The following is a 144,179-nucleotide window of genomic DNA, read 5'->3' as shown; positions in this document are numbered from 1 at the left end:
CATCCTCAACCAAATTTGGCAGGATCACTTTGGATAACCCCTTTGTATATAAATGATATGAAGACGGTAATGATTCAGAGCCTTTTATAACTATGGACTTTGAGATACATAATTGTTCTTACTTCACACTTTATTTGACATTGTAAACACTATTTCTGTTATAAATCAGTGTCTCAGCTGCACGTTGCAACTTGGAGTAGACCATTGAGCCGTCCTCTTAAATATTATGACATGGAGAAAATCACATTGTGCTTTAACCTATCAACAAAGGAGCAAAGCAATTACAGAGCTAAACAGAGTCCAGGAAGACCCAATAAAGAAAAATCCAAGAAAATTTGGTGAAAATTCTTAAGGGGCCTTCCAATGTTTAATTTAGGCCTGAGGCATGATTAATATTCTGATTCTAATTCAAAAGACTGAACCACAAAGGTACATCTTTTGGGTATTTTTAATAAGCATAGTACAACACTCTGTGAATTAACAGCTGGTCTGACTGGTATTTTACTTCTTCTTTGCTTACTCAAGTGAAGCAGTTAATATTAGTATAATCATCAAACTAACACTAGTCCGGCAGAGGGACAGATTTTTTTTTCCTAGTGTTGTGATGTAGAATACAAATTTTGAAATACACACACACACACACACACACACACAAATCCATGGCTGTATTAATATTTATCAAACCATTGGTTTGGATCCAATACACAATAGAAATGTGTTTTTTTTTAAGAAATATAAAAAAAATTAAAGCTCTATTCCATGGAAAAAATAAAATGGCATATTCATATATTTCACAGTTTGAAAGAGTAAGCAAAGTATCAAATGCTAAAATAATTAAATGAAATTGAATGGATGCTTATGAGAAATATTGAGAATATTATAATGAAAAAGTGATAAACATCATTTGTCAATATTCTTGCTAAAAACATCTAATAACTTTAAAATGGGAAAATCTTCTTCATAAAACTGTATGAACAATTATAATATATTTTATATATACCCAAAACAAAGATTGTATTTTCTTAGTCAATGAAGAATGATATTTAGATCATGCAGCATTAATTTTCATAATTTTGGTTGTTTGCGAATGAGATTCCAATCCCTTTTATTATTATCTGATGTTTTGACATGCTCATTCAGATTCAGATTAATCCTTATTTGTTAATATTTGTTGAAAAGAAAAATTATAATTTCTTTGATTTTAATTTTTAATACATTTTCAGAGGAGGCATATTTGAAACAAAATTTGCAACATAATATTTCTTATTGTCTTATGCAGGCCGTATTTCATTTTCCTGACAAATTTCTTATAGAAAAACTCATTTTTCGCATTATTTGTAAGTCTAGCTCTTTTAAGTATTGTCACCAAATATGATCATTCTCCACTTTAATAAATGAAACTACAATTTATATATATTGTAAACTTTCATTAATGACATTTAATTAGCTAATGAAATAATTACAATTTGCTGTTTGCCATTGCATTTATGGTAAAAGGCAACATTTTGAGTATTAGTATTTAATTTTAACAATAGCATAATATTAACATTATGAAATGTTTAGTAAAATATTACTACTGTGTTTCTAGTTAAGAAGATGACTACAAAAATTATTAATACCATAATACTCAAAGATATATATTAAAATGCCTTTTTTTGAAATTCTGTAATTAGCTGTTTTAAAACGAAATGTAAAAGACAGCAGCATCAAGTAAGACTATTTAAAAACTGACTCATTTAATCACATTACTAGACGGTATGTACCTTTCCATTTAGCAAATGAGGGATATGAAATATAACAGAATATTATGTATGGTCAGAAATGTTATTAATGTTCTCAAGGTTTTGACTTTAAGCATCCATAGCACTATTACTCTGATGACCATTGTCATCCTCTCCAATTGTCATTTCTATGAAAGAACATCCATGCATCCTCTTCTCCAATAACAAAAGGAAACAAACACAAAACAATATTCATGTTGGTTTTGGTTCCATAATCATAACACTAACTGAACATCAGGTGTCACACACAAAAGTCCTAGGCAGGTAGGAACTATGAGACACTGATAAGATTCAGATTCAATTTTTAAAAACTTTGTACAACCAAAAAAGTATATACCTGCAGCAGGATTCAGCTCCAGAGTCATTGATTTGTGAATTTGGCTAGTAAACAATCTATGTCAAAAGCTACCCAGGTTGGTAACCCTTGCCTGTCAAACAGTAGCTGTTGGATTTGACTGATAAAGCGGTGAATTAAATCACCAACTACTACAAAGGACATTTGTGACTGGCTGTTGAGGAAGTCCTGACATCAAATGTGGCTTTACTGAAAATAGATAATTTGTTTAGGGGAGACATGTAGCAGAAAGATTGATTATGAAGTTTAGAAAAAGAGAAAAATAGAAAAGAGAGAATAATAAAAACTAAATCAGGTTTCAGTTTCCCTCAAAAATTCTCCAACCAGAACTGTAATACAAATGTTTTGGCTTCTTGCAGTTACGAGAAGATGCTAGTGTACCAAAGAAATCCAGATTCTAGTCCTACTCCAGTGAATGCCTTAGAAATTCCTCATAATTTTTAGAATTCGGTTTCCTAGCTATAAAACACCACAATTGTATTAGAGCTAGAACATTTCTGTTGTCTTTTCCAGCCCTCAGTCCTATAAATGCTGTTTTTCTGGCATAATATTAACTATTGCAGTGGAAGCTAAAATAAAGAAAAATTTTCAATATTAAAAATAAAGGAAAGGGGACGCCTGGGTGGCTCAGCAATTGAACATCTGCTTTGGGCTTAGGACGTGGTCCCGGGATCCCGGAGCCCCACATCGGGGTCCCCGCAGGAAGCCGGCCCCTCCCTCTGCTGTGTCTCTGCCTCTCTCTGTGTCTCTCATGAATAAATAAATAAATCTTAAAATAAAAAGAAAGGAAGGGGGTGGGTAGGTACAAGGGACCAGAAGGATGTATCTTCCTATAGGATTCTGGCCTCTAACGGCAAAAAGTTTCTGGAAAAGATTTCAGACTTAGAAAATTACTTATAGTTTGCATATTAGAGCATTTATACACTGTCAAGTTATTTTAATATTAAATATTCAGACAGTAGTTTATTGCACACTTAAATACAAATTTTATCTAATCTTTAGAGTGAATTTTCATTCCAAAAATATAATCTCCTATTTTACTAGTAAGAACAGAGATTTCTGTTAAAGGAAATTTATAGGGAAGTTCACAAAGGTACATTTCTTCTAAGCCATAGATCATATTTCTATTGACAGAAACAGCTGAAAAAGCCTCATAGAATTTTAGATATTAAAGTGTTTTTAAAGATCATATTCAAGATTTAGTGTGCCATTCTTATAAAACCGCTTTCTTATTTTAATACAGGATCCTCTATAGGCCAAAGTATGTATATTACCTGAAACCAACTGGTAGTGCAGTTAGAATATACAAAGATAAATAAAGGTAAACAAATAAGAAGAAACCATGACTTAGTCATATCACACTGACTCCTTCTTTATATGGTAATCAGTTTTCTCTCCATTCTAACTTAATTTTTTAGTCTCTGCTTGAATTTTGTAAGCACATTTATTTATTAAATAAATTTAAATTCAGTAAACTTCTATATCAGAATAATTATAAATTCCTATGTAATATCTTTTAACAAAGAAAGATACTAAAGTGAAAGATTTTACTGCCTTCCACCACTTATTTAATGAAAAGCATAGTTGTAAAAACAAACGAAAAACTCCGTTTAACTTACTGCTATTAATTAAAGAACATGGATTTACATACACGAGATGTTTCTCAAGCTAAAGTTAAAGGCTATTTGCCAACTTTGTTGTTAAGGAAAGAAGTGGCCCAACAGTTGACTTGGGGAATAACTGAATTAAACATTAAGAATTCCAGGAGGAAGGACTGGTAATTCTGATTGTAGGAGTCAAGATCACGAATGAATACATGCTGAGGAAAAGACTGCATTTTTCCCAATGTTCTGACTGTTTTAAAATTCTATTTTATAATGTAAATGGGAATAATTGATGAGGAATGTTCACAATTTGGGGACAATAGCGAAGACACCAAAAATCATGTGCAGAAATTACAGTGTTGGCAAGTGTTAGAGGAAGGATGGTGGATAGGGCAACTGAATGATCAAATGGAGTTTAGAATTTGGAGTCCATAGACTTTTAATCTATGGTAGCAGGAGGTAGTGGGATTGAAAATTCAAAACTCCAAATAAATGTTATACATGTGTTTTGACTTCTAAACTTCTAACTAGTCTACCGTTCTTGTTGCTCTCAAAAATCTACCATTCTTCTTTTTGTTTCAAGATTTTATTTGTTTGTTTGTTTGTTTGTTTGTTTTTGAGCTAGAGAGAAGGAGAGAGTGAGCATAGGGAGGAACAGAAGGAGAGAGAAAAGCAGACTCTGTGCTGAATGTGGAGCCTGACCAGGGGCTCGATCTCATGACCCTGAGATCATGACCTGAGCTGAAATCAAGAGTTAGATGCTCAACCGACTGAGGCACCCAGGTGCCCTTGGGCCTTCCTCCTCTCAATTACTTTCCATCAAAATCTCTGTGGTGTGAAGCTTGAACTTCCTCACTCTATTCCAAACAGAGTCAATTCCCTTAAGGAGAGTCATGAAACTCTGTTCCTACATCCTGCCTCTTCCCCTGGACAATTCCTCTGCATCATTGCTCCAGAGCTGGGGTGTGAACCACAGCCTGCTTCTCTCAGAGTGACACCCCTTCCCTATCAGTGGGTCACTGAGTGGGGGTGATAGCCTCTGGTCTGAGCTTATCCACTGGTCTACCAGCTAGCTGTGGTGATGACGAGAACTCAGTACTCTCAACCTGAGACACTCGGAGGAGAGCTTCTGGCCTTCAAAAGAGGGCCGAACGGATAAAGGTTGCCCCAGACCTCTCTGCTGAATTTGCCTAGAATAAATATCCTGCAGCATCAGGATCAGGGAAGTGGTTAGACATGTTAGTAGCATGGCACTCCTGGGAAACAGGACCCTAAGTCCTAGACTGAATACTAAGGACGGGGAAGCTTCATCTTAGCTGCATCCTCCTGGAGTAGAGCTTCCATCCTGTTAAACTGATGGGAGGAGGATCATGATAAGGACATTGCTGAAAAATATAACAAATTGCATGTACATGTAGTTTAAGATACAATTCTGGAAGGTCACTAGTCCTCTAAGGCACATCAGTATACTTCCTGGGAATCCATGAACCTTAAATAATAATCCATGATTTGAATACAATTTAGGAAGATTAAGAATATGGAAGTCAAGTAGACATAGTTTCAAAATTCCCTCGGCTTCACATGCACATTTTAATACCAAAGCTCTCCTTTAATGTAACAGTGAACAAAACATCTTACATACCATTAAGGATTTATTGAGAAACTAAAATTTACATCGTTATCGGAAGAAAATATCCATGGTGGCTGTAAATATCACATCAAAAGTCACTTGACTTGAGTTGAAATTCTGGATCAGAAATGATGACTGTTAGTGAAGTTTTAACATAGGGGAGCCTCTGTTCTCTCATCTGGGTTATGTGATTAATAACTCAACTGATTGCTTTGGTGGGCATATGGAGTAGGTGAGATAATCCATAACAATTTCTTACTGCAACGACTGGCACACATAGAGCACTTCATACATGCTAGCTACTATTAATGTTTCTCACTGGTGATACGAGCATGTAATTTGAAGATAATCTTCCAAAGATGCTGAGTTTCCATAATTCCAGTGTTCGTTTTTAGTTGTTGCTTTTCATTATTACTTTTATATTTATGTAACAAAGGAATACTATTTTTATTCTGGACCATCGTGTTTGATATTGCACACATTCTTTTCCTTACATTATTATAGAACAAGAGAACACTGATGATGCATGGCCCGTACAAAGCTTCCCTTGTGTAATATTAAGATAGATCATTTGCCAAAAGAATAACCTCACTAAGAGGCCAAAAACATGGTACAACAAAAAAGTCTTTATGTAATGATTGGTTCACAAGCATCGTGGGCCTTGGGGCATGTTTCAGATTTCCTCATTGGATTAATTCTGTACATCTCTCACGCATATCCACGTCCCTTACACACCAATTTCCCTAGTTTCTAGAATTCATTAGGGATCTTAGCTTCTCATCAAAGTAACTACAACTCTAACTTGCTGCCAGTTTGTTTTTGACACAGAGCAAAAAGGAGCTGGACATTTAAGTCCCTCGTTAACAGTAAACATATTGGTAATAAAAGATAAAAGAAGAATGGAACAGAAAATTTGGATATCCACTAGCTCTTTTGGTCAACTAAAATTGCTCAAGTGGTAAATTTAAGCAATTAAACTCCTAAATAGAAGAATAATTAAAGTTATAAAAAAACTTGCAAAAGTAGAAAAGGAAAACCTGGAAATTGTTCCATCAAAGCTGAATCATAAAGCTTTAATTATATTCAGAACTCAAGATTAGTATGTTGAAGAATGCGTCCTTTTAAAATTAGTTTGAGTGTTGAGATCTTAAATCAAGCTCAGCACTTTTAGCAGTGCCCTGGCAGATCCTAATGTCACAGCTTTCTCCTCTTCATATTCGAACTTTTGTCATCACTTTGCCATCTTTGACTCTCTTGTGTTCATACATAATGAGCAAAAATAGGAGTGGTGGGATTATTGAAAACTGTGGAGTGTTCAGAGCCAATATCAATAACTTACTATACAGCTTCCCAACTTCAAAGGGATATTGTAGTCATAAACAGAAAAATAAAGAACTATATATGTTGTGTAAGTCCTTGTGCCTCAAGTCAGAAAAAGTGTGTCATTTACATTGGAATTCCTAAAAAGACTGAATTATATATATCCGTTTAGGTTTTGTTTTTATTTGCAAGACCACAACTAGAATAATTACTTCATTGCATCCTAGCCACTTTAAATGAATCTGATCAACCCAAATAAACATTTAAAGAGAGTATACGAACATACGGTTGGTGTTTGTCCTGTATCTCTACAATTTACCTAGAAGAGCTCTGTTTACATCATTGCAAAGAACTCGATTTCCTTTCTTTTCTTGAATAACACTTCATCGTCTTTCAAGATTTTGCTCAGGTGTCACCTCTTAACCTATTCACAGATACATGTATAGCTTCAAGTGGCAGCTTAGATGTCTCTCGTGGGAGACCAAAAACAACCCAAGGTAAAGACTGTGTCATACCAGTCTTTGGGTGCACAGCACCTAATATCTACTAAATGTTTACTCAACACATGCTAATGAATGAAACAACGAATGCTCATATGCGTGTCTCTCCACCTAAGTTTTCACTTCACTCCTCAGGTCACATCACTCCACCTTCTATGGTGGAGAAGACCTACCTGGTCCTGTCTTGATACTATCAAATGAATTTCAGAGTTTGTTAAAGCTGGGACATGAACTTTGTGTAGTACAGCAGCAAAACTATGAGTTCAGATTGATGACTTAGGCATTAGGAAACAAGTGCAAAAGTTTAAGTGGCAACCAAAAAAAAAAAAAAAAAAAAAAAAAAAGTTTAAGTGGCATACAACCAGATTTGCACCTCGGCGTCATCACTTTGATAACCATGTGAAGCACTGATTGAATGAGGAAGAGAATGGAGTGAGGTGATCAATTTGGAGGTTAACTTCAATAGCCAGGAGAGACACACTGAATATGTGGGTAGCAGTTGGGCAGGAAGGAGAGAAGCATATTTGAGATATTTAGGAGATAAAATCAACAATTTTTCATTAGAGGTGTAGGTACGAGATGGAGGAAAGGAAAGTGCCTAGATTTCAGGCTTTCCCACTCTACCTAACAAACAAAAAAAATAGGAAATATGGAGATTGGCATATGTGGCAGTGAGTGCACGGATGAGACCATCACTTCAGTTCTGGACAAGTGAAATTAGAGGTATATAAGGGACAACGAGTAAGAAGGTTCAAGCAGGTTAAGTGTGTGAATCTAGAAATCCAGGAATGTTTAGTCCTACAGGAAAAAAAAAACACGTTGAAAATATGAAAGTTACAGAGGGATCCCTGGGTGGTTAGCGGTTGAGCACCTGCCTTCGGCCCAGGGCATGGTTCTGGAGATCCGAGATCCAGTCCCACGTCGGGCTCCCTGCATGGAGTCTGCTTTTCCCTCTGCCTGTGTCTCTGCCTCTCTCTCTTTTTGTCTGTCTCTCATGAGTAAATAAATAAAATCTTTAAAAAAAAGAAAATATGAAGGTTACAAATATTATTTGAAATAAGAGTAGATGAAATTTTCAAAGGAAAAAGATTTTTCTCCAAGAAGTCCAAAAAAAATTTTTTTCTGGATTATATAACTAACAAAGCTGAAACTGACTTACGCAGTAGCTCAAATAAAAGCTAGCATGGTTAACATTTTTTAAAAATAATAAAATCAAGCCGATTCATTCCATTGTGGGATCCACAGAATTTCATTTTCTGACTTAACTCTATCACTTCTATTCAATGCATGCAAATATGATGCATCCTTTTGCTTTGCATATCATAAAGCACATTGATATAGAAATCAAAATAATTCCTTTATCCTTGTCTTTAATCCAGAATGAATTTTCATGGTTGGCACTTCTTTATTTGATCCAAATTCTGTCTTTTGGAATTGTGTATAAAAGCTGACAAGGGTCAAATGATGTGTGGGTTGAAAGTAGTTTCATGATTCATGGGAACTATTAAACTATGCAAAATTATCACTCTGGGACAATGAGTTTCTTATGAAAGCCTTCTTAATACAAAAAGGAAAATGGAGCATTCCATGGATTTTCCATTTCAAAAAATGCTAAGAAGTACATGAAAAATAATCACATAACAGTTTCCAAATAATGGCTATATAGCTCTGTTATCATGCAAACATTTTTTCCACCATTCCTTAGCTCAAGTACTATATATTAACTAGTTCTCTTGTAATTCTGATAATCTCCTGACTGACTCCAACCCTATTCAAATGTGATTTGTTTTTTAATGTTTCTGGTCAATTTTTAATAATTAGAATAATATCTTGGACATTTAACTCTTTGCTGTTTATTAAATTCTTTCATATAATCTCATTAAACATGCAAACTATAGGCCATCTGTGGCACAACTTGTTTTAAATTATGCTTCCATTAGACTTGCATTGTGTAATTCTTCTGACCACACGCATGTTTGGTCATTTTAAAATTGTTTCTCATTCTCTCCAAATATTTAGGAATATGTTTTATAGAATAAATACTTATAAGTACTCAAAACACTATCTAACAGAAAATAAGAATTTATTGATCTGTCACATAAATAAAAATAAAATGAATAAGCAGCTTCAAGAACATTTTATGTCTCTTCATTTCAGTTGATTCTCACTCTTCTATATACCAGGATCTCAGCTTAACTACTAGGCTTATTTTAGCCTTTCCGATTGCTCCTACTGTAAACCAACTAAAATATTGCCACTAAACTTAATGTGATCGAATTTCAATCACATTTAAATCTCTTTCTGTGAAATGAGTATGATTTCCTAACTTTTGAAACCCTTATTACAGGTTTCAAACTTGGTCAGCCAGCCCTACCTAATTACCTAAGACCTCTCCTTGAACAGTGCATTCTGCTGTCTTGACATGGAGTATTCAAGACATGGGAAAAAAAGCATGCTACTCTGTCCCTTGTGACAAGTGTGTCAGGTCTAACTCAAATGCCACCTTTTCCGTTGAAGGCTTACCTGATTATTATAGTCAGAAAGCAGAGTTTCTTCCCTTCCACTCTGATGGAACTTAGTATTTAAGATTCAAAAGAAATTCATCACCTAATGCAGGGTGTAATAGATACGTTGGTGTGATCTATCCTGCTTAGCAGAGTGAAAGCTGATCAAAGACTGATTGAAATTTGGCAAGTTGAATATTCACACTAAGTGTTCCTGAATGTCTTGAATTAGTTCAGAAATAGCCTATGGTAGATTGATGTTTTTGCTCTGTCTTTATTTCTATAGAGTTCTAACCATCATTGGCCTCTCCTGTCTCTCGGGGCCAGCTTCAAACTTTTGTCTAGCCTTACAAGCTCTGGGGCTGGAAAATGAGTCTCTATTTCTCACTCTGTCTTCTCTCTTTTCTCTGATCTCTCTCTCTTCCCTTGAATTATGAATTATAAAAGAATGAGTAATGGAAAAAATATGGGAAAGACCTATGTATTCGTTTCCTAAGAACTGAAAAAATAGGCATGGCACTGAAATCCATTAAATGAATAATTTTTTAAAAAACTAAAAGTAGGCAGGAAAAGAAGAACAATATTAAAATATTGAAACTATCTAAACGTTTCCTCAGAATCCAAACTACACTAAATGCCCATGCATCTGATCTTAAACAAATGAGAAATTAGGAAAAATAGAATTCGCAATTAACTTTAAAGGTTTTCTTTCATACATCTCAACTTTGGTATCTTATTAATTGTTTAGTAAGCAAGTAAGAAGGCTCAGGGAAGAGAAAGCCAAGATAAAAATACCTAAGAAAAATGAGTCTACTCTACACTAACATTTTGATGTTATAATTATTAAACTGGACAATGCAGTCAGCAGCCTGGTATCAAATTAGTATCATTACTTTCCATGACTACATTATCATATTGAGATTATTATCATGTATCATAACAATTAAATACTGTTAAAAATGATTATAAATATAAAGGTGATATGCAGCTAATCAGTTTTAATGTCCGTTTATCACAAATTCTCTCATTAAGTGCAAAAACCTCTCATAAGTATTCCAATTTGAAAACTACATATTGCTATAACTTTAACACTATGTAATTAGATAACTGTGGTTGTTCTGTAGCTTTCCAGAAAAAAAAAAAACAACAACTTAGAAATCAGTAAGTGTATATCAAATGAGCAATGCAATGATTAGAAGTAAAAATAGAAAAATAAATATTCTATTTCAAAGCTCTAATAGTGTCCTATTTGATCAAAAGTAAATTTTACAATGACATGGAACTTATAAAGCAGACATTCCAAGTATTTATCCCTTTTGCAATTTATTCTTAATTGAAAACAGTTGCTAGGTATTAAAATATTCTCAAAAGTATTCCTGAGTTTTATGACGCTAATCTCAAACACCACGTTTCTGTAGATTTGAGACTCTACCTACTTATTTCTATTGCCATTTTAAAAGCTTGAACAGAGGTAAGAAACAGTTGCTAAATATTTCAATCTCGTGTAGCACCAAGGTAATGTTGATTTTAGCTCTATTTGTACAATTGCAAATATTATACAGCTTAGCTTGTTGCTTTTCTGTTTATTTATTTAAGCACATATATCATATATGTGTATATTTAGTTTCATGTTGACACATTTTTTAATCTTAAAAATGCTTATTAGCATTCTTACAAGTTTCGGAAACAGGAAAGACTTTAATCAGACCAGTTATCTTTAAATTTAAGAAAAGAACCACAGAGACTTTTAAAAATTCATCTCTAACAATAAAAATAACACTAGAAATAAGCCAAAGTTACCGAAAATCACATCAGCCATGTGGGCTATTTTTATAATTTAAGCTACTGAAAAAATTGGACTGAGAGTCAATTGTTTTTAATTTGTTTAACAGCATTTATTTAGTTAAGAATATCAAACATTCATGATACATCAGACACAAAGATGAAAGCAACTCCTTCTTTATCCATAAGGAGATCGCAGAATTTCAGGGTAAACATTTATATTAATGGATAACTAAGATACAGTTTGGTAAGAAGTTATATAAAGTTTTGAAGGTAATTATATTAAAAAATTCAAAAGGAGAGTGATTACCACTTCTGGCAAAGTTATAAAAGCCTTCAGAGAGGAAGTGATATTTGAGTCAAAACTAACAAGTTGGGGAAAAAGCATTCCAGGACAAAGAACAATACAAGAATGACTGCATGCTGTAGTATAATTACTAAATAGAGTAGGTTCTGTAAATTTTTGAGATGGTAAATAAGTGTAAAAGAGAACTGCATCATTAAATGCCTTTGTCATATATTTTTATTAGTAATCAATAGATGATTATGGAAATTTTATAAATGGAGATATAGAATTATTAAATGCAGACACTCTCCCAAGTCTGACGATGAAAGAATGAATTAGGCACTAATTCTTTGCAAGTGGGAAAGTCAGTGGGAGAAACAAAGATTGTTTTAAATTTTCCATTATTTATGTTTTCCTGACCTGTTTTTTTTTTTCCAGATAATATTCAAGGTGACTTATCCAATCGCAAATTTAGAAATTTGGAAAACAAATATACAAAAGAAGCCCAAGCAAGTAGAAAATAGAGACTGGCAAAGAGGCTAAAAGTTTATGGTATAAAGAGACACACACCTCTAGTACCTGGCCATGATTGATGACTCTAAGGTTTTTTGCAGCCAAAATAAAAAATATTGCACAGTTACACGATACACAATGTTCATGAGACTTTTTTTTTCTTTTTTTAGGCTTAAAACCTCCATCCGTTTTGATATGAAGTTCAACAGGAATTTCTCATCAGAGATCTCATAAAGAGTACATATTATGATGAAATGTATGTCCTAAGCAATATGAAATATGCAGTAAAGAGTTTCATAAGGATATCTTGTATAAAATTATTCACAATATATCAGCATATAGATCACAATAAAATGTGATTAAACAAAACTATAGGAACCAACAGTTCCAACAATTGCTTCTTTCCACACCTCAAATGAAAGCTTCTTCCGTTGATGTTGCCATAATCCATTGAAGAGTAGTCTCATATTCAAGGCCATCTGTATAAAATGAGCATAAAATCTGTTATACTCTATTGCAAATTACCTGGGTGGATTTTTTTGAAATCCTACAACTAATACAAAATGAAAAATCAATTAAATGCTGAGGTTGAGTGGTATTGCCATGTGTAATATTCGAGTTTTACATTTCCCTTTTTTTTAAGCAAATACCCTTATTGTTCTCATTGATTCCTAACATACACGTTTACCTGCTTTACATACTGAGATCCTATACAAGATCTCCCATGAAGAAAGCTTGCTGTTGTTGATTTTAAAATTTATTTATTTATGTATTAAAATATTTTATTTATTTATTTATTTATTTATTTATTTATTTATTTATTCATTCATTCATTCAAAGACACAGAGAGGCAGAGACATAGGCAGAGGGAGAAGCAGGCTCCTTACAGGGAGCCTGATGTGGGACTCGATCCCCTACTGGGATCATGCCCTAAGCCAAAGCCAGATGCTCAACCGCTGAGCCACCCAGACGTCCTTGATTTAAAAATTTAAAATGCATGGGAGTGACTGCAGCAATTCTTAGAGTCCTCTCAGTAGATCATTATGACAGTGTTGCGATTTCCTTTCCTTGACTGACCCCACGTTCGCCAGCCTTCCCACTCAGAAGCCAGCCTTCATCTCTGTCCTTAACAAGTGGTTACTCAGTACAGCTGACTTTGAATGAATATTAGGTCAACACTCCCTAAATCTAATTGGGGAGACTGGATACTGGGAAGAAGTGTGCTCAAAATGTCAGCAATGGGAGCTCTGAGGAACACATTAAATGGTGAATGGGGTGTGTGGAAGAATCATTTTGGTTGGAAAATTGTGGAAGGAAGCCATCAAAAGCCAAAGTCCTAATATTAAAAACTTTTCCTGTACGACTTTAGTTCCGCAGTTGGACTACATGAACTTTCCTCAGTAGTATTCAGCAAGATTATTCCTACTTGGGGCTGGAAAACTGTAGTAAGACCTACAGAGCAAGTAATATGATTTCTGATCTGTGGTTTGTCATCTTATGTTCCTCACTAAACTCCACTTAGCAGAGATGAACAATTATCTGATTCCATGCATTGCCCATTCAGTAAGGAGACACCCATTTCAAAATTGTACTTTAAAGGCAAACTATATTCTTTTTATGTTCCTCTTGAAATTTTCAGAGTTTAACTCCATGTTAGATATCAAATGAAAACAGCAGGGGACAGGAGAAAGAGTAAACACAAAAGGCTTTGATCTATGGCATCAAAACTGAATAAATTTTAAATTGATTTCAGTAGAAGACAAAAAAAATCAGCAGTTAAAAGGTGAAACACTAAAATAAACTGAACAATGCTGACAACTCATGGCACGATACCCAGAATGCATTGAGCAAAGAATATCCCCCCAAACTGTTAAATGCATTTGTATTTGTAAAGATGGTTATATCCATGAAAAACAAAATTGTCCTTTGGAAACAACATATCCATTTTGCTTAGAACACAGCACTTAATGGGTTAAAGCAAACTCTCATTTTCAAGGAGGACACCTAGATATTTTGACAGCACCAAGCAATCCCTTGGCCCTCTTGACTAAAAAAACACTGCATGCCTAGCCTTGCTTCCCGATAAATTATTTTTAAAATGATCAAACTGTGTCATATTATTTGTAATGCTATTAAGAATAATATCTAAAGTACTTAAACTAATTATGCCTATTTTGTAAGATTAATTATCATTAATAATTTAACATATTTTATCATTTAAGTCAGTATCCGTTCTGATCTTTAACTTTAGAGAGCACACTGTATATGTACCACATAATTAGGGCTTATGTATCACATAATTAAGGCTAAATACTAGGAAATCAGACTAATGAGACCAAATCAAACTGAATTATTTAAGCTTTTTTTCTTTAATTTTAGAGGTAGAATATTTAGTAATTAAACACTGATTTCATTTTCTTGAGCTTGCATGTGTCTTCTTTGTTTTTGTGGTCCTTGCTACGGAAGCCTCCCAAAATGTTTCCCTGGGGAGTAAAAATAAAGAATCGCTCACTGGCCTCAACTGGGAGTCAAATAATGAATAGAAGCAGGAGGTTTCATTCATTTTCTGTCTCTTCCTTCTTTTGCCTCCCCTCTTGTTTCCTGGTGTCTTCACTGTTTCTCTCCTAAAGATGCCCTGTCCTCAAACTGGAACCTGCTCAGCTTCCTGTCATTTTCTATCTTTCATTCTCCCAGGGCCCGGCTTCTATGATGGAGAATTGATAGCAATTCAACAAACAACATTATTCAGGATTTCAAGTTTAGGAAGGGATATTGTAGAAGGAGGGACTTTTGTGTTCTTACCACTTCACTCACTCATTCACTTTGTCCTATATTTGCATGATCTTTCTTTGAACAGACGTTGATGAGTAGCTGCTGTGTGCCAGACTGTTGTTCTACAGTGCACCTGGTGCTGGTGAGATGTTGAATATGTGACTCTGTCAAATAGCAAACATATTTGAGGATAACATTCCACAAATATTCGGAGTGACTTCCAGGTTCCCAGGGGCTTGGTTAGGGGTCAAGGATAGAGTAGGGGGAAGGAGGGGCACACCTTTGTTCTCAGAGCTGATGGTCTTTTTGAGAAGACATAAGTACATCGTTCAGTAAGATTTCTCATGATACAAGAAGTATAGGGCCACATGGGAGTCAATGGATGAAGCGTTTAACTTCAATTAAGTATCAAAGAAGGCTTCCAGTAGGAGGTGTCATTTAAGCTAAGGCCAGAAGGATGATGAAAATTAGGTATATGTATGTATGTATGTATATGGATGGAGGTGGGAAGTAGTTGGTTAACGTTAAATTATGATAGAATGTTCCAGACAGAGGAAACAACATGTAAGAAGGTTTGGGGGAGGACAACCCATGACTTGATCCAGAATTAGAAACAAATTCAGTGTAACTGCATTAAGTTAGCCTGGAGAGGTCAGTAAAACTCATAGCTCAGAAACTGAGGCACTATAGCTAGTTAACTGCTTTAAGGGGACAAGCTATAAACATAATTTCTGATTCCAAAGTCTCTGTTACACATGCCAATCCTCTGCACAAAGAAAAGATAAAGTGATTTAATTTAAAAAAAACCTTTGTATTATTAAAAAAGAATGATTCTAAGAAAATTTCTCCTCTCAATGAATTAAAAAATGTATATGATTCAAAGAGGTCAAAGGGAAACATTTACCATCTTACTTCTCATCTCCAACTTGACTCCTCCATGATAATTTCTGTTTCTGGGCCTCACTTCCCTCATCCTCCCTCAGACCTGGCACCAAGAGAGCTGTGTCCAGGTAGTAGGATCCTTTAGAAAGGAAAGCAGAAGTAAAGTGAGGGATGCCTTTCAGACAGAAATCAGAGCCGTAAGACCCATTAAGAGACTATCCCTGGAGAAGTTGCTAGGATTCCCAACTAAGACAGTAGTTTTGGTGGGAATAGCAAGAAGCAGCCAGGTCTAGGAGACACTTGAAGGAGAAGCAACAGCACACTGAACCAGTTGGGTGATGGCTGATGTGAATCGGAAAAGACAAAAAGGGTCAGATTTTATCATGAGAACAATGAACAGGTTTGGGGAACATAGTGATTTCAACATTTTCAATAAATTTCATTGTTTTTTTGATTAAGCTTTTCTCAACAGCAGGAACATTCATCTTTATAGTGCTTTAAAAGCGTATTCAAATATCAATTGGATTTGAATGATCATCTTTATTTTCACCCAATTAAACAGAGCAGATAGGTCACTTCTCACATAGGCAAAGTATCTGCAAATAAGTTGTTGTTACCAGTCGATCTTGAAATCTCAACAAGTAGACACATTAGCTGATTCCTGACACATGTCCTTTGGTGGTCTGGCCTTATTCCAGAAGGGAGAGGAGAGTAATTGGCAGCATAGCCCGTATCCCTGGTCCACTTAGGTAGTCCTTTGTCACCAGTTCAGCCCTTCTGAGATCTCTCTGCCTCACCACTGCTGTTCCCCACTCAGTGATACCAAGGCTTCAAAGAAATTAAAATCAACTTATCTTCTAAGAAGGCTGGTAACCCTTGTATGCAGACACTACTTCATTGGCAAGTCCTAGGCCAGGATATGCTATTGGTGGAAAGTAAAAATATTGCAAAGAGTAAAGAAGCATCATTATCCTTAATACCAAGAATGACTTGCATCCAAATTGGCATACTTTTTTACCCTATCCATTTATCACGAAAGACATTTCTAAGTAATTCTTTGCAAATAGGTTTTTGACATATACTGGCTATTTCTGATGGTCTCAAAACTGACCATTGCTTGGAATTGTTTTTCTTTCCTACTAGGGAAAGAAAATAAGACCATCATTACCACAATATTCATCTTGGGTAGCACAAAATGACATACAGAGTTTGGACCAGGAGACAAATATAATAATACTTTACAAATGAATCTCTTTTTTTCCCCAAAGTAGATTTGGAAGAAATTATACCTAGAAAAAAGATCTTAAACCTGAGTCAAGGAAATAGAGTTCTTCATTCATCACAGAAACAAATAGTACAGTAAAGACATAATTTCCCATAATGTCCCTTGATCGAGTCAACCTATTTCACTCATTTTATTACACAGGCCCTTCAAATGTTTTAGATCTATCCCATCACCTGTCAATTCATGCTTCATTATCCTGCTCCTCAGTGCCATTCAAGGTTGACTTCCTCTCCAATAGTCACCCCTGTTCAAACAGGAGTCATGCATGCCATTTTTCTCCCCACTGTCAATCCAGAACATGGTTTCCTATAATTATATATTTCAGTGAGCTCCATTCTTTCTGCCAAAGAGAGGAAAGAATTCAAACTATCTAGGAAAAGTGAACCTTCAGCCATTTTACATTTGCTGGGAGATTCTCATATAAGATATAGTATTTGTTTTGCCTTATAGTTCCACGGAGTGCTACAAAGAAGGCCCTTAACAGTATGGGAAATCTGCAACCTTGCCACCCAGTCCTTCTTGAGAACACAGTTGTGGCCAGAACAACAAAATCCTCGATGAGCAGTTTCCCAGAGAGGAGCCATTGCTTTAGCCTCCTGCAGTGTCTTCATGAGCTCACACAAGTCCGCCTGACACACAGGACGAGCTTGCAAAATAAGGATTTCAGTTTCAGAAGGACACCATCCATTCGCCCTGTGAGGTGAGGGACAAAGGCTGCTGTGACGGTCCTGCAAGGAGTCGCTGCTATGAACCTGTACATACTTTTCTGCTCACGTCATCCCTGGCTACAGACGTGCCTTCTGTCCCTCCTGCCACATTCTTCCATAGTCTTGTAATGCAATAGTCACAATGAAGCCGAGTGAACAAATATTTAAGTACCTACTATGAGCCAAAGACCATTACCCTTTAATCTTGACTACAGCTCTGTTGGATCAGTTTAATTATGCCAAATGCATTTGAAAAAAAGCGAGGATGGGAGAGGTTGATCTGGAACAATCACATGGATAATAGGTGATTACAGTCTAAATACTAAGCCAGGTCCCGCGGTCTCCAAAGCTCGTGTTTTCTCCCCCTCACAACGCTGTGTCTGTCTATACAGAAATTTTATCCTGCGAGATCGTTTTGTTGAACTTCCACACACTTCACAGATGCGAAAACCATAATGTCTTGGTTAAATGACTTAATCAAGGTCACACATTTGCATCAGGGCTAGCTAGCCGCAACACCTATGCTCATGATTCCCAGCTCAACTTTATGCTGTATCATATTCAACTAAAAAGATTATAATAGATTCTATAGTGACAATCATCTGTATCATCATCCCCACTGTTCGTTGAAACCACCCTGCAGTCAGCACGGGAACTTCTGCGGGCCTACCGCATCGTGCCCCGTGGTTGCGTTACCCTGAATGACTGCATTTTCAACAAGGACTATGCACCAGTTCAGTGAGAGTCGTATCATTAGACTCGGAGCTTCAGAAGTCTTCACTTTCAGTATCTTAAGACTTAAAGTCTTCAAATAGAATTGTGTGTCTAAGGATGCACAAGGTGGCCTATTTGATCTTTTCACTTCTCTGAGCTTTGCCAGGACTAAGTTCATTTCTAAACAAGAGGAAATAGAATGCTTTCATTTGACTGTCTTGATGAAATGCTGATGCTTTCTTTGTGCATTTTTAAGTTCTTTTTTGAGAAAGGAGGAAAGGATCTATATCATTCATTAGATTTTCAAAAGGTTAGACTTTGTACTGCTTGAGCACTGAGTTAGTTTAAGTCACATTATATTTTATATCCTCAACCCAAAATGTATGGAACATATAGAAACTATATGCAAATAGACGCATCCTACACATGTTTGCTCACTTGGTCCAGTAGGTGTAGTGCATATTCACCTAACCTTCCTCACATAGTGCTATGCAAACATCTCACTGAATTGATTTTTTTTTTAAAGCCAGGCACTATTCCAACATTGAAGTTCCATAGGAAAATGGAAATGCCAGTACAAATTTCTATTTTTAATTTAACTATCCACTGATCCAAGTTTGAACTGAAAAAAACCCCACCTCAGGATATTATCGTGGAATGGCAGCTCTCACAATGACTGTTGCCTTATTACATCATTTGCAGATCAAGCACAAAGATTAATTTAGGACCCATTAATAGAAGACTTTTCAGAGGAACTTGAGCTCAAATTATACCAATCTGTTACTGTTCCAAAATAAACGCATCAGGTGGCATTTAAATGCAGGTGGTTAACCGTTTTATCAGTGCAGATATTTAAGCTATTAGAAATATAATTAGAAAAATTAAATTAAACACACTTACTGTAGATTCTAATTCTAGCAGCCCCGTCCTTAGCATTATGCTATTTCTATTGTAAATTATGAAATGTGCATAAATTGCACAGGTTTGTTTCTGAGTGATAGCTGAACTTAGATAATTAAGCTGTTAGCCATGAACTTCAGTGGTCAACATGGTTATATATCTCTGTCTTGCGCCCGCTCCTCCTTCTTGTTTCCACAAGTCTCCGGGGAGGCAGATGAATGGCACTTGACTCTACCCAGCTACACAGTCGACTGATTAGACATAGTCCTGTACCACAGGTACGCTCAATTACATGCCTTGCAGAGAGTCAAGCATTTCCTGAAGCTAAAAGTGCTGAATCTGTTGGCTTCACACATTTTAGAGTAGGAGTAAACTGTGATCAAACATATTTAAACCTTCAATTTCATTTCATAACATACTTCCTCCTGCTTAACACAGGAAGTAAAGAGTTTATTGAGATAAAAAGGGATAAATCAATTTGCTTTCAAATAATTAAGTCATTAAGAACTGGGCAATGACTTTATTTTTAGTAATTAAGTCATCTGTGTGAAGGGAAAATGTGACATTTGATTCAAGACACAACTTGGTGTCCATCATGATACAACCCTATATTTAATTTTTAAGATGTCAAACAGAACACATTCAGTAAAAGGGTCACGCAAAAAAAAAAAAAAAGTTGTATTTGCTGTCATTATCCTCATCACAGAAAAGTGCTGAGGAAGGACTGTTCTTAAGGCTGCTTGTGTGGTAAGAAAAATTGTTCATTGCTGAAGATAAACCTGAAAGCTAATAGTAAACAAACACTATATATAAAATAACTCTTTCGATGGATCAAGACCTAACATGCGGTTAGTTTCAAAATCTTTCTTTGTTATATTTATAAAGAGCTGGTTATCCCTTATATTTCCTTATCCACTATGTGTCTAATGAAAACAGGCAGAGATATTCAATGAGCCAAACTTACGCCTAGTGTAAGGCGGGTTTACATGCGTAGTTATCTAGTGCAACAAAATGGCTCCCTTTTTGAGACTTAAAAATAACTACATATTGTACAGCTAGAAACCCAGTGAATTTTCCCCCACAATCTTAATATTCTTGGTTTTATCCAAAGCTTCAAGAAGCTCTTGAACGTGCTTAATTCTGCAACTTGGAATGGTTCTAGAAATGGCAAAATACTATCTTTTAACAAGACACCTGAAGAAGCCTGGCAAGAATCAATAGGTCTTAGAAATCAAGGGATCCTTTCCAGGAGCTATTTCCTGAGGAACAAGATTGGCAAATCCTTTGATTCCTGAACTCTCTCTCTTATAAGCTAACCACTAAACATTTTATGTCTATTTCGGCTTTAATGAAGGTAGATGTAATTTCTGAACAAGTTCAGGAAAGTACTTCTTTCAAGCAGGGAAACTGCTTAAATTAATTAAGCTAATTAGGTTAATGAATAATTAAGGTAATTCTTTCATTCTCCCCCCCCCCCCCACAATTCAACCTCTTCATCTCTTAGTCATAAGTCTTAAATGGTGGTATGAGAACTCCTACATACTATCACACATTAGATGCCTGTTTAATATTCTACATAACTGAAAGTAATTTTTTTGTTTTTTTCTTAGTTTATAGCTTAAATAAGAATGGGCCATCTCTCAGATATTGAATATCTCTCTAATTAGGAAATGCAAATATCATAAATTAAAAATCAGGCTATACTAGAAAAGATATTTAGGTCTAAAAAACAATTTTAATAATCACTCATTTTACATACAATGATAGGCTCATGAACACTTATCTTCATATCCTAGGCTCTACAAAATAGTATTTCACGTGATTCTTTAACTACACAAGGAAGTATGTACTTTATCATAATATTTTCATATTGAGTAACTAAAGACTCAGAGACATTAAGAGACTTGCTCAAGGTCATATAGCCTGAACAGAGTGCAGCCTGGATTTACCTGTTGCAAAGAAATTATTAAATCTTTTTAGCACTTGGCATATTTTGGGAATGCAAATGTAGAATTACTTCTCCTATTTAGAGTAGATTTCTATAATCTGTGTGTTTTCAGGGAGTTAGTAACTGGTAAAAAGAGGAGAAGTTCCCGAAAACACGACAGCAAAGAAAGATTAAACTGAGTCAAGTGGAAATTTATGTCTGTCTTCTGGACTCCTATTCTTCTGAACACATTGTCAGTAGTTATCCAGTATTACATTTCAATTTAGATGTAAAGCCATAAAAATTGGATTTTAGAGAATAGAGATATTTGGTATTTACTTCTATGATCACAGACATAATTCTGTCAGTCTTCTAACTTCAACTAACCTCTGTCATCCCCCTCACCACTAAGGGGCAATACAGCAGCACACATGTCACTATAATTAGCGTGCAGCAGCAATTTTCATTAGACCAATGATCTCCAATAAGATTTTCCCAAGGGCTGCATTCAGTTATATGTAATAGTTAGGCGGGCCACACATGTATTAGCATATGATTTGCACATGATTTGCATATGCATTTAAAGATTGCATCATATTTCTCTGGATATTCCAAGTAAAAATGTAATTACTACAACATTGAATGTTATGATTTCTATTTCTCTGTACGATCCCATCACATCTGGCTCTGATGGTTTATGACAGAACAGCTCAGCAGAAAACTAGGAATAGTCCGTGAGGAAGAAATAGTCAGAGATGGTTAGGGTCAATAGGAACCTTTTGGGGGGCAATAATGATGACTACTGAGGGTACAATACATTAGACAATTTGTCTCTTTGATAAGGATAAAGGAATAAATGCACACTGGGTGGACCTTCTAGAAATGCCCATCTAGTTACTGCTGGTATCTTGTTGAGCATCTTTTTTAAAACCTCATTACTGGCTAAATGGCAAATTATCTGTTATCACTTGGGAAATCTCAGTTACCTCTTAATTCTAATAGTGTAGTCACAGAACAACTTTAACTGAGTTTTCTTTGAAACCTAATTACTCTCTGTTTTGAACACTAATTTTAAGTGAAGAGCTTTCTATTTCCCTTTAGTTTCTTGATACATATGGAGCAGTCCCACCCAACTAGAGAGCATACCCTCTCCCACTTAACAAGCTTTCTGGTACATTAATGTTTGGGTAGGTTAAAAAAAAAAAAAGTCACAAGTAAGTCGACAAGAACTGCACAAGGAAATATTTGGGGAAAAAAATTGGGACCCGCACACATCCCAATGCATATTTGCTCTTATATTTATGAAAAGAATATTTTCTTTCCTCTCTGTCTCTTTATCTGCAGTGTATTCAAAGTCCACATCCCTTTATCTAGGAAAAGTATTGTAATGTTGATTAGATAGATGAGACAGAGAGAGAAAAAGAGAGAGTTAGGTGGGTATGTTAAGGAGGAAAGTCTTCCTCTGGCCTATGGTCCTTCTAGCTGGATTTAGATTCGAATTGACATGAGACAGATTAGCAGGAGAAAATCAAATTTAATAGCATGTGTATGGGGAATCCACACAAACATGACATTCCAGACACAATGAGGCAACATGAAGTTTATCTGAGCTAAGGAAAGGGTTAAGTCTAAGGATACAAAGGAGAGAAAGACCATTAGCAAAAAGATGAAAGAAGATATTTGGAAAAACAAAGGTTGCCCTAATTATGCAGATAAAAGTTCTTGGGTCAAAAGAGTCATTGTTAATAGCTTTCTTCTTGGTATAGGCTCTCCTTTCCAATGTAAATGTAGATAGGTTTGGGGAGGCAGAGAGCTTTTCTTGCATCTGCTGGGTTTTGACAACTTTTAATTTGAGATCATCTTTATGCCAAAGTGGTCCATCTTGGGGCAGCCTGCCCTGGGCCCCTACAATGGATGGATGGATAGATGGATGGATAGATGGATGGATGGATGGATGGATGGATGGATGGATAACAAACAGATGTTTATAAAAATTGTAACTAACGATTGTAGATTGAAAACATATAACTTTAGTAAGAAATATAGCCCTCTGTGATTTCTACCTGTATTCTATTCATGCTTTCCTGTTTTAGATTATCAGAATCATATGGAGACAGTAAAGTATAATTTTCTTTACCTACTGTGGAGTCCTTTGAGCTAGAATTCTAGGGCCTGGTCAGTAGTGAGTGGAAAGTCTTCCACCAATTCTTAGTAATTAACTTACCCAAGGTCATACAGCTCTTGGATGATGGAACCAGGACTTGAACCTATAAATGTACAGTTCTCTATTATACCTTCAAGTCTGTTATATAATCTTGTCTATGTTTGTAATAAATAGACACATCTTCTGTTTTGTAAGCAGAGAAAATATAAGTAACTCTCAGTAACTTCATCTTGCAGGTCACCGAACACATTTGTTCTCCAGATACTTAGTTAACATCCTCAGCAATGATTAAATAAAGAGGAAATATTTATATTTTCCTTATCTTCATTTATTTAACCCATTCTTCTTCACTAAATTCTAGTATAATTTGGTATCATCAGCACCACAAACTTTTAAATATATAATTGTATCTTTGGATAATGACCGTGCCTAAGATGTAGGAAATTCTCAGTATCTTTTTAATTAGATGAATAAACAAATGATAAATAGGCAAATGTTATCCAAGATATTTTATAATCATAGAAGGAAGTTTGTAAGATATTAAGTTAAAGTGTAGGATACAGAACAGTTTTTTAGCATGGCCCTTAAAGAAAAAATATATATGTCTACAAGGAGGGAAAAGTATTAACGAATTTAAAATTGTTTACAGTACAAGGTTACAGGTTTTCTTTTTTAAATTTTGTTTTATTTTCAGAAAAAGAATGTTTATTTTTATGAGAAAAGTAATTGTTTTTATATATATATTTTTTTAATTTTAGAAATGGTCTCTTTTATTACATTTCCATACTACTTTCTGGAAAACAACTTGGAAGGCTATATTATAACAAATACTCTAGGTTTGAAATATGGCCTTAACCTTCTTACTGAAGAACCCTATCTTTGTATTTCAATTATTCTCCACTGCTAATTGTGCACAAACTGTCTACAAACTGTCTCTTCCTTTAAACTGAAAATGTTTTAAAGACCAGAAGCCATATTTTATTTATTTATCTGAGTCATCCTGTCCCTACACCAACCCTAATAATGGACTTATAAATAGCCAGTGGCCAAAAGAGATATAATAAATATTTGGTAAATCACTTAATTAAAAGAATGAGTGCCACATGGGATGCCTGGGTCGCTCAGCATTTAAGCGCCTGCCTTTCGGCTCAGGGCCTGATCCTGGAGTCCTGGGATCGAGTCCCACATTGGGCTCCTTGTGTGGAGCCTGCTCCTTCCTCTGCCTCTCTCTCTCTCTCATGAATAAATAAATAAAATCTTAAAAAAAAAAAAAAAGAATGAGTGCCCCAAAACTAGGGAGACTGTACTATTGAGTATATAAGTTAAGCATCCTTTTTGAAGATGAATTTAAAATTTTATAAAATGAGTGGCCTAATTTCATAAAAACCGTATTTCTATTGGTATACCATCTCCTAAATATGAGTCATTGATCAAAAGGAAAGCAAACTAAAGTACATCAATCATGTCTACTGGGGAAAAGTAAAAAACCTAAAATAATATATTTATGGTTGATTCTGTCTCTGGTCAGAAATCATTAATTTAGGACTCAAAAGTAGTCATTTTCTTAACTATGAAACTTTCAAAGATTAGGCAAAAAATTATAATGTGAGAATAATATATGAATAAACTTGAAATGTGAATGTTATATAAGAATGCCAGAATCTTGGGGCATCTGGATGGCTCAGTCAGTTAGGCGTTTGACTTTGGCACAGGTCATAATCTCAGTGTCTTAGAATCAAGCTCCACCTCAGGCTCCCTGCTCAGTAGGGAGTCTGCTTCTGTCCCACCTCCACCCCTGACCAGCTGCTCCTGCTCTTTCTCTCAAGTAAATAAATAAAATCTTAAAAAAAAAGAAAAAAAAGAATGAGGGAATCTTACCAAGCCCAAAGAAGTTATGTATTTTTAATTTTAGGTTAAGAGATACCTTTTTCTTTTCATAAAGGATGAAACTTAGACTCAATAGCAAGCAAATTAGAGTTATAATGACTTTTTATATCAGAGCTAAACCTTACATTGTTTATGCCACCCCAAATTACTCTTTGCAGAATAATCCGTGAACAGAGATTTTTCCATTCCAACTTACTATTTTTTTTCCTTTTAAAGTAGTGTTTAAGCTACACATTGGGCAGACTCATACGTGTCCCTGGGCCAATGTGCAGTAACAGCTTAAACTTCCAGATAACAATTGTGATAATGCCTGAACCCAGAGGAATATCTCTAATTATAGACATTTCAGGCACCATAGCAGAAAGTGGAAAAAATATTCTAAGCCAGTTGGATCTATAAGTACTTGGGCTATACTTACTGAATAGATGCGTTTGGTAGCAAAAACTCAATTAATAGTCTTCATGATTCATTCTGTTTGCTGTAGCCCTTGTATTTTGGCAACCTTGGTGTTAAACAAATGTATAAACATAGTAGTCAATCCAAAATTTTCCTTAGTACAAAGCCAATTTAATATGCTAAATTCTTGAAATTATAGAGAAGTATAAAAAATGAGTAGAAGGCTACTTAAACTAGAACTACAGAATAACTACTTTAACAAGGTCAAAGCACATCATCATTATTCTTTCTCAGTCATTTGTATAGATTTATTTTTGTATTTACCTTACCAAGAATGTGTAATAAACCAGAAATTTCAGCACAATAAAGAACAAACATTAGCTGTCTGTGAAAATTATTTGAGAAATAGTTTTTTCATAAATTCATTTGGAAAAAAAATAAATTTTAATACACAAACTTTGAAGTTCCATTTCTACTTTTTGTCAGACTCTGTTTTCAATTACCTATAAGCATAAGTAATTCATATAAATTTCTTCTCCTTCATTAATATTGAGCACCTGAGAAAAATCATATAAGGCTTTCAGAATCCAGATTTTTACTAGATAAATAGCAAAATGAAATGATTATTATTCATGATACTAGTTGGCCTCTTTAGATACGTACCTATGACTGTAGGTATGTAAATCCACCATGTTTAACTGAGTACATCAGCACTGAAGATTGAATTACCCACAACCCAGGGACAGAAATAATTATATTAGAGCTCATTTCAGACCATGTAGTTCTCTATTAGTAATTGTATTGGGCTATTGAGACACAATCATTAGAGACATAAAATGGTCATTTTGTATATTAGTAGTAAAAGAAAAAATCGTAAACCTTTAAGGAGAATTCATAAAATATGTACTTTTGACTCACAGTTAAAACATTGATTAAATTGCACACTACAAAAGAGGGCACTAAAAAATAGGAGGCATCACCAAGGAGGCTGACTACCAACAACCACCTGAACTTTTTACAAGCATCCAGTCACCAATAATGTAACATGCACAGGATTTTGAGACTCATATTCTATAAAATGTCCCTAAAAAAATGAAGACACCCTTCATCAAACTGCTGAATGCTTTGTCTGAAGAACAATCTGATAGTCAAGGAGCAACTTTGAACTCAAAGTGTTGGAGAATGTTGCCCTATTCTGTGACTCGGTGTACCCTTGAGAAACTTCAGAGATTTCTAATTAACATTACCATGCTATGGACTTTGCATAACATACAGCCTTATAACCATTTCAAGGAAAACTTATATAATAAAATATATAAATATATATATTACATTTATATTATGTTATATTGCATATAATATGTTAGATACTATTATATAAACAAAATAATAATAAAACTATTTTTATTATAATTTTTTAACAAATATAATGTACAGTGTTATATTCATTTCAGGTATACCATATAGTGACTCATCAATTCTGTAACACTGGGCAACTCTTTTTAAAGCCTAGACATTCTTTTGTTTAAACTGCAATTGTCCCTAAGCCTGGGATTTATATTGTATTATACTGGTTCCATGCAAACCTAGAAATGTAAGTGGATGCTTGGCAAGCTTTACTTTGTATACGCCTCATGAAAAAATGTTATGAGTACTAAGTTAGTCCCATTTAAAGTGGAGAAAACTGAAGCACAAGCATGCATAAGAATTTGCCCAAGTTCACACAACTAAGGTAGCAAATTTGAGATTCAAATCCAGATATTCTGGTACCAGCACCCACAAATTTACTTTCACCAGATCCAAAGTTCACTTTTAACAGTGTTAAAAAAAAATGATCACTTCTTATTTCTACTTATGAAAGTTTACATATTTAAATGTATAACATTTTCTCTTGTTCTCAAAAGAAAATGGAGACAGTGTTAAAAGGCCAGTAGACAGAGGCTTTATCTCAAAACGCAACCTTTCTTCATCCAACCCCTTAAGTCTCGACTATGGTAAAGTTAAATAGAACTGGCCACTTCTTTTTTAAGCTAAAAGAAAGAAAAAGAACGTATGATCCATTATGAACCATTTATTTTTTTGCAAATGTTCCATTTGCAATGGAACATTTATTTTTTTTTTGCACATGTTGAAAGTGTTAAATAAGATCTCTATAAAACTTCCCAATGGCAATGTCACCAGACCAAAAAAAAAAAAAAAAAAAAACCAGTCAAAATTAATTATACCATATACCCTTTAGGCAAACTGGTTCTTAGTATTGAAGACTTAATCACTGGCGCTACCTCCACAAACTGGAGTCTCACCCAGACTCTGGCAGAACTTACCCTTCAGGAATGGGGTCTCTGAAAAGTCTAAGTCAGTGTAAGCATGAACGTGGCGATGGGCTCCTAGACACACGGTACGTGAGCAGATCCGTGGCCATGTACCAACTTCCTAAAGTGAGATCCAGAGTTCTCTTCTATGGAAACATATAGAATAGGCAATCACCTATGTCATAGAATTTCTGAACTTCAGAAAAGAGTTTTATGGCCCTTTTTAAATAAAGTCATTGATCTTACCTACAGTTTAACTTATCCAATTTCTGCTCTCATCTTGACCAGATTTAAATTCAGTTAACTCTTCTTAAATACCTACTATTTTGAATATTGAACGTTAGACCAGGGGCTTCATCAGTGTTATTTCATGATTATCCTCAATTTTACAAATAAGGAAATTGAGGCTCAGAGAAATGGAAAAACTTGGCTATGGTATGCCCAGCCAGTCTGTACAGGGTAGTGCTGCCACCCAAACTCACATCTGTTGACTGTATCATATAAATGAGGGTTTTAAGAAGAGTACTATTTTAGATGAGGTCTGAAATTAGATGTGCCTCCAGTGAGCCACCGTACTCTTAGGTCTGACCCTAGCTCCGGCGAAGATAGCCTTGCCGTTATAGGAGGGGTTAGGGTTCAGTTTGCCAAGAATTCCTTGCTCTGAGCCTCTGCCCACTTAGCTAGGGCCCTACGCCCTGTCTAGCCTCTGCCAGCCTTCTTTTCAAGAGGATGCATTTCTGTTGCCTCTCTCCCTAGACACTCCCATGTCCTAGTAAGTTCCTCCTCAGTTCAACGACTGCCTGTCATTTGGACTAATCCTCTTGAACCTTATTCCCAGAAGAAGGGGCAGTGGGATCAATGTTCAAGAGTAGAATGAGAAGGGAGGAATAGATTTAACTATTTCATAGTTAAATCAGACTAAATGGAGATAAGGAAATACAAATACTGGCTATCTGGGTAGGACTTGATAGTTTACACTACATTCCTTGTAAGTGATTAGTGTTACAGTTAATTATCCCCATTTGAAAAACAATAATGACAAAAGAAAAAAAATAGCCTCATGGAGGCTTAAATGGTTTAAGATTGTTTAGCTTATAAAGGCAGAAATTCTGAACCATTCTTAGCCCTTGCTATCCAATCTGAAATCTTAAATCATAAATCCACTTTTTAGATAGATTATTTTAATTTTAGTTTTTATCTACATATTCTTGGTGGTGCTATCAGATCGTATTTGTTGTATTGCAAATTATAAAAATGATACCTAAAAAGGTAGTCTTGTTACGTTTCTCAGTGTCTACTGCTTGCAGAATACATCAGATGCAAAAATACTCCTATTGGCTTTTTATTTCCAGAGTATGTGAATCTCAAATAGGCTGCATTTGCATTCTGGAGAAAATTTTGAGAGTCAAGTTCTATTGCATTTAACAAAGCTGATCTTGTGCTCTCTTCTTCATCACTACAGAGGGCAGCAACAGACAGCAGAGCTCCGTAGCATCACAGAGGAAATGTTAAAAGTTCCTAGTAAACAAGAGGGTTAAAGACGAAGTCACGCTTTAATCACTCCAAATTTTCTTTTGCCTTTGTGCTGCTTAAAATTAATCACATCTATAAACTTTCATATAAGTTAGCAGGCAAATGAATATGGAAAATATCAGGAAAGACTAGATTTTTTTAAAAAGTTGAATCTAAGACATTTTGCAATTATGCCAAAACCAGCATTAAACAATAAACCTAGACTGTGTGCCATGTAATATTACGACAAGTGAAATTTAGTCTGTTTTTTGTCTGGTTGTTTTTCTTACTCTTTGTTATTGTTTTCCTTAAATTTCTGTTTTCGCAAGTGAAAGTACTTGGTATAAAACACTTATTATAAGCATCATTATTAAACGTACCCAAATTTGTTTCCAGTAGCTAGAACTTTAGAAGCCATGGTTTTATGATAGAAAGATTTGCCTGCAGACTGCCTTGAGAACAGAAACGATTGTGGCTAGCAGTTTGCAAGGAGGAGGACTGCACTTGCTTCTTAGCTTGGTTGCAAAACCCTAAGACTGATTGTACATGCAAAGGAGGGCAGCAAAGGTCTTATGATCAAAAGGGAAGAAATGACTGACAACACGAGCTAGTTCAAAGGAACTAATGGAATAATTAGTCCCAAAAAGACCAAAAAGACTGAAGAATTCATGATGTCATAAAAAGCAGAGCTACTTAAATTGGATTAGAAAATAAAAATGACATGAACATTGTAAATATTCACAGATCACATCATTGACGTGTAATGTGCCGTTAAATGATGTCAAATTAAAGGGGAAATTACATGTGTTAGAACTAGGACGAATAAAAAGAAGACATTTAAAGATACATGGTCCTTCAAGTGAAAATCCCTAACATATATTACATAGATGATCATCACCCAGACAGTGAGACTGAGTGAATGAAATGTACAATAAAATATGGGGGGGTGGGGAGGTACTGGCTAAAAACAACTCGTTTTCATATATCATAAATGGTAGTGAACTTTAAATTTCAGAGGAGCTATTTGAGGAATTTGTTTTATACCAAGCAAACCCAAACACGGTTACAGTAAATAACTGATAGTGCCATTAAACTCTTAAAATCTATCCCAGCATCAGCCCTAAGTATTGAATTAGTATGTAAATTTATCAGAAAAGGAAAGATTCTCTAGGTCTGTTTTAATTTGCACATGTTCAGTTTTCTTTTGGTAATTGTATATGTTGTTCGAATCATTTCAGTGATTTTGGACTTGTTTTGAAAGTTACATGTGACAGGAAGAGAAACAACAAAAACATTGCATGAGGCAAGGGTAGCACCTGCCCTCTTCCTGGGTCTCCCTACAGCTCTTGCTGATAATCATTTATATTATTAACACTTAACTAACCTGAATTTAACATGTAATTCAAATACTTCTCAAGCATATACAGATACTTGAACAACTTCAGGGCAGTGTACAAATGTTGCAAAGCACCATTTCCATTCCAGATACCTCTCATTTCTGACGAATACTTTAGAAAGTTTTTTTTTTTTTTTTTTTTTTTTTTTTTTTTTTTTTTATGATGGGCACACAGTGAGAGAGACAGGCAGAGACACAGGCAGAGGGAGAAGCAGGCTCCATGCACCGGGAGCCCAACGTGGGATTCGATCCCGGGTCTCCAGGATCACTCCCTGGGCCAAAGGCAGGCGCTAAACCACTGCGCCACCCAGGGATCCCTACTTTAGAAAGTATTAAAGAAAAAGCCACCTCATAACTGACTTACTCTTTCCATTCATCTATTTTTACTATCAGGAAGTTCAGCTTTACCTGAATCTTCTGTCTTATTAACAAGATGGCAAGTCCTCTTTCTTATACTGAGGCATATTATTATTATTATTATTATTATTATTATTAACATTTAGCATATTTTACTGTATAAGACCCTAGTACCTCAAACTGACACACGAAGCAAAGTCCCCATAATCAGCAGATATTATACTCCTTCAAAATGATCACATATATTAACACTCAAAATGTACTCCCAGTATGCAATAGGACTTTTCCTCAGTCTCAGAAGTTCCATAGGGTTCATTATGGTACCTCTGAAAAGGCAAATGAATTAAGAAAAAAACTATAACCCAGTTTTCAATGAAATATTCACAAGACTGTTTTATCAATAGATATAATCTCCAGGTTTAAATGAGTTTATTTAGGCATTTCACAAAGCACGTGGAACCTGGCTTCTTACATTCCCCACAAAGGAAGAGCAAACGTACGCAAAATATGATTTGGCAAGCAGTAGTTTGGGAAATGGTGGCGAGTGTTTCTCCCTCTTTCTTGTGTAGTTCTAGTGAAATCTGTAAATCAAGATGCTCATTCGTAACACGCAGAGTAAAACAGTGTGGAGCAGTGAGTTTGAGGGTTTCTATTGGGGCACAAGCTAATTAATTAATAGACAGAAAAATAGCAGGCTTAAATGCTTCAATATTGCAAATCAGTACATGAAATGCTCAGTTCCTTTGTAACCTAGACCAAAGGGTATGGATTGCTTCCTCCTTCAGGCTTCAGCTACATGGAATAGTAGAGAAAAAAGAAAATAGATTATTTTTTTTTCTTGTAGGAAAAAGAAAGGAAACTGACAGTAAACCAGGCTTTGCATTAGTCACTTTAGATATGTAACTATCTTAATTCTCATATTCCTGAAGAAATGAGATCGGAGAAATTAAGTAAAATAATCCAACTCCGCCATACAAGCTAACTATACTTCAAGTTCATTTTACCTGACTTCCAAGTTGGTGGCCTTATCAAAATTGTTCTCGATAATCATCATGCTTGAGAATGAGTTTTACAAAAAGACAAAATAATTGGTCTGATTTGGGAATAAAGTTTTGGCTCTGTCCCCAGAAACTCCTACTTGACGATAATCCAGCAGTGCCTATAGCTGAGTGTGAAACCTGGAAGCTACACAACTTAAAGTTTGTATCTTTACCATCAACTGGCTCTTTGATCTTGAGTGAGTCACATATACTCCCTGTGCCACCTTATCTCATTTGTAAAAGTAGAATAATGATATGAACAATACTGTGTAGGGTTGTTCTCAGAATTACAGAGATTATTTATACAAAGAATTTAGAGCAGTCCTTCGCACACAATAAGTGTATGTTAGGCCATTTTAAGTAATATAAATCCACAATTGGAAGAATTAATAAAAATTTCATTTTACATCTCAAGAATGTAAGAGAAAGTTGCAACTGCTATGTGGGATTTAAGAATTTTAAATTTGGAGTATATATATTCAAAAAGACCATGGATGAGAAAAATGAATAAACATAGAGAAGGAGAAGAAAATGTGAGAGAATGTAAATCAAATGAATGATTGCAATTTCTATAACACGTTGTTTAGAATTAATCGGACATTTAAACATGCATTAAATTCCCAGTACTCTAAAGAAGAGAAAATTTCAGATTCAGTTTGTATTTCTGAAACACAAAATAAATCACCTTCCTAATATTATTTTTCTAGGATCAGTTTAAGCTTTCTGGGTACACTGGTTTGATTTTTTTTTTTTTTTTTTAACAGAAGCATAAAAGACTGAGTTCTCCATTTACTCCCCTTCCTTGCTAGGGACAGAAAAAGAAAGAAAGGAGAGAAAATTCACTCCAGTAATGGTTAATTTCTTCAAAGCATTCAGAATGTTTTAGATAATCAGTGTAGACTCTAGCAGTGTGGAAGCTTATGAAGGATTAATAAATCTGTTCTGAAAATTCTTACCGCAAATGTGGCAGGTAGGAAGGGTATATATGGCCTAAGGTAAAACCCTTGACAAGACAGAGGGTATCTGGATTCTGAATTGGCCCTGGCTATGACAAGGGATTGTAAATTTCCTTTTGCAGTCTATAATCTTGTCAGAAACTACTGCAATTCTCTCTGTTGCAATTTTCATTAATATTTAGACTAACTTTAATGTAGAAAATGGACTGAATACTGGGTATGAACTATTTTATTGACTCAACCAATAGGTAGCTTTGTGGATTTGCCAGCATTTCTAAGCCAGTTACAATGATTTCAAAGCTAATATTACACAAAGAATTTTTATATACAAACTCCTTTTTTTTTAATTTTTACTATTGAAGTATAATTGACATTATACATACTTTTACTTATAGTCTCTGAGGTTATTTTCTAAGTTACATTAAATCTCAAAGAAAAGCAGTTCTATAGGATATTAGAATGTCCCCATATTTGATCATGTATATCAATAACTAATGGATCTACGTGGTGGTCAATAAAGAAAGCAATCTATGAAGAATAACATTATCATATTGTTTAAGTAAATTAACCTTTTCAAGACATGGTATGAAGAGTATAACTTAATGAAGAATATTTTCTTTTTTTTAAGAATATTTTCTTTTTAATTAATATAGGTATTCACAATAAAAGATATGGTCATAAACATACAGACTTATTCTACAACACTGAAGAAAAGCTGATAAGGCCACACTATCAACCATAAAGAGTATGTTTCCAAGCATTTCTGGAAAAATGCAATGAGGAAAAAAAATACCCACTTGTATTCTAAAGCATTCCAATCACACCTCGAGGAGAAAATTACTCATTGCAGATTAACATGCAATCTATTTTATCACAATATCAAGAATACAAATTCCAAAAAATAAAAATATTTAAATATTTCTCTTAAGGTCTTCTTAAATCTTATTCCTGATCCTTTGCCTTCATGTTATCCTCATGACACTGCATCTTCAGAAATGCTTGTATAGATTCATCTAAATTGATAGTGCTGAGTTCAATCAAAACAAAATAGTTTCATATAAATACATACCAAAAAAATAAGTCACTCAATAGATCTTTATTTGTAATCGTACATATCATCATTTGAGCCATATGAGTTCTTTCTAAATATATGCACAGTTCTCTGAGTCAAAATAATGTGTACTTTTCATTGATGAAAGGAATTCAATAATATTAGAAATTATTATTTTTTAAGTGTATAGTGTGCGGTCTTTGAAAGCAAAGAAGTATGTGCTAGTTTTGACAAGCAGTCCTACTGAAGGAGTAGGCTTTCTTCTGATAAATTAGCACCAGAGCTACAGAGAAGAAAGTTTCAGTTTATGATAAGGAAAATTTTCACAAACATGGCGCAGGATAGCTTCTGAAACATTTATCCTGACACAGTGTTTAAAACTTTATTGGAAGGAGAAACATTCATAAATGGTAGAATCGATTAGAAAATGTAACCCCACTCTAATAGATAAGGCATATTACAGCTATAAATGGAAAATAATCCTACTAAACCATAGTCAGACTTTCACTACTTCTCAGGATTCTTTTCACCTTTTTTTTTTCTTTTTTTGTGGTGGAGGGGGGTGGGAATGTTATTATTTTTTCCCAATTGTAACTCTGTGAAACAATCTCCACCTTGGTCAAGAGAGTAACTGGTAACCAACTTACTTTGTGCAAATTGCCTTGTCTATTATTTCATGAGAAGATGGGGTTAATCTGCTGTGAGACCCTCTTCCATTTCACCACTAGCTCTTTTTGTTTGTTTGTTTTGCCTTTACTCTCTTTCTTTATTTAAGAAAGTGATGCTTCTTTTATTTGAATTTCATCACCCTTTATTTCCCACCAGTCTTTAACCCTGGGCATGATTCCTTGCCCTAGAAGATGCTTTCCCTTTCCTTTTCAACATGTAACCTTATCTTTGGTTTTGCTTTTATTGTCAAATATTTATGATTGCTTGTCTACCGATTTTTATACTCCTGAAATGTGGTTTTCTTCTCATCACTGGCCAAAACTGTTCTCATGAGCTTAGCAAACCATCTATAGCATACATTTCAAAGTAAAATAGAATCTCACTTTATTATTTACAATTTTCCTCAAACATGCTGTCTTCCTGATTTCCTAATTTTGTGGTAGCAACCACTATCCTTCCTATCTAGGGATGGTTTTGGATGCATCATTTTCCCCTATGCCTTCTTCCTTGACCAAGTCCCATGACCAACCTATGACCGAGATCAGTAGTAGAATCCCCTTTTTCGTTGTAGAATGTGGTTATTGTCCTGAGGAAAGCAGAGAAAACCTGGGAAAGAAACTTCAAGAAGTATACCCAGGTCGCCAAGGAATGAAATGCGCAATTGCCAAGAGACCTTGAGACTTAACTGAAATGAGGAGGAACCACAGACTAAGGATGGAATTCTTCCTGTTTCAAGGAAAGCTTGCCTTACTGGATTCAGAGGATATATTGATCGTTTGAAGCCTGACATTATGTTTTGCTCTGCACAGTGAAGGCTTTCTAGGAAAAATGAAGAGTAGACACTAAAGTAATGAACTTATATGCACCTTTCTCAGGGTGAACTCCGTTTTAAAACATGGCCCTTATTTTTGGTGTTGATTCTAGCCTCCAAACCTCTCTCTGTAGGAGGGCTACCTACTACATTGCATACCTTTTATCTTAAAGCAAAACATGTGAAACCAAATGTGAATTTTCAACTTTATTGGAAGTTGATGATATGAAGACTAAGCTAATCAACCAGGTTGTATGATATCAGAGTTTGGTTAAGACAATGGAATTTGTTTGTTTGTTTGTTTGTTTGTTTAACTCCATTTTAGATTTTTAGAAAAATAGTCAAGAAAAATAGAAAGTGGGCTAGAAAAATAGTCAATTAAATTTCTAGGATGTAGTCAGAATCATCCTAGTTACATAAAATATAGCTTAGACAGTCTTCTAAACATCTAAATATTTTAAGCATTAGAGACTTTAGTTCATTTATCCCATCTTTAGTCAGATCATCTATCTATCTTGTTTGTTGACATAATTATTCAATTTCAGCCTTCATTAGAATTTAGGCTTAAAGTCAAAGTCCACTTGGCATTACAGCATTTAGGAATGAGACATAAATTGACATTGTTGGCAAAGTATATATTTTTCTTTTATCTCTCTCTTTTTTTAAAATTTTACATTAGTTCCTTGGTTATATCCTCTCAGGATCATACTCTTACAGACTACTCAAAGAAGGGACATCGAATTGAGTAATACAAAATAATAAGCAGCAAAAACATAATATCTCCCAATACGATTATTCTAGAGTCACTGCTTTATCTAATTCCATGATTAGGATGTGTCTCACAAATTTTCTGAGTGATTGATAAAAAGACATTGCTTTGAATTCTAAGTACACATGAAAATGTATTTAGAGTAAATATCATTATTTTAAATATTTTTAAAACTTGGTGCATTTTACTGATTTTAGAATCTAAGTGAAGAACTTATTTGCAAAAGAAACGAGCAAACAATAAAATAAAGTTTTTTTAAGATATAAACTTGGATAGAATTAATTTCATTGGCCATGGTTTTTCTCCTTGATATAAAGAAAACTGATAGTAGTTGATACTTGTCATCTGGTGTGTTAGTTTTATGCAGGAGGAGCCAAAGAGTCAAGTCTTATAAATCTACCTACTTCCTACTCAAAAAAGTTTTGTTTATAGAATAAAGCAGAGAGAAGGCTGGGCAATAACCCAGATATTTAATTTGTTCTGTAACGAGTTTGTATAATTTGGGAATGGAAAAGTTGATTTCCTTAGCTGCAAAAATTGCCTAATTTTCTCACTTATGATCTCTACTTCATATTATAGTCTTCTAAAATGGAAATAAAGAATGCACTAGAAATTCTTAAACACAAGTATAGCCAGCAAATAATACCATTTCAGAAGTTAGGGTAACTCTTAGCTTATCCCAAGAAGTAGACTTTGCCTCAGAGGCAAAGTCCTCTATTTCTCTTTATTCTCCCACTCTTACAAAACTGCTAGGGTTATCTTCCAGAAAGAGAAAGAAAAAATAGGGAGGAAAAGGAAAAAAGGTAAATGGAAAAAGAAGTGTAGACATTTGTAGTCATTCTTCTGGTAAGTATTACAGGAGACTCAAACTCTGTTCCTAGTTTGTTTCATCAGCTGTCACAAAGTTCCACCTTCCCATGATTAGCCATCTTTCCAGAAAATACTTGCCCTCTCACACCCTAAAATATTTTCTTTTCCTATGCTCTCCATTCATCCCACAATGGCTCCTCCTCCACCCACTTACCTCTTACTTAATTAAAAACTTGGTCAAATGTGATTTCTTCCATGAGGCTTTCCCTAATAGTTCCGTAAAGTTGGTTGTCCTTTCCAATGTCTTATTGCAACAAAATGGTAAGCTCTTTCAGAGAAGAGGTCATATCATAGTTGATAATAAATACTTGCTGAATTTCATTGAACTTAACTTCATCCTGATCTAAAATAAACCTTTCTCCATCAAGCACTTTTTGTTTTGTCTTGTTTTAAGATTGTATTTATTTACTCATAAGAGACACAGAGAGTGAGGCAGAGACACAGGCAGAGGGAGAAGCAGGCTCTCCACAGGACTGATGGGGATCTGATGCAGGATTCCGTCCCAGGACCCCGGGATCATGACCTGAGCCAAAGGCAGATGCTCAACTGCTGAGCTACCCAGGTGTCCCCATCAAGCACTTTCTGATTCTCTATTGAATATGGCTTTTTTCCTTAAGTGCTAAGGTTTTTATTCTTTTATGTCACTAACTTTATTCTTGTATTAAAATTAATACACAAAAATACTACTCCCCATATACATCATGAAACTTGATGCCAAAAAGATTGTGTTTTCTGACATACTCTAGAATAGGTTATATCATAGTTGCTCAAGTATTTATTACATGAATTTCATATTTTCCAGATATCTAACATATATGTATCAACATTAAAAACTCTGCCTTCAAATCCACCGAGTTTGCAACATTATATGATGTTTATAATATCCTAAACATCAAACATATAACAAGAGTTTTAGAGTAGGTATGTTTAGATATGACTATAAAAATTAATTTTGTTTTATACGTTTTCTGTTATTTTTGAACATGAATTTTTGAATTATGTATTACTTCATAATTAAAGATATAAAGATTTTGAAAGTAAGATCCATAGTCTGTACATAGAATTGCTATCGGGTCTTTGAATCTCATAAAACTTTTCCCCTAAACTTAGCATATTAATGATATGATTGTATTTTTTAAAAACGACTAATTTATGATTAAGAAAGACAAATTTTACCCACCTATGAGTAATCTAAATGGTCTTCCCCTCTCAATATAATGTTATTCTCATTATTAAAGAATTAAATCTTTCTTGGGTACTTTTAAGGTGAAAAAAAATAATGAACCAATTCTGTTTTACCCAACAGAGAAATAGTACAATATGTTATTGTAATCTGACTTGTATCCTCCTTGTAAAGCACTAGAAATTATTATTTTAAATTGTTAGATTAGATTTTCTGCAGCTTAGTATATCGTAATGTAATTTCTAAATGCAAATGAGCTACTGTACAGCTTTTCCATAGAGTTGTTCATGAAAGCCAAGCATTTTACATATTACAGTGAAGTGCATGTTATTAAGAAACAAATTATAATGAAGCTTAATTTAGTATGAAGACAAGATACTGTAGCTTTATAATGGAGGACAGTACAGTAAGGTATGTATACAGCAAATACGTCCACTGCTGAAAAATTTAACTGTCAAGAGCACTACATACACCAGGAGTGGTAGTACTGCACTTTCCAAGATTTCCATTTGTTCCCATTACTTCCTGGCGGAATTACACCTGAAAGTTATCTTAGTTTCCAAATACTGACCAATGTTCTTTTTGCCGAGTAAAACCTGAGATCCATCCAGTAATACTCCAAGGAGATTTGAAGGAGTTAAATGCTGCCTTTCTGCTTTCAGGCTAAAAAGTCCCTATTTCATTCATCTGTGACGAGTATTAATTGCTGATTAGTTTTTTACAGGTAAATATCTTGTCTTTCCACAGTACTTTAAGTAGATGAGGACAGTAGCCATAGCTTGCACTGCTTTTTTCCTGGCCTGGAGCCGATTTGGAGTCAACCCAAATCTGTCTGTACCTTGCTGTACAAAATAAGAAGCTAATTTAATCTTGCAGATAATTTTTTTCTCTAAAAAATAGCTTGTACCAAATGCTCTCTAAATTCTCCTAAAAATAAAAAGATTCTATGAAACATGACCTAATAACTTCTCAGGGAAACAACTGTGAACTGATTAAATTGAGTAACAAAACTGTTAGGAGCCAAGGGTCTATGGAGGAAAAGTATATAAATATACAAACAACGGAATCATGAACTATGTCACTCTTTAAGATCATAGTATTCCGTGGACTCTCCAAATCACTCTTGCAATTGGTGAGGATAAACCATGTAACTGCAATTCAATCACATTGAAGCATCTGGCCTGGTCTAACACATCCCATCTTTATACAGATTGTGGAGAGACTGTCTTTGGGAGAAGAGGAACATAAACCATAGTAATTAGTACTACAAATAGCAAAATGGCCTACATATTATAAAACAAAACTCCTCAAAGATATGTTTCTTACTGTTTCTAATCATAGTGTTCATTAAATAAAGCACTGTTAAAAAAAGAAAAGAAAAAAAAAGCAGAGACGTCAATGGGTTTGTTGCATGCAGAAGAAACCAGCTCAAAAGCAATTCATTATTAATGCCTGAATATTCTTGCTAAACAGTTCTGATTATTTCACAAGAAAGAGGTCAAGGTAGTGGAGAAAGGGATTTAATCAAATAAACTCTCAATCTCTCTCCAAATAGCATTTTCATCCAGCTGCATGTAAATTCATCAGATGACTAGCCTCCAAAAGCACAGGCAAGGTTAATCTGCTATGACTGTTAAAACTTCTATGATATGCCTATTGAATAAAGATTTAAAATGGGATGAACCATGCAAGTTACCCCAAATAAGGCTTTTTTTTTTTTTGCTCATAAAATAAATGAAATTTTCACTGTTAAAAACAAGCAACGAATTAGTCATATTTCTTTTATCTAAATTGGGATTTATTATTTATTTCTTAGAAAGGGTCTCTGTGATGTTGTGTAGCTTTCATTTATTGGGATTTTTAGGACTTCCTACCCTCGGGTCCTAGGAATTCAAAATGTTTCTGCTCTGGTTGGAATTAGCTTAAAAACTTTAAGACCTCAGAAATCATATAAAAGAAAAGGTTATAATAAGTTTTATGATAGTTTTGAAATCATGCTGATTTACTTTTACTTATATGCAAGATCATAAAATTCATCACATTTTAATCCAAAGGCAATATTGCTGGCAAACATTACCAAGTATTTTGGTGATTTATTACTTAAAAGATAAATGTAATTTCAATTTCCAATCCTCAAAATGTAAAAATGGATGGCGATAACGTCGGTAAAAAGGCATACTAGTGTGTATTTTTACAGAGAAGGAAAATACATATACAATTACTGCACATGCATTATTTTACTGACATATTATTGTCTGCTTCATTCTCTATGAAACTTTATAATTGTGTACAAATACATTATAGAAGTTAAAAGCACGTTTTCAAATATGGCCAGGCGTTCAATGCCTTCTACCCTGAGAAGGAAGAACTCTGAATTCATTTAAATATATACATATATATACATATATATATATATATATATATATATATATATATAAAATTTTGCTCTATAGATGTTTCTAGAATCCAAAAATAAATAAATAAAAGCATAAAAAAATCTCTGGCAAAAATACACAATTCACCTTTGGTAACAAATAATCTAAACGGAATTTTCCAGGGAAGTCGATGTCATAATTATGAACCTATGTAAAGATTTTTAAAACATCTATGATCTCTTGACTATTTGAATGCTCATTTTGTGCGTTTTTAAATTTATAATGTCAAAATCCACACGACAACATACTACACTGTGATGTTTAATTCAGCCTATTGCTATTTCAAAAATCCTCATAATACCTTTCTTCCTTGCTAAATTTATACAGTTTCTTTTGCATTGCATATTTCATTTCTGTATTAAAGAAATCGTGCAGCTGTTAATAAATCTTCTTTAAAAAATTAAAGTGTTTTTCTGCTGGCATTCTTTGCCCTCTTGACTCTCAGCACCTTTCTTGAATCATAGACACCATTTTACATGAGGACAATTTCTAAAAAGCAAAATATAACTGTCTAATTAAGGGCTGTGTGATTGGCTAGTTCGCGGTCCCTGTGACAGTTGTGACAAATACACATATTGGCACAGCCCTAACCTCACTTCACAGTTTGCAACACAAAGATGGTATTTTCAGAAATGTGAAGAACACTCTGATACAAAGCTTCACCTTGTCTAGTGCTATTCCATTTAATTTTTTATTAACTGCCTGAACATATGCCATTCTAGAAGAGGGTAATAGTTACAAAATGTCAGCAGAAACATTTAAACTGCTAAAATGTAAATGATTTTATAAATTCGTAATGAAAGGTAATTGTCATGTGGGCAAAGTAACAGAAAAACAGATATGCGTAAATGCAAAACTGGTAAAAAATACATCTTATTGGTTGGAGGTAGGAAAACCTGAGTATATTTTAATGAGTTCTGTAAGTAGTATTTAAATAAAATTAGATTCATAAGCAGAAAATGTGAATTGTATGATATTTTATTTTCTAACATTAGGAAAGTCCATGATAATGACAGGAACTCATGGAACTTTAATGTGCTGAACTCAATAAGCAGTAGGATATCGGGATGCTCCACGTCGTTCGAAAAACAAATAAATCAAAGTAGGATAATATAAAGAAAAAGCGTCTTCCTATCCGGATGCCTAAGGCCTTCAAAGCACGGAATTCAGGCCCGCTTGGCAGGCCCCGTTGCTTGGCAGGAGATGAGCGTCCCCGGCCCGCCTGCCCTCGGCCCAGGTGGGCGGCCAGCATCCCGAGCCCGCATCCCGACATCCTGAGCCAACATCCCGACATCCCGAGCCCGCATCCTGAGCCCGCATCCTGAGCCCGCATCCCAGCATCCCGAGCCCGCATCCTGAGCCCGCATCCCAGCATCCCGAGCCCGCATCCCAAGCCCGCATCCCGACATCCTGAGCCAACATCCTGACATCCCGAGCCCGCATCCCGAGCCTGCATCCTGAGCCCGCATCCCAGCATCCTGAGCCTGCATCCCAGAATCCCGAGCCTGCATCCCGAGCCCGCCCCCCCCCCCCCCCCCGGCCTCCCGAGCCGCAGGGCCGCCCGCCGTTCACACCCGGTCGCCGCAGCATCACGTGGCGGCGGCCAGGCCCCCGCTGTCCCCGCTGGCGGGCGGGCTGGCCTCGGAGGGAGGCCCGGGGGGGAGGGGGGCGCCCCAGGCCCGGAGGGGAGCGCGCCTGCACGTGGTGGGTGGCGGGTGGCAGGTGGCCCGGCGCCCTCGTCGCCAGGGGCCCGCGCTCAGCCCCGCCCGGGTCGCACGGATCCAGGCCTGCGGTGGCGGCGGCGGCGGCGGCAACTGAGGAAAGCGCCCTCTTCCTCCGGGCGACCGACGCCCCATGTCTACCGTATTTTGAAGGCGAAAGTTCCCGAGAGATTTGGGGGTTTTTTGGCAGTTTGATAAATCAGACTCCAAAAGTCTCTTTCCCGGGCCCTCGTTTTCCATGTAAAAATTAATTGCATCACAGGTCTGATCTGGGCAAGAAGCACACTTACAAGGTACTGGCAGATGAATCTCGAGGTCCTTTGTTTGAGACAAAACGTTAAAAGACTAATGTAAATAGAAGAATTTTACCATCTGTGGGCACAACATTTTAAGGCATAATATGTTTTGTAATCTAGCCTAACGTAATTTTATTGGCTATTCTGTGCGGTTCTTACATCAGACACTCTCAGAGGCCCTGGGATCATTTTATATTCACTGGAAGACAGAAAGAAATCCAAAACCTAGTTAAATAAATTGTTCATTTATTCCTTCCCTTTTATGCACCAAGATCTACATGTGGTCATTAATTATAAAGAGACTATTATAGCACCATATTTTCATTCAATACGATGTCCTGGTATACATCAAAGAAGTCCCATAATTAAAACAGAAGGGCCACAATGACAATTAAAATTACAATCTATATGGGGAAAGAAAGTACAGTTCTGCAATTTTTCACCCTGTCACTGTCAGCTGCGCGGAATATTCTGGTCACGTCTCTTGTAAAGCAGCCTAAATTCTTCTTCACCAATGCAACCTCAAAAGCATTATCAGCACCTAAGCAAAAGCCTATGCAAGTATAATTTAATACGAAGCCACAGTTTGCAAGTAATAGCGTATAAAGTGATATTTAAGTGGTGTTTTAAGCACACTTCTGATGGCTACAGCCGCTTTTCCCTGGTAAATGCGTTTTCCTTTGAGTAGTGATTACGAGTCCTGGGTGAAGAGGTCCTGTGTGCAGGTCTGTCTGTAAGCCTTACTTCCAGCTGCCAATCTTTACTTCACAGTGAAGAAAAAGCCACATAGCACCTTGTTCTTACTCTTGTATGCTGTCATCCCCGGAGCCTGATAACACAAAATCATTTCCACATAACACTTCCCTGCTTCTGCCTCTTAAACCTTGAGACCTACACATTGTGCGTGCACTTGCACCCTTGGCAACCGGCTCCCCGGAAGGCCCTTCCTTTGAACCGCCCGAGTCTTCCAGCGGACTCTTTCTAACACTTATCTTGGTAAATATCTGCATTAATGGAGTACAAAGCTTTTTGGTAGCAATATGTATTTGCTACAATTTATTGTCTATAAAAGTCACGAGCAGTGAATTATTACTCTTAAAATTGTGTTTTTCTTTATAATAACTTTAAACCGAGCACTCATATATGAAGCATGCAATGGAGATTGAGAAGGTTTTGTATAATAAAACTGTGACATGGTCATTTTTCCCAGTTTTGCATTACAGAGACACACTCATGCATGGTGCTTTTTAAATTCTTATTATGTGTGAGGTCAGGGGGTCGAATGTCAGAAAGTACTGTTAATTTCACGGGGTTAGGGGAAAGTAAATTCACAGGGAATACAGATCACTTAGCACAGAAAACCAACTCCTCTGAAGTTTGGTTTTACATTTGTTAACCATATCCTTCAGCTGACGAACCATTGAGACCACGGTGACATTCCGGTCCCAGATATAATGGCTTGACATGCTGCAGTGAGAGCGCGGCTCTGACGCCCTGCTCCCCGTGCCAGCCTCACACTTCCTCGGAATCAATGAAGCACTAAAACTCCACACAACTGGAACTGAACAAAGCATGTTGCCATTTGGGCTGTGATGTTTAAATTATAGAGAAAGCAGTCAGGATGTCTTAAAGTTCAATCTGACAAGAAATGTAAAATATATTTCTGTCTTCATTCTCTGGGAAGGTAGCATCTTACCCTGCACAGTATCACTACCCAGAGTCCTTTGGAAGTGGTTCATAAGAGAACATCAGAGACAAAATTCTTGCATTTCAGGGCTCTTTCCCTGATCACAATGACACGTCAGCGTGGGGCAGAGTTTCGGGGGGAGGGTGCCAATAATTGCCTGGATGATACTGCTTTATTCAGTTGGCAGTGTAGGGATATAGTTCCTGTATTTTACCCTTTGTGCTGAAAGAAAGAAAAAAAAAAAAAAAAGGCGAGCCCGCGGGCAGATCCACGGGGCCCAGGTCGTGTCCCCACCCGCCACCAACGACGAGATGAAACAATGGCCCCTCGCCTGCCTGTGGCCGAGGAGCAATAATCAAAATGTGTTTTAACGTGCGGATTGTGAGCGTGCTGTTGAACTCTGGTAAAACCTGCAATTCTCTTTTAAAGAAATAATCCGACGGCTGGTGGAGACAGATGCTAATAGATTTGGTTGGTACTTTCATTTTTATTTTTTTTTTAACAAGATTTTTCAGATTCAAAACTCAGACTGGGCTCAGCTGCCCCCGTATAATTAAATTTTAATGACATAGGCTGAGTGTTTGTGTTTTGGCAGCATGCTTAATACTGTTAGCATTTAAACGGTTACAACTAGACTTTGAGGGGGGCAGTCCCGTTGCAAGCCATAGGTGACGTCCCTCCGAAGACACTGGGCTTCACTGGGAGGCCGCGGGACTCAGGACAGCTAGCCACAGGTCATCCAGTTGCAGTCACTGTTAAACGAATAAATTAGATTACAGTCCTACATACTTGAAATTCCACGGTAGCCCGAGGGCCAATGCTTTTCCATTTTAATGCCTTTTCCCCAGAAGTAACAGTTCTATATGTTTTGTATGCCAAATGGTCTATTGGTAAATAAAAGCAGTATGTGGTGCTGCTCATAAAATCACCCTTTCTCCTCAAATGGCAAGAACAATCCAGAGTACATATTTTAATCAGGAGTTTTTTTTCCCTTTGGAAGAATTATTATTAACTTTGCAGTGGTGTACTTCACTGGCTTCCTTTTGTAATTAAAAACTTTTCCCCCTCAAATCCCCTCTCCAGCAAGCCGCCTGTTGCCTGAAGTTTTAATCCTTCATTACTAGTTAAAACAAAATCACCAATTAGGCACATGAACACGTCTGTATTAATCTCATTAAGGTGATGGCACCAAATAAATTGGAACTATTTTTGTGCTTTTACTGTGTTCCTACGGCTTTATCAGGCCCTGTGGTCATATACAAAGACCTCGAAGCTTAGTCGTTTAGAGTCATTCGGTTGTGGACTGAATGTGGCATTACCATCTATGGCTGAAAATTGCTTTCAGCTTTTAAACTGCACTGACTAGTCTGTAGTTAATCTTAGATCATTCACTCGCAAAATTAAATGAGCCAGAACGATGGTCTTTTTTTTTTTTTTATAAAATAATACATCACAAAACACTTATTTGCCCTGCCCAAAAGAGAGATCAAATTCATTTAAAATCCCATAAACCAGAGTTGTGAATTTTTAATTTTATTTAGTAACAGAGAAATAGAGGGTAAGCTATCTTTCTACAGCACATCATTGCTATAAATTTACATATGGAACATGGTTTGATGCTTAACCAACCTTTAATCTACCTTTGATGTATACTACTTCAGTGAGGTCATGTGACACCCTTATTAATGCAAATGTAAAAAAAGAGTGTTTTGGATCTCTGATGTAATTAGCCATAAACCATGTTAAAAAAAAAAAAAAAAAAGGAGTGCCTACTTGAGTTACTAGAGTTGCATATAAAGTTCACAGTTACCATCACAGAAGAATAACCTTAAGAAACTAAGTTTAAAATTTTTACTTCACTCATTCCTGTATTTTCTGCCCAAGTGACTGTTAAGGACCGTTTTACTATACCGGTGATAGTCAACTAAGTGTTGATTGCTAAATCATTCATTTCATTGGAGTAAAACATTTTAATTTTCATAGGATTTTAACCTGTTTCCTGTAAAAGTAAAATCACATTGGGAGAAAAATGCTAATTGAGGCAGAGGAAATGTGACTTCTTTTCCTTATTAGTGGATGTTATAATCGTTTCAAACATAACCATCTTTTAAATGAAAGCAGTGGATGTGTTTGCTGCTGTGGCTCCCTCCCCTCCCACCGCCGTCCCGCACAATGTGGACCAAATGTATATGTTTTGATTTTGGCAGCCACTAATTTTAGGCTCTAAAAAACTTGTGCCATGTCACAGGAGGGGAGGTCACTTCATCATGCCAGATGGAGGCAAAAAATTCAGATATTTTGAGGGGCTGACCCAGTGTAATTCCCTGGTGGATGACAGGACGTTAAGGTTAGATATTGGAAAATAAGGTCCATGCTACTCTGTCAGTGGGGCTCACGCAAGCTGCCTGTTTGACAGAGAAGGTGGTGTGTGGTCTGGACCTCAAGAAAAAGGAAGTCAGCCACCCAGATCAAAAATTACTCTGTCGGCCATCCAAAAATGATTCTGACATCAGCTTAGAGAGGCAGAAAAAAAATGGTGAAAAAAATGAAAATTGTACTTTATTCCGGGATAGTCTAGGGAAATTCAGGGCCCCGTGATTGCCAAAGCCACATTAGCAACATCTCTTTATTTTTGCTACGTGTTGCAAATGTACCTGACTCAAGTTATGCGATTCCAAAGTTAACCATTCATCTCATTCTAAAAATAGAGTGTCATAAGTATATTACGGGAAAATAAAATGCACTGTCTTTGGACATTCTTTTTCATTTAAACAAAAACAAAAGTCACTGAAATTGATAGAAGCCACTCATTAGTTATATAATTATTTTGCCCACTATGGACATGTCCTTCCCTTTCATTTGTAATCATTTAGAAAAATAATGATTTAGTGGCCAACACATCATACTCATTTCATTGAGATTGTCCCGTCGGTCTTAAAAACTTTCTTGAGACTCCTTGACCTGATTCTAAATGTAACTACATTCCTTAAATCTTATCATATTGCCACAGTAAGGGATACTCTGCTTATATTTTTCAACAAATTTTAATGATTTAAAGGAACTTTAAATCTACCCAAGAAGACGGAGGAAGTAAAAGGTATGTATATGTTTTTAAATATCTTCCAGATATAAGGTGACCATTTAAATACTTCACACTATTAGTTTTTCCATCTCAAGAAAAATATCTGCATAATGTTGTTTATTCTGTAAAATATTCCTTTTTTTTAATAGCCTGAACCAAATAATTTCTCATTTTTACAGGCTTCACTTCACTTTTCTCACAGTGAATAAATTGCAACTTATTTCCATGAAATTCACAGATGACACAGATCTTTATTTTGCATAAAGGCATAAAGAAGTGTCTAATATCTTCAATATTCATCTGCTAAGTGGACATTTGCATTGGGTTAGAACGGAAAAAGAGCCCCAACCCTCCCGCAGTGACAGCTGTACAAAGGGATGACATCTGACAGCTGTGACAGTGCTGAAGGGAAACTCAGATGACTCGCAGCATCCATGATCCAATTACAGCACACATCCCTCTGACAGACCCAGCAGCTTGACTCCAGCGTTTGGAAGGACAGTATTGATCTCTTGTCAGAAACCAGTTGCCTGCCTGCAATTGTGCGTTGCTGAACTTTGAAAAGCTATAGTACCCTCTTAAATGATAGGGGCAGTCAGGTTATAGTATTCAGGTACAAAGAGAGGTGCAAAGGGTATCTGCTAAATGCTCTAAACTTGAACAAATCATAACAATATGACAGTCCAATCATACTCAAGGAGCCCAGCTGATCTAGCTGGCTACTGTCTGTGCTAATGGAAAGACAGCTCTTTGTGTTTAGTGGGATGATCTTACTTGATGAAAAGGCCACTGCAATTAGTGCATGCTGGTTGGCTGTGCTGGGTGACAGCAGCACGGATGGTGTAATGGCAGCTGCCAATAACCCTAACTTCAAGAAAACAGACAATTAGGCCTTTGGTCCTAACACTGTTAGTCCCTCTACTCCAGACCTCTGCTTGGCTTTTACTGTAAATCTCACAAGGGCAATGTGGTACAACCTCACCAAACACAACAACTTGGTCAAGAGGTCAATTACCTGTCTCCTCTTGCTTTCTGTTCCTGACTTCCTTAGACAGACAGACACACACACACACACACACACACACACACACAGAGAGAAAGAGAAGGAAAGAGAGAGACACCCATGCACAAAGTTAACGGACATAAATATTCCTTGTGACTCTAATTTAAAGGAAGCTAATGTGTGAGCATCAATATTTTAAGATGCAAAATTTTAAAATACACTTTTAAAAACAGGGTGGTAAGAGCAAGATGCTAAACTTTATAATGCAGGTAACAGATATCTAATGGCAACCGATCTAATATTTTAAGACACGTGTAACACTCCATATTAAAAAACTATCAAAACCCTAGAATAATTAGAAGTTCTCTCCAGTTTAACTCTATTATTTTAGGATTTGATAAAGATGGATGAAATATGCTAAAACTTAGAGCATACACAACAGTGATAATGCAAGTCATTTCAAGGCTTTTCCTCAGTGCAACTCCGATAGATAAAACGCTTAGCTGGGAGTACAACAAGTTAAATTAAGTACTGGAACACACATAGAAATACTGAAATACATACACAGCAGATTGTACTAGAATAGATAACTCTGTGATCGGGAAAATTCAGTCCAGTGCCCGCTTCAGCAGCACAGATGCTAAAATTAGAATACAGAGATTAGCATGGCCCTTGTGCAGGGATGACACACAAAATCAAGAAGCAGGCTATATTTTTAAACAAATATTCTTTTTTATTGGAGTAATCCTGACACAATGTTCCATTAGGTTCAAGTGTACAACACAGGGATTTGACAAGTCTATGCATTATGCGACGGTCCCTACAAGCGTAGCTACTGTCTGTCACCATACGACACTAATACGACACCATTGACTATATGCCCAATGCTGTGCCTTTCATCCCCATGACTTATTCATTCCATAACTGAAAGCTTGTACCTTCCACTCTAAATACTCTTTATGTACCTCAAATTTAGAACTCTTCTTAACTTTAAAAGTTTTTCTATACTTGTTGAATAGGTAATAAGCATTACTAACTCTAGGTAGGCAGGTGGCGAAAACCAAAGCTATAGAATGGGTATAATGCAAAATGGCAGACTGACGTTTTATAAACCATAGACGTAAGTTTCAGATAGTCAAATGTTGAAGAACAGTTTGGTATATTTAAAAGATAAAATATGAGAACTAAGGCTTCAGAAATGAGCAGAGAGCTAACAATCAAAATCATGAAAAAATAAACTTTGAGAGAGCCGTAGAGCCGAGGAAAACTGAGATGTAATAGTATCTAAGATAGAAGAAAATACATAACCAACATACTTCAGAAATACAAATCCTTAATACACATGCACAGAAACTCATGTTCACTCATATGTAAATAAATGCTATTTAAAACACCTGAGTCACCCAAATATATAAGTTGGGTAATACAAAATTAATGAGAGCATGGAGACACAGACATTCTCATCTTCTTTAGGGGAGTATAAATTGTGACAGTCTTTCTCGAGGTTAATTTAGAAAAATCTATCCGAAGTCCATAGTGAAAAAAATTACTCAAAGATTTCGATGCAAGAACATCCACTGCAGTATTGTTTATAATGAAAAAAATGAAAATAACCGGAATATCTGGCGGGAGGGGATTAAGTGACTTTATCATGTCACATGCATAAAATAGGATAACCAATAAAAGGAATGAGTGGGTTTATGTAAGCTGATATGAAATGTTCTCCAAGACATAAATATAGAATTAATTTATTTGTATGAAAGTGTACATAAAACAAGAACATATATAGGGATATTTAGATATTTATGCATATATATCTGCATATGCATGCTTTATGTATATTAACATTTCTAGAACTACAATCAAGAAACTAGTAATAGTGGTCATCTATTGTGAATTGTAGATGGTAAGATATACTTTTAATTTGTAATACCTTACACTACATGCATATGTATTATTTTGATCATTTTTAAAACTAGTTAATTAGGGATCCCTGGGTGGCGCAGCGGTTTGGCGCCTGCCTTTGGCCCAGGGCGTGATCCTGGAGACCCGGGATCGAATCCCACATCAGGCTCCCAGTGCATGGAGCCTGCTTCTCCCTCTGCCTGTGTCTCTGCCTCTCTCTCTCTCTCTGTGACTATCATAAATAAAAAAAAAAAAAAAAAAAATTTAAAAAAAATAAAAAAAATAAATAAATAAAACTAGTTAATTAAATGTTTTAGTGTTAATGATCTCTTAACCAATATAAAACTATCCTAAACATAGAACCTAAAGAATATGTACTCTTCATTCCTTTGGCAAACTTTTTGTTGTTGTTGTTATCTATTGTAGATGTTAGATTTATGTTCATTTGGGAACATGTAATTAGTAATTTGCCTGACCACAAGAATCTCATGGTCTACTTGGGGAGATTTAAAATAAAAGGGTGCTATGAAGAATGCTGCACATCATAGCAGACATAAGGCACAGGATGTCAAGGAACTATGCCTAGAAGACCCTTGATTTAAGTCTCAGGTGGCAGATGGGGTCAGCCACGTGAGGGCATGCATAGGCCCCAGGATTTAAAGCACAGAAAACAACATGGACAAAGGAAAAAAGGAGCATGCAGGTACTTTGATGTGACTCATCCTCAGAAAACAGATAAGTGGTGAAAGATGAATCTGGAGAAGAAAGTAAATATTTCAAGGGGAAAGATGATGTGTAATGACCAAAAAGACCTGCAAAAGTTCCAAATTATTTCATTCATTGAGATAGTATAATGATGTAGTTTTCAAATATGTTGAAAACTAAGAATCATCTGGGTTCCATATTAAAAAAGGCAGATTCACAAAGTCCAACACAAATTCATCAAAACTGATAATCTGCATGCATAACATGTATTCTTGGTGATCGTTATTATCTGACAACTTCAGAAAACATCCGTAGAAGGTTAAAATATCCATTAGGCAGTTTATCTTTAGCCAAAACTTGATCCACCAGAGAAAAAACGACCAGCCCAAGTGAAAAACTCCATCTTTGAATTTATTTCCACAGTGGCAAATATTAAGTAAAATATATAACACAAAATCTTAATTCCACCAAGCTCTTATTATGAGATGATTGTTTACTTTCTTGATAAATAAGTTTAAAAAATGTATTTCCTTGAAAGCACCTCATAGAATGAAGAAAGTCCATAACCTTTATTCATCTGACTTTTTAGGACAATTTATTGCTAGTCCAAATTATAAAGTAGTATGAACTTATGAACATTTTATTTTTTTTCTTATGAACATTTTAAACTAAATGATTCTACTATGAAATTGAAAATATAGATATTATAAAATTCCTTTGAATAGTTCACATTTTTAACTATTTTCAATCTTACTCTAGTTCCTTAAATTTTTGAATTGTTTTATGACTTTAAAATACATTTCATTCATATTAATTTTACCTTCTCCCCTAAACAGGTGAATCACTTTGCCAGTAACAAATTACTATACCTTAATAGTTACTCTTTTCTAGAAGTCTGGAAATACAGATCTCTTACAGGCCAAGCCACAGCAAAGAAAGAGAAAATGTATTTCTAGCTTCATTTCAGCCCTCAAGATGGTGTGCTTGTTGGTTTGAGTATTAGGCTTCTGTGGTCTAATTGTAGGAATTGATCTCTTTGTGGCTCATTTAACATTGTTCTGCTCCATTTCGAAAGACTATGCTCTTAAACCTGTCCATCTCTCACATACCTGCCATTGGTCAGAAGGAAAATGAGAAAAGAGTGAAGATGATTTCATAGAAAAATACACAACCAATAAATTCAATTCAGTTCAATTCAGTTGAACGAAAATTTAAAGAATTCTATACCAAGGATACAAAACTATGAACCATGAACTGGAACTCAAAGATGTTATGGTTAATAAACACATATAAATATGTAAAAATAAATAATACAGTTTAGTGTAGTAAACATGATAACAGAAATATATACAAGGCACAGGAGACAGGATTATCGAGTGAGAAAATAAAGAAGAAGAATGTATTTATGAATTTAAGATAATTCTGAATGATAAGTAAGCATTCATAAAATTTATATGGTTTCGAGAAAGGTTAATTCTGAGTAGAAAGAGTAGCCTGCCCAAAAGTACATGAAAGTGCACATGTCCAAAAATGAGTATTTAGTATTGATGGAATGTACATTTTGAGGAGGAGAAGAAAAGCTACTCAATCTTACTGAGGCATTTTTTCAATTTTTGAGGTATCTCATTCTGCTATATTCATGCTCCCAGTGAAAATTTCCTCCAAATGCCCATGTACTCATGTAATCTCAGGTCCTAGAGAAAAAAATGTGCAGAGGGACCATGCTGAATAAAATTGCATTATTTATAACTAAGATTCTCAGATAAATTGTTGTGTTACATTAAAAATATCCTAATTTCAGACTTATTATAGAAGGAATCCTGATGCAATCCTAATATTCAATTATAAACTTTTTCCAATAAAATAACAGTGTAAAGAATCACAAAATCTGGAGAAAATCTAACAGTGTATTTTTCACTAGGACTTTGAACAGCTTGTGTAATCTATCCACCCTATGATTTTTTCCCCTATACCACACCTTGGTTCTTGCCTGGATTTTATATCATATCAGCCCTTGAAACAGAGAGAGACAATGGTGCATATGAATTAACAAAGTCCTGGTAAAAGCTCTCATCAATCACTTAGCACTCTGGAAACACCATCTCTTGACACTGTCACCATAATATTGTGTTTGTAACAGTACACATCTAACTTGGGAAACTCTTAAAGTTGAAACAAGTCAATAATTTCTCCCAGGTTTTGGTTCTTTTCTTAATCTAATTGGCATTGTAGGATCATAAGTCTATTATGGCATCCTAGACACTTTACACATCACCACATCGACCACATAGGCAATGCTTGGTCACAGTTTTGGTGGAATGGCATTCAATTCCTCCTGAACCAACGGCAGACATCCCAACAAACCTCTGTTGCCTACAGTTTCTCTACATTCAATGGGAGATTTTCACAAAATCATTTCTCAACCCTATTCCTACTTTTAATAGTATGCATGTCTACCTTGTCCTCATGTTAGGGTACAGCCACAGGTTTCTGTATGAGTCTACAAAACTGCTACATGAGTAATAAGCTTTGTATTTTCATCTGGACTCATTGTCTCACACATTTATGAAAGTGAGGCAAGTAAATCTAGCATCTGTCACCACAGTGTAGCTTATGGGCTGCTTTGTCACTCTACAGACTTAGTTACTCTTAAGGTCCATGGAAAACATTGCTTCCCCTTGAAGGAGAACTTATGTCGGGAAACACCGCTAACAGTAATTTCCAAGTCATATCTGTAAAATATCACTATACGGTTAGCATAGAAACATTCTATCCTGTAGTATGTTAAACCTCACTTACCATACTAACATCTATTGAACACTTACATATGCATGTTCTAAGGGATTTATACACACAATCTATTTTAATCCTCACACTAACTCCTTTCTTAGTTCAAATCTATAAATGAAGAAATTGGGGTTTAGAGAATTTAAGTAACTTTCCCATAGTTAGTACAGAGCTAGATGAGCCATAGCCAAAGTTGGAATATACAGTCTAATTCAAATGTCCTTATTTTTAACTATAAGGTGATTCAACCTCGCCACTCACAGTGATCACACCAAGTCTGATTTGTGTACACAGCAATCTGTCTTACTGTGGCTTTTTACAGCAAACAAAACTGATCAGCTTATGTGATCAAATGTGATTCCCTCATTTCCTCAGAACATCAATTTCTCTAGCAACAGTCACTTAACCAATAAGTCATTTCTAAGTCATGTGATTATCTTCTACATGATAATTAAACATTTTAACACACATCTTTCAAGGTTGCCCTTTGTGTGGGACCCTGGGTGGCCCTGCTGGTTAAGTGATCTACTCTTGGTTTCAGCTCAGATTCAGCTCAGATCTCAGGGTCATGATCTCAGGGTTCTAAGATCAAGCCCCCTGTTGGGCTCTAAACTCAGCACAGTGTCTACCTGATATTCTCTCTTCCTCTCCCTGGACCTCTCTGACTCGAGCTTTTTCTGTCTCTCTCTCTCTCTAATATAAGTAAATAAACTTTTTCCCCCTTTTTAACATTTAAATTAAATTAATTAACATATAACATTATTGGTTTCAGAGGTAGAGGCCAGTGATTCATCAGTGTTATATAATACCCAGTGCTCATTACATCATGTGCCCTCCTTAATGCCATCACCCAGTTATCCCATCCTCCCACCCCTCTCCTCCAGCAAACTTCAGTTTGTTTCTTATGATTAAGGGGCTCTAATGGTTTGTCTCCCTCCCTGATTTTGTCTTGTTTAATTTTTTGCTCTCTTTCCCTATAATCCTGTTTAATTTCTTAAATTCCACCTATGTGTGAAATCATATGATAACTGTCTTTCTTTGATTGGCTTATTTTGCTTAGCATGATACCCTCTAGTTCTACCCATGGCCTTGCAAATGGCAAGATTTCATTTTTTTTTTGGTGGCTGAATAGTATTCCATTGTATATATAAATACCACATCTTCTTTATCCATTTATCTGTCAATAGGCATCTGGGGTCTTTCCATAATTTGGCTATTGTGGGCATTGCTGCTATAAACTTTGGGGTTCAGGCGCCACTTCAGATCACTGCATTTGTATTTTGGGGGGATAAGTAAATAAATCTTTAAAAAAAAGATAAAGTGGCCTTTAAACAAATTAGCCCTTTAAACACATCACAATTATTTAGGCCAGTTTTAGACCTATCTTTATGAAAACATAAGGAACATGGCAGTGAGTGATCCCCAGTAATGGATGTCCTATCTGTCCAAGACTCAAAATCAAATACTGACCTATGTTACCACATATATACTCTGAAGTTTTTATGTTATTTGCTGTGTGCTGCTACCTACTTTCAGCTTTTTAAGAACAAAATTTCGAGGAAAACTTTCCTTGCCATGTCCTCTGCATAGTAGAGTCACATTAGAAACAGCCACCCTTCTACTCTCCAGCCTCCTTGGATTCTCCTTTGACTAGACAGAGATTATGCAGTCATCATCATTTGAAATGACCTTGTTTTCCCTACCAATACAGAGTCACATTAAAATCAAGGAAAAAAAAAAGAGAAATGAAAGAAAAGCATTTTCAGAATAATGTAATCTCTGGTTTTATAATATTTATGAGAACTTTGGTTTAATTAATGCCTGTGTATGCAAACAAAACCTTGTTTTTATAGTTGTTTTTTTAGTAAAATATTATTTTAAACTGTATCTATATACAGTTTAAGATATTAAGAATGTTCCCAAGATAAAATTTGCTAAGGAAACTACAGGAAATTCAGTATAGACTTTGTGTATGTCAATCAAGCAGAATAAAATATTTGGCTCCAAAAAAAGTCTTGGCAGATTTTGCCAATAAAGAGATTTGATAAACACTAAGAGAATACTTGCCAATGACAAATCTAGAAACTAGTATATAGGGTATCTTTTGGATTGAGCATATTATTATGCATATAAAAGAGATAAAATAATTGTTCAAATTCTAGATCACTAAGGAACAAAAAGAAATAACAGTGGAGAATTGTGAAACAGATTTACATGAAAAGACTTGCCCTTTATATTTTGTGTTGACATGTTATTCATCAATATAATTTTTATAAATACTATTATCTGAAAATTCATAAAGGGGCACACACAGGATGATATTTTGTTATTGTCCATCTGTACTTTCTGGTTAATGAATAAAGTCATACTAATTTAAATGACCATAACAAATATCTTAGTCTTTGAAAATTGACAGAATTAGTTTTACATATTTTTATTCATTTGTTTCAATTTGTGAACTGCAACCCATGGCCTCTGAGTACATGTGCATGATAAAATTATCAGAAAACAAATTATAAATAGTAATCACTGACCTCTTTCTTAGCCACTGAACTTTATCAATGGCCTGACCCAAGATCCCAGGCCTGGAGGCCAATCAACTTTCCCCTATCAGTTCATAAGGCAAATAAATTTCTAAATATAATCCCCCACATGAAGAACTGCCAACCTCTAGTTTGATGAAGCTAAGATTTACTGAATGTTGTCTGTAGTAGTTATACAGCAAATTTTAATTATGAAAATATAGAAGCACAATTTACTACAGTGATCTTATGGGAACTAGTTTATGCATTTAATTCATTTTTTTCTAAGTCAATTTACACCAAAAATACAATTTGATCATTTAGAATTTCTATTCTAAAAATAAGTTTACTTCAAGAAATATAGTTTATTTTTAATAAAACTTCATATTGACAGAATTAGCCTAACAACTATTGGCCTGAAAGCTATAATAGATTCTGAATTTTTCAGCTGTTGCATTTTCCACACTTAAATATAGTGGTGAGAATTCTGGGGAAATACAAAATAGTTACCTGATATTTTGAAATAAAAGTAAATACTTCCTTTTACTCTTTAATATTTAATAATTGCAGTTATTGTTTTTCTTCCTATCTTTCTCCACGTTTATGATCTTTGCAACACTTTGATGTCATTCAAAAGTACAAAATATTTGTTCATTAGGACCTTACTCTCAAAGAATAAGAGATGAGGGACCATGAGGGAAAGAAAGAACACGGACAGAGAGTCAGAAAACATGTCAAGTCCTTCTTTAAAACTGTATTCACGTGGAAGTGGAGTCTCCTGGATTAGATCAAAACAAATGAAGAAATAGTGAAAAACTGCACAAACTCAAGGCTTAAAAAGAGTACTATTAAGTATTCAGAATGTGTACTATAGGTAAGGGAAAATTTTGATATTTTAAAGTAAGATTTTTTTGAGTAGTTAAAGAAAGATAATCTATCCTAGGACAAACATGAAAAGATGTAACATATTTATATGGAGACAGAAAACACCAAGAAGAATCAACACAATATTGAAAAAGAAAAACAGAGTTGGAAGACTGATGGTACATGACTTCATGACTCATTATAACGATACGGTAAACAGAACAGTGTGGTGTTGCTAAAGAATAGACAAATAGATCAATGAAATAAAACACAGAGCCCAGAAATAGACTCACATAAATATGGTCAACTGATCTATGAAAAACACGCAAAAGCAATACAATGGAGCAAAGATAGTCTTTTCAACAAATGGTACTGAAACAACTGGACATATGCATGACAAAAAGTCAATCTAGACAGAAAACGTATACCTTTCAAAAATTAGCTAGAAATAGATCATGGGCTTAAATGTAAAACACAGAACTATAACACTCCTAGGAGATAACATAGGGGAAAACCTAGGTGACCCTGGATATAGTAAAAACATTTTAGAAATCTTTGATAAGCTGGACTTCATTGACATTAAAAACTTCTGCTCTCTGTAAGACTCTGTTCAGAATGAGAAGATAAGCCACCAATTGGGAGAAACGTTTTTAAAAGATACAGCTGTTAAAGGACTTGTTATCCAAAATGTACAAAGAATTTGTAAAATTCAATAAAAAAACAAATAAACCAATTAAAAACTAGGCCAAAGACCTTAACAGGCATCTCACTAAAGAAGGTATGCAGATGGAAAATAAGCAAATGAAAAGATATTCCAAATCATTAAAATAACAATGAGATCCCAGCACAAGCCTATTAGAAAATCCAAAATCCAAAATGCTGGCAACAACAAATGCTGACAAGGAGGTGGCACAACAGCAACTCTCATTCATTGCTGGTAGGAATGCAAAATCTTAAGATCACTTTGAAAGACAGTTTGGTGATATCTTCCAAAGCTAAACACACTCTTACCATGCAATCCAGCAATTGCACTCATTGATATTTACGCAAAGGACTCGAAAACTTATGTCCACATAAAACCCTGCACTCTCATGTTTATAGCAGTTTTGTTTCTAGCTGTTAAAACTTGGAAGCAACCAAGATGTCCTTCAGAAAGCAAATGGATAAATTGTTGTATATCCAGACAACGGAATATTGTTTAATGCCGAGAGAGAAAGAGAGAGACAGAGAGAGGCAGAGAGAGAGAGAAAGAGAGAGAGCTAGCTATCTAACCATGAAAAGACATGAAGGAAACTTAAATGTATATCACTAAGTGGAAGAAGCCAAAGACTACATACTGCATGATACCAACTATATGACATTGTGGAGAAAGCAAAGCTATGAAAATAGTAAAAAATCAGTGTAGGGGAACCTGTCGGCAATGTATTCAATAATATGTCACAGATATGTTCAGAAGTATTTGACTTTGAAATGACATTAAAACCAGGGCTCAATATTAGTATCCAGTTCCAACTTTTGTTAGAAGTTAAGTTACTTTGGGTTGCCTGGGTGGCTCAGCGGTTAAGCAACCGACTCTTGGTTTTGGCTCAGGTCATGATCTCAGGGTCCTGAGGTCCAGCTATTGGAGGGTTAGAACTTACTGTCTCAACCTCAACCTCTGGACTGGGCAAGGGGGCCTGGAGATTGAATCACTCACCAATGACCTATTATTTAATTGATCATGCCTATGTCATGAAGCCTTCATAGAAACTCAAAAGGAGAATGTTCAGGGAGCTTCCAGGTTGGTGAACAAATGGAGGCACTGGGAGCATGATGTGCATCCACAGGGCAGGGAAGCTCAGTGCCCTTTCCTTATACCTTGCCCTATGCATCTCTTTCGTCTGGCTGTTCCTGAGTTTCCTTTTATAGTAAAAAGGAATATATATATATTTACTATAGGAATATATTTACTATAGGAATATAGTAATTAAAATGTTTCTTTAAGTTATAGAGTTAGAACTGCTCTAGCAAATAGATCAGACCTGAGGAGTGGGTCAAGGGAACGTATGATTGATAACCAGTTGAGAAACCTCAGCTTGCGATTGGTATCTGAAGTGTGTGTGTTGTGGGGAGGGGCCAGAAGTTCTTAACTTGTGGGATCTGATGTGATCTCTGGGTAGATAGTGTCAGAATTGAGTTAAATAGTAGGACATTCTGCTGGTGTCTGAAGAATTGCTCGCTGGTATGGAGGAAACCCTCCACCCCCTGTACACACACACACATACACACACATACACACAAGTGTTGGAATTGGATCTAGAAACCCAAAAGAGCTTGTCATTGTAAAAGTAGTTTTAAAAAGTCCTTCTTGGGACACCTGGCTATCTCAGGCATTAGAGCATGTGACTTTTGATCTCAGGGCTGTGAGTTTGAGCCCCACATTGGGTGTAGAGATTACTTAAAATTAAAATCTGAAAAAAAAAAGTCTTTCTTGAAGAATATATTAAGTTTCAAACATGAGGAAGCTAAGATTTTTCTCAAATATTCCTCATATGTGTGATTTGAATGACAAACATCATCTGATTCTGATTCCCTAACTGGTAAATTATAATTGTTGACCTTAAAATGAAAAGGGGAAAAGTGCTGAGGCAAGCAAAGCATAGCATTCTTGTTTCAGTATATACTTTTCTTCTTTTCTCCAAATGTGCGCTTAATTTTCAGAGTAGCATGATAACTTCTCTCAAAAGCCATCATTCTTCCCCAAATATTCGATAGGTGACAAATTTAAATCTTAGCAAATAGGCAAACTTGGAACCTTAGGTTAGAATACAGGTAACTTACTTAATCCTTAAGAAATGAATATTTAGCAAAAAGAAATGGACCTAATTATTCAGAGGATATCATTTCAATTCTGTTTACTTCTTACTAGCATGTACTATCAAAACTGACCAGAGTTATTCCTTGAGAATTTTATCTACTAATATCATTCTAAGATATTTTTGTTGAAAAAACCACCCAAATATTTTCTTGTGATCTTATATCTTTGTTATAAAGTTATAGAGACTACTATAATAAAACATCAAATCTAAATATAACAGTAATACCAATAAGTCTGGAAGCGCAGATTTTTAAAAATTCTCCCAACTTAAAGTATTGCTTCTTATTCAACGCAGATTCCTCTCCCCCTAAATATCTGTGATGATATAAAACCAACACAATAATTAAACACTAATCTAAGGCATGCTTTGGTTGTATTGAGAAGTTTAGGAAAGAAGAGGTGAGAGGGAATCTCTAACAGGATTGAGACCAGAGTACCACACAGGAGGGAACACAAAACAAAAATCTTTTGCCAGGAGCAAAATTCTATACCTACAATGACCCTCACTCCTCTGGAAGGGGGAAGTAGAAATGGTTATTTTACCAGCAGGACTCAGCTGAAAATACATACATAAAATTAGACAACTACTGCTGATTATTATCCAATCCTTATTAATTTGCCTCATTAACTGAGAACCAACAATGGACTGAGCACTGTCAAAGTTTTATTTTAGTATACACAAAGATTTTGTGGGGCACTTGGGTGGCTCAGTCAGTTAAGTGTCTGCCTTTGGCTCAGGTCTTGATCCCAGGAGCCTTGCATTGGACTCCCTGCTCAGTGGGGAGTCTGCTTCTCCCTCTCCCTCTGCCACTCCTCCTGCTTGTGCTCACACACTCTCTCTCTGTGTCAAATAAATAAATAAAATCTTTTAAAAAGAAAGGTTTTGCATTAGTCAGAATATGGTTAGAATTACAGATAGGGACAAATAATAAGATTTTGCCAAGATATTACCTCCTCCTTGAAAATTTTATTGGTTATCCATAGTGTAAAAGAACACCTTAAAATTTAGTGGCTTAAAACATTAATAATGTATTATTCCTCACAAATCTGATGGCTGGCTATATAATTCCTCTGTCGGATTTACTGTCACACTAGAGACAGCCAGGATGGAACGTTGAGGATAACCTCACCAACTACCCGGCTCCTTTTCCCTCCACAGGGTCTCCAACTGGCCTCTAGGCTAGAAGGACGTTTTTTACATGGAAGCCATAGGGCAGCATTTCCAAAGGATGAAAGTGGAAGCTTCAAAACCTCTTGAGAAGTAGGCTGGGTGGTTCACACGATGTGATTTCCACATTACATTGGCCAAAGACTAGACCAGATTGAAAGGATTAAAGAATTAGCCACATTTTTTAATGGGAGATGGCAAAATACTGTGACTATGTTTTCAATTTACAACAGAAATAAATAAGTTTTTTTTTCATAAGTACATAGTAGGTAATGAAGTCTTTGTTGATTGATAAAGATCAGAACTGTGTGTCTAACAGGACAGCTGGTTTGCCTGCTTCCTCTGATTATTCCGTTTTTACCTTATATTGTTTTCTTATGATGAAACTGCATTATGGCAAGACTTTGAATATTCTTCCATAGTCTTATAGAAATCACACAAATAAGGGATTCCCGGGGGGCTCAGTGGTTGAGCACCTGCCCTGGCCCAGGGTGTGACCATGAAGTCACGGGATCCAGTCCCACGTTGGGATCCCTGCATGGAGCCTGCTTCTCCCTCTGCCTGTGTCTCTGCCTCTCTCTCTCTCTCTCTCTCTCTCTCTCTCTCTCCCTCTCTGCGTGTATCTCATGAATGAATAAATAAAATATTTTTTTAAAAAGAAGTCAAAGGAAAATAGAGTAAAAAATATCAAATCACTTAATAAAAGAACAGAATTTAAAGGGATATATCTACAAACAAAAATAATTTTTATATATTGGTTGGCAAGTTTAGAAAGTGCTTTTAAGTATTAAACTATTTGATTTGATTCTTATAATTACTCCCTGCAGAAGAGAGAAAAAGTATTTTTACTCCTATTATACAGCTTGAACTCAAATATTTAAGTGATTGTTCTGAGAACACATTCTGAATAGGTGGCAGAAGCAGATCTAGAATTAGGTTTGTTTGTTTTTTAATTTGGGTTTTCTAAGTTTAAAAATTGATCCATTATGTTTCCATACTAAGTGAAGTTTATCTCTTTCATCTAATGAAAAGTTACTTAGAATATGAATACTTAGAACACTTTCTGAACTTTTTTTTTTTTTTTTACTTTTCATACTCTTTATGGTCTTTCTTCTTTCTTCTTTCTATCTTTTAATTCTCTTTTAGGAGGATAAAGTCTGATTTTTGTTTGGTTAACCATTACACTCATAGTGGTGTGCTTCCTGTGAATGGATATAACTGTCTAATAATTATGATAATGTGGAATACCAGAGGTCTATGGACAAACTAATCTAATTATTTTAATCAAAAATTACTCATATCATCTATTTCTTATTGTTTGAGATCTGTATTTTACAAATTAAAAAAATAGTATATCCTTACTTAATTCAAAATGAATACACAAATCTAAAACGGTTTCATTTGTTTCAAAAAATTTAATGTTAATTCATATAAATATATACAGTTACTCTAAAAGAAATAATACCTTACCTAAAATATTTATTTTGATCACTTCTTATACATAAAAAAGATTATATATCAAAACTATTAATTTGGAGTTATCTATTAATATTTAACTAATTTAGTATCAACTATGGTTTTAAGATTCTATTGTCACTGGATATTAAAAATTAATTCAGGACAAAGGTGTCAAGGAATATTAAGTTATAATATACTTGAGAAAGATACAATGTAAGTATCACATTAGGAGCTTCTTTACAATTTTGGAAAGCAAATTGTTAACTTGTTTAGACTAAACCATGCTGAATATTTAAGAGTGAAGAAAATGCCTTTTTACCACTTAGATCATAAAATTAGTGAGCTATAAACAGCTACAAAGCATCTGTACTGATGCCCACTTATTTAAAAAATGACATTAAAGAAAATGAGTCATGGAATTTTAGACACACACCAACATATGAAACAACGGATTTTATTATAATGTGTCGTATAATGGAATCCTTAGAGTATAAACTTACCTGTGGAAATGTGGAGAAAATATCACAATTGACTCAGCACATTTGGAAATTAAAGACAACTAATTGCGACGCACTAAAATTTTGCAAACAAATAATTTACATTACCTGCTCTTATGCAAAATTTACTTCTCTCAGCGGATATTTACTATATACACTATAGTAACCATAACCAGTAGTTAAGCAATAGATTATCACCATTAGACAATTCACATAACTTTAGAAAATAGGATTCTATCAACATATTAAAAATATTCATCCCCAAGAAATAATACATTCTCAAAAAAGTCAGGTAGAAAGAATGAGCAATGGTAGAATTCAAGAACAAAATGAGTAGGAGAGAGAATGTCATATTACATTAGAACAGCTATAACAATTATGAACCTTTATGACCTAAATAACATAGCAATAAATTACATCATGAAAAAAAGAAAAAAATTAAAAATACAAAGAGAAATTTAGGAAAAATATAATTACTATCTCTTTATCCAAAAGAACAATAAAACTAAAAATGATGATAAAGATTTAATTAACAAAATTAGGTAACATAAATACACTTGTATACACAGGCCATATTCACAAACACTATATAAACACTATATAAAACACCTTCCATATATTTGTGGAACATTATAGATCTCAATAATGACAATTTCTACCCACAAACTGAGACTTTTGCAGGTGACATTTATGATCTGCACAGAATATAAAGAATAACTATTTTGAGACACTAAAAGCTAACCAAATTCAGACAGAAATAGGGAAGCCTGGTCCTTGAAGAAAGGGTACTGTACTGGATGGGACTTGGATTTATACAGTTTTTACATGACTGTATCCTCCAGTTCCTGAAGTAGAGGGCAGCTCAAACCGAAGTAGAAAGGCACAGTCCCTAAGAAAAGAGAGTCCTAAGGAAACAGAGGATACAATTTAGGGTTTCCTAAATCGTTGGGAAATGAAGGAAGAAATCCCTGGAAGGAGATAACCAGAGAAGGAGAAGTCATAAAATTTGCATATAGATGCTACCGAATTCCTTGTCTGACCCCTAATCTTTGCATGCATAAGGAAGGTTTCAAGGTGAGGTGACATAGCTGGAAGGCTAAAAACCGTGCAGAGATTTCACCTTCTGTCAAGTAAGTGAGAATTGAGTTTGAGTGCAGCCAAGTTAACTGCATAGCAGATCAAAACAATACACTTCAAAAGAAGATAAAATACAGAGATTCTACAACATATTTAAGGAACCACATAGAGCTGACTCAAATGGAAATTTAACAATGGGTTTAAAGCAATTATAAGTCTGTTCAAGAACATAAAGAAATATATAATCATAAAAATGCAAATATGATAATATTCATAATAATGAAAATAGTTCAATTTAAAAACCATAAGTATAACATACTGAAAATGTTTCAAGTATGAAAATTAAAAAACTGAATAAAACCAGAGTCCCTGAAAAATGATAAAGAAAATTAAATATTTTGAAATAAATAATGAAATATACCACATGAATATTTTAAGGACACATAAGACATTGCCTAAACAATAACAAAAATGAGTGCAGAACATTTTGAAGGAAAAAACTCCAAGAAAAATTTAAAAAGTTAACAAAAAATAAGCAAAAGTCACTGTTTTAAAAATATTTGTAATATATATTTACATTTATATATTATTTCTATATATATTTTTCATATTTATATTTACATAAAAGCCTTAATAAGGGTGATCAAAGAAAACAAAGAAGTGAAAATTGTGAGGGGTTTTCCATTTTCCCCATCTTTCTGCTTTGAGGGCAGCATTGGACATGGTGTTATATAGCAGTATACCAGTGATGGAACATCATGAGAGAAAATTCACTTTTCTGGCCAGAGAGATTAGGAAAAGCAGAATTTGTGATCCAAATACATGGGTGGAATCCCTGTTAATTTTTTTTTCTACTTTCTTTTCTCTTGCTGCTTTGCCCTGAGAGTGACCAGAGTGTGGAACTGAGTAGCAGTGGAACTCAGAACTAAGTTTCTGAGAGAAACCTTATTTTTCTAGCTAAAGAATCAAGAGAAAGGGTTTCTGAGAACTGGATAGTATTAGAAAATTTCCAGAGGTATGATCTGGAAAAAAGGATATCCTAATTCTGTGTATGAACTGGTAAAAATCCCAGACTTCCGATTTGATATGCACAAGATCAAACCAAAGCAATAGAACAAGCTGAGAACTGAATCAGATAATTAACTACAGCCCAAATCCAAGACTCTAACCTTGGAGAGGAGTATGGGCAAGCTAGAACTGAGACAGTAGGAGAGGTTCTAAAAACTGAAGCAACATTAGAACTATTTGCCACAGATTTGAGGTCTGTGCCTAACCAAGTCGATTGTCTACTGAAACAGATAAGATCAACACTTCCCACAAGATAAGAGGAGCAAAAATTTTAAATTTTCAAGATAAGTCCAAAATTACCTGGCATGTAAATAATCAGAAAACTATGACAAATTCCAAAGGGAAAAGATAATTGATGTCACCTTCAAAATAGCCCAAATTTTGGAGCTATCAGTCAATGATTTAAAAGCACCTGTTATAACCATGCTCTCTAAAGTAAAGATAAATGCTTTGAGATAGAAAGGTAGAAGTGTTCAGATAAATAAAACCTGTATTTAAAAATGAAAAAAAATTAATACTAAAAAATACAATATGTGCCATTAAAGGATATTGACTTGATAGAATCAGGATGACAGAGGACATGGTTCATTCACTTAAAGATAGATCAATAAAAATAATGAAATCTCAAGAACAAAAATAATTGAAAAATAATAAAACCTTAGAAATTTGGGAGGCAATATCAAATGATGTAGCATTTATCTCAGAAGGAAAGAAATTCATGCAGAAAACATATTTGATGAAATGGTGACCACTGTTCAAATGTGGCAAATGGCATACATTCACAAAAATAACAAATTCAGCAAACCTAAATAGAATAAACTTAAGGAAGAGGATTCCCAGGTACTTCATAAGCAAAACATTGAAAAACAGAAATAAAGAAAAAATATTAGAAGCAATCAGAGAAAATGGCATGTTAGAGGTTTACACTGTTTTAAATACCAGTGGATTTCTCACCAGAAATACAAGCCAGGGGCCCCTGGGTGGCTCAGTCCATTAAGTGTCTGCCTTTGGCTCAAGTCATGATCCCAAGGTCCTGGGATTGAGCCCCAGGTCAGGCTTCCTTCTCAGCGGGAAGCCTGCTTCTTCCTCAACTCCCCACTCACATTCTCTCTTGCTATCTCTGTCTCTGTCTCTCTCTCTCTCAAATAAATAAACAACATCTTTAAAAAAATCATACAGGCCAGAATATATTTAAAATATTGAAAAAAATTGTTAGTCCAATATTTTATACCCATAAAAATGTTATTCAGAAATGTTGGTGAAATGAAGTTATCCTAAAATGAAGGATAACTAAAAGAATTTCTTTCCAAAAGATCTTCTGTAGAGCAAATAATTAAGTTCCTTAGGCTTAAGGAAAATGATAGCAGAAGAAAACTTAGAATTTCAGGAATGAAAGAAAAACAAGAGAAATGGTAAATATCTGGGTACATTTAACAATATTTTTCTTCGAAGTTATTTAAAATATATATACATAATTACAAATGACTGTATATAATTAATATTATGAATGAATATTATGAATAAATATATTGAGTGTAATGAGAGTAAAAATTCTCACCTTTGGGAATTTGAATTATTGGTATGAACTCATGATCTTTAAGAAAGAAAAAGATTAATGGATAGATAGGAAAATGATATTTTGTATGTCATATTCCCATTCTTTGGCCTCTGAGACAGCCTAGGAGCAATGATATAGGTAGTAATAAGCACACATAACACCCTGATCTTGGCTTTTAAATATCTTTTCCACTAAAGGTAGTGAAGCATTTCTGGAGAAAAAGCTAATTCCAGAGCTGGGATATGGATTAACAAGTAAGCCTGAAATGTCTTCTACTGCCCTCAGTAAGAAAGTATTCAAAGAATGATGGGAAAAAAATCAAAAGGACATAAGAGCTAGATTCAAAAGGCTCCCACTGGGTAAATCAGACACAAATTGAGCATCAAACATAAATAACTGTATTAATGGAATGCAATCCATTGCATACAATAAGAATACATGAGGCATTCTAATATAAATGAATAAATAAGTAGACAACAAATAGACTATAAGTAGTTTATAAAGCACTCATAGTTGTGCCTAAAGCACTCCCAAGTTGTGCTTGGGAGGTATCTATTTAGCCATATTAGTGAAAATGGAATTTCTAACAATTTGTTTTGGATCTATAAACATATACCACTGACTTACACATAGTATAAATTTAAAAAATCTATGTAAAATCTAAGAACAAAATACAGCAAGAAAAACAAATACTATTGCATTTATTTAATGGTATTATTTTCAGCAATTTATGCAATTATAAATTTTGCAATAAATGTTAAAACAATTTATCCAAACTACATGTTTTTATCACCTTTTGAGTAACAGATTACTTAGTCGGCCATATAAAAAAAACTACTCCCCCAAGCAGCATCCTTCCCTTCCTGATGCTTTCCATGATAGAGTTCCCAAATATTTCACAAGGGAATCCCATACAGAGAAAATGAGACACACACACTGCTAGAAACGGGACACCGGGGAGCTTACGAGGATATTAATACACGTGAGTCACAGTAAATTAAGCTAAATGAAGGGTTGTCACATAAGGCATCGTGTCTACTGATTACATGTGAGCGATCCTGGATGAACTGCCAGCTATCACCTGTTCACTCAGCAGCCAATCAGGAAACAGTAACGTTGCTTCTAGGGGTAGTGGAAGTAAAGACCATGATCTGAGTGGATTTTCTCCTTTTGCCCTGTTATGTTTTCAAACACTGACTATACATCAAATGCTGTTGATTACTTTTGTTTTAAAGATCAGATCCTCCGAATCACAGGCTCACAATATTGTTAACTTAGATGCCTAAAAAATGCGGTATATTTTTCCTGTTTCAATTTATAATGATTTTTGTCTTCATAATCTTTTTATATTCTTCCTGGTTCCTGTATTTTTCAAATAATCATATTCTTTTCTCTTAATTAAAAACATTGCAATTTAATATGCTTTTTTTGGAAAAAGAAATGACAAAAGACAGACACTAAGGCAAGTTTATTCACCTGGTTATCCAATGCTAGCTAAAGTATTGCTACACTAAATGTAAGCCTCCGCTAATATTTTTCTCTCTGGTAACTGACCTTTTACGATTCAATATAAGTGATTGGTTTCATCTGCTAACTTTGAAGTCAACATCATAGCTTTACCTTTTATGCTGAACACCATTCAGTTCAAGTTCTATTTTATTAGATACTATATTTGGAAAACAAAGCAGATAGTTCAACTTGTGTGTCATTTGAAATTTTACAGCTTTTCGTGCCATCTTATGCTTTTTTTTAATTGATATATCCTCATAGAGCATAAGCATAAAATAATGGGAAGTCCTTTGGATTTTATAATGGGTTAAGAACCAAATTCTAAGGCTAAGGAAATTAAGTAAAGCAAACTCTTTAGTATCAACAAATTATGCAAGTAATACCACCTTTGCGAACCTGAATTCTTTTATTTTTAAAATGAGAGTGTTAAACCAGATAATCTCAAGAGTTTACTGTATATATAAGTGCGAGATATATACATTTAAGCAAAATGAAAATTAAGAGAAGAGACATGAGAATACACTGTCTATAAGACTTCCAGTTAAGATGGTCTTTTGAGTTCTGATATGTACTTCCCCACATCCCCACCTCTTAAGGATATCCTCGAATTTACAGTGTGACTCACTTCCTATAACACACTGCCACACACAGTTCCAAATATCCACTTGTCTTAGAAGTGCCAGTCACCTGTCTTTGGCCACCACCTACATATCTCAGCCAACTAGCTATATACCTGGAGTTTTAATGACATTTCTAGCCTTGGTTGAAGCTCTGTACCAAGAAGATGGGGTATGACATCCTGAGATGCTGTCCCAGAGGTTATGCAATCTTTTAGTATTGGGACCCCATAGATTGCTCCAGAAAAATCCCATATACTAAATGGACATATCTATACAGCTCTTTCCCTTTGAAGCTTGTCATGAAGTAATGCCCATATTGAGAGCATGTCAATTAGTTTACATTCATATTTCTTATCTCAGTTTCCTTTCCTTCATCTTTTCTTCTTTAGTCCTTTCTTCAGACTCTATTTTCTAGAGTATTGCCAAAGCACTGACATATAAATTGTTTATATACATCTTTTTCAGGACCTTCTAGATCAAACAGACAAAAATAAGTTAAAACATGTACAAAATTTCACAGGTTAGTCTAGTTAGCTCATTCCTAGCCTGTTTCAAAAAAGCAGAAAACACACAGATACCTTTACTGTGAGGTTGTATGTTAATCTGGTGGACTGTAATTACTGGTTGCTAAAGTTGTGGATTCCAAGGTTTCAAATTCCTCTATTGTTCTTGGTTTTTAGCTCCCCTGTTGTCTTGGGTTTCCCAAAGAACTTCTTAAATAGAATTTATGTATTGCAGATTCTTCAGTTGCAATCAACTGGTAGCACACAGGAGTCCTGCTGATAAATTCTTCAATAAATATTAAAACAATTTATCCAAACTACATGTTTTTATCACTTTTTGAGTAGCAGTGGTGGTAGCAGTAAGATGTAGAGAAGGGGATTATTTAATATCACCATTAAATCTCATTCTTTTTCTTGCACTTTTGTCCTTGGACTGTGACCTTCACTGTTTTGGATCTTTCTTTCTTTCTTTCTTTCTTTCTTTCTTTCTTTCTTTCTTTCTTTCTTTCTTTCTTTTTCTTTCTTTCTTTCTTTCTTTCTTTCTTTCTTTCTTTCTTTCTTTCTTTCTTTCTTTCTTTCCTTTCTTTCTTTCTTTCTTTCTTTCTTTCTTTTCTTCTTTCTTCTTTCTTCTTTCTTTTTCTTCTTTCCTTCTTTCTCCTGAGGTGAGGCAGAAAAGCTAGATTTGGCTGGAACTGGCTAGTTGCCTTTCTGCAGACTGGATGACATAAGACTCTGACAAAGTATTTTCTCACTGGAGAAAGGGCCTTTGTTATGCAAAACTCATTGGACACATTTCAAATGTTTACTTTCCCCCTCCTCTGCCAATGATCAAGGGTGCTTTCCCTTGGTTCTTCAGAATGAGTATTTGGTGGGGTTCTTGGAATGAAAACCTATGAAAGTGTGGGAACCTCTTAAGGCTAGATCTTCCAGAACTGTTTCACTCTCCGAATAGCCCACAGTCTCCAGCAATTTATCAAAACTACTATTTAAGTCTTCCTACCAGGTTATGGCTCAACGGGCTTCCACTCCACAAAGGTGATCTCAGTGGTGCTTCTTTTTATTCACTCCTCTTTCCAGATGCCAATGTGTTGACTTTCCCTGTGATCTCAATTCCTTCATTGGCCCAAGAAAAGTCATTGATTTTCAGTTTGCTCAGCTTTTTTTATTGTTATAATACAGAATTGCTAATTTCTAAGCTCTTTATAGTTAGAAGCTAAAATCAGAAGTGCCTAGAACTACTTTTTATAAGAAAGGACCATGAACAATTCCATGTAGATATTTGAACACTTTCATGTAATAGATAATTTTCTAGAAAAATATAGATTGTCAAAAATTGATTTATAAAAAAATAGGAAATATAAATAGGATTTTACTAATAAATTTATTTGGTGACTTAAACTTTCTTGCAAAAGATAGTAAGACAAAGATTCTTACATTAAAATTTTTAAGGTTTTTATGAAATAAAGAATCCTTAACTATAAAACATTTTTTCCCCACAAAATAAAGAAGATAGAAAAGTTCCCTATGAAGAACCTAGGAAAAGAGGCACCTGGGTGGCTCAGTGGTTGAGCATCTGCCTTTGGCTCAGGTCATGATCCTGGGGTCCTGGGATCAAGTCTTGCATCAAGCTCCCAGCAGGGAGCCTGCTTCTCCTTCTGCCTGTGTCTCTGTCTCTCTATCTCTGTGTCTCTCATGAATAAATAAATAAAATCTTTTTAAAATTTTTTAAAAAGAACCTAGGAAAAGAAAGAAGTTTTTTTTTAACCTAATAAAATTTATTTAACAGAGGCCTCTAGAAAGCATGCTAGAGAATGGTGAAACTTATAAATATTTCTATGAAAGTCAGAAATAAGACAATGATACCACATAATACCAATTATATTCAGTGTTTTACCAGTACTTCTACTTAAATAATAAGACAAGAAAAATAGATTTAAGGTAGATACCTCATTGTTTCATTTCTTACTGTAATTTTTTAAAAGATTTTATTTATTTATTCATGAGAGACACACACACAGAGAGAGAGAGAGAGAGAGAGAGGCAGAGACCCAGGCAGAAGGAGAAGCAGGCTCCATGCAGGGATCCCAACGTGGGACTTGATTCCGGGTCTCCAGGATCACACCTTGGGCTGAAGACAGGCTGAGTCACCCAGGCGTCCCATTTCTTACTGTTATTGGCAGAATTTACTTCCTTTATGTTTCTAAAAACTGTCCCCATTTTTGCTGACTGTCAGCCAGAAATAGATCTTATGTCCAAAGAGCCTTTTGAGGCCCTGTTCACCTCAACAAAACAAAACTTCCTTCATTCTAGTTTTGACTATCTCTGACTTTGTCTTCTGCTGATAGCCTGAGAAAATACCCTTCTTTTAAAGAGCTCAAGTGATCCAGTCATGCCTACTGGAATAATCTGTCTAATCTTAGACTCAGCAGATTAATAACCTCAACTACATCTGCAAAATCCCTTTTGCTAAATGACATAACCATGATAGTAAGACCACAGGGTGGAGACCTTAGGGGAGCGAGGGTTGAGAATCCTACTAACCAGAGTACTCATGCCACTGATTTCGAAATGCAAGGATAGAAAGGAGGGAGCAAATTATCATCAGTTTAACGTATCAGGAAGTTGGGATCCCTGGGTGGCGCAGCGGTTTGGCGCCTGCCTTTGGCCCGGGGCGCGATCCTGGAGACCCGGGATCGAATCCCACGTCGGGCTCCCTGCATGGAGCCTGCTTCTCCCTCTGCCTATGTCTCTGCCTCTCTGTCTCTCTCTCTGTGTGACTATCATGAATAAATAAATAAAATCTTTAAAAAAAAAAAAACGTATCAGGAAGTAGAATTAATGCATTGTGGAATTATGCTCCAAACTGAACAAGGACATCGAATTCTCCTCTAAGACAAATTTCCACTCTGGGATGATCTTAGAAAATATACTCTATATACCTCCATAAACTAGACATAAAATGATAAGACAAATTCTTGATCTTCCTGAGCCCCTTAAAAGTAGGAAATGTTTCTTTGAATTATTTTGTTCCTTTAGCCTGCAGTGGCTAGAAGGCAGTGAACTGATCAGAGTACCCCAAGAATGGTCTTCACCACTGTTACAAAATATTGGCTCTGCCCAGCTCATAGGCTTATTATCTTTGGACCATGCAATGACTTTTAAACATTAGAATCAGATGCCAATACTTTTAACATTAGAAGATTTTATATTTTTTAACAAATACAGATTTTTTGACAGATCCTGAAAAATTGGTAGGTCCAGCAGCTCAGAACACACATTCACATAAGCTACTCACCCTCTGACGGTGCTCCAGGCCAGCTGACACACGTTCTCTTCCGTTCAGCATAGCGTACTACCAGGCTGATTTGCTTATTTATATTACCTCCCTGGATTCTATGAAACTTTAAGTTTTCTACCATTTCTCCTCTCTAAATGTTGTTTTCATGATATATTTCAGATATATTAGTCTCAGTGGATGCTCTGAGGAAGGGGGAAAAAAGCAATATAAATCAAAGCTATTAAGTAAAAAACTTGACTACACTTGTTTTACCCAACATTTTCCAAACACCATTGGCCACAGACCATTTTATTGAGTAACACTTATTAATATATAGCAGAACTGGTAATTTACTGTGATCTAATTTAATTATTCTTACCCACTGAAAAAATATAACACCTTGTCCTAGCCAGGCCCCTCTAGAGGCAGTTTATACCCTAAAATTTTTGCCAAATAAAGAGGAGGAAGGAGATTTGCAATCCCATGGCTACAAGATTAAGGGGAAAGGGAGAGTAAAACACAGAAAGAGGAAAACTAATCCAAGGTGGTACTTCACCAAGTCAGTGAAGGCTTTACAAGAAAACTTAACCCAAAGTTCAATAACATGAGCCTTACTGCTCTGGCCCTATGGAACTATAATGCTTCTAAATAGCCATTGCTGGTTCCTTCTTGCCTCCTGTATCTTCCCCTGTAGTATTCCGTGTCTTCTTTTTTTTTCCTTTTTTTTTCTTTTTTTAAAATGTTGGTTGTCTGTCCCCTCCAAGTAACCATTAGCTAAACCTTGTACCACAGTAGAATGCTTCAGTAGAATCCAACAGTGGTAGGGGTTTCCAGAATCTTCAGGATCTGGTTGGGTTGAATCCAGAAGCCAGAACTGCTACTGCTACCTCTATGACAGGCACAATTTAAGCTTTGTTGGAGGTTTACACTTATCCAAGGTCAGGCTGATACAGCCAAAAATGTTAGGAGACGAGGCATTGGCAGTGTCACCCAGGAATCTCCACTGCGCAAATGATCCAGAAGGCAGATAGGACCAAATGAATTGGGAGGAGAAATACTTCAAGGTTGATAGACTCCCTATCTGGTGATGCTTAACCCTGAAAATTCAACTCAGCAGGGAAAAAACAACTTTAGAGAAACTGGGAGTCAGTTTTTCTTGGCACAAGGATCATCTGCAATAAGTTGTTTGAACCTGTTTTCTCTAGTTTTATTGTTTGTTTGTTTGTTTTTAGTTTACTTATTTCCTTTACATACTAGAAATTCTTAAAGCTGTATGTAAAGCAACACGAGTTTTACAGTTTTTAGGCTTGGCATTGTTGTTTTCCATGCTGGCTATCTTCCATCTCTACATGAAAACAAAAATATTGCACATTTACTCACAATGACTATTTTTTAAAATTTATGTAAAGAATATTGTACAAAAGAGTTGATGGTAACTAAAAACTATCTTCTTCACAGATAGACAATAACTCTGAAAAATGAAGATTAAATAGAACATCCTACTTACAGTTTGTAGGATCTACATTAGAAGAATACTCACATGTAACATATTTTCTACTAATTACATGAAAATTTCACAGTTGTTTTTTGACAGGAAAATGCCGTAGCTAGATAACTGGTTGTAAAAAGAGTACAAAAGTTCAATTGTTTCCTTTTCTGACGGACACATTTATTTTTTCTTCCTGTATTTTTTTCTCTTCTCTGTGAACTCTCCATTCTTTTTTATTGATCTATTTGTGTATTCTTTCCCCAATATCACACTGTCTTGATTTCTGTAGCTTTATAGTATGACTTAAAATCAGGTAGTGTTGGTGCTCTGACTTTGTTCTCTTCCTCCAATATTGTGTTGCCTCTCCATATAAACTTCAGAATCAATTAATTGATATCCATTAAGTAACTTGCTGAGATTTTGATTGAGATTGTGAGGAATCCATAAATCAAGTGGGGAAGAACTGAAATTTTGACAATATTGCATCCTCCCATTATGAGCATGAAATATCTCTTCATTTATTTAGCTCTTTGATTTCCTTCATTAAAGCTTCATAATTTTCCTGATCTAAAGTGTGTGCATATATTATGGATATTTTTTGACATCCCTAAGGATTTCATTTTGGGGGTTATTGATTTAAATGGTATTTATTTTAATTTCTAATTCCACACATTCATTGCTGATATGAATTTGACTTCTAACCCCCTCCTTAAATATATGAAATTATAAATTATTTAATACATTATTTTTATTTTAAATTAGTGAATTTAATAACTCCTGATGAAGAAGATATGTATGTTTATTATTGTTGTTTGTTTCAATTTCCTTCTTTTCTCTCCCTATCATGGATCATATCAAAGACAATAGCTGCCCCTTAGACTACAGCTAATTGTCTTATGTTCACAGCTGGTGCCTACGTCAGAGAGGAAGCCTAGCTCTTCTGAGAGTGCACACTGTGTGTGAAGGTCTGAACGGGGGACCTATTAAAATTCACATTAATATAAGATGAGTGCTACTATGCTGTTAGCACAGATGAGACAGCTGAATCTCACAGAGGTTCTCACCTCTCACAGAGGCATGACGTGGTCTGGGTCACATTAACAGAACATTCTGGCTCTAGACCTTTCCTAAACATTCCTACAACTCACAGCCCACATGATAACAGCATGCAGTAATACACGAACAGATACCAAAAGCTTAACAGAAAGTTACAGGTATTGTACAACTACAGAAATGTGGACAGGTTCAGTTTCTGAGTATCTGCAGGGACATGATTTAATAGAAAACGGTTTTTGATAGTCTGTTTGCAAACTCCATTCATCTCTTCATCTTCTCTGAGCTAAACTGATCCAGCAAAAAAAAAAAAAAAAATTAAGTCCTGGGGCAGCCTGGGTGGCTCAGCGGTTCAGCACCACCTTCGGCCCAGGGTGTGATACTGGAGACCCAGGATGGAGTCCCTCATCAGGCTCCCTGTGTGAAGCCTGCTCCTCTCTCTGCCTGTGTCTTGCCTCTCTCTCTGTGCCTCTCATGAATAAATAAATGGAATCTTTAAAAAAATCAAGTTCTGAAGTCTCTAAGCACCTTAAAAACTTTGCCAAAAAAAAAGGGGGGTCTGTTATATTTTCCCAGTTCTCTCCTGTCAGCTCTCAGAATATGACCACAACACAGAATAATTCAGAGAGCAATTAGTTTAGGGAATTCAACATGGTATTGCTTTCCCCAAACTGCTCTGAAGTTGAGACAATTTTAATGAGTTTTCAAAGACAGAACAACTTATTTTTGGCAACAATACATCTTACCTATTGGGACATTGAGAAATTATGTAAATTCTGAAATATGCAATGGTTATGTCTTAAATGTTCTATAAAATTTGTATGTGAGGATACTTTTGTTGTGTTCTCCTCTCACGTTTGCCTTCTCTTCTTATTAGTGTCCTTGGCAAATTAGACCAATGAAATGGTAAATGTAAGTTTTGTTTTTACATTATTTTTTTTTAATTTCAGATGAAGTATTTCTATTCCAGTGGGTTAAAATGCACACACATACACACATCTGTGTATTCTCATACTTGTCTTAAACACTCACTCTGTATCTTTAGGTAAATGAAACTACTTTTGCAACTTTTCTTCTCACTCTACATATACTTTTCCCAAACCCTCCTTCCTATCCATAGCTTCAATTATCATCTGAAATTTAGATTCTAAATACCATTCTTGCCAATTCTGTATCACCAGCCCAGAGCTCAAAAGATGATACATTATCCAATGTGATCTCCTTTTATTTTCCTTGGCTTTCTTTTTAAATTTCTGTTTGGCTATATTTATTGTCTTTGTCTTCCTCCTCTCAGAAGATGCACCACTGTACCGTTCCTGGATATTCCCTATACATTTCAGTTGACCCCTTGTTATTCTCATCTGTGGGAACTTGTTAGCCTCTGCATGATTTCTTTACTAGCTTAGCATTCACTCTATTGTCTCTGGTTGCCTTACCTTTTAAAACTCAGAGTTTTCTTTTTAGAGGTCAATAGGATAATGGTCATTAAATTCAGAAGAAAATGATCTTAAACCATATTTTTATACTCAACAGGACTGTCTTTAAATATGGGTGCAAACTTTTCAGATATGCAAACTCAGAAATTATACCATCCACATAGACCTAGAAACCTTTCTAAATAGAGTACTTGCACCAGGGAATGTCAGCAAAATAAAAAAGAATGCCCAACATTGAAGCCATAGACTACAAGTAAAATTGATGAATGAGTACTAATAAAATTTATAATTACAATAAAATACTTATTACTGTTACTATTGTGTAATTTTCTTTCAAATGGAAATTCCTAAAACAGAAAAGGCATAAAATGGAAAATACGTATTAACAAAATCAAAAAACTAAAAGAAGGCACGGACGACACGCAAGTTGGAGAAAAAAGTCTTATGTTCTTGGAAGGAAAGCTTTGTTTGCTGACTAGGATACAGCCTTAAACTTTCAGTATATTTTCCAAACCACTAAAGGGAAAAGAGCAACAATTTTTAAAAGTAGGAGAAAAACAACAAGAGAAAATAGTAAAATAAAAATCAAACAACGAGAAAATAGAAAGAGAGAACATTGACTGTAAGACCACACATAAAATAAACTTGTCAGTGCCCAAGTGTAATGTCAGAAAGGAGACAAACCTATCAAGGACTAAGATGAATGTGAATATTTAAAACTTTTCCCACAACCGCATGTAAGGCATGCAGAACAGGAGCAGTGTGAGCCCCTCCCCTAGGTCTCACCTCCCACGGGCGAATTTTCTAGTGGGACACCAGCTGTGCAGTGTGCACAAAGGTGGCTGTTGGCAGGCTTGGGGTAAGTAGCTGGAGCCTGGATTTCCAGGCTTGTAGCGTCTACACACATGCATGCCAGGCTTATCACTGTGAAAGATGAAGGAGCCTCTGGTAGAAAAAGAAACACAGATTCCAGGCAAAGAACATGTTATTTACCTGAGTTGGAGTTCTAAATGACCTCGAAATCCAGGTCATTTGTAGGTACCTTTTTCAGGGAGGAGTTAAGCGGTATTTTATTTCACAGCTTGTTACTTTGATGTGTAACTTTAAATATTTAGACATGCGCTAGCTAGGCTTCCCTTTATACTTTTACTCAAAGCCCTACTGGGCTACCCCCTGGAAGATTTCCCTCTGCAGGATCATGAGCCTGCACAGCTAAGAGCTAAAAAAGTCAGCTCTTGAAAAACATTTTTCCAATTTGCAGCTGTCCTTTCTCACACCTTTGGATTCATTTTTGTTTGAAACAGCGCATCCAGACACAGACTGTGAACCCAGCCCAAGAGATACTCTTGTCCTTCTCTTCTCTGCTGCTTAATAGCCTCACTTTGCTGTGATCCCTCTCACCTCCAAGGAGAAAGTTAAGACCTTGAGTTGAGGTTTTCAAAGGCAGGAACGTACATCATCTTATTCCGTCCTCGCAGCAGTCCTGGGAGGAAGGCAGCTGGGCATCCTGGCTTCTAGGAGCCAGAGGGTGGAGTTGTGTAATGGGTGGGGCTGGGACCCAAGTCTACAATGTGGATATGTAAATGGATAATTTGTACTTGGTTTAAAAGGTTTTCCAGACTGATTTTAGCTGTGAAATCAGTAGGGCAAAAAGTCCCCTCCCTCTGTAGTTGTGTGCTTGGGCTCCTTTGAAACCGAGGGAAAACAAATGAAAAACAGATCTTGGTGTTTCCTGATCCAAATGGGAAGCCTGCCCTGTGCGGCTGAGAGGGATCCCAAAGGCCTGTGCCCATAGGAGCTCAGACCTCCCTCTGACCGCCTGCTCCTTCTTGCCCCTGGGGCCCCCTATAGTTGCCCTTTCCTACAGCCGCTCAGGAGCACTCCCTGTGGAGACTTAAGTCCTTTCAATTAAACAACCAAGTAGAAATTGGTGCAAGTGCAAATAAAATCTGTAAAATGGCATTCTATTTATTGAGGGTATATTTAAAGGAATGTAATCCTACCTATTTTACAGATAGAGAAACTAAACCAGAGACGTTACATGGTTTGTTCACTAGCCCACAGCAAATTCTAAATTATTGTATTAGTTTTAAAAAGTGCAGAAGGGAGTGGTCACTGAGTTAAGAATGGTTCAAGTTAGGTTTTCCCTTCATCTCTGTTATAAGCAAGCTATGCCACCAGAAATAAACTGCTGAATCATCATATTCTTAATATGGTAAATTGAAGTAATAATATAGCCTGTCTGCCTTAGTGTGATCCAGCAAAAATAGAAACATTTCACAATAGACAGGCAATGTCTCTCTTTCAAGGTGACAGATGGTAGAAAATGTCCAAATCAATTGACTTTACAGAATAAAGTACATAGCTCTAATGAAAACCATGTGTACACACACACGCGCACATACGCATGTGAGAGAAAGAGAGACAGAGAGAGAAAGAGATTGAGATTTGGGAGTAGAATTTGTAACCACCAAAGAGGAAGTAAAATAATTTTATGATGAGAAAAAAAGGTATTTCACCACAAACTTAAGCAATATGTATTGATAACTTTGATTATTTAAAAAAATTGAGTGGAAGGAAGTGATAGGTCAAGGAATGAGGATAAACAAGAAGACTAAATTGAAAAAATAAAAATAAACTGAAGAATTGGGGGAGAGGAAATTTAAGAAAGAAACAACTAAAAGGGCAAGTAGCATGGTGTCAAAAGAAGAAGTATAATTTGAGGAGGAAAAAACATGATTTGAAAGCAATTATTATCATAGAAATGAGAACCATTAAGCTATTGAAAATAGCTTAGTGGTTTAATGATTCCAGACTAAATGATATGGTTTTCAATAATATAAAAGATACAAGTGAACTGAACAACACAAATGAAAAACACTAGCGAACAATAAAAAGGACATTTAATATATATTGTACATACATATGCAAATGAATATATAGATTAAAAGACAATGAAAACCATTCTGCTCATTCTCATGAATAAGCCCCAAAGAAAATAATCTCTTTTACAGAATTCTTGTTTTTAAAAAGTCTAAAATATAGAAGAAGCAGGAGCATAGCGCTGACAGCTAGTGAAAAAAGTCAGTCATTCACTGCAAATAGAGATTTCAGAAGAAAATTTTCTAGGTGGAAGATATAAAAAGTTTTTGATCAAACTCACCATATTCTCCTTTTAAAATTATTTAAATGGCACCCAATGTTAAGTAAGTACAAAGAATTGATACTAATTTTATTCATAGGTTAATAGTAAAAGAGAGATTAGCACACAGGAGGTTACTAAGTGTTGAAGTGAGATTTAATGTCACTAGAATAAAAAAAATTAGCCAAGACCTAGAGCTGGAATCATCACTGTGTTATAATTAATTGTCTACTCTTTGGGGCAACCAATAAATATGTGTGCAAAATTATTTTATAATGAGTTAAATTAAAATAAATTAAATTGCCTTAAATACACATGCAGTTTCTAGTAAACTAGTGGAGAAGGCAAACTATTATATATTTATGATATTTTTGTTTTTATTATAACTCTTATTACAAAGAACATTTGAAAAATGGCATTTGCCTATATGCCTATAGCCTTAGGATAAAATACAAGGAATTATACGCGTGTTTGAAGTTATAGGGGACATGTAAACTAGAATAAACAGTGATTAAAAAAATAGTTCAAAAGACAATTGTTGTCCTGCTCAATATAGGAACATAGAGAAATCTAAATTGAACATAGCTTTACATTTCTTTCAGAGAAGGATTAAACTCATTTAACAAATTGGCGTCAGGTCCTATGCCACTCAGGTTTTGTGCTTACTCTGCTTTTATGTGGGAAGTCCAAATTTGAAAATTCTCACTTGATTTTATGACATTCTGTTACACTCTTACTGATTTAGTCATTTTGCCTTATAATGCCTTACAATTGCATCCCTTGGGGAAATGTAAAATTTAAAGAGACATTAAATTCAGGTAACATCACTCACTGCCTATCAGAGACACGACCGGGAAATACTGTTACACAGCATGTCATTTGATGACATTTGTGATTAAGATGAAAAATATTTGTCAAGTGCTAAAGAGCTGGTCATGTGCGTGTATTCCCAAATTTTTAGAGAGTGGAAGGATAGTTGAAACAAAGTGGTAAAATAAAGTGGTAAGAGATAGCAACTTAAACTTGCCCGTGCTTCAGATGCTGACAAGAGAACTCTTCCAACTTTATTTTTTTTTTCTTCCAACTTTAGAAGGTACTCTACACAGTATAAATTTATAACTGTACATAAGACCAGGATGTCCCACAGTAGATGATTTCAACTAAAATGGAACTAATTTATAAGTCTTGAGGGACGCCGGGGTGCCTCAGCGGTTGAGTGTCTGCCCTCAGCTCAGGGTGTGACCCCAGAATCCCGGGATCAAGTCCCACATCAGGCTCCCTGCATTGAGCCTGCTTCTCCCTCTCTCTCTCTCTCTCTCTCTCTCTCCGTGTCTCTCATAAATAAATAAATTTAAAAATCTTTAAAAAAATAAGTCTGGTAGCACTAATTTGAGATCTGGATATTATAGACAGGAGAGAATCAGAGGGAAATAAGGGCACTATTCTAAGAAAAAATTAAAATGTGAACACTTCTTTTGGTTTGTCTCTTTTGCATCACTATTATTTTATTTTGTTTTCAAAAGCTAATGTGATCATATTGTTCTACATCCCTTCCCAATTTCTCAGTCCTAGCTCATGTGATTTAAAATTACCTACTTCACCTTTTCTCCAAATTTGGAAACTACTTTTCTCAGAACAGCTCATCTCTATTTATAGCCAGGTTTAAGTTAATCTTACTAAACTAATGTAACATTTTTCAAACCTAACTGATGATAACAATTTTCATATTAAATATTAGAAGTTTTAGAAACTCCCAGGCCCACCCCAGACCAATTGATTGACCTGTTTGAATTAACTCATGCCAAGCAGCGCATGTACATATATACCATGTGTGTGCACATATGCATATATGTTATATGTACCACTAATATGTTACAGTTATGTTATATATACTATTAGTAATGTGAATTTATTTACCCTATGCTGATCTATTATTATGTATCACTGTACATATGAATACAATAACTATGGCAAGGTGTAAAATGCACCTATTAATTACGTGAAATACATTTTGATTGCTTCATCTTTTAGAAATATATTATAAACTACACAATTCAAAAAACACTGATGAACACCTTTATAGATAAATCTCTCTTTGCATTTGTGACTTTTGCTCTACCATAGTTTTCTACATTGGAGCAATAAGAAAAATACACTATTAAATATTTTCCCAAAAAGCCCTGACACTGCATCTGCCTTTCCAATCTAGGAAAGTGTATACTTTATACCAAAATGTTGTTGCTTTGTGGGGGGGATTTGCTGAAATATGGTATCGGTATAAAAGGCAAAGTTCTTGAAGGAGAGGGTAGAAAATAAAGCAGGACTGAAACCTTCTCCGTTGAATGAAGAAAATTAGAGGAATTTGTAGTTTGTTCCCAATAGTTTGAGAAAGAGAGAGAGAAGCTCAGGAGAAAGTGAGGACATAGACCGAAAATGGAAAGGGAATTTTCACTTGGCAGAGCAGAAGAGGGGAGAGATGAGGCACATGGTTAGGAGAGGGAGATCACGTAGGAACCTCAGTCAGTGGTGATGGAAGGGAGGCTATTCTATGCCAGGGTGTGTGTGTGTGTGTGTGTGTGTGTGTGAGAGAGAGAGAGAGAAATATTCTAATATCTTTCTGATTCTTAATAAATATGGGGTAAATTCAATGTTGGTTTTTTAATTGTTGTTTTTTGTTTTCTTTTTGTTCGTTTGTTTTTTGTAAAAACCTGTTGCTAAAATTTCCCAGGGCTTTAAAGTTTCTTGTAAAAGACTACATTTAATTGTTTCATAATACTCCTTTGTAGACTTTCCACAGTGTATTTATCCAATATGATATTGTTTGATCGCAGAAATACAATTTTAGGGACACCTGGGTGGCTCAGTGTTTGAGTGTCTGCCTTCAGCCCAGGTCGTGACCCTGGAGTCCCAGGATCAAGTCCCACATCGGGCTCCCTGCATGGAGCCTGCTTCTCCTCTATGTCTCTGCCTCTCTCTCTCCATGTGTCTCTCATGAATAAATAAATAAAATGTTTTTTAAAAAAGAAATACAATTTTAATATTAAAAATTATGCCTTGATGAACATTTTCATAACTGAACATTGACTTGTATCTTGACCATTTCCAAAAATTGAAATTAACATATGTTAATTATAGTAGCATATGTTGCAACTTTTTTCCTTAACTGAAATTGGTCAATGAGATAAAGGATGTTTTAAAGATTCTTTAGTTTACACTTCCAAGCTCTCCCCTGGCTAGTAATGCTGTGTTATTTTATATTCCATCTAGGGTACATGGGTTTGTTTCTGTACTTACTCAAACTTTACTAGGTATAAGAAACTTTTCTCTTTTTTTCTTAAACTCAGCTAATTTGAGGTGAAAGAAAACGTATCTTGATGTGAATTGGGGGTACATTCTTTTGAATACTTTTTGCACATTTATAGAACAGTTGTATCTCTGTATTCCATCTTTTACGAATTATCTACACACAGAAAACCTTTCACTCCTATTGGTGATGGTGTAGAAGCTTTTCCAATATTAAAATTATTAATAATTTATATGTCAAATATTCTGCAATGTCTCCCAGCATTATCATTATTCTTCTAATTTAAGTATGGACGTACATTGTCTTTTTTATGTTCATGTCATCATAGCTATTAATGTTTTTTATGTATATTTTCCCCTCTTCCTGTATTTTTAAAAAGATTGTTTATCCTTCTGTATAAGACATTTTATCCTCCTAATGATGCCTAAGGTTTTCTCCTACTGGTGTTATGATTTGAATTTTATTTTATTAATGTATCTTTAATATACCTAGGATTTATTTGGATAAAATGTTTGACAAGACAGTAACTAGCATTTTCCAAATTGCAAGTCAACTGCTCCAATAATGTTTACTGGAAAAGACCCTTCTTTCTCACTGGTTTTAAATACTCCTCATCATATATAAACTTTTCATATATAATATCAATATTTTACTATTCTTATACAACTATCAAGCATTTAAATTATTATAACTCTCTTTCATCCAACGATACTGGAAGGTAAACACAGTGGGAAAAACTTAGGAGTCATCCAAATAGAAGACAAATCAGTACTCTTAGAAAGTTTAGTATATAATTTTGAGGAGGAAGGAGTTTCTGGGATAAAGTGATATTTTGAAAAATTCAAGGGTGTATGCTAAATAAATCCAAAATGCCACTTTGGCATTTCTAGAGAGGATAATGTGGTTTATCTCCTCTAAGTAATTAATGTGTTGTGTCACATTAATAGATTTTCTAATATAATATTCCTCATGTTCCTGAAATGAATACATTTGGTCATTTTGGATTATTTAAAATAACATGTTACAGTAAATTAACTAATGTTCTCCTTAAGATTTCATAAGCAAAATTAGCATGTAGTTTTTTCATTGTCTACATTTTAGTAAGACAGTCATTCATACCATTCCATTAAAATAAATTTGGGATTTTTTGTTGTTGTTTTTTCCATCCCCAGCATATGTAGCATCGAAACTAATATATTGACATTTTAAACTTCTTTGTATCCAACTACCTTTTTTAATATTCTCATTAACCTGCTGAGTTCCCCTTTAGAAATCTAAAATTTTAGAGGTATAAAATCGTATTTAATCTTTTATATAAAGATATATAAAATCGTTTATTTTAAATTTACTATGCCTTAGAGCAATAAACAAACAGCATATTTAAGATTAAGGTAATATAAGAGTAGTTCTCCTCACTTGATTTATGATTTTAAAGGGAATGCCTCTATTACCTTATTATTAACATAATATTATGTGTTTAAATAATATACTATTTACATGTTAATTAGTAATACATACTCATGTATTAAATTATTTTAATTAATTAAGGGCCATCTCTTTTTATCTGTATTTTACCACATATATTTAAAAGCACTGAAATTCACCAACATCTATTGATGCTTCAATTTCTCCAGTGTAGTTTGAGCAGCTTCTCTGGAGCTACAATACCTAAGTTTAAGTTCCAGCTCCACGGTTGCCAAGTTGTGTGACTTTGGCCAGTGTGCTGAACTTCTTTTTTGTCTTAGTTTGCATACCTGCAAAGTAGAATAAAAATAAACCACTTACCTCACAGAATTGTTGTGAGATTTAAAATTCTCAATATATGTAAAGCACTTAATTAAAACTACACTTGTCACATAACAAGTGCTAAATGTGTTATTATGAGATGCAATGAAATGACTGATAATATCTTCTAATATTAGCTCCATTAATCCACTTGATCAGTATGTATTTGTCTAAATATGCATACATACAAAGCATACATACTGTGAATTTAAACTAATAGGTATTTTGGGATCCAGCATCCTTATATTAAAAGTACGGTTGGACAAAATATTTTCTTTGAGAGCTATGCCAAGTTTTGGCATGTTTACATCATTTTCATGTGTATTTTTTATGCTTTGGTCCAAATGTGTAGAACAAGATTTGTATTTGTTTTCTGTTACTGCGTTAAGAATTCACCACAAACTTGCTGGCTTGAACAACAAAAATGCACTATGTTACAGTTTTGTGATTCAGTAGTCTGACGTGGGTCACATTAAAATCAAGATGGCAGCAGGACTGACGTTGTTTTCTGGAGGATCAAGGGAAAAATCAGTTCCCTTCACGCTTCCACCTTCTAGAGGTCACCCATTCCTTGGCTAATGGTTCCCTTCATTCATCTCGGAAGAACTTCCGTCATCTCATCTCTTTCTCCGACTACAGTCAAGAAAGTTTCTCCATTTTAAGGACTCATTTGATTGGATTGGACTCACCCAAGATAATCCAGGATAGTCTCCCTAACTCAAGGTCTTCAAGCTAAATCATATCTGCAAGGTCCCTTTTGCCATGTAAGGTATCAGATTCTCAGGATTAGCGTCAATATCTTAGATTAGTTCTTGTTTATTGAATTTTATGTAGCAAACTTAATTTCCCATTTAAAAATCTCTCTTTTCCTTTTCCTTTTTCTTTTCTTTTTTTCCCCTCCACTGAATTTACTAATTTACTAATGCTTAGCTGTGTCTCCCATTCACACCATCTAAAATCTTTCAAAGATTTTTTTGTAACCATGTTTTGTAGTTGTTGGCAGTTATCAAGTACAGACTCTCGGATGATTTTACTATGAATTACCTGTTTCAGAGACATTTCAGGGGGCTCTTGTTCATTACTTCCTAGATGCAGATATTAAATTAGAAAAATCATTCCAGTGTGTTTTCTGATATTTTCCTTCTCCTCTGCAATTAAATTGTTTATAACGAAATAATCTTCCCTACTCAGGAACAGCGAAAATATCTCACACTTTCCTCTCTGCACCAGTTGCTTGGGCTGCCATTACAAAATTGCACCGGCTGGCTAGTTTATAAAACAACAATTTATTTCTCACAGTTCTTGATGCTCGGAAGTCCAACCTGAAGTCGCTGGCAAGATGCAGAGGCCTCTTTTCTTGACCTGTAGGTGGCTGCCATCTTTTTGGGCTCACATGACCTCTTCTAATTGTACTACAAGTGGAGAGAGAGCTCTCTGGTGTCTCTTCCCCTTCTTAAAAAGACATCAGTTCTATCAGATTTGAGCTCTACTCTATAGTATTTATTGCTCCACCTTTAAAACGAGTCTAGATGGAGCACTCGGGTGGCTCAGTGGTTGAGCATCGACCTTTGCTCCGGGCGTGATTCCGGGGTTGATCCTGGGATCGAGTCCCATGTCTGGCTCCCTGCATGGAGTCTGCTTCTCCCTCTGCCTGTGTCTCTGCCTCTCTCTCTGGGTCTCTCATGAATAAATAAACAAAAACTAAAAACTTTTTAAAAATGAAACAAAATAAAATGAGTCTAGTGACTTTAAGTTTCTCAGAATATGCAACTTAGTGTTAAGATCCTTCTCCTAAAATCAGTTTTAGATCATGCCACTCGTTTTATTTCTTCCATCAATTCAATTTTATTCTTTTCTGGTTGCCATTCCTTGCATCATTCATTTATTTGAGATTTCTCTTTTGTTCCTTTTCTGTTATCTGAATTGTTTAACTCATTCAGGTTTATCTTTCTTCTTTTATGATATGAATAACTTCAGGCTCCAGATTCTCCACTATGAATGACTTTACCTCCACTGAGTATTTATAAATAGATTTGTGTGTGTGTGTGTGAATAGATTTTTAATTCATTCTAACTTTTGCCTATTTTCTTTTTTAGTCATCAGGTTCTTTAGGTATTTCTTTTAGATTCTTTTAACTTTTCTCTGAAGTATATGTCTTAGTTTATTTAACTGGGCTTAAAAAGTGTTAGATTTTTCTTTTTTTTTTATTTTTTATTTTATTTTATTTTTTTAAAGATTTTATTTATTTATGATAGTCACAGAGAGAGAGAGAGAGAGAGAGGCAGAGACACAGGCAGAGGGAGAAGCAGGCTCCATGCACCGGGAGCCTGACGTGGGATTCGATCCCGCGTCTCCAGGATCGCGCCCTGGGCCAAAGGCAGGCGCCAAACCGCTGCGCCACCCAGGGATCCCTCTTTTTTTTTTTTTAATCTCAGGAAGGAGAAATGCACAATCCTAGCAAAGACTGAGAATCCTGCGGGAATAGCATAATTGGAAAAGCACAAAATCAAAATCAGATATGGTAACCAGCTATCAGAATCTTAGAAATGTGAAAATGTAAAGTAAGCAGATGAAACTCAAAGGAAGGTTCAGGCCAGAAATATGTTTGAAAACTGTTGGTGTAGGGACTGGTTTGAACATAGAAATGAACACGATTCCTAGGGAGAAGATGAATCACATGAATGACCAGAGCATGAGTGGGCCTAGGACCAAAGGCTAAAGAGCAGCCCCCACATAGAAGTCAAGAAGTCTCAAGTGATAAAGTGGAAGCAGCTTAGTTGATAAAATGGAGAACCTTAGTTGTGAAGGAGACTAAATAAATGATTTGGTAGCTGGATGGAGATTTTTGGTCAATCTCTTTTTTTGTTTTGCTTTCTTTGTTTTTATGGGAGAGAATACTAATGCATGTTTGAAGGCTGATTAAAAAAAATCACCATCAATATCTTGAAAAAAGCGAATGACTGAAGATACAGAAAAGATGAAGGAAAAACAAAAAAGTAAAAATGCAAGGTGGCCTCAAATAAAAAACCTGACAACATCAGATGTTGTCAAGGAGATAAAACAACCACCAAATTTTTATTTAGTGAGGACGGAAGATCCACTGGCACAATAATTGCATGTAAAAAAAATCTATCCATTTCTTACATCAACCATACGCTTTATGACCCAGCAATTCTAGCTACAGATATTTGTCCAAAAGAAGTAAAAATCATGTCCATAAAAAGAAAGCCGATACTGGCTTTATTCATAAAGACTCAATAAAAAAATAAAAAACCTAATACCGCAAAACTAGAAATAACACAATTATCCATTAAGAGGAGTGTAAACAAACGGCAGTGTATTCAGAGAATATAGCATTACTCAGCCATAAGGTACATATAACAACGGGTGAATCGCAAAAAAATTTCTATAGTGAAAACAGTCAGACACAAAGGAGTGTCTATTGTATGATTCCATTTTATAGGAAGTTTTAAAACAGGCAAAACTAGTTTTTGTTGTAAAAAAAAAAAGTCGGAATAGTAGTTTCGTCTATTGGGGGAGGGGGTAGGACATTGATGGGGAAGGAGATGAGGAAAAATTCTAGGGTGATAACAGTGTCTTATATCTTATGATAGAGGTTCGGGTTATACAAGTGTAATGCATTTTTTTGGAAACTCAACAAGTATATATTCCATTATGTATAAAATTTAGGTCAAGGGATGCCTGGGGGGCTCATCAGTTAAGCATCTGGGTTCGGCCCAAGGCGTGATCCTGGGGTCCGGGGATCGGGCTCCCTGCATGGAGCCTGCTTCTCCCTCTGCCTATGTCTCTGCCTCTCTCTCGCTCTGTCTCTCATGAATAAATAAATAAAAATACAATCTTTAAAAAATCTGAAAATAAAAAAAATAAAATGGAGGTCAAGAGAAAAAAATGACAAAAATAAGTATTAGGTTCTAGTTAATGACAGGCATGCTCAAGTATTTAGGGGAACTATAATTTACTTGGAAATGCATTCAAAAATTACCAGATGGATTGATGATATTTGGTTAGGATGCTTGATGAAATGAGTGTAGTAAAATATCAAGGGGAGAGTCTAGGTTAGCAGCTACCGGGATATTCACTTTCTGTGTGCTTGAAAGTTTTTATAGCCAAATGCTGGGGAAAGAGAAGCAAGGAGAAGGTGTCTGGAACTAAGTGACTGGATTTCCCTTTGAAGGGAGGAATGCCACTGCAAGAATTTGGAGGGGAAAAGGCAGTCAGAGAAGCGCTGCTCCTGGAATAAAACATCCTTGACAGAAAGAGAAGAAATGAACGTAATTAAGTCATTTTGGTGTGATAAAAGTCCTCAGAAATGTCAGCTTATAGAATTACAAGAAGTGTCTGGACATCTTTGGGGGCCCAACTGCTCAACGGTGAGGAGGTTTGTTAAGGGCACAGTCAACATATTTGTACTTTTCTCCATACACTTGGCACACGGTGGCCAATCATTGACATTTCAATTAATCAAATGTCCCTCATCCTCCACCATCATCTTGAACCGTGGGAAAGGACAAGAAGCCTCGTCCTCTGACTGCATGAAGCATCTTCTCTCCCGTGTCTTAAGTCCATTTAAAATCTATTCTTCACTATGTAACTTAGGAATCTGCTTTCTCGCTCTCAAATCCTTGGAGTCCAAGGCACCTTTGGTGCATTTCTGCAACTCCCTCTGACAGCTGATGTAAGCTGGCAGAGGACGAAAGATTTTGCAAGCGTGGTGGGAGGGCTGAGCTCACACACAACAGTCACGCTGCCCTCGGATACGCTCGGGTCACTCGGTGCTGTGCCAGGCCAAACCAGCTCAGCCTCTCCCTGCACCTCGCCCAGGACTCGAAGGCTCCCTGGAGGGCATGCCCTCGATCACTGGCTCGGGTGTTTGTATTTTCTGCAGCAAGCAAGGATAAAAGAAAAACGAAAGGGAGGGTCACCTCTAATGGAGAGACGCTGGAGGGGACTGACCCCAGATGTGCCATTATGCACAACAGGGAAACCCTGAGCGTCTTTTGCAGCAAAGGGAAGCAGCGCGCACATTTCCCCCAATCCAGCCTGCAGTGTGGAGATGGGACCTGAAAGCAAGAGCAAACAATTCTTTTAGTTTTCTTTCTCTAGTGACCAAAAGATTCAGCAAAATCCCACCAACCAGGTTGAGGAGCGGAGAAAGTAAAAGCCAAATGAGTCTTAAAAGTAGCATGTACATTCAAAATTTAAATTTCTTGCCAGTTCAGCAGTGTAAGATGTCATGGGTAACACAGGGAATACTTATTTAAATTTTTCATATGCTCCCAGAATGAATCAAGATTAGAATGAGGAGGTGCACATAATGGCGCAAAAGGAGCGAAATCTCAAGCTTTCCTCCCGGTGAAAGATTAGTCTTTGAGGGCCCTCCTGTCTAAAAAAGCAAAAACAGCAACCGCTATTTGCTGGCTTTACGAACAAGCTTGTCAGAGATAGTTCTCTAGACATTTCTACTCTGTTAGGTAACTAGTGAACACTGGTTGAAAAACCACCCCTGTCTTTAATCCTCATAAAAACAAAACAAAACAAAACAAAAAACGACCCACCGCTTTGCAACAGCACATACATTTGATCTGAGCAGCTGATCAGACCCGGATAGATTCACATGCTCTGGTTGAAGCAGCCTGACACAAACAGACATTTTAAGATGTGTTTGGGTTTTTTAGTGTACCTCGTAATAGAGAGTTTTTTTTTTTTTTTATTTTGGGGATGGTTAGTGCCGGGTACAGGGTAGGTTAGGGTGCGCTTTTATGAACAGAATGTACACACACACACAAACCCCCAAATACCTGGAGACAATGTCTTTATTTCAAATTGCAACTTCGCCTTGCACACTGCAGTCGGTCCTGGTAGTAGGCACCGTGACATACAGCCGGGGAAGGGACATAACCTAGATAAAGCAAACAAAAATTGAACAAAACACGGGAAGATGACATTTATAACGCCGCTGACAAAGGCAGTCACTTCACTTTAAATAACGTGGCAGGTTGCAAAACTATAGTAATTACTAGAATTTCATTTTCATTAACTAATAAACCAAGGAAAACAATTTAAGTATCTGAATGTCATTTTTCAAATGAAAATAAACTGTAAACATTTGACTAACATCACAGCAGGGATAATATACCTAAGGAAATCCATTGAAATATGCGAGCGGGTTCATCCTCTTCTATCACATTAAAACCGCAATTGACTGTAAACCTCCTACCACTCTCCACTGAGACTTTAATTGTAAAGATTCCTGTTACATATCATATTAGAATTTAGTTAAAATTGTAGAACACATTATTTCCAATGAGACAGCCAACCATCACTCACAAAGATTTTTAAAAAGGTGATTAATAATTCATCTCAGATAAGGAAAAGATCTATATTTATACCATCTTCTCAGCCACCATAAACTACCTGACAATTGTTCAGTAATGATGCCCAGTAAATTCTTTAAAATGGTAATTTGTCATTCTGTCACTTCATTTGTGACCTAAAATTCCTCACTTGAGGCATCATCAAATAAATTAATCACTTTCCAGGATCCATTTCTCTGTTCCGCGCGTTATTATGCGCGGCTCTCCCGTGTTTCTCTTCATTTACATAGATTTAATGGCCGAGCCGTGGCTCGCGATGGCACAGAACGCACACATCTCATTACAGGTGAAATATTCTAACTGCCACTATCACTGGGAAAGAAAATAACTCTCCCAATTTAATTTTCCTGATGTAACAAAACCATGATTCTTCACTATGAAATGTTGATGCCATCCATCAGTCACAATCAATAAAATCATCCTGGAAGTAGCCTCCGCCCGCGCCGCTCCTCCGCGCCGCAGTATTTGAGGAAGGTAATTAAGCTCATCATAGCTAATGAATGTAAATGAAGTCGAGATCCGCGCCGCCCCCGCGGCTGGACCCCAACTGCCCCCCGCACCCGTCCGCGCGCCCCAGGCGGGTCGGCGGGCACCGGGCGTCGGGCGTCGGGCACTGGGTGCCGGGCGTCGGGCACCAGGTGTCGGGCACCGGGCGTCGGGCACCGGGGGTCGGGCGTCGGGCGTTGGGCGTCGGGTGTCGGGCACCGGGCGTCGGGCATCAGGCGTCGGGCACCGGGCGTCGGGCGTCGGGCACCGGGCGTCGGGCCCGGGAGTCGGGCATTGGGCTCCGGGCCCGGGCGTCGGGCATTGGGCTCCGGGCGTCGGGCATTGGGTGTCGGGCGTCGGGCACCGGGTGTCAGGCGTTGGGCATCGGGCGTCGGGCACCGGGCGTCGGGCATTGGGCACCGGGCGTCGGGCACCGGCCGGGCTCCCCGAGCAGTTGCCACCCAAGCGCACGGCCAAGCACAGCCTTGCCGCCCCCGTGCCGTGTGTGGCGGGGGCTGCTGCCGGGGGATGGGGGAAGGGGGCAGGGGCCAGGGGGCCGGGGGTGGGGGCTACCTGGAGGGGCGAGGGGCCGGGATTGTCTCGGGGAGCTGGGGGTGGCGGGGGATGGGGAGCAGGGACCAGGGGGCGGGGGGGCGGGGCTGCCTCGGGGGCCGCGGGGCCGCGGGGTCCGGGTCAGCCGCGCGGGGAGCGGCGGAGAAGGCGCGGCGGCCGGGGCGGAGGGGCTGGGCACGGGCGCGGTCTCCTCCCGCGGCGCAGGGGCGGTCCCGCAGGAAGCAGCGCACAGCAGCCGCGGCCTGGGCCTCGGGGCTCCCGGGAGCCGCTCGCGGGTCACGGTGGCGCCTGCGGAGCGGCCCAAGCAGGACGGGGCCACTCGGCCGCCCGGAGACGTCCCCACCCCCACCCAACTGCCCCACCTCCCTTCCTCGCCCAGCGGCCAACCACCGTTTCTCAGGGGCCCTGATTTAAGGGAAAACCCCCAAGAAAGACTGCGTGCGCCTGTGCATGTTCTAAACAGAGCAGCGCTCCCGCTCGCCTGGAGCCTCGGGCCTCCCGCACAGCCCCTCGGCCCGCGGGCAAGGGCGGCTCCCCCACCCCTCCATCCCCCTCCCTCTCCCCCTCTCCCCCTCTCACTCCCCTCCCCTTCTGTCTCTCCCCCCTCCATCCCCCTCCCTTTCTCCCGTCCCTCCCTTCTTCTCCTTCACTCCCCCTCCCCCTCTCCCCCTCTCACTCCTCCTCCCCTCCCTCTCACCCCATCCCTCTCCCCCTCCACCCCCTCCCTCTCTCCCCTCACCCTCCCTTCTTCTCCTTCTCTCCTCTCCCCCCTCTCTCCCCATCCCTCTCCCTCCCCTTCCCTCCCTCCCTCTCCCCCTCCATCCTCCTCCCTCTCTCCTCTCCCCCTCCCTCTCCTCCCCCCTCCCCCCCCAGCCTGGGGGAGCCTGGGTGCACCTGACTGCCGAGAGAAGGGGGGGGCAGCTGGCGCCCAAGGCCAGCACCGTCGCTGTCCCAACGGGCCGCAGGCCAGGCGGCCGACTCTGCAGGCCGACCCAGCAGGGACCGAGTGACGGGGATGCGGAGGAGGCCACCTGCCACCAACAAAGCAGGTGCAGGGGCCAGGAGACCGGGGTGGGAGCGGTGGACGCCGCCCAAGCGGGGTGGCGGTCCGGCCGCCTCCTCCCGCGCCTCCTCCCTGGGCGCCCGCTCCGTCGAGTAAGTACAGAGGACCTTCCGAGTAAGTGAAAGGTTAAGCCATAGGGTTTTTAAAACATTCCCATGAAAACTGTAGCCAGGTGACACTTTACATGTGTAGTAACACAAAGAAATAAAGCAAATAGAAAAAAAAAACCACATTATTTATGACCCATTAATAAGTTTTAGCAATTTGATGCTCTGACATTCAAAACAAAAGTATATTTTAAGGAGAGATGTGAGTAGCCAGTAGAGAAGCCTGGCCTACAGGCAAGGTTCATGTCCTGAACAAAGGAAAAAAGACAGATCCCTGCAAATACAGATGCCTATATTAATTATGTTAAATGTAGCACGGAAACGAGTAATTGCCCACAGTGTGGAAGAGTGCACTTAACAAGCCCAAACATCTAATGGAGGTGGGAGGAATTTCCTTATTACTTAAACAACCATCTCTCGGCTCCCGGGTCCTACAGGCCATTCCACTACCAACAGCTCCCGGACCTGAGAGGCCTGGGGGTCCCCGCGTATTCCTGGAGACCTGGCGGTTCACACGCGGGCCAAGCGGGCCTCAGCAGAGCACCAGAAGATACTGTTGCTACAGTCGTCGCCTCAAATGCTATTTTCTAAAACTAGAAAATGTGAGCGCAGTGGTAAACTGGAAGCTATGGCTGCTGACATTAAAACTGTGTGGGAGGGATCCCTGGGTGGCGCAGCGGTGTGGCACCTGCCTTCGGCCCAGGGCGCGATCCTGGAGACCCGGGATCGAGTCCCACGTCGGGCTCCCGGTGCATGGAGCCTGCTTCTCCCTCTGCCTGTGTCTCTGCCTCTCTCTCTCTCTCTGTGACTATCATAAATTATAAAAAAAAAAAAAAATGTGTGGGAATTTTCGATTAGATTGAGTTTCAATGAGGCAAATCTTAATAAACCGAAGGTAGTAAGCTTAGTTTGCATGTCCTTTTATGCCCCAAATCCAGTGTTTTTATAGGCTACTTAAACAACCAGTTTTGCCGGAGACGACTTACTACTGAAAATGTGAATTACCCCAGAACACAAAGTAAACATTATACTGAGTTTGAAACACTAATTAGCTAGATGACTTTGCATAAGTTACATTTCCTCTTCAGAATTTCTTGTCTGCTGATCTATAGAATGGAAATTTAAAAACAAACAAACCTATGATTCACAAGATGACCACCCAAATCAATAAGCAAAGAAGTGAGTGATGAAGCTTGAAGTATTGAGCTAATTACATTTCTTTTTCTTTTGTGTGGTATTAGTTTGCTAAAGCTGCCTTAACAAAATATCACAGACTGTGTGGCTCAAAAATAGAAATTTGTTCCTAGAAGTCCAAGATCAAGGTGTCAGCGCATTTTGTTTTTCTTGTGAGAGGAGGCCTCTCTCCTTTAGCTTGCAGAGGACCGTTGTTTTTGCTGTGTCCTCACATGGTCTTTCCTGTGGTGCATCCCTGGTGTCTCTTCTTTTTATAAGGACACCGCATGCGCACCTGGGCGGTTCAGTGGTTGAGCATCTGCCTTTGGCTCAGATCCTGATCCCGGGGTCCTGGGATCCAGTCCCACATAGGGCTCCCCGCAGGAAGCGACTTCTCCCTTTGCCTCTCTCTCTGTGTGTCTCTCATAAATAAATAAATAAATAAATAAATAAATAAATAAATAAATAAAATCTTTAAAATAAAAAATCGTAAGGACACCAGTCATTGAATTAGGGCTCTACCCTTAAGACCTTAGTTAGTCTCAGTTACAGATTTAAAAGCCTATCTTGTACAGTCATGTTGGGGGTTAGAGCTTGAAAACGAATTTTGAAGGCACACAAGTCAGTCCATATAAAGCATATTGATAGTAAAATAAATTCGTATACGTACCATCAAAAAATTTCAGGAAAATTTCTTAGGATAGCTGGTAGAAACCAGGATTGCTTACTCCTATCCAGCTCTTTCTCTGCTCAGGCGTTTGGGGAGATTGCACGTCTTATCTTTTCGTAGTAAGGTGGGGACCTGAGACTAGTTTTGGCCACTGGGTCGCAATGATAGATGTATCCTCAACAGCCGGTGACTCTCCACCTCTCTGCTCCCTGCGTGGTAATTGTGACGGGGACTTGCGGTGAAATTGTCACAGGGCTGGGGCAGCCTGATGGCCGTATCTCCACGTGGAGGAAAATCCCTGTGCATTTACTCAGAACGGCAGCCAATTTTGCATGCTTCAGAAATAAACGCTTCATTTTGTTAAAGCCTGGTGGCAGGCACAGCCTGAGGGACTCCGAGCGAGCCGCGGCCCCGCAGACTCTCCAGTGCAGGCCGCATCTGTGTTTGCCTCTTACCAATAGGATATGGCCAAGGTGAGGGCACAGGCCACCCCTTGAAAAGGCCACAACCTTGAAAAGGTTGTGCTACCTGGCGCAGGAGAGGGGACCCCATACCCGTAACTATGTTCCATTGTAAGACTCTTACGTTCACAGACTGCAGGGGAGGGATTCGGACCCTTTCTGGCTTTGAAGACGAAAGCTGCTTTGGCTTGAACAGCCCCAAGAAATGGCAACGCGGCAGAGAAACCAGGTGAGGCCTGGGGTGCTGGAGCAGCCCCTGGGCAGCCCCTGACAAAACAGCCTGGGCTCTTACAATCCCAGGAACTGAATTCTGCTAACAACCACAGGAACTTGGAAGAGGACCCCAACTTCTCGAAAGGAATGTAGCCTGGCCAACCTCTTGTTTGCAGCTTTGTGAGATCCTAAGCAAAAGATTCTAGTAAACCTTACCTTACAGTTGATTTAGTAAAAGTGTGAGATCATCTGGGACGCCTGGAGGACGCCTGGGTGGCTCAGCGGTTGAGCCTCCAGCTCAGGGCGTGACCCCGGGGTCCCGGATCGTGACCCCGGGGTCCCGGATCGAGTCCCACGTCGGGCTCCCCAGGGGGAATCTGCTTCTCCCTCTGCCTGTGTCTCTGCCTCTCTCTCTGTGTCTCTCATGAATAGATAAATGAAATCTCTTTTAAAAAACTGTGACATAATAAATGTATGTTGTTTTGAGCCACTGAATGGTAGTAAATTGTAGGCAGCAGTAGAAAACTGACACAGCCACTGAGGCTTTAGGACTGCTAGTCATCGTAGCATAAATCGAGCCTATCCTGACCGGTACTGGGGCCACTGGGAAGGTGGAACCACGAAGGGTGGATTGCCTGAGCCATGACGTAGGTAATTAATTGAGGAGTCATAACCCAACATGACTCCAGAAGAATGCAGACAACATTCAGAACGGAGGTGTCTACTGTATTAATCTCACATTTTTTGTCCTTTGAGCGAGGTAAAGAAGGCATATTTCTTGAATTTCAAGATGTCACAGGATCAGAGGGCTATCAAAAGCACTGGATTTCGAAATCATCTGTAAAGGAAAGATCTGTCAAATATTAATTAAAATGAAATTAAAGGTAGGGTCTTTGGGGCACCTGAGTGGCTCAGTGGTCGAGCATCTGCCTTTGGGTCAAGGTGTGATCCCGGAGTTCTGGGATCGAGTCCCACATTGGGTTCCCTATAGGGAGCCTGCTTCTCCCTCTGCCTGTGTCTCCGCCTCTCTGTCTCTATGTGTCTCTCGTGAGCAAATGAATAAAATCTTTAAAATATAAAATAAAATAAAATAAATAAAATAAAATAAAACAAAACAAAATAAAATAAAATAAAATAAAATAAAATAAAATTTAAGAAACGAAACAAAATAAACGTAGTCTTTGTTGCCAAGTCCAGCACTGACCTTTGACAATTACAGGTACTTGACTTGCATGCCATGGTTTCAACTGTTGCTTCTCTTACCTGATATAAGGGAAGCACAAGCTGAAGCCAGTATCTTTCATTCGAAAATATTTGGCCACATTTAACCGAATATCATCTTCCTCCTCTTCCTCAGTGTCATCATCAGAAAATATGCATTAAGAACTGTACTGGCTTCTGTAGAAAATAAATAACAGACACAATCTCTACATATGGAAAGTCTCACATCTAAGATATTCATGTGCACCCATTAGAAAGAAGAGAGAGTTGAAATAGTTAAATACACAATCCAGCACACACAAGGAAACAAAACCTCTAATGCTTAGAAAAGGTTTGGCCAATGAACCACAGAATGGAATCGAAAGTCTGGCAAATTCAAAAGAGAATTCTCTAATAAAAATCTTTGTTTATGTGGGGAGTTGAAAACTAAATAAAACACCTGAGACAGCTCTAGTTCCTTCAAAATGGCAGCATCCCAATACAAACAATAAAGTAAAATAATCTCTCTAGTTTGTAGAACTGTAGAATATCAATAAATACACTAAGTAAATAAAATCTTTCCTGTACATCTTGCCACTGGAGTTCACGAGGGAGCTTCTGGAAACTCGGCATATAGATTTAATGATGGGGCATATATTCTACTGCTTAGTGCAATATAAGCACAGACCTGATTGACAGCATGGTACAGTCTCATCTAGTCTCTGATTCTACCAGACAGATGGACAGATGGATAGAGGGATTGATTGATTTTTTTTTCCCTGAAGGATATTCCGACACTTTTTCCCCAAATGCTAAAATGTCCTCTTTCTCTCTCTCCTTTGACATTTGACTGCAATAGGTGTGTTGAGCTTTATACCAAGGATTCTGTTATCATTAGAGAAACATGCCAAAGGGAGAAGTTGTCCCCTGTGAGTAATGCTGCTGCACTTGAGATGGGCAGGGGTATGCGGGCTTCAGCATTTTCAGGGCAGTGGTGTCCAGTAGATCTATGAGCCTTGTACCGCCTCTGTGCATTTCACAGACTAAGCTGAAATGAAACCGTCAAGTGCAGCTAGCTCATTCCAAAGTTTCTCCCCTTTCAGTGGTCTCAATTCTGGGGAAGCGAGACTAAGCCCTGAAACCTATTTTCCCTGTTTTTCCTATCACACAATGTGTGAGATTCTCCTTCTTCCTCTTCTTCTTTTTATTACGGACATTACCATTTGTTGTTTTGGCTTTGTGTGATACTTCGTTTCAATGACAACAATTAGTAGTAGATGTGCATTTATTCGTCAAGGCTGGGAATTGGATTTTTTTTTCTTTTTTTACAGGCACATCCTGTTTTTAGTAATTGGATGTACCACCAAGGAGTAAAACAAAAGATGAAACATCCTTCAACGGAAGACAAATGGAATTAATATTCCAATTAGGTAATTACAATCCACCAACCTAAAAAAGCTCACTCCTTTCCTTTTCCAACACAGATTACTGTGCAACGTAGCTCTGTTATACTTAAAGCCTACTTTCTTATACACGAGAAAGCTTTTTAAGTTTGGGTTAAAATAATTTCTTCTTCTGTTTAGAGTAGCTAGTTCTGACTTCTTTGCAATTTTCCGGCAAGAAACAGCAAATGAACCAATTTTTCTCAATGTTTTCACTGTCCCCACCTAATTTAAGGATCAAATCATATGAATCATTTACATGACACAATATAACATGTTAGATTTCTTTTACTGAAAAGATGTATGGAATTAGATGTTAAGAGAAGGAGTCAGACTGCCTTGGTTGGAATCCTTATAATGTCATTTGTCAGCTTCATAGCCTTGGGCAGTTTCCTTAAACTTACTTAGGGCCTCAGATTTTCTCTAATAGACAATTATAATAGTTCCCACCTTGTTATATACTGTAATAGAAGGAGTAACAGTAGTCAATACTTGTGAGCATTTAATATGCACCAGGCACACTTCTAAATGCTTTACATATATTGAGTCTACACATGTATAAACCACCTGGAAGAGTTTCTGGTGTAATCTGAGCACTCAATAAATGCTACTAATAATAAAGGCCATTATTAGTATTAGTAACAGTCATAGCACTAGAAAGACATGGGATTGAGTTCTTACACGTTTTCTGACTCTGTGTGTTGTTATAGATTTCAAATCTAGCTCTATACCAGAAGGACATTATAAAAGTCCTGTTCCATTCTAGTCAGAAGTTAAGAGACTACGGTAGGAGTATCTATGAAGTATGATGAAAACTTCACATTAAATCCTTTATATTTAAAAATTGTCTTAAAAGATAATAAAAATTGGTACAAAATAAGTGTCACCTAGATAAGTACAGAATAACAAGATGGAAAAAACGGGAGCAGTAATGACAGTCCCCTCAACTAACAGAGCCTCGTACTGGACGCGTGTCACCAACTTCCATTTTCTCTATTAAAAATACTGCTTTTGTGGTGATGAGGAGGAGGGTTGTTGTAGGAGTAAAAAAATAAAAAGTTATTAATAATAAAAGTTAAAAATAAAAAGTTACTGTGTTCCTCTCCTTGTGTATATCACAATTCCTCTGTGTCTGTCCCCCAAATGCCCCGCCCCTCCCAATAGAGACAGAGTGAGAAGCAGACCTCACTTCGCTTTGTGCACCCCCACATGTCCTCTGGCACTAGCGTGCATGTTCTCCTCATGCACTCCTCACTCTTCTGTAGAGAAAAAATGTAATGCAATAAAGTTATAACTCCAAACACCGACCTCAACTTGAAATTGCTGAAGGATATCAGTAAGTACAAGTAGCCATCTATTTTAAAGATAATGTCAGCATTTGGTTGTTCTTGGATATGTTAAAGTGTCAAGTAAACACATGTTCCGCGGCAAAAATTAAATCAAGCAGTGGAGTGTGAGCTAAAGCAAAAGGGCCACGTCCTCATTCTACTCCTCTAAAAAGATCATTGTTCATAGATTGGTTTATGTTCCTGCAGGTTTGGTGATTTGTTTTTTAATCTTGACAACGTGTTATGACTATCCGTTCGTGACAGTATTGATAGATGTCTTTTAATAAATATTGGAGCGCTCCTCACATATTGGGAAACACAACAAAATCTGAAGCCTACATTAGACAAGGTGATCAAGAAAGCAGCAGAGGCTGTTTGAACGGAGACTTGAATAAATATGCCTGCATGCTATACCAGGGAACGGAGTTATCATTAGGACACACAGGCTGGTTCCATGGCTCCGCTGTTTCAAGAAACTGAATGGACTTTTGTCTTGGAAAAGCTGTGAACTCCTTGGAGTCTTTCAGTTAGACTTCTGAAAGTGCAACAGATGCACATTTAAAACGTTAATAAATATTTCCAAATTGTCTTCCAATCTCGTTTACCTTGCCCTGAACACCAAGACTGCCCGAGTATTTCTATGCTCCCCAATGCTTGGCAGCCCTGCAGATTGTCACAATTTTTTTTTTTTATGTTCCTTAATCTTACTGGTAAGAAATGGTATTTCTACTTCCATTTTGCTGAGCACTAGCAGGTTTGCAAACCTTATATATTTTTTGCATTTTTTTATCATGACTTTTTCTCTTAACTGTCTGTTTACATGTGTATTAATGGTCTTTTCCTGAGGGTTATGTAGGAGCTCTTTGTGTATTAAATTACCTTGTTCTATGGTAGAGGTTGAAAATAAATTTACCCAGTTTAATGTTGGTCTTTCGTTTCTACTTCGCTTATTTTGCTTTTTAGGAATTCTTTCAACTTTTATATAATCAAAAATTCTTTCCTGTATCTATTTATCATTAAGTACCTACATCATCCCAGACTTTCTTCTAGAAGCCAGAGATATAAAAAGATTAGAAATGTGTACAATCTGGTGAAGGGAGATAGAGAAAAACTGTATGACTATGAGACGATTCCTATGTTGTCCAAAAGAGAGGCAGGAGATAGAATCAGTGTTGGGGGCTAGGGGGCTGCTCATTTACATACAGGAGTGGAGGAAGGCCTCCGAGAGAGTGGCAGTTACTCACACACCAGAAGGAAGTGAGGGAGGAGGCTGGGCTCAGAGAAACAGCCCACGAGGCAGAATCCTGCAGGTGTGTGTGAAGAATGGCGGGAAGGCAGCGGCCAAAGGCCTCGTGGATGAGCAAAGGGGGAGAGGAACAAACGAGGTCAGAAAGGAGGCAGATACCAAACCAGATGGAACCTCGCAGGCAATGATGTGAAAAGCCCCTGGGAGATTTTGAACACTGCACCTGACTTAATTTTAAAGGCTCCTTCTACCTGCACGACAGAGAATGGGTTGCAGAGGATGAGAACAAAGGCTAAAGCAGAAAGAGCATTTATGAGGCTATTGCAAGAGATCAAGTAAGAGGGAGAGCTTCAGGGCAGTTGAATATGCTTATGAGTAACCTTCCTGAAGAGACAAAATTCACATATATTCTCTTCTTAAAATCAGGTTGAAATTTTTGTAGATAACTAGATCGTTCATCATATGCAATTTATTTTGTTTTGTTTTTATTTACTTTGTATTGAGATTTAACTGACATATAACATTGTGTGAGTTTAAGTACATGTTGACTTGATGCGTTTCTGTATTGCGGTGTGGTTACCAACCTAGCATTAGCTGACATTTCAATGAAGTCATACAATTATCATTTCTTTCTGTGATAAAAACATTTACGATTCAGTCTCTTTGCAACTTTGAAGTATATAATACAATATTGTTGACTATAATCCTATGCTGTGCCTTAGATCTTGAGAAGTTAGTCTTCTAATTGCAAATTTGTAACCTAGAACGTCTCCTCGATTACCCCACCCCCTACTCCATGGAAACCTCCATTCTACGATAAGTTTCTATGAATTTGGTCTTTTTTTTAATTCCACATGTCAATGACATCGTATGATATCTAACCAAATTCCCTGTCTAGTTTGTCTTACTTAGCATAATGTCCCCAAAGTCCATCCATGTTATCACAAAGGCAAGGTTCTTTTTTGCTTATGGCTAAATATTTCATCTATCATATATATGTATATATGTATATACATAACATATTTTCTTTATCCATTTATTCATTGACAGACACTTGGACTGTTTCCACACCATACTTGTGAATAATGCTGCAGTAAACATGGGAGTGCAGATACCTACTCTGCAGACATCTTTTTGATATTCTGTTTTCATTTCTTCTCAGTATATACCCAGAAGTGGGATCTCTGGATTATATTGTTGTTCGCTTTTTAATTTTTTGAGGAGCATCCAGAGTTTTTCATGGTAGCTGAACCAAATTACAATTACATCAACGGAGCACAAGGCTTCCCTTTATCCACATCCCTACCAATACCTATCTTTTCACCTCCTGGATAACAGCCATTCTGACAGGTGTGAGGTAGTATCTAATTGTGATTTCAATTTGCATTTCCCTTCCCTTTTAATGTAACTGTTGACCATTTGGATGTCTTCTTCAGAAAAATATGGATTCAGTTCCTCTGCCATTTTTGATTGGATTATGGCAGGGATCATTGAGTTGTATGGATTCTTCATGTATTTTGAATATGAACTTCTTATCCAATGTGATTACAAATATTTTCTTCCATTCTGTAGGCACGATTAATTATGTTAAAATGTCCATATTATGCAAAACCATATCTAGACTCAATGCAACCTCTATCAAAATTTCAGTGGCATTTTTCAAAGAAATAGAAAATGCAGTCTTAAAGTTTATATGGAACCAAAAGACTCCATAGCCAAAGCAGTCCTGAGAAAGAAGAACAAGTCAGAAGAATCACATTTCCTGATTTAAAACTATACTACCAAGCTATACAATTAAAACAGTATGGTATTGGAATAAACATAGGCCGATGAAATAAAAATAGCTCAGAAATAAACCCTACGTATAAAATCAACTGATATTTGACAAGGGAGACAAGAACACTCAATGGGGAAAGGATAGTGTCCACAACAAATGGTGCTGGGAAAACTGGATAATCACATGCAGAAAAATGAAATTGGACCCCTGTCTTGCACCACTCACAAAAATTAACTCAAAATGGATTAAAGACTTAAATGTAAAATCGGATACCATAAAACTCCTATAAGAAAACATGGGGATGAACTTGACATTGGTCTTGGCAATGATTTTTTTTTTTTTTTTGGATATAACCCTAAAATGAGAAGCAAAAGCAAAAATCAACAAGCTTAACCTTGTCAAACTAAAAACCTCTGCACATCAAAAGAAATAACCAATAAAATGTGGTAATTTATTTTAAAGTAAGGGCTAAAATAAGTTTTCTGCTTTTTTTCCCTGACATTAGCCTATATTTTTTCAAGGACTGTTTGGGTTGAATATTTTTAGAACTTTTTTTCCACCAAGAATTTATTTTGTTAAGTAATAGAGACCCAGATTTAAGGGTTTAAGATTTAAGGGTTTGTTTTTTTTCTCCCCAAATGATCCCATTCTAACAACCCCCTTTTTTTTTTTTCCTAAAGATTTTATTTATCTATTTGACAGAGAGAGAGAGAGAGAGCACAAGTAGGAGGAGCAGCAGAGGGAGAGGAAGCGGGCAGACAGCCCCACATGGGGCTCGATCCCAGGACCCTTGGATCATGACCTGAGCAGAAGGCAGACGCTTAACCAAGTGAGCCAAGCAGCTTCCCGTCGACAACCTTTTATGTAAAAATTTATCTGCCCTTCACTGATAAGAGATGCTCTATTTTCAGATGTGCTTGAATATATTTCTGAACCATGAATTCATTGATCTGTCTCTTGATCTTTGTGCCAGTACAATGCAATCCTAATTATTGCTGCTTTTTAAGAAATTTAATATGTTTTAAGATTCAGTAGAGAGAGTAAAATCATTCTATGACAAAGCCAGCTACAAGTCCTCTATTAAGATATTTATGATAATTAACTTTCTCTACCATCATTAAAAACTAGAAAAGCAGAAAATAAGAACCAAGGAAAATTATGCTTATATTACTTTTACCTTCAGAGTGGTTTGGGTTCATGCTATTACCACATTCCCCCCAGCAGATCTTTCCTCCATAGTCTGTGTTTATTAAGCCTCTGTTTATGAGCTTCTGTGATTTTCATGAGAATTCTTACTTCATTGTGTCTTATTTTAGGTCTAACTCTGAATCCAAATATGCAGGCTGACAGATTCTTTTTTTTCTTTTTTTTTTTTTATGGGCTGACAGATTCTTGAAGACAGGAACACTACATACAACAATCAGTTCAGGCATTGGTGTCGTTTGAAACAGAAAATTTTCATTTTGATAAAGTTCAGTTAATTTATTTCTTTTGCTGTTTATATTTTGTTGTCATAAACAAGAATCCATTGCCCAAGCTAAAGTCATGTAGGTTTACCTTACATTTCTTCTAAGACTTTTATAGATTTAGCTCTAGTATTTAGGTTTTAGAAAATTTTTTAGTTACTTTTTGGATATGGTATCATAGAGGTGCAATTTCATTCTTTTGCAGGTAAATATCCAGTTTCCCATTCCAATTCTTAAAAACACAATGGTTTCCCCCATTAAATTGTCTTGGTCCCCTTGTCAAAAATCCATTGACCATAAATACATGCATTTATTTCTGGATTCTCAAGTCTGTCCCATTGATCTGTCTATTCTTATGGCAGTACTGCAATATCTTGTTTACTGTGTTGCTTTGTAGTCATTTTTGAAATTGGGAAGTATGAGTCTCTCATATTTGTGCTTCTTTTATGAAAGTTGTTTTACCTATTCTGAATTCCTTGCAACTCCATATGAATTTTAAGATCAGCTTGCTGATTTCTCAAACGAAGCCAACTGGGATTCTACAGGAATTGCCTCAAATCTGTAGATCAATGACTTAAGTCATTAAACCTTCGGATCCATGAAAAATTGGAAGCTTTTACATTCATTTAAAACTTTTTTCTTCCCACAATGCATTGCAGTTATCAGAGTATAAAATTTGTACTTCTTTTGTTAAAGGTTATCTTTATATACTCTTTTCGATGCTATTATAAATTAAAATATTTTCTTAATTTCATTTTCAGGTAAAAAATTCATTTTCAGTTTATTAATTGCAAGTGTGTATTGAAATACAATTGATTTACATGTATTCATCTTGTATCCTGCAAATTTGCTGAATTCATAAAACAATAATAGACTTTAAGTGGATTCTTTAGGATTATTATAAACAAAATCACATCATCTGTAAATAGCTATACTTCGTTTCTTATTTTCAAACTGTATGCTTTTTGTTTTCTTTTCTTTACCTAACTACCCTGGCTAGAAACTATAGTACAATGCTGAATAGAAGTGATGAGAATGAACATCCTTCTCTTTGTATTGGTCTTAGTGGGAAAGCCGTCACTCTTTCACTGTTATATGGTGTTAGTTGTGGGGGGTTTTACTTACCTTTTAGCAGGTTAAGGAAACTCCCTTCTCTTCCTAGTCTATTGAGTGGTTTTGTCATGAAAGAGTGTTGGGTTTTGTCAAATGCTTTCGCTGTATTTTTTTTTTTTTTTTTGCATTCTGTGTCAGTAAGATGAACATATGTTTTTTGTTTTTTATTCTGTTGATATGGTATATTATTACATTAATTGATTTTCAGATGTTAAGCCAAGTTTGCATTCCTGAGATAAATCCCACTTGGTCATGGTGTATAATTCTTTTTATACGTTGCTGATTTGGTTTGCTAGTATTTCCTTGAGGATTTTGGCATTCATATTCAAAAAAGATACTGGTCCATAGTGTTCTATTCTTACAAAGTATTTGTCTTGTTTTGATATCAGGGTAATATTGGCCTCACAGAGAGGCCTAAGTTTTAGAAGAGCTTATGAAAAATTAGAATTAATTTTTCTTTAAGTGCTCGGTAGATTTCACCTGTGAAGCCATCTGGGCCTGGAGTTTTCTTCATGATAAATGTTTTGATTACATCTATCTCTTTACATGGTATAAATACACTCAAGGTGTCTCTTTCTTTTGGAGTCAGTTTCAATAGTTTGTGGGTTTTGGAAATTGGGCCAGTTCATCTAAGTTACCAAATTTATTACTGTACAATTGTTTGAAGTATATCTTCTAATCATTTTTTTCCTCTAAGGTCATTAGTAATGTCCCCACTTTCATTTCCAGTTCTACTAATTTGAGTCTCTTCCTGGTCAATCTAGCTAAAGGTTTGCCAGTATATTAATCTTAAGCAAAAAACAGATTTAGTTTTATTGATGTTCTTTCTTTTTTTAATTGCATTAATTTCCACACTAATCTTTATTATTCCGTCTGCTTGCTCTAGGTTTATTTTTCTAGGATTTTAAGGTAAAAGATTAGATCAATATTGATAGATTTTTTTTAGTCATTTAAACCTATAAATTAGTACCTCTATAATTATAGAGGTATAGAGTTATAATATAACTAATATTTAAACCTATAAATATTAGTACCTCTAATCACTATTTATTTAAGCTACATCCCATACATTTGGGGATATTGTGTCTTCATTTTCAATCGTCTCAAAATATTTTCTAATTTCACTTTTGAGTTGTTCTTTTTAACCAATCAAATATTTAGGATGAAGTTGTTTAATTTCCACATGTATATGAGTCTTATCTTTTTTGTGTGTGTTAGTTATTTCTAATTTCATCTTATAGTCAGGGAACATACTCTATATTCTTTCAATATTTTTCAGTTTATTGAGGTTTTGGGGGAGAACAGGGAGAGCCCTAGCATATTATCTATCTTGGGGAATGTTCCCTATGTACTTGAAAAGAATGTGGAGTCTGCTGTTTTGGGGGAGGTAGTGTTATACAGGTGTCTAATAGGTCTAGTTGGTTTGAAGTGTTGCTCAAGTCTTCTATTTTATGTTGATCTTGTCCATCCATTATGGAGAGTGAGGTATTACATCTCTATTAGTGTTAAATTGTCTGTTTCCCTCAAATTCTTTTTTTTTTTATTTAAAAAAAATTTTTAATTTTTATTTTTTATGATAGTCACAGAGAGAGAGAGAGGCAGAGACACAGGCAGAGGGAGAAGCAGGCTCCATGCACCAGGAGCCCAACGTGGGATTCGATCCTGGGTCTCCAGGATCGCGCCCTGGGCCAAAGGCAGGCATATATATATATTTTTTTCTTTTTTTTTTTTTTTTTTTTTACTTTTAATCTGAAAACGTCCTTGAATATTTTTTTAGGGTGAATCTTCTGGCAACAATTCTCTCAAGATTTTTGGCTGTTTGTTTTGTTGTTTAATCTAGAAATACCTTTATTTCACATTTATTTTTATAAACTTTTGTTGATATCCAGCTTTGTTGGATAGAAGATTCCTGATTGAGAGACTTTTCTTTCAGTATTTGGAATATGTTATTCCACTGTTTTCTTATCTCCACTGTTTCTGATGTAAAGTCAGCTCAAAATCGTAATGAAGTTCCCTGCTAAGTGCTGCATCCTTTTACTGTTTGCTTTCAAAATGGTCTTTTTATCTTTCAGCCTTCTTGCTATTACATAACTATTGTGAATCTCTATGTTTATTCTTAAAAAAAAAAAGATTTTATTTATTTATTCATGAAAGGGAGAGAGAGAGAGAGAGAGAGAGAGAGAGAGGCAGAGACACAGGCAGAGGAAGAAGCAGGCTCCATGCAGGGAGCCTGACTTGGGACTTGATCCCGGGTCTCCAGGATCAGGCCCTTGGCTGAAGGCGGCACTAAACCGCTGAGCCACCTGGGCTGCCCTCTATGTATATTCTATTTGGAGTTCATTGTACTCTCTAGATGCACGTTTTCTAATATTTGGGAAGTTTTAAGGCATTTTTAAGGGAAGTAGTTTTACTACTCCTTCTAGTACTCCTATTATGCATATGTTGTTACACGTTTTGGTGTCTCATGTTTCTCTGAGGGTTTTTATTTTTCTTCACTATGTCTTTCTCTGTGTTCTTCAGATTGCATAGTCTACCAAACTGTCTTCCAGTTTTTCATTCTTTTTTCTGCCAGTTCAAATCTGCTATTGAGCCCTCTGATGATTTTTTTTAAATTTCAGCTATAGAATTTCCATTTTTTAAAATGACTTTTTTTTTATCTTTCTACTGATTTTCTCTAATACAACACTTCCATCATGTCTTCCCTTACTTCCTTATTAAGAGTTTCCTTTAATTCTTTGAGTATAATTATAATGGCTTCTTTGAAATAATTGTCTACTACATCTAATATCTGTTTATTCTCATAAGAAGTGTCTGTCACCTCTTTTTATTCTGGTGTTGGGTTATATTTCCTTGTTGTTGTTTTTTAACATATCCCATAATTTTTTGTAGGAAACTGAACATTTTAGACAATATATTGCAGCAACTCTGAATTTTCACCCCCTCCTTTCCATGGCCTGTTGTTTGCTTCTTTATTTGTTTATTAGCTAGTTGAGTGATTTTAGCAAGGTGTGTTCCATTCATCTCTCCCTCCCAGTGTGAAGGCTCTGATGTCACCCATCAAGGTCACAGCCCACACTGTGTATGCCCACACTGGCCCTGGGATGACAATGCATTTGGCAAGACTCTCTTTGTTTCCTTCCCCCACCTGCTTCCCCACCATACTCCCCACACTCCATTGTTAAGCTTCACTAAATGCTGGCTCATTGCTCTATTGTCTTCAACAATGTCCAGGGGCATGAATATCTTTACAGACTAAACCTATCAAATTTTGGGACCTTGAAGTTATAGTTTCCACCATCAAAGATTTGTTCTGACCCCAAAAGAGGGCTTCCAGATACCTCTTTTCCCATTTCTCTCCAGTGAACTGTCCTACAGTTTAGCTCATATATCCTATAAATCTACTAATCTCCTATAGCCTTTCACCAAAAATTTCCATTGTTTTTGAGAATGCCCATAGGCCTAACTTCTTTAGTCTTGCAAATAAAGTCAATTCCTTTGGAAAGGAATTTGTAGTTCACTGTTCTATGGCTTGCTTGTCCTCCCCAAGCAGAATCTCCAAACCACGTCTTCAGTGCTGGTAGCAGAAGCAATGGTGAGCTTCTCTTTAAAGTGACACCCCACTTTAGGAGGTGAAGACTCAATGGATAAGAAGGGGGCAGCAGCCCTAGGTGCCTTTCGCTTGCTCTTAGCATGGAACGCCACCTAGTGGGCCAGAATAGGGGCAACTGGGGCTTTCAGTATTTTCGCAGTGCCCAAGATGGAGCCTCTGTCCCATTAGCAGGGGGTGGGGAGGTGTGGGGTGGGGGGTGTAGAGGGGGGATGGTGGTATGGTGGTGTTGGCCAAAGAAGAGACTCCCACCTCTCAGTCACACTTACCTGGAACTTAGCATCAGCAAAAGGTAGCTGGGAGCAAGATGAAAAATGCTGATGTTCTGCACCCTTAGGAAAGACAGATCTTCAGCTGGTTGCTGGAGGGAAAAAGGAGACCCATTTCTAGTCTGGAGTTTCTGTCTTCTTGAGGTAGGAAGAAGGAGAGAAGAAGGGCATGAGTCTTTGTTCAAATACCACAGATTCTCACAATTATTACTGAGTTATAGTAGATTTTCTTGAATAAATGTTTCTTCATTTGCTATAAGTCCTTAGGACTATTCCCTGAAACTTTAAATGGTAATTTTTTGTTATAATTTATCAGGTTTCAGAGTACCTCATACAGTCAGTCATGCCAAAAGTGAAACTCCCATGTAATATTTCACAGTATGAATATACTATAATTAGTCATTATCCTCTGGAATGTTATTGGTTTTCTGCTATTATAAATAAAGCTCCTGTAACAATTTTGAGACTTTTTTTAAAGGACATAAGTAGCTGTTTGTTTTTAGCATATTCCTAGAAATAGAACTTATTGGTCAGAGAATGCATGTATGTGAAGCGTAAGATACCTAGGAATAAACCTAACCAAAGAGGTAAAGGATCTATACCCTAAAAACTACAGAACACTTCTGAAAGAAATTGAGGAAGACACAAATAGATGGAAAAATATTCCATGCTCAAAGATTGGAAGAATTAATATTGTTAAAATGTCTATGCTACCCAGGGCAATTTACACGTTCAATGCAATCCCTTTCAAAATACCACGGACTTTCTTCAGAGAGTTGGAACAAATCATCTTAAGATTTGTGTGGAATCAGAAAAGACCCCAAATAGCCAGGGGAACATTGAAAAAGAAATCCAGAGCCAGGGGCATCACAATGCCGGATTTCAGGTTGTACTACAAAGCTGTGGTCATCAAAACAGTGTGGTACTGGCACAAAAACAGACACAGAGATCAATGGAACAGAATAGAGATCCCAGAAATGGGCCCTCAAGCCTATGGCCAACTAATATTCGACAAAGCAAGAAAGACTACCCACTGGAAAAAGGACAGTCTCTTCAATAAATGGTGCTGGGAAAATTGGACAGCCACGTGCAGAGGAATGAAGCTAGACCATTCTCTTACACCAGACAAAGATGAGCTCAAAATGGATGAAAGATCTTAATGCGAGACAAGATTCCATCAAAATCCTAGAGAACACAGGCCACACCCTTTTTGAACTCAGCCACAGCAACTTCTTGCAAGATACACTATGAAGGCAAAGGAAACAAAAGGAAAAATGAACTATTGGTACTTCATCAAGATAAAAAGTTTCTGCACAGCAAAGGAAACAGTCAACAAAACTAAAAGACAATCTACAGAATGGGAGAAGATATTTACAAATGACCTATCAGATAAAGGACTAGTATCCAAGATCTATGAAGAATTTATCAAACTCAAAACCCAAGAAACAAACAATTCAGTCATGAAATGGGAAGAAGACATGAAGAGACATTTCACCAAAGAAGACAGACATGGCCAACAAGCACATGAGAAAATGCTCCACATCACTGGCCATCAGGGAAATACAAATCAAAACCACAATGAGATCCCACCTCACACCGGTGAGAATGGGGAACATTAACAAAGTAGGAAACCACAGATGTCGGAGAGGATGTAGAGAAAGGGGAACCGTCTGCACTGTTGGTGGGAATGTGAACCGGTGCAGCCACTCTGGAAAACTGTGTGGAGGATCCTCAAAGAGTTAAAAATAGACCTGCCCTACGACCCAGCAATTGCACTGCTGGGGATTTACCCCAAAGATACAGACACAGTGAAACGCCGGGACACCTGCACCCCGATGTTTATAGCAGCAATGTCCACAGTAGCCAAACTGTGGAAGGAGCCTCGGTGTCCATCGACAGATGATAGATAGAGTAGCTGTGGTGTATGTATACAATGGAATATTCCTCAGCCATTAGAGACGATAAATATCCACCATTTGCTTCAATGTGGATGGAACTGGAGCATATTATGCTGAGTGAAGTAAGTCAGTCAGAGAAGGACAAACATTATAAGGTCTCACTCATTCGGGGAATATAAAAAAATAGTGAAAGGGGAAAGAAGAGAAAGGAGTGGGAAATATCAGAGAGGCAGACAGAACATGAGAGACTCCTAACTCTGGGAAATGAACAATGGGTAGTGGAAAGGGAGGTGGGCGGGGGGAGGGGTGACTGGGTGACAGGCACTGAGGGGGGGCACTTGAAGGGATGAGCGCTGGGTGTTATCCTATATGTTGACAAATCGAACTCCAGTAAAAAAAATATGCAAAAAGAAAAAAGACTACATGTATGTTTGGCTTATTAACATGTCAATTTCTTGAAATTATGTTCTCAATATACACGCCCACTAGCAATAAATGAGGGTTTTAATTGCTCCATAGCCTGGCTAACTTTTAGTATTGTCTGATCCTTTTAATTTTATCCCTTCTAGTAAGACTATAGTGGTGTCTCATTTGGTTATAACTCATTTTTCTATGAAAACTAATGATGTTAAGTGTCTTTTTATATGCTGGACAAACTAATAGTTGATTTTAGATGCTGGCTGTAGTCATTTGCCCCCCCCCTTTTTTTTATGTGGCTTGGTTGTCTTTCCAGTACAGTAGCTATATTATCATCTTTTCAATTTCTCCTTGTAGTGACAGTGGTCACCTGTGGTAGGCAGCTAGCATTACAACAAGAACCATCGGTTAAAGAAAATAATAATTCTAATGGCAAAATAAAAATCTTGGAAGACCCTACCTCAAAATAAAGGTGGAGAAAACAGTCCACAAGTGAAGACACCTTTGGATCCCCTCATACCTATTCAATCTTCTAATCATACACTGTAGAATGCTAACCACAAAACAGACATATTGTGATTATCTGTAAACATTAGAGGATATAGCATCGAGCTGTATTGCCTCCACCAGGACTCTGAGCCGTAAACTTGTAAGTACATTAGAAGCCGACACTCAGCAGACTTTGCTGAATTGCTGGCAGCATCAACATCTGATCGATATGCATGTTCACCAGCCAAGCTGACTAGTACATCTGTTCTGTGAAGAAACATACATTCTGCCTCTAGTACAATCAGTGTAATTAAAAATTAACATGCATTAATTGTTAGAGCTGATGTAAACAGCTGATGTTCCACTTAGCACTGTCTTCTGTACATATCATTAGGCAAAGCCAAATATTGTTAAGTAAACAGGCAGCGCTTACAAAAAGGAGGGAAATAGAAAACTAATTCCAACTAAATAAACTGACACTGTATTATAAGTCAAATTAAAACGATTAACCAGAGCCAGATTAGGCTCTGGATCTTCAGAGGAAAACAATTACAGAAGTCACATTTAATCATTCGAATCTCGTATGGCTAAATGTATTTAGGCTCCGTGGGAAACAGAGCGGGTGTGGGCCACGCCAGGATTTCGGAAGAGAGCGAGAACTCCGGGACCAGTCGGCTTCAGGATGGATTTAGGGCTTAAACACTCCGCGAGGATGCCTCCTCCAGTAACCAGCGTTCTCTGGGGAGACCCAAATCTGATGTTTAATGTGAAAAAAGTATTTTTTTTCCGCATGCATCTGCACACCTGCCCTCGCTGTCGGTGGGAGTCACAGGCCGGGGCGAGGAGAGCGCACCTCTCAAGTTGAGTCCTGTCCCACTTCTCCTCCTTCTTTTTCATAATGTCGGCAAAATGATTTCTCTAGCTTCATTCAACACCAGAAGAAAAAAAGGTCTCCAACAAGAAATCTATCCAGTAGGTGCACTCCCAGTTCAGAGAGCGGTTCTGTCTTCATGGGAGCCGGCGCTGGATCCAGGCCCGGGCCTGCCCTGCCCTCCCCTCCGCGGCCTGCCCTGCCCTCTGCGGCCTGCCCTGCCTTCCCCTCCGCGACCTGCCCTCCCCTCCGCAGCCTGCCCTGCCCTCCGCGGCCTGCCCCCCCCATGGCCTGCTCCCCCATCCACGGCCTGCCCTCCCCTCCGCGGCCTGCCCTCCCCTCCGCGTCCTGCCCTGCCCTCCGCTGCCTGCCCTGCCCTCCGCGGCCTGCCCTCCCCTCCACAGCCTGCCATCCCCTCCGCAGCCTGCCCTGCCCTCCGCGGCCTGCCCTCCCCTCCGCGGCCTGCCCTGCCCTCCGCTGCCTGCCCTGCCTTCCCCTCCGCGGCCTGCCCCTCTCCATGGCCTGCCCTGCCCTCCGCGGCCTGCCCTGCCTTCCCCTCCGCGGCCTGCCCCTCTCCATGGCCTGCCCTCCCCTCCGCTGCCTGCCCTGCCCTCCGCTGCCTGCCCTGCCTTCCCCTCCGCGGCCTGCCCCTCTCCATGGCCTGCCCTGCCCTCCGCGGCCTGCCCTGCCTTCCCCTCCTCGGCCTGCCCCCCCATCCACGGCCTGCCCTGCCCTCCGCGGCCTGCCCTCCCCTCCGCGGCCTGCCATCCCCTCCGAAGCCTGCCCTGCCCTCCGCGGCCTGCCCTCCCCTCCGCGGCCTGCCCTGCCCTCCGCTGCCTGCCCTGCCTTCCCCTCCGCGGCCTGCCCCTCTCCATGGCCTGCCCTGCCCTCCGCGGCCTGCCCTGCCTTCCCCTCCTCGGCCTGCCCCCCCATCCACGGCCTGCCCTGCCCTCCGCGGCCTGCCCTGCCCTCCTCGGCCTGCCTGCCCTCCGCGGCCTGCCCCCCATCCACGGCCTGCCCTCCCCTCCGTGGCCTGCCTTCCCCCCCACCCCCTGCGGCCTGCCCTGCCCTCCCCTCCTCGGCCTGCCCTCCCCTCCGCGGCCTGCCTTCCCCTCTGCAGCCTGCCTGACATTGGCAAACCTGATTCAGAGAGCATGAACCTCAATTTTGAGCATGATTTTCTAGGCTGTTTCCTCATGAAGTTGGGCTAAGTTTAAACAAACAAACAGACAAACCTCCTGATAAATGTTCTCCAAAGGAAATAAAAATCACAGAGCACTGGAGTCCGACGGAGAGCCTGATTTATCAAGAAATCATCAGGAAAAAGCATCGCTAGACGACTCAGGCTCAATCCTTTTTTATTTTTGTCATAATGGCTAAGTCACTGTAAAGAGACTAAAGATAGAAAACTCCCTTAGCTCGTAGGCATGCAATCATGAGGCTTCCGTTGCAACTCTGCAGTTAATGTGTTTGGGAGAGTGTCTTTTATTCATTCATAATTGCATTACATTTGACCGCAAATGAATGAGTTCGTATATTCAAGAAAGATATAAAAATGCTGAATCTACTCATACCAAACAATGTGAGATGTGTCAAGGATCACAGGAATCAAAATGGAGCCCATGAAAGTAAAGCAAGTTACATAAATTTAGGTCATGAATGTGAGAGCTGGCTTCTGAACTACTAAGTTATTTGTTTGCTGCTCAAAACCACCATCAATCTGTATGCTTTAAACATAAAATTTAAAAGATGGTAGTAATAAGACAAGTGTTTTTGAGAATTTAAAGTAAATACCTAAAAGATATCATCCTTATTATTATAAAAACGTCTGATATTTACAAAATACTAAGCCTTTAACATGAAATACGTTTACTATCTGAAACACAGTTTGTGAAGATTTTGGCATGATATTAAATACATTTTTCTTTTTTTTAAGTAAAAAATAATTAAAAAGTATTGGATAAACTATTTAAATGAAATAATTTGAAAGCGATGCAATAGTTAATTAAAAGTGAACATATATCAAAAGAAAAGGTTAACATATATCCAATGCATGGATTATTGATTATGAAGGAAGTAGCATAACCACTATATTAAACATTAAGATTTTGTTTTCAAAGTACTCAGAAAATCTTAATGATCTTGTGGTTTCTCAAATGTATGCATATCTTCCAGCAGTAACTTATGAAGTATTGTAGATATGGATAGTTTGTATAATTAGGATAAATTTGGTTTTTACATTGAAAACTTCCTTTTAAAATATCTCTCATTTCCCTTTATTTTCTTGACATTACACCTACACACACACAAACTTCCATTAATTCTGGGAAATTTCACCTAATTTCAGTATCGTATATTTGTATAGTGATTATTTAAAACTTTGCTAAAATTAAAAAGTAAAAAAGCATCTTCTTCATTTTCAGAGAAAGGTGGGATGAAGAAAATATGTCATTCACGAAAAGAATAAGGATATATGTTTTCTATAGCATTTTTTATAAGGATCTCATAATATATAATGATTCTGAAGTCCTCAGTGTACTTATAAATATATATTTTTCTCAAAGAAATGAGTATGAATTTGTGTAATCTTAAATCCTTCACAATATATAGAGGGTTTTCATGAATATAGTAGTAAGCAAATAAATGTCATACAAAGGAAGGGAAGATAGAAAATATAGAATGATGACTTACTGTGATTATTAAAACTTCATTAATACAGATGGTTTTTTACCTAGTGTCTCTTGGAATATGATAAACATATTTAGGATTGATTTATTTCCTAATCACTCTCATTTTCTGTTGTTTCATTTTGGAACACCTCATCCATTCTGTTTGTCATTATCGGGTCAGGTCAAAGTCTTTACTTTTCATATTTGATTGTGCCTTCAGGTAATGGAATTTTCAGTAAATGATATGTATAATTAACAGTAAGAAATATGTTTGTACTCAAATTCTCTATTTACACCCCAATCTACCAACAATTTTGCCAATGGGATTTAAAATATGGCAAAGAAGCGATGCTCACTTTCTCTGTGTGCAATATAGGAATATCCAATGTCAGTATCACAGCTACTCCTATCACCTTTTCACTTATGCCTTAAAAAATAAAACTGATAATTATCTATGATTCCTGATATCATCAATTTGTTGTTAATTATTTTTCTTTTCTATAGGATGCTTTAGATACTCACTTCTCTTCATTCCTGTGTCCAAAACTCCAAATGTGATGCTACAGAACTATAATTGCAAGTATGACAATGTCTTTTTGGCTATCCATGAGGTTATATACCATCCCTCAAGGATTCCCTTTGGGTTCTCTGTTATTTATGAATGGTAGGACTAGATGGTGAGTCCGTCAGGAGGATATGAAAGGCCTCAGGAGAGGTATGCAAAGGAGAAGTGGAAGAGATTGAGGGTAATCTTTTTGGTTTTGCTTTTTGACTTGTATTAGTCAAGAACTAGAACTCAGGTAGCAATACTCATACCAAAGGCAGAGAATCTTTCCGGTACTGATAAAAGGACTCTCTCTCAGGGTCCTGGAAGAGCAAGAGATCTTGGCACAACTGTCATTCTAGTTCAAAGTCTCAGAAACACTTGCTGAGATCGTTGGCCAAACAACAGAGCATGGTGACAGGGACGTATGTGGTCAGAAGCATTATCTGAAAACAAGGAAGTTGAAATTGAAATTCAACTCTTGCCCTTCTCTCACTCTATAACACAATTACTGAGCTCATCTAAAAGGGTAAAAGCAACCAACCATATTCACATTGGGCCTTGACTCTGCCCCCAAAGTCTTGTGTTTCCTTAGTTTGTTCTCTATCTAACACTCTACATGGACCACAGGGTCTATTTCCTTCCTCAAGCCCCTAACCATCCCCTTTGTTCTTTCTCCTCCTATCTAACAGAATAGGAGAAGCCAGACAGTGAAAATTACCTTACAATTGCACCAAAAACCTACAAAATCACCTGCATCGTTATCCCTTTTTCCTTCCCCTCTGTGTGAAAATAGAAGGGTTCTTCTTTTCTTTCCAGGCTACTTACCTGCTGCACTCCATTCTACCCCTTCTGACTTCTCAGACAACCCGTTCTACCCATTTAATGGTAAATCTTTTGTAGCCACACTTCTGGAAAATGTCATTTGCATGATAATGTCTCTGGTTTTCATCCTATTGGTTCCCCAGGGTCGGTCTGCATTTTCAGAGGAAAATATCTTTTATTAAGAAAAAATCAAGGGGTGGCTGGATGGCTCAGTCAGTTAAGCAGTTAAGCTCTGCCTTTGGCTCAGGTCAGGATCCTAGGGTTGTGAGAGAAGCAGGGAGTTTACTTCTCCCTCTCCCTCTGCCTCTCTCACCTGCACATGCTCTCTGTCTCTCAAATAAATAAATACAATCTTTTTTTAAAATAAAGAAAAGAAGGGGGGATCCCTGGGTGGCTCAGCAGTTTAGGGCCTGCCTTTGGCTCAGGGTGTGATCCTGGAATCCCACATCTGGCTCCCTGCATGGAGCCTGCTTCTCCCTCTGCCTGTGTCTCTGCCTCTCTCTCTCTCTTTGTGCCTCTCATAAATAAATAAATGAATGAATGAATAAATAAATAAATAAATAAATAAATAAATATATAAATAATTGTAAAAAAAAAAAAAAAAAGGAAAGAACAAAAAATAAAGAAAAGAAGGGCGCCTGGGTAGCTCAATGGTTGAGCATCTGCCTTTGACTCAGGTCATGATCCCAGGGATCTAGGATCGAGTCCCACAGCAGGCTCCTGCCTGTTTCTCCCTTGCCTATGTCTCTGCCTCTCTGTGTGTGTCTCTTGGAATAAATAAATAAAATATTTTTTTAAACAAGAAAAGAAAAGATCAAGTGCACAAGAAGAGATTCTTGAGGGGATATCTGCAAAGGAGCAAGGGAAGGGAGTATAAGAAGGTGAGGAAAGAGGCACCTAGGTGGCTCAGTCAAATGAGCAGCAGCAGACTCCTGATTTCAGACCTTAGGGTCCTGGGATCCAGCCCCGTGTAAGATTCCACTGTGCTCTTTACAGATCTGCTTGGGATTCTCTATCTCTCCCTTTGGCCCTCCCCCCACCCCAATTATCTCACTCTTAAAAAAAAAGAAAAAAAAAAGGAAGATGAGGAGAGCTTTCAGACTGTGATGCTGACATAAGCCCTTGAAAGAGAGAGCATGCAGGGGTGAGGGTCGGTTACAAAGAGTCTCAGAGGGTAGCATTGTTCTAGGATAGTGTCAACCTGGCAAATGAAGACACCTCAAGCTAAAGTTGCCCAGTTAAGGAAGCCAGGTCTCTTGGGAATGGACCTGCATTACACTCTCTCTGCTCAGTTATTGGCTGTGAACAGGCAAAGGGAATTATGGCCTCTGCTGCAATGGTGATCAATTGAGAAGGACAATGTATGGAGCCATCATTCAGTTCTGTTCCTGCAGCAGGATGCTAGAGTGGGACATTTTCCTGACAACACACTCAGCCTCCAGCAATTTACCAACAGTCATACCCCACCATTTAAATCATTCTCATCCAAGCTTCCAATGGACAAAACCAGTGAATTCTTTTTAGTCCTTAATTTTCTTGTCTTTTCCACTGCATTTGACACTGTTGACCACTCCCTCCTCGAAGTTCTCTTCTCTTGACTTCTGTGACATTAGATTGAGAATTTTTTTCTTAAACCTCTCTTTTTCTGAGGTTCCTCCTCTGAGAATCACAATTAAAACTCACCTTTCCATGTTTCTAAAACTGGCAAATGTCACTATTGTGTACCAGATTTGATATAAATGACAAATTGTAAAGCTTGGTCAGTCTGGGCTGCCATAACAAAATGCCATAAACCAGATGGCTTACACAAACAAACAAAAATTATTTTTTACAGATCTGGAGGCTTGGAAGTCCTAAATCAGGGTGTTGGCCAGTTCAGTTCCTGGTGAGGGCTCTTTTCTTGGCTTAGAAACAGCCACCCTCTCTTTGTATCCTAAAATGGCCTTTCTTTTGTGCAAGCATGGAGAGAGAGAGAACTCTCGTGTCCCTTCTTATAAGGACAACAGTTTTATCCAGATATGTGCCCCATCCTTATGACCTAATTTAATTAGTTCAACTTTAATTACCTCCATAAAGTCCCTGTGTCAGAAGATAGTCATATTGGGAGTTAGGGCTTTTATGAATTTTAGAGGGATACAATACAGTTTAAACAATTGAGCATTGTCTTTGATTTTGTATCTTGCTTTCTCACTATCCATACTTTGTCAGTACAGTACTTACCATTCTGCCTCTTAAACATCTCAAGTCAATTCATTGCTCTCTATCTTCATGGACTTTCTGAAACTATAAGCCACTTCCCTTCTTACTTGGAGTATTACTATAGCCTTTTTCACTGGTTTCTTTGTCATGAGTCTATCCTCAACTACAAATTGGGTGATCTTGCTCCAATTTAATCTGATTAATATCATTATCTTCTTAAAAACTCATCAAGATCTTTGAGATACAGGTCACACTGCTTAACAGAAAGATCTTTAATGCCTGGCTCCTTTCTACTCCTTCCACCTCACCTTTGCCATGTCCCATTAGACTCTGCATTCAAGTCAAACAACACTTCTTATAATTGTTCCCTTATACAATTTTACATCAGATCTGGCTGGATCTATTTTTCTTCTAATTACAAATTTGACCAACTCTTTCCCATTTTTCAGAGACCATTTGGGGAACCTTTCCCAAGTCTGTGAGTCCAGACCTTATACTTGTTTTCTGTGATCTAGGCATACTGTATTCTATTACAATTATACTGCAACTGTCCCATTTCTCTCCTTTGCTAGTTATGGAAACATAAAGTTTGGAATTACATCTGTTCTGTGCTTTGTAACAACGTTTAAGACATAATAGATACTAAATATGCCTGGTAGCCATTTTAACAACATGAGCTTGGAGCCATTGTCTTCTCCTTCTTATCACTCACCACACATAGATTCAATTATTTGAGCTGGGAATCAGACAACTGAGTGAAAGCCCTCATTGAACTATTAATTAACAGTGAAGCCTTGAACTAATCTCTTTAGCCCTAGTTTATTCATTTCGGGGTGTGCTCTCCATGTGAGCGTTGTCCTCCAAGTGTATCTCTTTCAGAAGATGGTTGAATTCTACTGGATTAGATGACAGTAAGACTCTCCCCAGCTCTGAAACATGTTTTTACTTGGCTAGAAAATATTGAGTGAATTAAGTGATACTCGTACAGGGACGCCTGTGGTGGCTCAGTGGTTGAGCATCTGCCTTCAGCTCAGGGCGTGATTCTGGGGTCCTGAGATCAAGTCCCGCATCGGGCTCCCTGCATGTAACCTGCTTCTCCCTCTGCCTGTGTCTCTGCCTCTCTCTCTGTGTCTCTCATGAATAAATAAATAAAATATTTTTAAAAAAAGATAATATGTATACAGAGTAACATCACTCAATTATATTAAACACTTTTTAAATTATAATTTCCTTTTAATATAAACTTCTTTTATTAATTCAACACTTGGGAATGCTTCCCTCGTGGCTTCAATTCTGTGTTGACTTATACAGACAGTGTATGTCCTGCACCTTCAGCCTCAGTTCTCAATTATTCACAAAACTAGCTGGCTCACCAACTGGCCAGTGTTCTAGAAGCCTGCTTGTGATACCTTCACATCTCTCTTCCTCAGTTTTCTTATCGGTAAAATGGGAAGAGTAATAAAAATATAAAGATTTTGGGGTTTTTTTTTGTAGAGAATTAAGTGATTTAATTTTTATAAAGTGCCTGGCACACATGAAACTTTATATAATGCCATTAATTATTATTATGGTAAGGGATCAGACCCTTGTGCATTTACCCTGATTTGATCCTTGGATTAATCATCCATCCTCACAAGTACAATGACCTTTCAACAGAGTCTTTTGTTCTCCAGGCCTTGAAATATTTCTCTAGTTTGTGAGATCCCACAAACCTTCAACTTCTGCTTAATAACAATCTTGAGCTCCCTTTATCTCTCTGAGTAAGCAGTTTTTTGTTACCAAAACAAAATGAAACAAAACAAAAACACACCCTAATCACTTTTCCTTTTGTTTCCAATTTGTGTCCCCTGTCAATACTTCCTTGTACCTCACTATCCTTCCCCCTCTGCCACCTGAGTGTGAAGTAAAATAAGATGAGCGGCACCTGGGTGGCTCAGTTGGTTGACTGCCTGATTCTTGATTTCAGGGCAGGTTGTGATCTCAGGATTCTGGGATCGAACCCCACATCAGGCTCCCCACTCATTGTGGAGTCTGCTTGAGGATTCTTTCTCCCTCTCTTCCTCCCCATCCCTGCCACTCCTCCCGCTTGCTCTCTTTCTCTTTCTTTCTCTCTCTCTCTCTCAAATAATTTTTTGTTTTTAAATACCATGAGTGTTTTTCTGGAACTGGCATTATGTTCGTGTACCTACATTGCAATGACCATGGCCTCCAACCAATTGAGCGCTCTCAAATCCATTACAACTTTAAGGGAGAGGGTGTTTTACTGCGATAAATGTTTTTTAATAATTCCAGGGGAACTCCAGGACTCCTAGGGACAGAATATAAACCTTCCTACTGAAAAGTCGTTCCCTACCATGAGGCAGGAGCTTCACAAAACTCACTTCTTCTGAGATGAAGACTATAGGACCGAACATTTCAAAGGCGAAAGAAAGGAGGCTTGTTTTATACCTTACCTAGTTTGTAGAATTACAGGAATTTAGCAGAAAAGACCAGATATATTCAATACTCCTCCTATTCTCACCTCCGCCTGTCCTTACTCCCATTGCCGCCCCAGGCAATATGGCATGAAAAGGCTCAGCAAGAAATATTCATTTGTAAAAGAAAAACAAATCATTATAGCAACACTCACTGGTCATTCTGTAGCAAATGTGCAATGCTCAGATTTTGTATTTTCCTGAAATAACATGCACATTTTAGGCATGAAATTATGATTGTTTGACTGTGAAATGCTGCACCCAAACACCATGTGGCTTTTAGCAGCATATCATCATATCAAGAACTATTTTTACCCTTTGGCGATTTTTCCTGCCTTGGCTCTGAGAGCTAGTCCATACGGTATTTGTATGTGGCATCAGTGGCAAAGATTTTTTAGAAGAGTAGATTTCTTATGTAGTACCATGTACCAATGATAGCACAGAATCTAAAGTAGAAATTAAAATAACCTGCTTTCAGGTTCAACTGGCAAGAAATAAAGTCATAGTGAATATGAAAGAGGGAGAAACAAAGATGAGCAAAGACTTGAAGCTACTGCTCTGTTCTTACTTCTCTTAAAAATTGCTGTACGTGCCTACTAAGCTTTAGAATACCGGAACAATTATAGTATGTTTAAAATGTATATTCCATATTTCTACCCCATTGAATTTGAATACTAGTGGCAATGAACTTTGTCCAGCATCCCGTTTGATAAAAGCAGACAGAAATCCTTAGAACTTCAACGTATTTGCTGCCTCTCAGAAGCCTGGGCAGAAGAAAAGAGCAACTTCGTAAAAGATTTAAGCACATATTGGTCCCCTTCCAGGACGCAGACATGAAGCCATATAAGAAATATTTTGAAAAGACAACCAAAATTAGCCAAACTTTAAACTTCCAAAATGCTTGGAGCAAAAGTCTGTTTTAGTTTAATCCAAATTAGTTTGCAGACTTAACTAGAAAGAGGAGCTATAGGAAAATATGAGCTGGCTTCACGTTTGTGTCTTGTCTGTAACTACAAAGTGGGCTTTTGTCTCTTGAAGAGACAGATCTGGTTATGGGGGTTTCCAAACACATGATGACATAAAGGTATGCTGATACTGAAGCCTGGACTCTTGGATTTAAAAGCTCAATTTGCACTGAGCATAAGACAGAGGCATGCTAATGCACAGAACATTTCCGCCAGCCTGTCCATTCTAAGGAAATAAGGTGTTAGAAAGATTCAGTAAATCAGCATTATTTTATACTCACCCAACATATATCGCTGTTTGACTTGGCAAGCAGATGTTTCCAAAGCTGTTGAGATCGCTTTTTAAGGTTTTCTAGTGTTAATCACATTATCTTCTTCTCAGAGTTACTTTGGTAGTTACTTCTTTAAGGAGCTTCCAAGCACTATTCCTTTATAATAAAATGTTCCACAGTTTCTATATTTAAACTGAAGCTCAACTTGTCCATGCAACCTAACTTGTTGCATATGTATTGCAAAGAAATTCCATTTTGTCAGTTGATTTATTGTTGTATCAGAAGGAATAAACTCTTGAACCCCAGGGGAGAAAAATTATGCTTGTTTCATTTTACTCATGACATTTCAACATAGGCCAAAAAATAACTGGGATTATTTTCTCAAGTGAACAAACTGAAATATGGTTAAAAAAATAAAAAGTAAAAATTCTGTCAAGATCAATGTTTCTAAACCTTTAATTATAAGAATTGCTCCTCTTTCTGACAATGTTTAAGCTTCACGTTATAAATTTATCTTTTCTAGAAAAGCATTGCTAAACCATTTGTTTTTAAAAATTTGTCCTTGAAATGAAGAAGCAGGAGACCAGGTAAAGACACAAACGTGTGAAGTGATACTATCTCCTGCTGGCTAAGCCTTTGAGTGAAGTAATACCTGCCTGAATTGGCTGAAGCAATGTAATTGTCTTTGTCATTTTTCATCGGATGTGTTTAAAGCTCCACACAGTAGCCTTGGGAACACTAATAAATAATAACCAGTATTACCTGTTTGAAGGCTGTGCAGATGCTAATGTAAAAGAAAGTAACACTTGAAGTTCTCAGCTGGGAGAAGCAGGAACTATGTAGGATCCAATTTTAGAGAAGATGAAACCGAGTTTTGGAGAAGTTGAGTGGTTTGCTCAAAATCATCTATCTAGGAGATGGCAGTCAGGACGTTGAATTGATTCACCTGAGCTTTTAGCTCATACATGGATTCTGACCCATCCCTGGCCTGTTTCCTCTTGCACTGGAAACTAGCCACCGGGTCCTCGATAAACTAGATCACCAAGATTGTCTTTATTATGATTGTCTTTCAAGTTGCCTTCCTCCATCATACCTCTCCCCCTACTCCCACTGCCGTATGAGGGGAAAATTGCCTCAAAAATGTAACACGGGGGGCATGCGGGTGGCTCAGTGGTTGAGCGACCGTTTGCCTTTGGCTCAAGGTGATCTCGGGGTCCTGGGATCGAGTCCCGCATCAGGCTCCCCGCAGGGAGCCTTCTTCTCCCCCTGCCTATGTCTCTGCCTCTCTCTCTGGGTCTCTGGTCTCTCATGAATAAATAAAATCTTTAAAAAAAGAAAAGGTCTCTGCACGATTAGCATAGGCTATTAGAAGTCCGTTTGAGTTACTGCAGCTGACTCCCTCCAGTATGCTCATCAAAGGAAAGAGGCAAGGAACATCAAATGAAAAATGCCTAAATTAAGATTCTCAGTTCCCCCCAAATGTGCCATACCCAAAAGGCTTTTCTAATGAAGAAAAACACGGATCTCAAAAAGAGAATTGTGGTCCTTGAAGTTGTTTCAATGTGTTATTCAGCTTTATGCTGTGAAGCAACTTACAGTACTCCAATTGTTTACTCACCCAACTACGTGTAAAATGTGTACTTAGGAATGCTTTATAGTAAGATATTCAACAAAGTCGGTCTTATTTAACTGCACTGATTAGAAGGGGCAAGCATTTCACTTTGGCACAGTGTGGCCCACTACCTCATTTCATCCTGTTGGAAATATTACTCAGAGTTCAGAATGCCAGGCTTTGAGCAGAAAAGAACAATGTGTGGTTTAAAAAATAAATAAATAAAATAACAATAGTGATGATGAGAAGAGGGTGAAATAATGCCATCCCTGATTCTGTCAGACGGCAGCTAGTGTGAGGGGGAAAAGCGAGTCCAATGATGTTACCAAAACAGAATCTAAAAAAAACCCTACACTGACAAAGGACGCAAAGTCTAAACCTACCCTGTAGGAGTGAGGGTCACCAAAGCACTGGGTGACTCAATGAGAAAGACTCGAAGAAAATGTCTCTGAGGAGAGCAACTGGTGAGGGGCAGAGGGAAATTGCCAGGCAGCCTGAAAACAAACTTGACCTTAATGGTCACCATATTAAAAGTATAACAGAAAACCTCATGGAGCAAAACCAGAGCAGAAAGGAAAACAAGCAGAAACTCTGCGGAGTCGCTTACGTGGTTTTTATTTGTTAATCGAAATGAAATGACTCATGGCCCCTGAGACTTGCGGGTATCCCACGTATATGAGTTCCGATTCTGCTCCAACAAAGAGAAGAAAATCTACTCTTTTGTGAGTATAGAATGAGATCACTTATATGAAGGTGCAAGTCATGTGAGAGAATTGTGATCTATCACTTCAATCATCTTGAGGTGAGGAAACTAACAGATTAAATGACTCTTCGATGCCCTCAGAGTAGTCAGTCAGCGGTGTGCTCCCGGGGTGTGTGTGTGTGTGTGTGTGTGTGTGCCATGGGCAGGAGAATGATTTTTAATCCCTTCATGATATGTCCTGTATCTATTTGTCCACATTTTTACAATTCTAAAATATGAGTGTATTTGCATTTAATGTATGCATTTTTTAAGAAGTCGTGTTTGATTTTTTTTTACTTTTCTTTCTTTCTTCGTTCCTCTTTTCTTCCTTCCTCTCTCCCTCTTTCCCTCTCTCCCTCCCTCTGTCCTTCCCTCCCCTCCTTCTTTCTCATCTTTCTCTCCTTCCTTTCTTTCTTTCTTTCTTTCTTTCTTTCTTTCTTTCTTTCTTTCTTTCTTTTTTTTTTTTCTTTCTTTCTTTCTTTCTTTCTTTCTTTCTTTCTCTTCTTTCTTTCTTTCTTTCTTTCTTTCTTTCTTTCTTTCTTTCTTTTTCTTTCTTTCTTTCTTTCCCATGTTCCCTCTTTTATTATCCACCTCCTCCCATCAAGAGCTTGCGTTAAATCTACAATCCATCTTACATTCTCAGCTTTGTTGAATAAAAAACTTCCAGACTGAGATCAAGGCCAGAAACAACAGAATTCCCAAAGGAGCAGATCATGGATATGATGGAAGTTTGGGAATACCACAAGTACAGATTTTCCTTTTTAATTATTTCAAGTCCCCTGAAATACAAGCTATCTGAGGACTAGAGCACACCTTTTCTAACTATAAAGCTAGTGGGGCTTTTTTCACTCTATCAACATTTATCATTTTAATTATTGTTTTCATCCACTGACAAAGTCACAGGAAAAAATGGAGTACTTCACTCATTTTTAAGCTTCTGGTTAGCACAAAGTAAAACTGAGACTGAGACAATATTTTGTGAATTTCATCAGTGAAGACAGTTCATATTTTCTGAACATTAGGCTCCTATAGAAAGTTGCTCTAAACTTATTACACTTAATTAGTTGATAAAACTCCATTTACATTACTATATCCTAGAGTAAGCCTCAGAGTGTTTTACGTACATAAGCATAGATCCAGAAAGTGTGGGTAGAGACTATTTCTGTGGACTAAATTTAAAATTCAGAAATTCCATGTATATATTCAGCTGTAGCAATTTTAGATTATTAATGTGCTCAGAAGATACAAATTTTTTTTTCTAAAAACCATCTCAAGAAAACTTCCTAAGTTGACTCATTGTATAGAAGTAGGGGAGAGTGGGTGAGAAACCAGCATGGACCATTTATTTTTGTCTTTTTTTTTTTCTTTTGTATTGGCATTCATCTTTTATGAGTCTATATTTCTTTTGAAAATTGCCACTGGTTTGAACTGCAACCACTTTAAAGATTAGGATCATAGCTTATTTATGAGTTTTTACAACTATCAGTCCAAGATGGGGTTTTAAACAGTTTTAGGGGAAAATAATCATTCTCTCTCTTTTTCAGATTTCAGCAGTCCAAGATACTATTGATTTATTAAAATATCACTTCTGATTGATAAATCCAAATACTGTTTGTCCAAGTAAAAGTACATTGGAGATATTGGCCGGAAATTTACATTCATGCCAAGGAGAAATCTCTACATAAGAATTCATCCGATGAGTATGTGATGTAACCTTTATGATCAAAAGTTACCTTTTTGCTTGCTTTATGTCCCAGATTTAAAGAAAGAACAAAATTGCCACCACTCTTCCGACACGTCAGACAGCGCATTTCTCCAGTCTTTTCCAAATGAAACAATACAGATCTATTAGTGTAATTATCGCGTAAGGTCATTTACCACTTTGTAATTGCTGCAGGTTGTGAATGATGTATGAAATGAAAGCATCTGCAGTGCAAATAGAACATAGGCAAGAATGTGCTGTGTGCTAATTAGGTAACCATCTAATGATAAGACCCTAGGGAAACAGGACAGCAAAATCCCACAGTGCTCTGCAGTCATGAGGCAACAAAACATTCCTAAGGAGTTCAAAAATATATCCATTATTAAGTATAATCCTTTCCTCCCCTCAGACTCTCTGAACTCTGTTCCCGGCATGCACACACCCCTTCTATCTACTTCATCCTTTGCAATGCAAATCAGGCCCCAACAGTCAAGAACCATCTGATTGCTGTGAGAAACTGTCCTATTTATTTCGTATTAAAGATGGAGGACTTATTTGAAGAGTGTTGATGAGCTGTGGTTCTTATTGTTTCCCCGGTCCTTTGCATTGAAATTTTTTTTTCAAGAGTGAGCCACATTGCTAAGTAAGAGTGGCAAGGCTTAGTCATCACAACCTCAACTGCTTGGAGTGTAAGGAATGGAGTTCACGCTCCTTAAAGCAAACTCTTACTTGATGCAACAATCCAACAGGTTTAGAATACAGAGACCAAACAGTGTTTAATGAGCTGAGTTTTTCTGAACCGAATCTTACATATTCAGTTATTTCATATGGATGAACTGTACATTTCAGGAGTTCGTGAAAGGGAGCACATTTCACACTAAATATATTAATTAATTAGTTAATGAATTCAGTCAAATGAACCCACTGGTTATGTTCCTCCACTGCTTCCTCTACAAAAATTTTTGTTTAGTTTCCTGTTGGCCCCATTTGGGTAGAGAGAATTTAATTCCATAAGTTGCCTACCAAAATGTGTAATCTAATCATTTTGAATACCAATAACGACAATCACTTTCTTCTATTGTGATCTGTCTGCTATTTATATAATATTTCCTACTCATCTGGCTTTGTTCTTGAGCTCAACATAATGTACTTCTTATGATGTTACACTGTCATTTCCCATTTCCGCTCTGGTACAACAGGATTACTATAAACTTGTCTTCAGTGACAACATTTGACCTTGTGGTTAGTTTCTTGTCTTTCCATTCACTGCTATTTGTGACTCATAAATGCTATTAATAAAATTTGTTTACGTGCTTCACACAACAGGTTCAAATCCTTTGTAAACTCTCCGTTTAGCTGGGAACTTTAGGCCACATTGATTTTTTTTTCTGCCAATCTTCTAACTGATGAGCTCCTTCTCCGCATTTTTTTTTTCTAGCTGCTTGCCACTTCACAGCTACAGAAGTAAATAAATCTTAGTGACTGCTTTCCATTCATTCTACAGCATCAGTTTCCAGATTGGGAATAAGGTTCCCCATCTATTGATTGTCGACGCCAATAGGATAAATTTACCCTTAAACTATTTCTTAACTTTTGTATGCGTCTGCTTAGAAGGTGTAATCATTTTCTCTCTATTAAAAAAGATGTATGAGGGGCTTACTACGTTACAGCAATAGATATAGATTCTCAGACATAGGGGAAAAGAAGCAAATAATGTCATTTTTATCATGCAGCTTGCACTACAAGAGGCAGATCATCAACAAACAAATAACCAAGGAGATTCTCAGGTAGTTATAAGTATTTGGCAGAAAATTAAGAGCGCATGTGATAGTGAATGCAAATTTAGACTGAGGATTTAAGAAGATCTCTCTGAGGATGTGATATTTATGTGAAGATCTGAATGACACAAAGGAGCTAACTGTGATAAAATCTATGGGAAGAACATTTCAACTAAAAGGAAGAGTTAGTGAAAAGGTCAAAAGGCAAAAATAAGCTTAGAGCCATTAGAAGTTCCTGGAAGATCTTGAGCCTGGAAATATGTGTACAGTGTAGGATTTTACAAGCTTCCTCGGGCTTCAGCGGGAAGAATTGAAGAAACAGGATTTAAACCAGAGGCTTGGCAGTTAGTTGTTTCAATAGTCCAAGCGAGAGAAGATGGTGGCTTGAAGAGGGGTCAGGTAGTGGAAATGGAAAGAATCGGAGGGATTTGGGATATATTTTGGAAGCAGAGTTTATGGGGGATACTTGTGGAAAGGTGGGAATAGAACTAATAGAAAGAGGATTAAAGGGTAATTCCAAGGCTTTTGATGATCAACAAGTAGATGTGAGTCCATTTATTCAGGCAAGAATAGGGGAGAAAGCTCTTCCTTGGAAAAAGGAGGGTGACAGCTTTGCTTTGGCCATGTTTTGACTTACGCAGTCTTAGAGTAATGCCTTTGAGAATGTCAAGTTAGCACTGGAGATAAATTTGAGATTCATTGGAGCCCTGAGACTACAGAGCTCACCTAAGGAGTTTATATAGATAGACAAGATAAAAGGGAGCAGAACTCTGCCCCGAGGGGGCGCCGACGATAACGGTAGAACAGAGGAAGCAAACAAGGGAGACTGAAAGGAAAGGCCAGCGCAGTAGTTAATATTCCGACATCACCGTATCCCTGCAGGCCGGGCGGGAAAGCGTTTCCAGAAAGAAGCCAAGGGCCCAGGTGAGTGACGAGGTGACCTCGGCCTCCATGGCTACACGCACACGCGCACACACACATGCACACACATGCACACGCGCACACACACATGCACACGCGCACACACAATTAGACCGCTCCCCATGGACAAAAGGAGTCCGGGGAGCGCCCAGGGGCCCACTTAAGAAACTTCGGCCGTTCAGTGAACAAAAGAGCCTGAGGATAACGGGAAGGGGAGGGACACCCCGCTTCAGGCCCCCTGCGTCATCCCGCCTGCCCGCACGCTGCCCTGCCCGGCCTCGCAGGAAGCGCGGGAAGAGCCGGGCCCCGGGAGCCGAGCCGCGCCGAGCCGCTCCTCCGGCCTCCCCACCGGCCACGGCCTGGCAACGCGGAGGCCTCTGGGGAGAGCCGGGAGCAGGCCGCCGAGCAGGGCGTCCGGGCAGGCGCACGGCCGCAGACGCCGGGACTCCCCGCCTCCAGGAAACTCACCCGCGCACCTGCCGCGCACCTGCCGCGCACCTGCCCCGCACCTGCCGCGCACCTGCCCCGCACCTGCCCCGCACCTGCCGCGCACCTGCCGCGCACCTGCCCCGCACCTGCCGCGCACCTGCCCTGCACCTGCCGCGCACCTGCCCCGCACCTGCCGCGCACCTGCCGCGCACCTGCCCCGCACCTGCCCAAACCCGGAGCGGCCCGAGCAGCAGGAACGGGGACACGGGCGGCCCCCGGCAGGTGCGCGTCAGGACGGGACCCTGCAGCCCCGGGGAGGGCGTGCAGTAGCCCGGGCAGCCCCTCCCCGCCCAGGCGCACACCTGCAGCCCGGCCCGCTGGGGGTGCGTGGGCACCGGCGGCACCGTCTCCCCTGCCCGGGGCTCTAGCTGCGCGGGCGCGAGGCGCTGCGCTCCGTCCCGAGCCCCGGCCGCGCTGAGCACCAGGAAGCGGATGCTCTAAATGTCGGTTAGGACCAGGGCGGAATTAACTGGGAAACGGGTAAGCCTTGCCTTGCTCACCGGAAACAGATTCTTCAAAATATTTGAAAGATTCTGGGATCCCTGGGTGGCTCAGCGGTTTAGCGCCTGCCTTTGGCCCAGGGAGTGATCCTGGAGACTCGGGATCAAATCCCACGTCCGGCTCCCTGCATGGAGCCTGCTTCTCCCTCTGCCTCTCTCTCTCTCTCTCTGTGTGACTATCATAAATAAATGAAAAAATAAATAAATAAAATGGTTTAAGAAAGATTTTATTGTAGGAAAACGGCAGTATGCACGCACCGCAGTCCCCAGGGGCCACCTGACCTGGAGCACTGCACTTACCGTCTCTGAGTCCCACGAAGCTCGGGGGCAAAGGGGGGCTCCCGATGCTTATTTCACGAGATTCATCCCGGGCTTGGTGAAATAATCACGTAAAATACCCAGCGTAATGCCTGGTGATCTGATACGCCCACGATACAAGGTGAATACGCTTATGAAGGCCCGCCCTATTTCATAGAACCTTGAAAACCATGGCCCTGATATTCCATTTTGTTGAACAGTAAGTCACATGATGGTAGGAACTGTGTTTCACTTACTTTTGAATGTCTATAACCGTCTGCAGTGGTTGCCACAAGCAGAAACCCTATAAATAGCTGCTGAGGCTACCTGACCTGAAACCCGGGATGGTTCTTATCCATGGCTGTGTAACAAACCCCTTTATTTTATTTTATTTTATTTTATTTTATTTTATTTTATTTTATTTTATTTTATTTTTATTTATTTATGATAGTCACAGAGAGAGAGAGAGAGAGAGAGAGAGAGGCAGAGACATAGGCAAAGGGAGAAGCAGGCTCCATGCACCGGGAGCCCGACGTGGGATTCCATCCCGGGTCTCCAGGATCGCGCCCTGGGCCAAAGGCAGGCGCCAAACCGCTGCGCCACCCAGGGATCCCCAACAAACCCCTTTAATGGCTTAAAACAACACAATATTTATTTTTGTTTTGGAACCACTTTAGTCCACTTAGTGTCAGCCAGGGTGGCTCAAAGCCTGGGGGCTACAATCCTCTGAAGGCCCACAAATGCACAAGATGGGCCCAGGTGGACAGACTTCCGCAGCTGGGGGATGGCACAGCTGGCAAGGCCTAGGCGGTCTATCTCCACCTGGTCTCGCCAGCTTGAGGCCCCTTGAGGGCCTCTCGCCTACATGCCGGCCCAGAGCTCTCAAGGTATGAATCCTGAGAGAGACAGAGAGAGAGAAAGTCAGGCCGAAGGAGAATCTCCTTCTACAACCTAGATCAGAAGTCATTTCTACCACAGTTTTGCACTGAGTTCTAGAACATATTGTGGTCTTTTCTGAAAATACAGCTCTCTAAATGTACTGGCAATGTTGTTTAGTAGCTGATCCAAGGTAACCTGATCAGAATTCTGGAACGAGAGCAATGAAATGAAATCGGTCATCCTTTATTAATTGTCAAATATGAACGATAAATGTGTAAGGGGTTAATTGTTATTCTCTTTGTGGATAATTTGAAATTGCACATAATACAAAGTTTTTGTTTTGTCTTTAATTAAGATCCTCTTTGGAGCTGGAAAGCTACCTCAGATTTTCTGGTCTTAATTTTGTCAGCGTTTACCTTCTATTTCTCTCTCTCTCTCTCTCTCTTTTCATTCCTACTCTACTTCCTATTTTCCCATTTTGGGGTAGGAGAGACCAGGTGCTCAAACAGACTCCTTGATGATATTCACCATTGCTTTTCAACTAATTTTCTACCAGCATTGCCGATACTGACCATGTGATCTTGGAAATGCCGAAAGGTTCTTTTCGTTTTTGTTTTTTTCCTTATCCGACCCTTAGCTTAACCTAGCTCCTGCTTAAACTTGGGCCAGATTATATTTCTGTTCAAAATCTATATTTCTCTTTCTTGTGGGAGATTATCAACCCCTGCCCCAGTGATGGCAGATTTGGTCATATAAAGTACTTTGTCCAGTGGAAATTTCAGGAAGGATGTGTGACTGTTTTAAGAGGGGTGATCATATGATTCTAATATTTTCTTTTCCCCTTGCCACAAAACCAGCAATGCCACAGGTGGCAGCTGCTCCTTCAGCCTGGCTCTCAGGAAGAAGATGATGCAGAGCAGGGTCATAGTCAGCCCAGGACAGACAAGCGATGCATGTGAGTAGTAAACGTGTTGTGAGCCACTTGTCTCGAGGCTGTTCCTGCAGCATGCTTTAGTCTCAGCTTCCTGACATAAACTCTATCACTATTTGCTGTGGCTTGTTCAGTCCTGGGTAAAGAGTTTTCCACCAGCAAATATCTGACGTCCACAAACATGGTTGAGTTTGATGTCAGATACAAAATGCAGTACTAATTTCATAAGCCATAGCAAGGTCACCATTATCTAGATGACTTCGCTTGTGATATCACAAGGGTCAGAGATTAATGTGTTTGTCTATACGTTCATAAGCAACACTAATCCTTGTAATAAATTATTACGTGATGATCAGTATTATGCGTTAAACTGGTAAAATGCTACAGTCAGTTTATTATGTGTACCTAAATATCTGGAAATACCCATAGAATACTGAATAAAAGCAAGTGAACTCCGGCAGCAATAAATATTTATCTCCTGAGTTTCCATCCTTTTAGTGTAAGCACAGTGATAGTCCATTAAGATGAGTAATGTGCTCTTTTTCTTTAAGAATGCCAGCGTTAGTTATGCATGAAAAATAATGCAGTATTTTGTATTAGTCAAGACAGACTAGGTAACAAACAACCTCAAAGTCTCAGTGGCTCAGCGCATGATTTATTTCTAGTTCATGCAACGTACTAGAGGTCAGGTCATCCTCCTGGGCTGCTGTCCTACGCGTGGCACCGTAACTACCTAATGGATTTCCACCTTGCTGCTCCACCCTCTCAACAATTTCTCTGACTTCTACTGAAGGAATAGAGACTGGGGAGGCCCATGCAGAGGCTTTTTGTTGTCTTCATCCAGAACTGACACATTTCATCGGCCGCCGTCGGCCAAGTGGCCTTCCCTAAAGCCAGGTCAGTGCTGGCTCAGGAGGCTCAGGGAGAAGAGAAATATTGATAAGCCATAGTAATACCTATCACTGCCGCTTTCTGTGTCAAACAGCGTGAAAGGGTGCTTTCATAAGGGATTGTTGAACTGATGGAAATGGGAAGAGAGAGCTTGCACAAAATATTAACTCTGGTGTCACTGAATTCCCTCCTATATGCAAAATATCACAATATCGAAAGTAGTGTTTTACCACTAATGTAGCAAGATTTCCTTCAGATTATACAGTAACATCTCTCACCATTGTATTTCTTTCCATAGAGAAGGTAGGATGTCGCTGGAAAAATCGAGGTGGCAATAATATTAATGATAGCAACAACGACACCGTGAGCTAGCATTGGTTGCATACGTACTCTGTGCCCAGCACTATTCAAAGGACTTTGTAGGAACAATTTAATGTGGAATGGCAAAGAATACCTAGAAAATAGTTACTATTGCCCTAGAAAAGTATATTTACAATCTTCGAGTAGTCACAATGTACAAATTGTTTCAAAGAAAATATGAACGACTGATACCAAAGAATGTCTGATCTTAATGACAATATCTCATTCTATATAGTAGTGTTCCTATTTCTTTACATTCTTTTCTGATTTGGCAGGAGTTCAAAGATAACATATGTGCATTCCAGTGCTCCAAGTATTTCTGAGTCTGTGCTAACATAAAATGTGCTTTCACCTCACCAACTCTGTGCTATAATACCAACTGGGGAATATTCTCATGTATGTCAATCAGACATAGGGTAGACACTACAAATCTTAATCCTGTCTTAAATTGGCATGGGGGCAGGGGGAAAAGCTTAAACAAAGAAATTACAAGACTACCAAATTCTTATGGAGGATAAAGGGAGAGGCATGCAAAATTCTGGATAATAGGGCAGGCAGGGAATGTGATAGGAAGGCACACCAATGCTTTTAAAAGATATTGATAAACTTTATTGCTTAAACCAGTTCTGAGTACATAAGTACTTGTTTTATTGTTTTAAAATGCATTTTACTATACATATTTGCACAGTATAATTCCACAAATAGTCAAAGAAATTTGTTGGAGGGAAACTTAAGATTGACACAAAATCACAACTGTATTTGACTATTGAAATCACCTTATAAGTTTACTTTTGCTATGTAAAACAAAAGATTTCAGGGGAAAATGACAAATTTTTTTTGAAGCAATAGTGAAGCGTATTCATTAACAGACACTTATATACAGTGGTAATATATAAAAGTTTATCAGATTGGATCAACAATCATTGCAATGCTAAATTATCAGGAGTAGATTTTACAATTGACAACACTTTCATGACTTCCAACTGATCCCCCTGCACCTACTTCCCATTCATGAAATACATAAATCATCAACACTGATGCCCATGAATCATTATAAAATGCAAATCTGGTACCTGACTCCTGTTTGACATCTTCCAGGATCACCTCCATTCCATGGAAGGGTACCAGGATCTCCATGTACCTTTTAAGCTTTATTTCCTACTACTCTCATCATGTAATTACAATTCTACTCAGCCATATGCAGCCCAGCTCCCATGCTATGCTCTTTCTCAACTTCCTGCCTTCGTGTATGCTGGACTCTTTTCCAGGAATACCTTTTTCCTCTTCATCTGCCTGCCAAACTGCTACTTATTGATTAAAATTCAACTCAGATCTCACCTCTGCTTAGAAATTCCCTTGTCTTTCTAAGAAGGTTTTGGTGCTTGCTCCTTAGGCTCCCTCAGTACCTTTTCTATACTCCCACAAATGCATTTGATGTATTTTTGTTTCTTTATGAATCAGCCTCTCCTACTGGAATGAGAGCACATGGAAAGATGAACTGAACTCTATTCTAGTCATCTTTGTATGCTTAGGATTTAGAGCAGTGCTTGAAACACAGTGGGCACTCAATAGATGCTTGTTGAATGAAGAACTTAGAATGAATGAAGATGAGAATAGTTGGTGCCAACAGTAGATGTCTAAGTCCCCATTAGAGCTAAATCTGTTACTTCTCAGGTTTGACCAAATAACCAACAAATGATTCACATTTCTTCTGTCCAGCCATGATGATGATTTTCTAATGATATCTCCTTTAATAAAAAAATAGTTTATTTTTGTTTAATGTGTTATAAACCTGACACTATAGTAGGTACTTTACATGCATTCTCTCTAATCTTTACCTCAATCTTTCTAAGGTGGGTATTATTAACCAATTTCGTGGTGAATACCTGGAGCTCAGAATAGTTAAATAATATGGCCAAAGTATTATAGCTAAAGAGTGATAGATTCAACTTCCAAATATGTCCCAAATTAAAATATTATAATCTACTGCATAGGAAAAAGCATCAGGATTACACAGATATGAAGATTTCTCAATCTACAATAATAACACAAAACCACTAGCAAGCCTCGATGATCAACATCTAGATGATCTGTTCCCAAGCACCGAGGATCACCAATAGGCTGTTCCTATATCCAAGATTGAAAGTATATGAAGATCCTGAATCTAAAGAAAGATCTCACCTTTTAAAGCCTGTATTTTTTGGAGGCACTTGGGTGGCTCAGTCAGTTAAACGTCTGCCTTTGGCTCAGGTCATGATTCCAGGGTCCCAGGATCAAATCCCCAATTGGGCTTTTTGCTCATGGGGGGTAGGGGGGGTCTGTTTCTCTCTCTCGCTCTGCCTCTCCCCCTGCTCATGCCCTTTTCTCTGCTTCTGCTCCCTCTCTTTCTCTCGAATAAATAAAATATTTTAAAAAACCAAAAAGCCTGTATTTCTGAACTATACAAAAGGAGAAATGTTTCAGTAAACTCATTTTGAGAGTGCTCATTTATGTCAACGGTCTGGGCAAACAATTTTATTCCATTCAAGAATATTTGTTGTCAGTTCTCTCAAAAAGAACAAAAGTCTAAAACTTTTTGGTTTCTACTCACATTGTTTTTATCTCAATAACAAAAACAAAGTAGCCTAGATTTTGTCAGAGTTGATTACTAGCTTGGAGATTCAGAACCACAATTTTGCACTTACATTTTCATCATTTTTTTTAGTTTAGATCTTCTATATTTGATAAAAATATTTTATCGCTCCTGTCAATTCTGAAAGATTTATTAAACTTTGCTTTTTACCTGTGTTTAATCCTATATGAATAATTTATTCAATCTTTATCCCGATTTTCTTATGCTTAAGTAATTAGGAATAACCTACTTTTGTTTTTGATTTTTTTTAATGGGTAGTTTTTCATGAGTTGATGGGGAAGATGATTCCCAAATTAATTGACTGTTTCATTTATTAAATGTAGGTGGTTTATAAAATGTTGTTTTTAAATGCATAATTAAAAGAGATATACAAGACAGATGTTCAGAGCAAATCTCCTTACCTAAAATAGAAGCCCTCTCTATAAGTTTGAGCATATAAATCCAACAAAAGGTAAGGTGCACCAACCAATGTGGCTATATTCATGCATGAAATGCTTAATGAAATATGCTATTTCTAGTACAAATAATTGCTTTTGTTTTCATCATCTTGCCTGGTGCATCGTAGCAGGCTACAGAATAGTGTACGTTTTATCCTGATCTACAATCAGACAGTTCATAAAACTCTAATGGAAATGAAGATTTTGCTATTTGAAGTGGTCAAATTTCCATTTTCAAACACATCACAGCTTATAACCACTGATAGCATTTGGGTTTGCTTTTGAGTTTTAGGATAATAGCAAATTATAGAGAAAATCTACCAATTCTTTGTCAGTTGAACTATGAGGGGGGAAGGCCCATTATCTGCCTGAAAGAAAAGCAAATCTACATGATGGTTTTAAGTGAAAAATATATATTTGTTTGTAGCTGTATGCTATTTATAAATTTAAGATCATTAGTCCTGCTTAAGAGACCAGGGAGTCTGTGGAAGTAGATAAAAATCTTTCTTTTCTTACATTGTAGGAATAAAGAGGAGGATAAGGAAAGCAATGTAAGAAAGCACTCTATTCCTATTTCAGTGGTCTGTGATCCATAAAATCCAAGTGCTTATTTAGAACAATTCAAACTGATTGGAAATGTGTTGTTGCATACCTTTGACTTTCTAATACTCTTCTTCTGAGTATTACTTGCACCTACGTTCCATTCCTTTGTACTTAACTGAAACCTTCAAGACCTCCCTACTTCAACTCAAATCCTGTTTTTCCTCTGAGTGTCCTACGGCCTACCCCTTTGCCGATCTCATTCGGCAAATATTTTGTAAGAGTCAGCTTACCCTCTTACCAGTCACCCTCTCTAACCTCTACCCAATTTAAGAAGCTATGCTATGAAATTCCTGACATATTTAACTGTTGGCTAACTGTAACTATGGGAGGCTCATTACTTTGCCATGCAGAAATTCCTAAAGCATCTTCTCCTTAATTAAGCTGAAATCTACCTTTCTGTAATCTTTATATATTGGGACTGAAGACAGCAAAGTCATCTAATCCTTTTTTTTTTCAAACAATGCTCTTTCACATATATGAAGGACATTGTCATGTTTCATTCCTGCATTTTCTCCAACTCAAAATATGCCCAATCCCTTCTGTTGATTTCCATCATGCATAAGTTCGAATCACTCCATAATCTTGATCTTCTTTTACATACAATTTAATTATTAATTCCCTTTAAAAATATCACTCTAATAACTATTCTCTATCTTGATACAGAGTAAGTGATATTTACAAGATTTTATAAAATTAGCATATCAAACTATACACAGAATGGGTGAATTTTATCAAATATGAACGATACTTTTGTGAGAAACACCACCATTAAGCAAAAATAGAGATACATAAATATATATGCCATGTAAATGGAACATAGTACCTCAGGCATTGTCTAATGAGAACCAAATGGAACCTAATGCACTAAAGCTATCACCTCTCTGGTTCTGGAGGCTTTTCTACTTTAATTTTTCAGCCACGGCAATACTGGCTCATAGCAATCAGGCAGTCAAGAAAAATTGCAAATCCTCTGCAATTTGTAATACATTATATACAACTGATTTTTGAAGTCAAAGATAGGTCTAAACACACAGCCGGTTTTGTTCCTTCTTTACTACTTATCTTCAGTGTCTATTCATCCACGCTGTGCAGACACACTGCTTATGCCTCAGAAAGTGAACAGGAGCATGAGGACTCTCTTGCAGCTTGTAGTCCCTTGGGAGAGGTAAGTGTAAAACAAAAACGAGAAAAGACAAAATAATAATCACTTGCATTAGTGTAAAGAGGGGATGGGGTGCTAAGTAGAGAACAGGAAGGAAGAGGATGTAGAGTTGAGGCAAACTTTACTTAATGGAACACTTAAAGAAGACGACATAAAAAATTTTACACTTAATCTGAAACCTTAGTGTTAAACTGCAAGAGACAACAAAGGGAAGGCCTGGGAAAATCATAGTGCAGGCTGAAAGAGCAGAGCCGCATGTGTTTAAGGAAAAGACTGCAGGCCAGCACTGGGAGGACAGCATGAGACACTTGCAGGAGAGAAGGAAGGAGCGTTAGACTGCACCCGATCCGGCAGGCTGTCACAAAGGATTTGGACTTTTTTTTTAATGTGCTCTAGAAAGCCATTGTAAGGTTTTTAATAGAATGATATAATCCAAAATATAAATTTTATGAAGGTCACTTCACTTCATTTGTGCATAATAGATTGGATGTTTATAAGAGGAGGAATGAAAACACATCAATTAATATGTTGACCTGGGTTAAGCTCAAACCACAATGCTCGAGACCTCCCCTTAGATCATGATGTGTCCCTTTGTCATCACCCTTTGAATATGGTTATTAAACCTGTGGTCTAAAAAGTGTGAAGCACACTTGTCTTGAATTTGCAAATAATCCTTTGAGATAAGAGAAAAACTGTGAAATTTCTATTTATTTCATCTGTTAAAAAAATTTTGTGTCTCTTTCGTAATACATGTTGCAGGACCATTATCCACATGTTTTATATATGTGTGTGTCTGTCTGTGTGTGTGTATTAATGGTGGTGTACACATACTTGGGGTGCTTAAAAAGTTAGACAGATATAAGTGCACCGTATCAAGCTACAAAAGACACAGTTTTAACCAGCAGATGTGACACCTCTATTCTGTCCATTAGTCTACTTCTTCCAAATTTGTTTTAACCTTATTCTCTGAAGTAATATGGCTACATATGAATTTAGAAAATGTCATATATTTCTGTTAGTAATGCTAGGTTGTGCTTTCTGTTTTTCGTTATAAACTCTTTAGGATAAGGAAGAAATGATTAGGATAAAGAAGCCTAAGCATTATATAGACGTGAATGATCGATTAGTCTCACTCAAATTAGACAGAAAGTCAGAAGGGAAAGAATCACTGAACAATTGAAGAATTTTAAACAACATCAACCAAAATTAAAAACAAAATATCAGTAACACCTGCGTGGCTCAATGGTTGAGGGTCTGCCTTTGGCTAGGGTCATGATCCTGGGGTCCTGGGATCTATTTCCACATCAGGCTTTCTGCAGGGAGTCTGCTTCTCCTTGGCCTATGTCTTTACCTCTCTCTCCAGGTCTCTCATGAATAAATAAATAAAATCTTAAAAAAATCCCAAGCATGGTATCATCTATAACTACTCCAAAAAAGTTAACTATGTAAGTATAAACCTAACAAAATATGTACAGGATCTATATATTTCAAGTGACATAATGCTGATGAAAGAAGAATTTAAGTTCATAAATGAGAATACTCAACTTAGTGAAGATATCAGTTCCTCCTAAAAGGATCCATAGGTTTAATGCAGTCTTATCAAAATCCCAGAAAAGTATTTGTAGATATAGGCAAGCTTATTTTTAAATTTCTATGAAAAGGTCCTAGAATACCTAAAACAATCTTGTGCAAGAAGAAAAACTGGGAGAAAACACTCTACTAGATAGCAAGGCCTGCCAGATAGCAATAATCAAGACTATGAGATCCTGACAGAAGGGTAGACACAAGCGTCAGTGGAACAGGACAGAGACCCAAGAAATAACGAGACTCACACAAATATGCCAAACTAAATTTTACAAATATTGCAAAATTTTACAATCCAATGGAGGAAAATTAGCCTTTTCCACAAATAAGCCTAAAATATTGCATATACATAGTCAACAAAATAAACCTCAACTTAGGTCTCAACACCGTATGCAAAATTTAACACATAATCAATCAGATTTAAAACATTTAGAAAAAGTTACAAAAAGAAAAATAACTTTTAGGAAAAAAACGTAGGAGGGAATCTTTGAGATCTAGGCTAGAGAGGAGTTTTTATAATTGGCACCAAAAGAATTATTCATAAAAGAAAGAAATTAACAAACTGGATATTATTGAAATTTAAAGTCTTTCTGTGAAAGCTATGTGAGATGATGAACAGAATACAGAATCAGAGGACATATTTGCAAACCACGTAACTGATGAAGTTTCTAGAATATACAAAAAAAATTCTCAAAAATTCTCAAAACTCAAAAAAATAATTAAAAAATGGATCAAATACATGAAAGATATTTCACTGCAAGGATAGACATATAGTAAATAAGCACATGAAAAGATATACAACATCATCAGCCATCAGCGTAACGTGCTTTAAAACCCATGAGCTGGGATCCCTGGGTGGCGCAATGGTTTGGCGCCTGCCTTTGGCCCAGGGCGCGATCCTGGAGACCCGGGATGGAATCCCACGTCGGGCTCCCGGTGCATGGAGCCTGCTTCTCCCTCTGCCCGTGTCTCTGCCTCTCTCTCCCTCTCACTGTGTGCCTATCATAAATAAATAAGAATTTTTAAAAAATAAAAAATAAAAAAATAAAACCCATGAGCTATCACTACACACCTATCAGAATGGTTAGAAAAAAATAATAATGACAACACCAAACGCTGTTGAGAATATGGAGAAGCTGTGTTACTCAACTGCCATGCTGAAAATGCAGAGTGGTATGACCATTCTCAAAAATAGTTTGGCAGTTTCTTATAAAACTAAACGTGCATTTTAGTTGACTACCAGATAACTCAACAACTGAACTCATGTATTTATCTTAAAGGCATGAAGACTTCATAATCTACACAAATATTCATAGCAGTTTATTTGTAAAAGCAGGAAATTAAAAAAAAAACCCAGACATGTTCAATGATTATATGGTTATATTAATGTGTTATATCCGTGTCTGAATAAAACTCAGAATCAAAAAGAAACAAGCAACTGATACAGATTACTTAGATGAATCTCCAGGAATTATATTAAGCAAAAAAAGCCAATCCCCAAAAGTTTACATACCTCATGATTTTATATCTATAAAATACTTGAAATGACAAAGTTATAGAAATGGGCAGGGGGCAGGTGAGGGGATGTGTTTGCCTATAAAGGGCAATGGAAGAAATACTTTTGATGATGAAACTATTCTATGCTTTGGCTGTTTTCATATTGATATACAGAACATGATATGATGTTACTATGGTTTTGTTTGAGGTTAACATTGGGAAAGTAGTAAAAGGTATATGAGATCTCTCTATTATTTCTTACAACTGCATGCAAGTCTATATTTTCTTCAAAATAAAAAGTTAAATAAAACATATGACATATGAATACAGGGACAAATAATGTGATCTTTAGAAGATACAGCCTTCATCCTAATCTTTAGGACGCATTTTTTATGTAGTGATTTCTTTTTTTTTTAAGATGTTATTTATTTATTCATGAAAGACACACAGAGAGAGGCAGAGACACAGGCAGAGGGAGAAGCAAGCTGCCTGTGGGGAGCCCAGTGAGGGACTTGATCCCAGGCCCCTGGGATCACGACCTGAGCCGAAGGCAGATGCTCAACCACTGAGCCACCCAGGTGCCCCTATGTAGTAATTTCTGATGAGATAGTTGTCAATTAAAAAGAAATGTCTAAACGTGTGTGTGTGTATGGACATCAATAAAGCCCCACCCTCTTGTCTTCCTAAAGATGCATTCAAGCTTATTTGCCTAAGTGTGAAGTGTAACAGTGAAAATGATTCTGTCCGGAAGTTCATCAAAGTTTATTCCAATAGTTTTAACATCAAGAAAGGGTGTGATGCTAATTCTTTGAATCCAGAATTATAAATTAAATAATTAAGATTTGTGAAATATTTGTATCCAGCATAATAGTTCATTACAGAGTTAATATACATAGCATTGTTTGCGGATGTGTATTTTCTGCTACACAGAATTGTAAAATTGATAAGAGTCTTCCAGCCGATCTTGTATACTAATGAGTAATTCATAAAGGTTTGGTAATCTCAATAAATTCAGAAGCAGAAATAAGGCTTACAAGAGGAAGACTTAATAGTTGATAATATTTATACTTCAAGCCACATATATAAATGAGCAGAATTTTTACTTAGCATTATACCTACAATAACATAAACAACATACATAGGTGAATCTGACTGAAAAGAAATTTTTAACATGTGATTAATGGTTATGTTAGGATGAAGGTGGCATATACATGACACTTCTTTCTGCATCATAGCAGACATTATGATCAATTACAGGTACTGTGGCTAGATGTGGCCAAAGAATCTTTCTCAAGTCACTGCCTTGG

At 37.4% G+C, this 144,179-nt stretch overlaps 1 protein-coding gene, 1 long non-coding RNA gene and 1 pseudogene across 19 annotated transcripts; 2 read left to right on the top strand and 1 right to left on the bottom strand.

Annotated features, from left to right (window-relative positions):
- Positions 1-45,451: 45,451 nt before the first annotated feature.
- On the bottom strand, positions 45,452-124,092 carry LOC144304917 (uncharacterized). 14 transcript variants are annotated; one of them, XM_077883559.1, is made up of 7 exons: positions 123,865-124,087; positions 110,233-110,370; positions 98,048-98,182; positions 91,463-91,563; positions 90,587-90,724; positions 85,527-85,612; positions 45,452-45,726 (listed from the first exon to the last, which is right to left on the bottom strand). In XM_077883559.1, the coding sequence occupies exons 3-6, from the start codon at positions 98,086-98,088 to the stop codon at positions 85,533-85,535; spliced, it is 360 nt and encodes a 119-aa protein (XP_077739685.1). In that variant the 5' UTR covers positions 98,089-98,182; positions 110,233-110,370; positions 123,865-124,087; the 3' UTR covers positions 45,452-45,726; positions 85,527-85,532. The 14 variants fall into 14 exon arrangements, 9 of the variants coding, with proteins under 9 accessions (XP_077739685.1, XP_077739691.1, XP_077739683.1 ...); XM_077883565.1 differs by lacking the exon at positions 85,527-85,612 and having other exon boundaries at positions 123,865-124,092; XM_077883557.1 differs by lacking the exon at positions 45,452-45,726 and having other exon boundaries at positions 80,299-85,612; positions 123,865-124,083.
- LOC144305005 (U6 spliceosomal RNA) lies at positions 49,676-49,776 on the top strand (annotated as a pseudogene).
- Positions 92,220-129,220, top strand: LOC144304919 (uncharacterized). 5 transcript variants are annotated; one of them, XR_013371915.1, is made up of 7 exons: positions 93,978-94,869; positions 96,477-96,583; positions 96,704-96,800; positions 99,316-99,414; positions 104,480-104,606; positions 117,081-117,156; positions 127,754-129,220. It is a non-coding gene; the product is annotated as an uncharacterized LOC144304919 (long non-coding RNA). The 5 variants fall into 5 exon arrangements; XR_013371912.1 differs by having other exon boundaries at positions 104,458-104,606; XR_013371916.1 differs by lacking the exons at positions 93,978-94,869; positions 96,477-96,583; positions 96,704-96,800 and adding an exon at positions 92,220-92,512 and having other exon boundaries at positions 104,458-104,606.
- The last annotated feature ends 14,959 nt before the right edge of the window (positions 129,221-144,179 follow it).

The sequence above is a fragment of the Canis aureus genome, chromosome 34 (genome assembly GCF_053574225.1).
Source record: "Canis aureus isolate CA01 chromosome 34, VMU_Caureus_v.1.0, whole genome shotgun sequence".
In the NCBI taxonomy this organism is placed as follows: Eukaryota; Metazoa; Chordata; class Mammalia; order Carnivora; family Canidae; genus Canis; species Canis aureus.
Note: the sequence above shows the minus strand (reverse complement) of the source record. Positions and strands in the feature narration are given on the sequence as shown.

Coding starts and splice junctions, on each gene's coding strand:
- LOC144304917 (XM_077883559.1), bottom strand. CDS start 98,088: ATGAAAGATACTGGCTTCAGCTTGTGCTTCCCTTATATCAG. Junction 91,564..98,047: donor TTGTGCTTCCCTTATATCAG/GTAAGAGAAGCA, acceptor TGCTTTATCTAG/GTTATGTCCCTTCCCCGGCT. Junction 90,725..91,462: donor AATAAAGACATTGTCTCCAG/GTATTTGGGGGT, acceptor TCTTGCTTTCAG/GTCCCATCTCCACACTGCAG.